The 144,179-nt window shown below is 43.1% G+C and overlaps 1 pseudogene; it reads right to left on the bottom strand.

The window, feature by feature from the left end:
• Positions 1-37,356: 37,356 nt before the first annotated feature.
• Positions 37,357-118,796, bottom strand: LOC123041381 (uncharacterized; annotated as a pseudogene).
• Between the last annotated feature and the right edge of the window lie 25,383 nt (positions 118,797-144,179).

Raw genomic sequence — 144,179 nt, 5'->3', positions numbered from 1 at the left:
CACGACAGTAGGCATCGCACAGCCGCAACACGTGTGTGGCAACTTGGTTCACCAAGTGGCTGAGGCGATCCTGGACCTCGTCAGGATCGGTCCGCTCGCGCTCCAGCCGGCTCCCCTGATGGCCTATCGTATCTCCCGCTTTCTGCAGCAACACCGCCGACGCCTCGAGCATCTTTGTGGTGGACGCCTGCCGCTTTTGAAGCTCCGTGAACTCCCGCGCATAACAGAGGAGCATGGCACTCTCTCCTCCTTGAGCTCACGGAGCTCCACGTCCTTGGCCCTGAGCTCCGCATCCTTGGCATGGAGCTCCTGTGTCAGGCGCCTCACCTTGGACTCCATGATCTGCTGTGCCGCCATGGCACCAGGTAGAAGCAATGGGGAGAGGAAGCAAAGGGGGCGAAACGACTGAAAGGCAATGCAATCTACGGGAAGGCGGAGGGAGCCAGCCGAGGATCGGGGAATCTTTTGGTTTTCACCATGGTAAAACACCATTCGACGTCTTCTCACATCAGGGAGCAGTGGGTTTTACAGGCGGAGTCATCGTGACTAATTGCTGCCACGCCTGCTCCCATCAATAAAAAAATTAAAAATCCTGTCGCGCCTGCTCCCGTCAATCAAAAAATTAAAAATCCTGTCGCACCCAAACACCAGAGCAACACCACGGTGGATATTTAAATTTACCTACTGACAAGTAGATAAAAAAAGGGGTGAAAAAATAAATGTGGCGGCAGCCTAGCTAATCGGTCGAACTAGCCCAACTAGCTAGCCACCGTGCTTCACTGATGTACTCGGCGGGAAAGGTGGTCTTTCGTGATTTGACAACTCATTTACTTGCTTCGGCGCTACGATCGAGGAGGACCCAAAAAACGCGCGGTAGGGCATCCCACGTCAGGAAGAATATATGCGTGCACCACCCAGGAGGACCCCAAAACCGCGCGGTAGGGTGTGCCACGCTCGGCATGGAGGAAAAATGTGCGTGTAAAAATATACTGTATCAGACGTAGTACCTATGGTTCGACCTCGGGACCCAGCCAGTCGGTCGAAAACACCCCACTAGCCACACAGCTTCATCATGTAAACATGGCACGGAGGATAGATGTGGTTAGCTCCATCTCGACCAGCCACAACGTCTCTTGTTCTAGGCGATTCTTCTATTTTCCAAGCTTTTTTTAGTTGTAATAACACCACGGCAAGCTAGCGCCGCTCTTCGTGTGTGCCCGTGCAAAGGTTAGACGATGGAGAGAAGAGAGATTGAGATCGCAGACCTGGGACCCACCAGTAAGTGAGACAACGGTCATGCACATGTTGACGAGGCACTCCCTCTACTCTACTCAACACAAGTACTATATAAAATCAAGTTATGGGACAAAGCCAACAACCGTTGTTGTTTCAGGCTATCGACTAACGCTTTGTAGTCCAGGTTGCCAATTCAAATCTCGTCTTTCAGATTTGTTAGTTTTAGGTCCAAATTTGATTAATGACAAGTGGGACCCCCGTGTGTTATTCCGATATTTCAATGTAGGATGGTTTTTTTTGAACAAACACTTTGCGCGGTTAGACAAGTAACGACACGAGTTACACGTATTTTGCAAGTTTATGAACAAAAATGACAGCGGCATAGAATATCACATCCACCCCGCAGCTTAGATACTATGGTGATACGAGTTTTTACACCGTTGGAAGTGAGATCCAATGGCTTGGGAGTAGTCTTTGTAATTATGCGCAATTTGCAAACTCTCCAAAAGTTTTTTTGCAAATAAAACATTCAGGCCTCGTGTGTGCCGCTGCATCTTCGATCCAACGGCTCCCCGTTGCTCATATTAGGTGCTCGCCGTAGCTTAATTACCCGCTATGGTGATATGAGCATCTAGGTCGTATGATCAGTGATCAGATGGCACATGCGTAGTACTTGTACTTTCTGCGCATTTCCCAAACTCTATCAGCCGTATATTGCAAAAACATTCAAACCTCCTACTATGGGCCGTTAGATCCCAGTGAACTCGTATCACCATAGAATCTATGGTGTGGGAGCACCTCCTATTCTCCCATGCGAGAAAACATAAGGTGCTATCACAGCTTGGATGCTACGGTGATACGAGCTTGGAGGTCATTTGATCTGAGATCCAATGGCATCTGAGCAGTCTTTGTGCTTGGAAGCAGTGGCCGAACTCTTTTGGGGCTTTTCTGCAAAAAACCATTCGAACCACCGAGGAGGTGTTGGGTCACAAATCCAACGGCTCCGAAGATCTTGTATCACCAAAGCATCTAAGGTATGGTAGCACATGATATTCTTACATACAAGGGAATATGATGTCCTCCTTCATCTTAGATGCTACGGTGATACAAGCTTCGAGGTCATTGGATATGGGATCCAAGGGCATCTGAGTAGTTTTTGTACAAATTGTGTGCAATTCTCAAACTCATCAAGGTTTCTTGCAAAAATATTAAGACACATCATGTGAGCTGCTATATCTCAGATCAACAAGCTCCAAGCAAATCGTATCGGCATATAGCATCTAAGGTATGGGGGCACATGATATTCTCCCGGGGAGGAGGGGTGGGGGGTGCACAACCAATCGGTGGTTGGGAGGTGGGGACAAATATAATCTAAACAACCCTAAACAGAGCTCCACAATTTTATCTAAGGTCGAGGGGTTGACCCCCGACCATCATAGCTCCGCCTAAACACAACATTTGCATGTACTGTAGTACTAGACTTAATATTCATGTTTCAGTTTCATGTTCATTTTAAATATTGAACTGAGGACCATGGATGTCTTACATTTTACTCCCTTCGTTCCTAAATATTAGTCTTTTTAGAGGTTTCAAATGGAGTGGCACATACGGATGTATATAGACATATTTTAGAGTCTAGATTCACTCATTTTGCTCTGTATGTAGTCACTTGTTGAACTCTCTAAAAGACTAATATTTAGGAATAGAAGGAGTATTTTTGAATTCGTGTCATACATGCATGGTTTGGAAAAATAGATGCACTATACTTATTGGATTGTTGTTGTGTTCATGCGTGTGTGTCTCTGTGTGTGTGTGTGTGGTCATATGCTTGATACATACAAAGTTTTCTCACTCCATATTGTTCATCTTTTAAATTTGAATTTGCATTGGAAAACTTACTAGGGATACCATGAAATGTGAAATCCACGTTGAGATCACTATATCACAAACTCACTCTAATTCAACAACTCGTCATGAATCAATTACCACGTTGAGATTAGTATTTGCAAGGAAAATATGGGTATTGTAATACACATAGATTTGTTCGGCAATTTAAATGGTTCCTTTCGTATTCTCAAATGGTAGGACCCAACAGCGTACCAACCAGACCTTGGCTCGTGTTGATCCTAAAAAAATAAAAATAAAAAAACTGGGCTCGTGTCCTTCGGTGGCGTGCGTGGTATGCACATTAGGCAACCCCAACCAATCGAGCCTCAACATTTCAAGTCGAAATATCTGGCGGCCAAAATTCCAGCCATAGAAAATTCCCCTCATGTCCCTGGTCCATAATGACTACCGATGAACAACGGAGGGATGCTTTAGTAACTAGACAATGTTACCTACCGTGCCGAGCACGTTTCAATTCCCTCGGTCGCCGCTCGTCAAGGTCACCCGTCAACTGCATTGCCTAGTACTACTACTACTACACCAGGATGAGCACAGAATTGAGCCCGTTTGTTCGTGCCTAGTACTTGAGTTAATATATCAGGCAATGCACTGGTACAGAGGGATTATCCTTTTACTCTGCATATATAACTTGTCTAAAGTCTAACTAAGCAAAATGTTTGACCAAATCCTTTCTTAAGAAATACAACAGGACAGATGTACGGCTTGAAAATTTATTGCATGATGCAGGTTATGATATTGTTTCGAATCCTGGATCTTAAATTTCAGAAAATCCAAAAGTGAGCATAAATTCTTGAAACTGAGCATGGTCACGTGATATGGCACAAATATTACTTCGTAAGTTTTTTCTTCAATTCAAGACAAGCTGCTTATGACAAGTTGCACAAATGAAGAGCCAATGTATTTTGGAACAAAGACCTATCACGTTAAGGTGAACGCTTTCACTATTGAAACCGTGGGCGTTTACGTGCGGCCACGAGTCCCCGCTTCTCATCGGCAGGTGCCGTCTGAGCAAGCGTGTGAGTCGACAGGAGGCGTGTGAGTAGACCGCTGCGCCGGCTGTCAGGGAGGCGTGCGAGCAGACCGCTGTGCAGGCTCATTGGGAGGCGATCCCTTTGACCAGGCTCCGCCGCCCACCGTCGTCCCAACTGCTCCCACTTTTAATGTCGCCGGGGCCGCAGTTTAAAATCAACCCCGCACTACCCAGTATCGCTACAATCTTCTCTCTTCCTCTCCGATTCTCCTGTCATCTACCTCCAACTAGCTTGAACTAAACGTACGCCATGCCGCATCACGATGGTCTGCCCTTAGTGTTCCAGTTTTCTGAGGAAGACACCCAGCCGGAGTCTCAAGAACATAAGGCGCTTTGGGACGAGCTTGAACTGGCCTTGCGGGAAGACGCCGCACCTGTCCCCGCTCCTGTTCCGGCTCCCGTCGCCCCGACTGCGCCAGCGCTCATCCCCGTGGCATTGATGGGCTGGGAGCCACACATTGTCGCCGAGCTTGATCCCACGGGGTTCCACGAGGTCCCCGCTGACTTTCATGCGCCCGTGCACCTGCCAGTGCATGCGCCTGCGCGTGCACTGACACGCACGCCCGTGCCGGTGCCCGTGCACCTGCCAGCGCATGCGCCTGCGCATGCACTGACGTGTGCGCCCGTGCCGGTGCCCGTGCACACGAATGTATCTGCCACACCGCTGACAGCAGCTGTCCCCGCGCGGGTGCCAGTGCCCCCCTCAGTGGGATGGATGGATGGCCGCTGTCGACCGCTTCCTTGCACCAACGCCAGTCGCCTCCTCCCGCCAGTTGACTCGCTCCGAAGTCTAGAACATTTTGGCCTTCCTTGAAGCTAGACCAACGTCCAGGAGTACGCCAACAACAGCGCAAGACGCCGCCGTCGCCGTCGGTCAGTGGCCCGATGACACACAGAGCACGGCAGAGGAGCCGCTTCCCACCGCGAGACGTCCCCGCCGCCGCGTAATCTAAATTTGCCATGAAAAACATTTGGATTGCCATGCTTAAAATCCGAATGTTTATCATTTCCGTTTATTGTATATCAATCGTCGTATAATTTAAAGTCGGAGTCAGACTGAACCGAATCTATGGTTTGATCGATTGAATGTTCTGCTGGCGCCGTATCAAATTAAATATAAAACATCATCAAGCCACATGTAATCCTTGTCATCCAATGACCTAGACTGCTTCAATGTCGAGCGCTCAACACGTTTAGCCTGCAGTTAATTTCATGCCAAAAATAGTGCTAATCACATAATAACACGCAAATAATATCCTAGTACTTATATCTGCATGCACTTAATATACTTCCAAATTAACATGCATTGCATGTACACACTGACTAGTGCTACTAGTACGTGAAACTGGTGCCGTGACTTGTGAACGGTCCAGATATGGTCAACGGCAACATCACCCGCGAGTTCTTCGTGTTTGCCCGTGCGTCTAAACGCAGAAGGGGAGGAGAGAGAGAGAGCACACATGGAACCCACCAGTAAGTGAAGGCGAATAGTACTAAAAATAAATATTACATGTTATCCATTAATTAGGCTGTGGTAATATAAAAACATTATGTGAACAAAGGGGGGTACAACAAACATTGTTGTTCTATGTATGTTGCCTATTGACGTGCGGCTTGAAGGCCCGGTCGCATGTTCGATCCTCGTCCTTTATTTTTTAATTTGTATATGGGTCCAAAACTTGTTTCATGACATGTGGGCCCCTCGGTGTGTAGTTTGTTGCACTTTAATTTGTGGGTCAAAATTTGTTCCATTCCAAGTGGACTATTGGTGTGTAGTTTTGTAGCTTATTTATAATAATTAAAGAGAAGAACATAGTTTTTTTAATAATACCGTGGTGCGAGGTTGAAGGCAAGAAAGGACGTGTGAGAGAGCAATGACCGAGCCAGAGGGAAATCAACTAGGGGAGTTGCGTGGGTTGCAACGGTGTTTGGAGTAGTTGTGGGCCGAATGCTACGAAAATATAATCTAAACCGACCAGAATAAATGCATACACAAATTAATCCAAGGTTGGAGTGCCCCTCACAATGTAAATAGCTCCGGCTTTGCGAGGGATGGAGAGGTAGTAGCTTCAATGCATGGAAGATATGGTGTGAGAAAGTGAGGTCAATCGAGAGACATATAGATAGAGAGACAAAGTGAGTGTGGTCCGACATTCATTGAACAAATATATATGCTCTGGAGAGATATTGTCCGATTGAGCTTTTGGCAAGGGTGAGGGCTATAAGATAGAGCTTGAGAGATGATCCAGTCACAGACGTGTAGATATATTTTGTGCGTGGGAGGAAGCAAGGTCAACCGATCACATAGGGTCGTCGTGCGATCGAAAGAGTGAGACGGGTTGGAGAGAGTGACCTAGATAGACAATGTGCGTGAGAGAGTATACAATGTGAATAGGTCGAACTGGGCTCCAACATGGTGATATATCGTTTTTGTCCGAGAAAAAGCGAGGTCAATCGAGACATACAAAGAGAGAGAGAGAGAGAGAGAGAGAGAGGGAGAGAGATTGAGTGAGCGTGGCCCACCATGAGGTCGAAAGAGTGGCGGCGGCTTGGATGGACTGATCTAGATAGACAATCTACGTGAGAGAGTATAGAGTGTGTCGATCAAGGTCCGAATAGGGAGATATATCATTTGTGTGTGAAAGAAAACGAGGTTAAATGAGACTCAGATAAAGAGTGCGAGATTGAGCGAGTGTGGCCCGCCGTGCGGAAGAAAGAGTGAGACAGTCTCGAGGGAGTGACCTAGATATACAACGTGCGTGCGTGCACACGAGAGGTTGGGGGGGGGGCTAGATAGGCAATGAATGTATTTAGCGCGAGAGGGTGAGAGGGAGAGGGGGAGAGAGAGAGAGAGAGCTTGGCATGGGGTGCAATGGCGGGTGTGTGAGGTAAATACATTTGGTAACAGGGTGGAAAAAGGGGTTGTGTAGTTGAGAGACTTAGAGATCGAAACATGGAGAGAAAGATTGACCGATACAGAAAGTATGTAGCTTCCTAAGGTAGATACATTTGGTAACAGAATGAACGTGTATTGGAATAGCTTCCTAAGGTGGTTAGGAGAGGAAGATTGACCGATACAGGAAGTATGTAGCGTTTGTGCGAGGGGGGGGGCTAAAAACAACATTTGAATGTACATAGTACGAGACTTAATATCGATGTTTCAATTCGATGTACATTGTAAGGTTTGAACCGAGGACCATGCATACGGGTAATTATTTCGAATTCGTGCCATACTAAGTTTCGAAAAGTTGACATTGACTCAATTTGTTATGCTTTTTTGTAGGTCATATGTTTGAATCCATCCAAAAGTTTTCTCACTACCATGGTGTTCATTTATACATACGAATTTGTATTAAAAAAGGAGTGTGGATATAGTGAAATGTGAAATCCACGTTAGAATTGGAGATCGCTACATGACACATACTCTAATTCGAATAACTAATTATATGACACACACTCTAATCCACGTTAGTGTGGATACTGTTTCAATTTTTTTCAAATAACTCCTCATTAATTAATTTATAGTACTCCCTCTTTTCACTTTTATAAGACCTTGAAGACATTTCAGACAATGTGCAAAACAGTTCATTTTAAGTTGTCTGAAGCGACTTACAAAAGTGAATGGAGGGAGTATTCGAACGACTAATTATTGCAAGGAAAACACGGGCATGGTAATACATACCGATTCATTTGCAAATGAAAGAAGATTCGTTTGCATTCTCAAATGTAGGCACACCAGGCAGACCAGGGTCGTGTCGGGGTGGATGCTGCTTCGGTGCCTTAAAGGCACCTGCCTTTGGGTCACTGACATGTGGGCCAGCCACCTGTTGGGCCCACATGTCATGGACACAAAGGTAGGTGCCTCAAGGCACCGAAGCATAGTCCTGTCGGGGTGGTCGCGTGTGTCGGACGGAAACGTAGCACCCAGCCACCCACCCCCTCCCTCCCTCCCCAACTCCCCCACCCCCACCCCCCCAAAAAAGGACAACGACAAAATAAGTTCGCGCTTTCACGTTTCAGATTGAAATATGTGGCGGACCCAATTCCAGCCCTGCAAAATCTCTCTTCTCCACCGTCCCCTTCCGCGCCCAGATTGCTCAAATCCCTAATTCGCCGCCAACCCAAGCAAAGTTCGAATCACCCCACGTCTCATCTCTTTCCCCACCTCTGTGCCGGACGACGACGACGACGACAGTCACGCTTCACCACCGCACCGGAGCTACCTCATCTACGCCCTCGTCCACCGCACCGGGTGGTCCACCGACCACGTCGGCCGCCGCAACCGACGTGCCTCACAGACACCGAGTTCCACCGCATCAGGTGCGCTTCACCGACGCCGTCTCCCAGCTCACCGGGGCTACTTCACCGAGCACATCATCGCACCTCCACCCCCCGAGGCCGTTGGGGCTTCACCAACGGTCTCGTCTACTACATCGTAGCGCTCCGTTGCCACTCAAGATCTGCAGCCGTGCGCGGCCAGCCAACGCCAGTGCATCACCCTCAACGGCTGTGAAGTGACCCGCACTCTAGCTAGGCGAGCATGCCCAAACGCCGGCCCGAACTAGGTATCCACACATCACTCCCTTGTGCACTATTCTGACGATGTTTGGATATCCTTTCACTGCTCTCTTAGCTTACACGCCTATGCAACTCTGACTTTAACTCTTATTTCTTCTGGAGATATCATCTGAAACAAGCAAATCCATTTTTTAGCGAAGCATGACGGCGCTATGGGATCTGGTACACATCCTGCGCACCAGTATAACCTTGTAAGTATCTGTCCACTGGAACAACATCAAGGTTGATTCCACTTATTTGATCAACCATTCGCCGTGTCAAAAATGCAGAGGGGGATGCAAGGAGCACAAGGCCTGCACATCCAAGCAAGTGGTAACATGGACTTGTACATGGAACATCCCAAGCGCAAGCAGAGCTGCAGTGAGCCTGTACAACGAGCTAGCGTAAGTCCCTGCATTTCATTTAATTCGTACTGGCATTCGTGTATGATTTGTGTGCAGTGGCGGATCCACGAATTCAAGTTACCAGGGGCGAACATTTAACTTAAAAAATACGAAGGCACTTGCACTCCGGAAATCAACATAACTTGAGAAATGTGAAGCTACATGCACTTTGAAAACCAGCTAATGATCCAAAGTAGTTCAGATTATAAATACTAAATGATGCAAGCACCAAAAAACACAAAATGCAACATGGTGTACAAGGACTACAAACATGGTCTGTACCTTCTTGAATTATTCGTTCTCTGGCTGAAAATATCGAAGTGTAATTGCACCTATAACCAGTGCGCAAACTGCATATCAATATATCTATCCTGCACAAGTATGCCAATAGTTTCAAACAACAGATTAGAAAAGTATTTATGCGATGTTGTCATGATACGGGGACTTTCTGGTAGATGGCCTCGACGTTTCCTCAAGCTATGAAAATGCACTATAATTTGCTTGTCATTAATGCCTGCAAATCTCTGTCTCTCTCAACATAGTAGATCATCATTAGACACTGAACCCTTCAATGAGCTTGCAAAATGCTTGCATTAGATCCCTCATTAGACACTATATGTTCATCACCAGGAGCATGTAAAATGTTTGCATCAAATCCTTCATTAGCAGTCTGTTCATTAGACACTTCAGGCTCAAGAACAACATGAGCTTGTATGTTTGCACCGGAAACTTGATTAGATACATCAGATTCAGTCAGTTCAGTATTGATTGGGGGAGTTATAAAATAAGTAGAAATTGGTTTCATTTTCTCATAGATTCCGTACATACAAGCAGTTTTACAACACCATCAGGTTTAACTATTGGCCAGAAATTGAAGAGTTGAATTAGGTATAATCAGGGATGTGATGTACCTGCTCATTGCGCATGCTACTCTTGCAAGCTGCGACTGTCCGTTTGCGCAAGCTCGAGGCCATGCCTGTGCTGCCGCCGCTGCCTCCCACGCAGGCTACACCCAAGGTTGGCTCTTCATCTTCTTGTCCTTCCGTTCGCTTGAAGCCCGGCGACCGCCCTCCAACGAGGGTGCGAGGAAGTGCTGTATCGGTCTGTCCAGCGGCGGCTAGGTTAGGAGCGAACCAGACTGGAGACTGGAGCGAATGAATTGGGATTTTCCCGCTGTCAATCGATATGGGAGGCGCTCGTTTGGGCCGCGAGCCTGCTATAAGGTCTGCCTTGCACTTATGTTATTGGCCCATCCAAATTGAAACATTTTTCTTCATTTTTTACATTGCCTGCTCGTGCGTTGAGACGAACAAAACTAGCATGGGCCAACCTGGATGACTCAAACTAGGTGCACATTTTCCAGCTACCTGAGGCGGCCGCCCATACCAGCCCCTATGGTGGCATCGCCCCTTTTTGCGTGTATGATTGGATAGTGAAAAATATTCCAGTGGCGCTTTTGATTTACCCACATAATGGTTGAATTGCTTGTTTCTATGAACTGAGTTCGCCAATAATGTGAAGGATGCCAGCTTTTCATCCTATTGTAGATTGCTTAGATCTCGATATGCCAAAAGTAATTGCATGAAATATACAGTAAAAGCCAGTGTGATGTGTGTGGATACAACTAGTCTGACTACACGTCCTCATATAACATATCAAGGACGCACCATCTTACCAGATTAACCATTCGACTTACCAATGCAGTGTGGGAAGAAAGAAGTATTGGGAATGCGTATCCAAACAATTGATGCCATGGACTCCTTCGTACAACCTTGTAAGCGAAAAAGAAGTTGCAGTATGCCTGTACAAGGAACTAGCATAAGTTCAGTTACCTGCTTCTCGGAATTTTAGTTAGCCACTTATTGCAAAATTGTTCAATTACGTTGCTTGGCTTAATTTAGTTTGCTACTGATTACATAATGCCACAACCTATTAATCATATTGTAGACTGCGCCTATCTATGTGTTTGATACTTACTGTTAAGAATTACCTGTTTGCCTTAACTTAAATATCTACTTGTTTGTTTAACTGCTTTGCTGCTGCAACAGCGGGTTACAATGATGTTAATAACTACTTTTCAACATCCAATTGAAACTCTTTAATTCCTTGTTGTTTAACTAGTTTGCTGTTATAACTCCCAGTTGGGATGTTTTGCTAACTTCAACTTTTCTGAATCCAATCGTAACTTTAATGGCAAAACAGGTTAGCCCAAGATCAAAGATCGAGGTCCCTATGGAGGTTGCATCATCCCACAACAGTGGCACCTGCCCAATCGTGCATTATGAAGTGCCAACTGCTGATGCTCTAGAGGCTAAACTAGTGGTAGAAAGAGATTCTGCTTCTGCACTTAGAGATGAAATTGACATGTTGAGGAAGCAAACAGCACAATCACAAGCAGTACTCAAGACAACCATTAAATATTTGGTGGATTTCAAAATGAAGCAACCTGAGACTGACCAGATTGTTAAGGTCCTGAAGGAAAAAAGGAAATTAAATTGCTACTTGGTAAATCATAGGTGAAATGTTCTTTCCATCGTTGAATAACCTTTGTGTTGTCTGTTCATATAATCAATCAAACTATTTGTTTTAGAGATCATGTAATAATTGTTTTTTTGTTTTTTGCTTTGTAATTTTATTCGAGCACAAGTCTGTATTAATTGATAAGACTCGGAGACATTTCATTTGGATTGCTATGCTAGACCTACAAATATGCCAATCGGGCTGAATGTGCATTCAGCAATAGTAGTAGTATAGATGGACCATAAGTGGCACACATCGGAAAGGGCCAAGATGCTGGCTAAAAAAAGGATGCTGTTGTAGCCAAAAAAAAGTACAACGGCCTGGCTTATGTAGGTTAGTTGATATTATTGATACATATACTCTATAAGTGTTTATATGTCTGTTAGTTCTATACATTCTTGGTTGATTGACTCGGTATTTGAATCTTGATACATCGCTTATGTACATATCTAAATGGGAGTACACATTATGCTGCGTGTGACATTTGAGTTGGACATGAAGTGTTCCAAATATTCAAATTCACCTTAAACTGGATTCTAGCTTCTGAATTTGAGTATCGGCATTTGTAAACCATGTTCATATATGAAAGTGGAATACATCTTTGTCGTCCTTTTGAAGATATATAAAAACACATAGAGTGATTTATAAAGATTCATGTAGGAATACAAAATGGATTCGAATTTAGTTGCCAGGGTAAACGTGGATGCTTATTGTCCCAAAATTCAAAAGAAGCGGCAAAATGTCCACTCCCACGTCGGCTGCCCGAAGCCAAGTGTTTGGGAGATGGAAATTACTGTCTACCCATTACATGGACAATCCATCGGCCCGATTTCCATTGCTCTAAATAGGGGTAGGTTAGTAACTTCAATTAGACGTGACACGACCGCCTCTGAGCCCATTCCGACACGGTGGGCATCAAACATGGGCGGCAAAACATATTTGATTCAAGCTCGTCCGAAAGACCTCTGTTTCTCCCTCCATTCCCCCATTCATACACGGTGGGCGGCAAAACAGACTCGGCCGAAATCGATGTAAGCAAATATTTTCAATAGGGGCAGGTTTGTAACTTCACTTAGACGTGACACAACCTCCCTACCTGTCAGCCTCGTTTATACACCGTGGGCGCCAACCATGGGCGCCAACCACCCTCTCCTCGCCCGAAATCACTCTAGGCAAATATTGGCGAGATGCGAGATTACCGTCCTATCCCCAACCGACGGGACGTCCAAATTTTAAACAGGGGCTAAGTTCGTAACTTTCCCATATTTCAGACAGGCGCGTCCCAAAAACATGGTTCCCCGTACCTCTCCCCCCATTTTCCCATTCATACACCGTCCGCGCTAGAACACCCCATCCCCACACCAGCCTCTGTCCGCCACCCCATCCATCGCCGCCGTCCTCCACCACATCCATCGCCACCATTGAGGGAGTCCCGGACTAGGGGGTGTCCGGATGGCCGAACTATCATCTTCGGCCGGACTCCTGGACTATGAAGATACAAGATTGAAGACTTCGTCCCGTGTCTGGATGGGACTTTCCTTGGCGTGGAAGGCAAGCTTGGCGATACGGATGTGTAGATCTCCTACCATTGTAACCGACTCTGTGTAACCCTAACCCTCTTCGGTGTCTATATAAACCGGAGGGTTTTAGTCCGTAGGACGAACAACAATCATACCATAGGCTAGCTTCTAGGGTTTAGCCTCTCAGATCTCGTGGTAGATCTACTCTTTTACTACCCATATCATCAATATCAATCAAGCAAGAGTAGGGTTTTACCTGGGTAAAAACATCGTGTCCCTTGTCTCCTATTACCATCCGCCTAGACGCACAGTTCGGGACCCCCTACCCGAGATCCGCCGGTTTTGACACCGACATTGGTGCTTTCATTGAGAGTTCCTCTGTGCCGTCGCCATCAGGAAGGATGCCCCGTCCCGTCTTTAAAGACGGAATTGCGGCTAAAGGAGCTTTGGCTATCGGCCAAACTCTCCGGATAGGCGGTTTCCTTATGACCACCTGTTCGGCCTCCGCGCCGACGATGACTTCTCGGGTCATCGAAAGCAATCTTCACATTAACTTGGAACTCGCCGAGCAGTTAGATCCGATGGAGCTCTCTTCCTTAAACGAGCTCTTGGATCGCATCGCCGCCCTGGGAGTCGCTACAGACTACGATCAGATTGGGCCTAAACCCGATCTGAGAGAGATTAATTCTCCCTAGGTTACCCACCACATTGCTATGATAGAGGAACAATGTGGCAACCCTTCTTCTATCTTAAGGACTAGCTATGTCCGGATTCCTGATCCCTCCACGCCGGATTCCCGCGGAGGGGAGGACGTCACTCAAACCCTGAACCTAAAGTCAGGCAGCGGGCCAGATTCATTGGACAGCATCCAAGAACCCAAGCTTCCGAGTTCGGAAACTACTTGGCCCCTGAGTTTTAAAGTGGATGGGGGTCCGAATTTAATTCCACCCGCCCACCCAAACATAAGCGATCTATCCCAAATCCGGAAAGAGCCCGCAGAAACAGTACACAATTACTGGGCCAGATTCCTCCTGGTTATGAACAGGATAAAGGACTGCCGCGAGGAGGACACAATTTCATTCTTCTGCAATAATTGCACGGACAAGGGAATCCTCAACACCGTAAGTCATCGTGAAATCACACGCTTCGCTGACTTAGCATCCATAGTACGAAAGTACTGCGTGATGGAAAGCGCCTGGAAAACCAAAATCAACTTTTGGGACAGTCCGGCCCTGAATACAACCCCAGTCCGAAATAAAAGGGTGCATCATTGCCAGGCACCCAGGTTAAATACCAAAAAGCAAAAACCCTCTATAGGGCATGGAACCGCACTGGAAGGATGGCTCAATGGACCCTGCAAAATTCATAGTACAGAGGGTGCTACTCCAACTCACAGCCTTAGAGCATGTTGGATACTATGGCAGGTGGCCAAAAGTGGCGAAGAGCTTCTAACTCCAGAATACCAGTCCAAGGATACCAGTACGGTATTAACAGTCTTTGAGACTTTCGCATCAAATAATATGCGGAAACGAACACTCCGCAGCCTTGCCGAAGTCTACCAAGTAGCAACAATAAACCCATGGAGTGACACGGCTATTACCTTTAATGCCAGTGACGAACCTAAATTCTGAACAGCCCGAGCACCAACCGCATTGGTTCTTAGTCCAATAGTGGACGGCTTTCACCTTACCAAGGTACTCATGGACGGTGGTGGCGGACTGAACCTCATTTACGAGGAAACCCTCCGAAAAATGGAAATAGACTAGAGCCGCATTGAGCGAAGCAGCACAACCCTTAGAGGAATAATCCCCAGTCAGGAAGCATGCTGTACAGGAAAAATCACACTGGATGTGGTGTTCGGCACGCCGGATAATTACAGGTCCGAGGAGGTCACGTTCCAAGTGGCCCCGTTCAGCAGCGGATATCACGCTCTATTGGGGCGAGAGGCATTCACAATTTTTCAAGCTATACCCCATTACGGGTACATGAAGCTCAAAATGCCCGGGCCCAACAGAATCATCACTCTCGCTAGTGACCCGGACATAGCACTCCGCCCCGAAAATAAGACAACCGCACTGGCCCTGGAGGCACTATCCGAAGCCCTAGCGGCCGAGGAACTTACTACGTTGCACTCCAGGTGAATAGGGACGATGTGATACTCGATAAGAGATCCAAGTCCACCTCCTTTAAACCAGCAGACGAAATAGTCAAATTCCAAGTCCACCCAACAGACCCTACAAAAAGGCCTCCATTGGGGCACAATTAAACCCTGATGTAGACGCCGCACTACGAGAATTCCTACGCGAAAATTGGGACATCTTTGCCTGGCACCCTTCAGACATGCCAGGAATCCCACGCCGGCTGGCCGAGCACAACCTAAATATCATAAAAGGATTCAAGCTAGTCAAACAGGCTCTTTGGCGTTTCTCCGAACCCAAGAGACAAGCCATGGGAGAGGAACTAGCCAAATTATTGGAGGTCGGATTCATCAGAGATATAAAACATCCAGACTGGCTAGCAAACCTGGTGATGGTACCTAAGAAGGACAAATCTTGGCGCCTATGCGTCGATTTTAAAGACCTTAACAAGGCTTGCCCAAAGGATCCCTTCCCCCTCCCCCGCATCGATCAAATTATCGACGCTACCGCAGGACACGATTCATTGTGTTTCCTCGATGCATACTCCGGCTACCACCAAATTAAGATGGCAGAGCCCGACCAGGCCGCGACGGCATTCATCACCCCATACGGCCCATTCTGCTTCAACACAATGCCCTTTGGGCTCAAAAATGCCGGTGCAACATATCAGCGCATGATTCAGACATGTCTGGCAAACCAGATCGGCAAAATAGTGGAGGCATACATAGACGATGTGGTCATCAAAACCAAGCACGTCGAAACTCTAGTAGACGATTTGAGGCTCACGTTCGATAATCTCCGAACATATGACATTAAGCTCAACCCGGAAAAATGTGTTTTCGGCATACCAGCCGGAAAGCTCTTGGGCTTCATTGTATCCGGTAGAGGAATTGAAGCAAACCCAGCCAAGATCCAAGCTCTGTCACAATTGGATATCCCAAAGGACCTCAAACAAATAGAAAAATTGACGGGATGCGTGGCAGCTTTAAGCCGCTTTATCTCCCGTTTAGGAGAAAAGGCATTACCCCTTTATCTCCTTCTCCGACACACCGAACACTTCGAGTGGACGGATGCCGCCACGGCCGGACTCGAAGAAATAAAAGCCATATTGGCAACAAATCCGGTCCTGGCCGCGCCCAACATAGGCGAACCAATGCTATTATATATCGCGGCAACTCATCAAGTGGTGAGCACGGTGCTCGTTGTCGAACGAGAAGCGGACGGACACAAGTTTCCCCTTCAAAAACCAGTTTACTACGTGTCCATTGTCCTGACTCCATGCAAGTCACGGTACCCGCATTATCAGAAGATAGCGTACGCGGTGTTCATGGCATCCCGGAAGCTGCGACACTACTTTCAAGAGTGTTCGATAACAGTAGCCTCCGAAGTACCTCTTAATGACATTATAAACAACCACAACGCGATGGGCTGGATTGCCAAATGGGCCATTGAGCTCCTCCCGTTTGACATAACCTATAAGCCACAGCGAGCCATTAAGTCACAAGTTTTGGCCGACTTCATCGCCGAATGGACTGAAGCCGAACTCCCCAAAGAGTACGGCGCATATTCCAACTGGATCATGCACTTCGACGGCTCTAAAATGCTGGCTGGTCTGGGGGCTGGCGTCGTCCTGACGTCCCCAACTGGAGACACGGTTCAATACGCACTCTAGATAATGTATACGGACTCCAACAACGCAGCCGAATATGAGGCCCTGCTACATGGCCTCTGGATGGCAGTCTCCATGGGCATTCAACGCCTAGAGGTGCGCGGGGATTCGAACCTCGCGATATCCCAAATAAATGGAGACTTCGATGCCAAGGATCCGAAAATGGCAGCTTATCGCAACGCCGTCCTAAAAATGTCAGCTCGGTTTGAGGGGCTCAAATTTCACCATATAGCCCGGGATAACAACCAGACAGCAGACGTATTGACACGCATTGGTGCAAGGCGCGATGCCGTCCCTCCCAACATCTTCCTAGAGAGGCTGTTCAAGCCATCCATACTATGGGAGGGGGAATCCGGAAATAATAATCCGGACCCAACCGCACTGCCCGACACCGAACATTCTGACACAATCGGCGGTTCTGCCAATGAAGTAACACCCTCAGCCCACGTAATAATGGCAGTCATCGCCCCATGGACGGAACCATTCCTAGCCTACCTAACCAGGCAGGAACTTCCCAAGGACCAAAACGAGGCCCGCTGCATAGTGCGGCGATCTAAAGCCTATAAGGTCCATGAGGGAGAGCTTTACAAGAAAAGCACAACAGGAGTCCTTCAAAGGTGTATCTCCGAAGAGGAAGGGCGGAACCTTTTGGCTGAAATTCATGCCGGACTCGGCGGGCACCACGCCGTAGCCCAGGCCCTTGTAGGCAAGGCCTTCCGTACATGATTTTATTGGCCGACGGCCCGGGCAGATGCTCAGGACTTAGTCCAACGATGCGTCGGTTGCCAGCTCTTTGCTAATCAAAGCCACATGCCACCCACCGAACTCAAAACTATACCCATAACCTGGCCCTTCGCGGTCTGGGGGCTTGACATGGTTGGACCCCTTAAGGGAGGAACCCACAAGCAAAGATACCTACTGGTCATGGTGGATAAGTTCACCAAATGGATAGAGGCCAAGCCTGTCAAGACGGCCGAATCTGGGCCGGTGATAGACTTCATATCAGGGGTTGTACACCGTTACGGCGTCCCCCACAGCATCATCACTGACAACGGCACGAACTTCACGGCCGACGAGGTTAAACTCTGGTGCAAAAACATGGGCATCAAACTCGACTATGCTTCAGTCTATCACCCCCAAACTAACGGTCAAGTCGAACGAGCAAATGGTCTAATCATGAGCGGCATCAAACCCCGATTAGTGCGGTCCCTCAAGGAATCTAACACGCACTGGGTAGAGGAGCTCGACTCCGTACTCTAGGGGCTGCGGACCACTCCAAATCGCACGACCGGATTTACACCATTCTTTATGGTATACGGCGCAGAGGCAGTTCTGCCCTGTGACATAATTCATGACTCACCTCGCGTGCGCATGTATGAAGAAAGAGAAGCCGAGCTTGATCGGTAGGACAATTTGGACACAATGGAGGAGGAGCGTGACGTGGCAAAAGCCCGTTCCGCATTCTATCAACAGCAAGCTTGAAGATATCAAAGCAGAGAAGTACGGGCCAAAACTTACAACGTTGGCAAGTTAGTTCTACGCTTGCTGAACAAGAAAAAGGACAAACTCAAGCCCAAATGGGAAGGTCCCTTTATTATTGACCAAGTCCCGACCGGTGGAGCGTACCGTCTGCGAGACGCATCGGACGACCAACTTGAGCCGAACCCATGGAACGCAGCCCGTCTCCGAAGGTTCTACGCCTAGCGCCGGATTCTGAGTTCGTCTCCTTCCTCCGTCTATATTTTACATATTAGCTGTCTTTTGTTTCTCTCCTTCTTCCCCCTTTACTATTACAACCTTTGAAAGCTTGTTCGCGCATTGTTCGCACACACTTGACGCGCTATCCGCGCTCATTATACCCGGGGGCTTCTTCAACAGAAGCTTACTTATACGGGCTTCATGCCCAACACATGTGTCACACTTCCGCATGTACCTTTTATTCACCATTATATGCATCGATATGACTTAAGTTTTGGCCAAGCTGGGTTGCCTGGCTCCTGTGCTTACCCCTATGTTCCCGATTGTTCGGCTAGGTGGTAAAGGGAGCACCTTTGCGATTGTTACTGCCGGGTCAGCCGGATGTGTACATCACACTGGGTGAAGCCGAAAGCTAGCGTTCTTAAGGGAATATTCGGCCGGTGAACTAAAAGATGATTTCTTACCTATTTATTTATCTGCCCCCAGATGTTTTTCTGCTTTTTTTGCAGTCCGGACATGCACTTTAGGGCATGCCTCCCAGGGAAAGGAACCCCTAACGGAACTATTCTCCCTGGAAGATGTTTCTTACTAACCATGTAATATAACATAACTAGTTGGGCACTTGTCAGATACAGCACTAATGACCCCTATGCCTGGTCTCCATGCATGCCCTGGTTCTTATATAACCGCGAGGGTATTCGGAAACACTCCGGACTATTGGGTCCCGAGGTTGAAGCGAAAAGGTCCGCTATGACAAACGATCTACAATCCGGCTAGAAGGCATTTTACATGTCATCTTAAATTACATAGTCAACTTGACTGGGCATATTCCTCTTCAATGCCATCTAGCAGGCTATCTAGTTTATAGTCCTGTTGAGAATACTTTGCGGCCAATTCTACTTGGCCGTACACTAAGCTCACAGGGATCTCCTTCCCATCAGGCCCCGCAGGTCCGACCTCGGCCATGTGGTTTGGGTCAGCCTTCATGTACCGCATCTTCACCATGGCCCAGGCCTCCCTGGCGCCTTGACGGCAGGATGATATCTTCCATAAGCGGAAGCGTGCTCCCTGAAGCCTCTCTACAAGCTCTCTAAGGCCTTCGGGCAGGGAGGCAGATGGCCACAAGGCCTGGGCGACGCCATTCATCACCTGCCGAACTCGTTCGTGCAGTTGCAAGAGCTCGGGAAGCAGGTCACCCATAGAACCGGGCATCTCCTTTGCAGGACGGCCTGTGAGCATACCTACATACATAACTCTGTTAGACGACTTCCTCGCCGAACTCTTTTTCAAAGTTCGTTCAAGCACTTACTGAAAATGCCGCGTCGAAGTCACTGATTCTCCTTAATGGAGTCAGATAGCTGGGCACGAACATCCTTTAGTTCCTCACCCAGCTGGATGTTGGCATCTTGGAGATTATTTTTCTCCCGCCTCACCCTTGTAAGCACACTCTCGTCGGCCTTTAACCGGCGCATGAGCTGTTGCTTGTCCGGATCTATCCCGGTGCCATCTGCAATATTATTGTCAGACTTATACACACGCCGCACTTCACAAATTACTTGTCTTTTGAAGCATATATTACCAGAGGGGGTCTCTTTGGCTTCCCCCACTGCGGCTAGTGCGGCCTCAAGTTGGGCTTTGCACTCCTCCAGCTCCTGGGACAGTTGGGTATTCTTTTCGGTAAGACCCTGCACAACAAATGATCCTTAAATCAGTTATTCTAACTATTTCAAGTCTCGGGGGCTACTGGCATATATAACAGTCAAATCTTCTCACCCGTATGTCTTTTACATACTGCTCCGTGGCTCTGTCTAGACCATTTTGAGCGGCACGGAGGTGCGCATCTCCCGAACTAAAGGCATCCAATGCCTCTGGGGAGAAACACGCGTCACGAAGAGCTGTTCGGCGGCGCCTATGATTCATGGCACTCTCCACCTCGGAATTGATGGCAGATAACCTGTCGGCAACCTCTGTTGGAGGAACATCCGACGCACGCCCCGTGTTCGCCTCCGCTTCTGGACCTGGCTTTGGAGCCCAGCGAGCGGAGGACTGATTGGCAACCTCTCCGGATACAGTCCGGCGAGCGCTCTTCTTCCTGAAAAGGCACGAGCATTAGTATGCCTCCCGGGAATAAAGCCGTGGAGTAAGGTGACGCGCCATACCGTTGCACCGGAGTTTTGATCCGGACCGCACCTCTTTTTAGCCTGCTGGGCCGTGCTGCCCCTTGTTGGCTAGCCACCGCGGGCTCGGCTCTCCGCCTCAAGAGTGCCCCCTGCGAAACACCATTGGTATACGGTGGTCAAAACACGCACAGATGGGTCATTTTCAAAGTATTGGGACTTCAGTCTCAGTTACCTGCGAAGCGGGAAGTATTCCGGGGTAATCGGCCGTAATGGCGACCAAGGCATTATCGATGCTCAGTTGGTGAAATACCCCGTCGATCAACTCCACTGATATGTACGGATCCTCTTGGGAGGTCAGATCGAGGAACCGTTCCGGATCCTCAGGTTGTGGAGGCGGGCTGTTTATATCCTTTACGGCCCGGTGCAGTTCCTGCGCCAAAATCACAAAATGAGATACTTTACTATGGGAGTACGGATCGGATAGGCAAAAATGAAAGTCCGCTTACCCAGCTTGGAGGATTGTTCATAGAAAATCCGTGCTGCGGATTGATGCAGAGGAACTCCTCCTCTTCTCCCTTGTACAATGCGGACAAGATCTTCGTCAGATCGGCGACCGATCCCGGCCCCTTACGGCCGCAGCGGGTGGCATCGTCCTCCCCGTTGAAATCCCACATGGGGTGGCCTCTATACTGGAGCGGCTGCACCCCCCGCATAATGCATATGGCCATGACTCCCATCATGGTCAGTCCGGAATGAGCTAGCAACCTTATCCGACTCATCAGATAAATAATGTCCTTGTCGTTTTCCCTCTGAGGGCTCCGTGGACGCCAGCTTAGGTGTTTCTTCAAAGGAGCGTTATTAAACTCAGGGATGCCGACCCGAACAGGGTCCGGCAGGGGGACATCTTCTATATAAAACCATGCCGAAGGCCAGTCTTCGGACGCCTTCTTCGGGATTCCGGACAGATATCCGGTCCCGGCGATGCACCATAGTTCGGCTCCGCCCACTTGATATATCGACCCCTCTTGAGAACGGGGCACAAGACAGAACAACTTCTTCCACAGTGCAAAATGAGGCTCGATGCCCAAAAACAGCTCGCAAAGGGCCACGAAGCCCGCGATATGCAATATGGAGGCAGGCGTAAGGTTGTGCAACTGGAGGCCATAGAACTCCAGGAGCCCCCGGAGAAACGGATGAATTGGAAATCCGAGCCCTCTTATCAAATAAGATACAAGGCATACCCGCTCTCCTTTGGAGGGGCTGGGGACGCTCTCCGCTTGCTTTCCGCCCTTATAGGTGGCGAGTCCGGCTCGAACCGGGACCATGAAGGCTGGGGGAAGGAATCCCTTGGTTTGAAGCGCCACTAGCTCACTATGCGGGACGGAACATCTCTCCCAATCTCCAGGCTGAGGGCTGGGAGGGCGAGAGGAGGAGCCGCGTCGACTGTCCATGATGGAATGGATTTCTGTCAGATGCGCTCTAATGAATGCTCGTGAAGGGAGGATGGTGTGATTCGGATCTAGATCCTCGTCTCTTTTATAGACAGCTCATTTGCGCAGCTAGGGGGGTAAAATGTAAAAATACCCTGACTTTTCACATTCATTCAACACGTGGAAGATGGCCATTATTGGGCATAGAAGCCGAGGAGCGCAATATTCACAGGAAGTCGGGCGCTATTCAATAGGTACACAGGATTTGGAGAAGAACCCGCCTTGCAATGCTGAAGACAATCTACGCGCCGGACTCATCGCCATTGAAGCCTGGTTCGGGGGCTACTGAGGGAGTCCCGGACTAGGGGGTGTCCGGATGGCCGAACTATCATCTTCGTCCGGACTCCTGGACTATGAAGATACAAGATTGAAGACTTCGTCCCGTGTCCGGATGGGACTTTCCTTGGCGTGGAAGGCAAGCTTGGTGATACGGATGTGTAGATCTCCTACCATTGTAACCGACTCTGTGTAACCCTAACCCTCTTCGGTGTCTATATAAACCGGAGGGTTTTAGTTCGTAGGACGAACAACAATCATACCATAGGCTAGCTTCTAGGGTTTAGCCTCTCAGATCTCGTGGTAGATCTACTCTTGTACTACCCATATCATCAATATCAATCAAGCAGGAGTAGGGTTTTACCTCCATCAAGAGGGCCCGAACCTGGGTAAAAACATCGTGTCCCTTGTCTCCTGTTACCATCCGCCTAGACGCACAGTTCGGGACCCCCTACCCAAGATCCGCCGGTTTTGACACCGACAACCATCCTCCACCATGCCGGAGCGCCTACCAAGACCGCGTCGTCCACTGCTAGAGATGGACGTTTCTCATGCACAACGACGGACCAATAGCCTTACATCGCCTCGTCTCGCTTCATCGGCGCCGTCGTCCTCTTTGCCAGGGTCGCTCACACGACCTTCTCTTCCACCGCAACGGGACTTATCCCCCGATGAACCCGTCTACCGTCGCAGATCTGCTTCAATGCCACCGATAGCCATCGCACCCCCCATGCCTACACGGCGCCGCAAGAGAGGTGGCACTTCATATCTCCTCAACTTTTTGATCTCAACTAGAAAATAGATCTTAACTTGGTTACTATACTTTCTTTTCAGCTCTTAGAATTTAGTTCTTAGTTCGAAGCAAACAATGGATGCTAAATATCATTTCTCCGGTTTGCAGCTTCAAATCTGCCATGGCACAGCCATAATACGGTTTAATTGATCATGCTTAGGGTTTAATTGATCATGTTGGTTCCGTGGTGGTTTCTTTAATAGAAATCGGAGGGGAAACCCTCTTTTGCTAAAAAAATATGCTTAGAGTTCCCCCCTTTTATGATCACTATACGATCAGAATACGTGCTTCGTGTCATAATAACACTGCTCCACCCATCAAGCTAAACAAGCTTAGTTGTTCAAATACAAATATGATATTATTAAAACAGAGTTGTTTAATTGGTGAGCTAAATGTTCCTAAATTAGTTTCGAAAATGCATGTTCGCCGCTTGGGTGTGTATCTCTACAGGGTGCCCATGGTGGGCCGGCCCACCATGGGATTTTGGGTCGTCCCAGGCCCCGATTCCCCTCTATTTTGCTGCACGCTTCCGATCTCTACTCGCCCCCAGCCGCCTTCCTCGTCGGTGACTTGCCGTCCCCGGACGGCAGGACTCTAGGAGGAGACGCCGGACTAACAGGAGGCCAGGAGCCGCTCGCCCAACAGCATCATCGCTGCCCGGGCGCGCCCCCATGCCTACCTTCCCAGTCCGTTCAGGGCTCAGGCGTGCAGCACCCACTAAGCCAACCCGATTTATCCTGAGATACGTCCTCAACACTCAACATCCACTCCCCATCACCCATTTTCTAATTGATTCATTACTCATTAGGCAGGACTGTCATTAGGGTTTGTTGTGTGCTCAGTGCTACCTACACTTAATGGTTCAGATGTATTTTGGTAATCTTTAGTACCTCTAAAGTTCGCAGGGTTTTCAAAATTCCGGCCCGTCGGAACAGACACTAGTCATTTTGGATTGTTTGTCGTAGTGACATTGACCCAGATTACTACTGCAAGCCAGGTTTGTTGACAATTTTACTTGTCTTTCTTACTCATTCGATATAATATCCAATTATTCACGTCGATTAGTTGCAAACAATAAGTGCTAGACAAACTTCTTCATTCAGATTTTGGACGGTCTCTTACTGCAGTTACAATTCTTCATACTTGTCCTAGTAAGCTCACAAGTAAATGATTGATTCACTACATCTATGCTTGCCTTGTCATATTTGTTGTCAATATTCTTTTAGGGTGGTCTCTTACTGCAGTTACAATTCTGACTACTTCTTATGTTTTCATGAATCTCAAATTCTGAACAGCATCATAATGATTATGAGCTTGCGCGCATGAAAAGAATAAAGCAGAATAATGCCATGGCTGTCAAACGTGGCATTAAGGGACTGAAACCAAGTCTGGATGCAATGCAATGCAAACGCTCTCCACCTATAGATTCATGCTCAGAATATGATCCTAACAGTGATTCTGAGCTAGAGGGAGACCTAAGTCAATGTAGCTCCCTAGTGGAGGAGTCAGAGGAAGATGCCCTATCTTATTCACCCATCAAGGTACTTGCTCTAACTTTCCAAGGTTACGTTGCTCGCACATATCTTGCAACTGATGCTTTGCATTGCTTCTACTTTGTTGAACTGCCATTAGCTTAGTTTACACATCGTGTACGTGAATACGCCCTGCCTGTACCATATTTATCCATTCAAATGCTATTCTTGTGTATCAGACGTTCAAAAGGAAGAGGGCGATTGCTAATCGTGGAGGAGCACAAGCAAAGTAGTGGCACCTGATAAATCAAATAGCCCATTAGGTGTAGTTACAATATCACCTGACCCACAAAATACCCCAACTCTAGCAGACTCTAGCCCTACTACACTGGTCATTTCTGATGCCCCAACTCAGCAGACCCCAACTGCAGCAAATAGTATGATTATGCTAGTTGACATAGCACCAGCTGTACGACGCAAAACCCCCATTCCAGCAAAGAGTACACCAAATCCAGTTGCCAAATCCCTCTTCGAACCAGAGAGAGCCCCAATTGCAGCAAATAGGACCCCTGTTCCATTTCTTCCCAGTTTAGAAGACGAAGCTTATGTTGTTGTCAGGAACTTTGTGTGCATCTTTCCTTCATGGAAAGATTATACCGCAGACATAGAACAATTTCCAGTCTTCCTCCACAGGTTACGCGTAAGTAATGTACTAATGTTATTCATGGTCATTACTGCATATGTTTCTGTTGACAAAAGACACAAAATTTCATTCTTTTAAATAGGCGAGGAGCAAACTGGATTGTGATGATGAGCAAGGGTTGGTTGTGCTTTTCAAGCACTCGTTGATGAAGTATCGTTCCTACCTGAGGCAAGCACACTTCGATGGCAAGCCTCTGAACAAATTTTTTGTAAAGTCTCCGGTGCTACATTTATCCGACGGTGACTGGAATAATCTTGTTACATATTGGTCTCGACTGCAGCATAAGGTACTGTCTATGATATCACATCACAATTTGAACTACATTTCTGCATTTGCCTTAATGTCTCACTTGTACGAAAACTGTTAGTAGAAGAAAATTCGTTCTCAAGGGACCACAGAATCTCGCAACTATACTGCACACTGCATTGCTCTTGTGAGTACCTCTTGCCCTGTATGACCATACTTACTTTCATAGCTGTTTGATTATGTAGCATCACTGCACATGTTAGCCTCGTAATCGTCCATTTGGTGGACATTATAAGATCCGTATGGACTCTTACATAAATTTAGAATCAACCCAATGCTTTTGAAGAGGTTTAGCTCTGTAGTCCTCTTGTAAGGACTGAACGTGGTCTATCACTGTACTTACATTAACTGCTACTCCCTCCGTCCCATAATATAAGAACATTTTGTACAGTACACCAATGTTCAAAACACTCTTGTATTATGGAAAGAGGGTTTGGTTCATGTTGTAGCATTCTGCATCTTATCTCCCTCGCCCACCATTTACTAAAAAGATCAGATCTATATTTAATCTTACCAACAAGTAGAATACACAAACAATGCCAGTGCAGAAGTGTAGCCCATTGCTCTTGTCAGTACATTTTTTCCTGTAATGCTTGTACTTCCAGGGATTGGTAGTTGATTATGTAGCATCAATCTGCATCTTATCTTCATTATCCTCTATCCTTTCCAGTATTATCATATCTATAATTACTCTCTACAAAATGTAGAGTACAGGCAATGCTTATGACGAAGATTCCGTGCTGAAATTCTTGACTTATCCTTCCCTTGACATGGAGAAGGGCATTATAAAGCCGGTGTTAACTGTTAATGTAAGTCAGTCCTTCTAAAGCCTTTATCCTCAACTGTTGTTTAATTTTCTCATACTCCCTATCGTTTACTGCTGTTTAGTTTGCTGTTTCTACCAAAATGCATGTTCGCAAGAACCGTAAGTTCTAAGTTTTTACTTGTAAAACCAAATTCCTTATTCATACCATGCACATTACTTAATACTCCCTATATGTATGCTTGTTTTTGTGGATCTATAATCCAGTGTGTGGTGAAGCAGCCCACGTTTGCACCTTGTCATCTCCTGTTTTATCTTACTGATGTGGCTGATGATATGATCAACATGCCATGCACATTATCCAAAATAGATACAATGATTTTCTTTGCCCTTCATCTATGCTTGTTATGTTGACATGGTAATCCAGTAGTGTGGTGAAGCTCCCCGCATTATGAATAATGCCAAATTATGCTATTGATATTTTGAACTTACTCTTTATTTTCTAATTTGAAATTGGATGGAATTGACAGCACAGTTATCATCTTTGTTTATACACGTGCAAAACCTGTCATCTCTCTGCTTTGTTTCAGGGTGATATGCCTGATGGCATGCACAAGTCTGCTGAAGGCTGTGAGACAAACTCAACATATATTGCAGCAAAGAAGGCAAAACATCTTGAAGATAGCGAGACAACCCCAAAGTCTTGTCTTGATGCAGTGTTCAAGTTACTTGAGAGTAACAGTCAGACAAGCTCACATAATTCGTTGTTTGAATCAGTTTGACTTCTTCAGTCCCAAGTTCTAGCAGAAAGGCATTCTGCAACTCAACTTTGACTTCAAGTCCTATCTCTAAGAAAGACTGCAGAGAACACCAATGAGAACCTCATCGATAAACAGCTACACCTGGAAGCTATGACCAACATGCTAGGCCGGTCTCACAGCCTTGATCAGCAACTTGCGCAGCAGTTCCCCCGCAAGGCTAACCTTTCTTGAACTGTCTTGGAAGTGGTCTCGGTTCAGTATTATTTTGTTATGCTACAATGGTGCCCAGTTTTCGTAATCTGCTTCTTCGCTGCGCTTTATGATCACTGGTGGCGAACTTCGATGCCCAGTGGATGTAATATACCTTAAATCCTTTATTGTATAGTGTAGGTTTATTCTTAGTTACTATGCCATAATTTCTTTATTGTATAGAGTAGGTTTGTTCTTAATTCCTACTAGTTACTGCCATCATTCGCTATCTGAAAAAAAATCAGATGTAGTCGACCGGGCCGAAACATTCGACTCTAACGGGCCTGGTTTTTAGCGGGCCACAATTGGGCCGGCCTACGTCTTTCTTGGGCCCGAATGATTGGGGCCTTCACACATTGCGCCAGGCCCAAACTTACACCGGCCTATATTTTAGTTGGGCCTTTTGTCGACCCAGCGCTTAGTTTGGCCCAGGTAGCGTTGGGCCATTAACAGGATGAATATTGTACTGGCCTATTACGGCCGAGATGAAACCACGGGCCTTTAGCAGGCCAAAATGCATGTTGGGCCTCAATTTTCACTAGTCATCGACGGGCCTTCAGCAGGCCAAAATGTAGACCAGGCCTTTTTGGGCCCAGTTAGCTCACGGGCCGTTACCAGGCCGAAACATATCTCGGGCCTTAGTTGGCCCACTGATGTCATGGGCCTTTAAGAGGCCGAAAGCTTAGTATAGGCATCAACGGGCCGAATTACACGACAAGCCTTTAACATGCCCAAAGTCACATTGGGCTTAACTGTTGTCACCTTTAGCACGGGCCGTTAGTGGGCCCGATGTCCCGTCGGACCATATATGGCCCATGGGCAGCACAGGCCATTCCCAGGCCGAAAGTCACACCGGGCTAAAATGGGCCCATGTCTACATCAGGCCTCTAACAGGCCGAAAGTCATTAGGCTGTAGTTAGGCCCAAATATTCAGCGAACAATTAACGGGCCAGATCTGGCTTCGGGCCGCAAATGGGCCCAAATATTGGGCGAACAATTAACGGGCCAGATCTGGCTTCGGGCCGTAAATTGGCCCAAATATTGGGCGAACAATTAACGGGCCAGATCTGGCTTCGGGCCGTAAATGGGCCTTTATTAAGCAGGCCATTATTGGGCTGGCCCACTAGTACCTGATTAAGTACTACGGGCATTTGACTGGGCCGACCTTTTTAACCTATATGGGCCTCTGTTGGGCCCAGCCACGTGTCGACGTATCATAGGCATATCTCCTCTAATGGACGGGCGACATCTGGCCCACTGACGAGCTGACAGGTGTTCCCTTCAGCCAATTAGAATTTTACATGTGGAAATTTCCCATTGGTTAGGGCTGTTAACGGGTTATCGGATCCAAAATCTGACCCGATAGCTTAACAACGTTCCGTTATGGTGGATGCCACGTGTCGGTCACCCTTGACGAAAGCACTTCTGTGACGCGCGATTTATCATCATGGAAGTGGACACTTCCGTGATGATAATTTTGGTAATGTCATGGAACACTTCTAGGACAGCACAAGTATGACTATCTTGATCCTGTCATAAAATCATCATGGATGTACATGCATGACAAAAAACGCGACCTACTATGACAAACACGTATCATCACGGAAGTGTATTTTTTGTAGTGAGGGAAGCAGAGGTTGTCATGCGCTTTTATGGTTGGATGCACAAAATCTTAATGCAAAAGAACATCACTTTATATTTCCACTTGTGATAGGGACCTTTATTATGCAGTCTATCGCTTTTATTTCTTCCATATCACAAGCTCGTATAAAGCTTACTTTCTTCACACTAATAGATCATACATATTTATAGAGCAATTTTTATTGCTTGCACTGGTGACAACTTACTTGAAGGATCTTACTCAATCCATAGGTAGGTATGGTGGACTCTCATGGCAAAACTGGGTTTAGGGATGTTTGGAAGCACAAGTAGCATCTCTACTTGGTGCGAAGAATTTGGCTAGCATGAGGGGGAAAGGCAAGCTCAACATGTTGGATGATCCATGACAATATAGCTTTTCGGACATAAGAAAACATAACTCATTACGTTGTCTTCCTTGTCCAACATCAACCTTTTAGCATGTCATATTTTAATGAGTGCTCACAATCATAAAAGATGTCCAAGATAGTATATTTATATGTGAAAACCTCTCTTTCTTTATTACTTCCTATTAATTGCAACGACGACCAAAACTATGTTTGCCAACTCTCAACAACTTCTATTCATCACACTTTTTATATGTGAAGTCATTACTCTCCATAAGGTCAATATGATCTTTTTATTTCTTTTTATTCTTTCTTTAATTCCCTCAAGATCATAGCAAGATAGCAAAATCCCTCAACTCAAAACTACTCTTTATTATATATAGCTCACGGACTCGATTACATAGATAGAGATCAAAACAAAACTCAAAGCTATATCATACTAAAACTTTATTCTACTAGATCAAGATATAACCAAAAGGATCAAACTAAGAAAAATGATAAAAATAGAAGTGTGATGGTGATACGATACCGGGGCACCTCCCCCAAGCTTGGCAGTTGCCAAGGGGAGTGCCCATACCCATGTATTTATGTCTCTTTCTTCGAAGGTGGTGATGATGGAGTTGATGATGTAGTGTCACACATCGAGCGTAAGAGATTCCCCAACTTGCGGATAATGCCCTTGAGTGCGGTGATGTGCTCTTCCAATAGAATATTTTCACGAGTGATATACTTGTTTTGCACACGCATTATTTCAATGATCTTGAAAACTTCAACTTCAGCAGGAGTAAGATGATTGTAGTAAGGTTGAGGGATGTCTTCTTCTTCTGCTGCTAGAACTTGATCTTCCGTGGCCTTCTTGATCTTATCACCCTCATTGATTCCCCCGAGTTCTTCTCGCTTCATCTCTATCATCATTAGCCAAGCATCATTGCCCGCATTGTTGGAGGAGGGGGATGACATGATGCCTGACCTTGAAAAACTCTGGCAGAAAATAGGTCAAAATGAAAATAGGAGATTTTGTCATGGTACGGTGGTTAAAACCTTCGGGAGATTATATAATGAATTTTTACCGACCAGAAGAAGTATCGTGCAAGAAAACAGAGTCCAGAGGGCACAAGAGGTGGCCACAAGGCAGGGGGCGCGCCCAGGGGGTAGGGCGCACCCTCCACCCTCGTGGATGCCTCGTGTCTCTTTTGGACTACTTTTAATTATCCTAATTTTTTAAATATTCCAAAATAGAGATAAGTTGCTATTTGAACAGTTTTGGAGTCGGTTTACTTACCGTACCCCATACCTATTCCTTTTCGGAGTCTGAAAACATTCTGGAAAGTGTCACTTATATACTCCTCTGGGGTTACGGTGTTAATAACATTGGTTTCAACATTTATGGGACTACCTATGATATAATGCTTGATTCTTTGACCGTTTACCACCTTCGGATTTGTGCCTTCGGCGTTGTTGATTTTTATGGCACCAGAACGATAGGCCTCCTCAATAATGTAAGGACCTTCCCGTTTAGAGAGAAGTTTTCCTGCAAAAAATCTTAAACGAGAGTTGTATAGCAAAACATAATCACCTACAATCAACTCACGCTTTTGTATCCTTTTGTCATGCCATCTTTTAACATTTTCTTTAAACAACTTGGCATTCTCATAGGCTTGGGTTCTCCATTCATCAAGCGAGCTAATGTCAAATAACCTCTTCTCACCGGTGACGGTGTCCTGGACTAGGAGGTACTCACCACGTCGTCTCCCGATCAGTTGGATTGGGCCGAGGACCCCCATGGACGTATACTGATGGGCCAGTTCGGACAACCCATGCCGCATACAAGGAAGACTCCACAAGACTTGGCGCCCAAGACAAGGACTCTCCTAAACCCTAGGCCTCCGGTGTCTTCTATAAACCGAGGCCAGGCTAGTCAATAGACAATCTCATATTCATTACTATCATCTCGTGGTAGATACATGTAATCTGTACTACACCCCATATGAATACAATCAAAAGTAGGACGTAGGGTTTTACCTCCATCAAGAGGGACCGAACCTGGGTAAAATCCCATGTCCATGTTACCATAGCTCCAAGACGCCTAGCTTAGGACCCCTACTACAAGATACGCCGGATATTGAATCGACATTGGTGCTTTCATTGAGAGCCTGCTGGGCGATCGTCGCGGATTGATTGGACAATCAGGTGATATTTTTTCAATTAGATCTGTTCTACGTAAACCATCTTTTTTGCAAAATTATTGGTGCTACCTCGTGCTACGTGATTTGCAGTCAAATCAAGATCAGCAAAAAGTGTCCGGCGTCTGGCAGTATACCAGATCCGCGTCCTAAAAGTATTGGAGATGCGGGCGGCCGGGCACGCATGCAGAAGGCCGAAGCGGGTTAATGCAAAAAGAAAAAAAATTGAGCGGCGCTGCGTTCAAGGAGCCGCGCCGGACTACCTCCCACGTGCGGCAGTGCACACGAGGCTGATAGGAGCTTTGCTCAGCGGCCATCCAGCCTTCGTCGTCAAACAAAGATATTCTACCGACGTTTGTATGTCACGACGGTCTGGCCAGCCTCTCGCCATCGTAAGGATTGGCTGACCTTTGTCGATGTCGTCATGCCACAATGCCAAACGCGTTTGGCGCTAGCTTCACGTGTGGTACATAGCACTGGGTCCTGAGGAGCACACATGCCTAGGACGGCCAGTACCACGAAGATCTGAGGACACTCCGCACGGACGACAACATCATCAGAAGGGAGTTCTTTCCTTTTCTCTTAATGATTTTTCCTGTTTTAATTCTGCACGTATGGTCATTACCATCCATCAGTGGTGTTCTCGGCCGCATGCATACACGAGCATCAAGTGCTGCTTTTTGCACCATCACCTTTAAAGTCTAATTGAACAGTGCAAACTAACTTTGCACTGACACTTTGTTAGTGTATCCGGATTTTTGTCTGCAGTCTCACAAACGTCGCATCTACAACTGGACCCGCCCTATAAAATAGAGGCTATTACTCCTTTGCCACCATTGAGCTCGGCCCCGATAATCTACCTCGACCATGTCACACAGTCACTTCGGCAAGCCGACGTGGTCATCCCAATCGGCATATATTGGCTCGCGTGATCACCTTGTTGGTCAAACTGCCATACCGACATGTTCGGGGGCCTCGGGGACTTTGGCATCGCTAAGAGAGCTCTACCTCACCGAGTGTTCGGCACACGGGCCATATTTATTTTATTACTCTCTTCGCATATATTATTAATTATGCAACGATTTTTTGATTTATTATTATTACTACTATCTCTGGCTTGCACTATTTTCTGTGTACAGGTAAATGATCTGGGTTGGGCAGCACTGTCACCTCGGCGTACCGACGTACCACGTCACGTCGGCTGGACCGGAGGCTTCGTCATCCTTTCACTAACCCACACTGGCGTCTTCGGCGTCATACTGCCGGCTTGCTCCGTCGCCTCGGTCGGACTGGGGGTTCCACCTCGCCACCTTGGCCATGCTATGTCGCCACTTGGAGTGCCGAGCTCTTCGCTCCGCCACCTCGAGACCGGCTTGGGGGCTGGGACCTTGTCCCGCATCAAGCTGGGACCGTGTCATCAACACCGAGCACATTAACCAGCTAAGTCGCTTTTATGCTCAAAAACTTTCAGTTTTAAATTTTGTTTGGTTCTACCAAGCACTATACTTTTTTAGCAAAAAGTTGGTTGTGAAAAACTTCCTTGTCCAAACTTTGTTTGTGACACACAAATTCAAATACCCCGCTTACTTGGGGGCTTCCTTTATGAAGCCTTTCCTCTTGCAAATGATTATACTTGTACGGCTTCATTCCTTGTTCGTGTATTACGCCACAATATGCACCATGTTGACTTAAGTGATTTGCAAGCTGGGTTGCCTTGCTCCTGTGTTTACCCCTACGTTCCCGATTGTTTGGCTAGGGAGTAAAGGGAGCACCTCTGCGATTGTCACGACCGGGTCATCAGAGCCGGACCTCAGACTGGGTGAAGCCAAAAGCTAGCACTCTTACTGTTTTCAATAATGGTCGGCACACAAGGGAACTCATGAGTACAAAAAATCTATTGCAAAAGTCTCATAGTAATAATGAGCAACCGAAGAAAGGTATCGTTGGGGGTACTATTTTCTTTGAAGATGCTTCTTACACTTCGTCGATAATATAGCATAAGTTCCCTGAGCGCGCTTTGTCTGTTACAGCCTTATGGCCTGATTGCCAGGTTATCGGAAACACCGTCGATATTCGCGACAGGGGGAGTACATAACACTTTTCGGCCCTTGGCCGAAGAGGGAGAAGCCGACGGTCGGTTAAGACGCGTTTAAAGTTCGGGGGAACACTATGATATAAGTGCTTCGGTACATACAATCATGATACATAAAATTCTTTTACCCAAGTCACTCGGGGGCTCTTAAATTTATGTGAGCTGTTTTATAGTAAGTGTTCGTCTTCTTAGTCGTTGCAAAGTATTTTTGCTATCACTCCTTTTTTCGACGCGAGTGTGTGGTCAATAGCCGGGGAGCCTAATTTTTCTCTCAAAGCCGCTAAAGTTTGCTAAACTGGCCTAATGAGAAGTACTCTGCCTTTGGGATAGGAGGTTGAAGCCGTAGGCTGACCCGCTTGAAGTCTTGAGATATGATGTGTCATGTTAAAGCACGACAGCACAATTCTTTTTTTGTAAGACCAATTTTCTGATTAGCACCGAACAATTGATCTAGTTCGGACGTCGGGTTTTTACTGACGTTTTTTGGTTTTCCAATCCTATGGCACTTTTCAACTATTTGTGTGTTTTCTGCATAAGTCTCGCAGTGCAACGCCGGACGCCTTTAGGGATTCGGCAAAAATTCTCGGATCTTGCTATATATGCATCAGTTTCGAATTGTGTCTTCGGTCAATAGTTAGGTTGCCTGGCTCCTGTGCTTGCCTCCTATGTTCCACTTTGTTAAGCTAGGTGTGCAAAGGGAGAACCATTGCGATCGTGCTTCTAGCTTGCATGGTTAAGCACCTCAGTGGAGAAAGCCAAAAACTGACTGTCACAATAAGCGTAAACTGGTTAGCTGTCCGATGACTGTATTAAATGACGGGACGTTCATAACATTGGCCGAAGTGTTTACGGATTGACCTCGGCTGTCGCCGAACACTAACCGGGGCCGGAGGCGCATAATTTGTGATTTTACTCTGGATATCGATCCTCAATTCGGCCACCCATGTCCGCATTAAGGCTCGGGGGCTACTGGGCTTTGGGCTTATCATTATTCATAAATATTAAAGAAGCACATCGATCCCCTAATCTGGTGTTGCCACCCGACCAGTGTCTCGGGGGCTACTGCATTGCCTATTCAATGCAGAAAATTTTAAGTGCAATACAGTTTCCGAGGAGATTATGATCCTTAGGTTGGTCAGCCTCACCCAACCTGAGTCTCGAGGACTAAGCACACCGCTTTTTGTGTCCCGAAGTATTCTGCCGAGCTAGGACTTGATCCTCAGGCTGATTTTGCAAATCAACCTGAGTCTTAGGGGCTACTGGGATCAGCGGTCTTATGTCATCCTTCAGGTGCACCTCGGGTTTTAGACCGATACACACACCTTGAGGGCTACTGGCTATATATCTCTATAGAGAATAAATTGCACCAATAAAAAAATCAACCCATAGTCGGAGTGGTGCACCACCTCGGAAGTAGTCCGGCATAAAACTCGGACGCCAATGGCTGGCTTCGTAGAGGACATTTCCGGCATTAAGCTCGTCCAAACTCCTTCAACTTTTTTGAACCAAGGTGATCTATGACACCTCTGATATAGTCCGGCGTTGGAGCTTGGACATAGTCCGGCATTGGAGCTTGGATATAGTCCAGCGTTGGAGCTCGGATACCTTCCGGTGTTGGAGCTCGGAAGTGGTCCAGTGTTGGTGCTCAGCTGCTAAAGATACCTCGAATGCAGTCCGGCGTTGGAGCTTGGACACAAGAGGACGTTGCCGCTCGGGAACAACTTCAAACCCGAGGTATGGCATAAAAATAACAAGGCATTGATAAAGGCCGGAAACTTAAAGGGGCTCCTCAGATGCCGGACGAGTAAGCTCTTTGGAGTCACCTCAGCGATCCTCAAGATCAAAGACGAGAAGATTTGAACTAGGTTTCAAGACCAACGACTGAAGGTGAAGAACAGTTTGGAAGAATCGAGGAGTGTCCCCAACTTGTAGACCGGTTCAGGGGGCTACTGACGGTGTCCTAGACTAGGGGATACTCACCACGTCATCTCCCGATCAGTTGGATTGGGCCGAGGACCCCCATGGCCGTATACTGATGGGCCAGTTCGGACAACCCATGCCGCATACAAGGAAGACTCCACAAGACTTGGCGCCTAAGACAAGGACTCTCCTAAACCCTAGGCCTCCGGTGTCTTATATAAACCGAGGCCAGGCTAGTCAATAGACAATCTCATATTCATTACTATCATCTCGTGGTAGATACATGTACTCTGTACTACACCCCATATGAATACAATCAAAAGCAGGACGTAGGGTTTTACCTCCATCAAGAGGGCCCAAACCTGGGTAAAATCCCGTGTCCATGTTACCATAGCTCCAAGACGCCTAGCTTAGGACCCCTACTACGAGATACACCGGATATTGAACCGACAACCGGTAAGTTTGAAATCATAATTGAGCTCTTTAATAGCCCAATATGCCTTATGTTCTAGTTCGAGAGGTAAGTGACACGCTTTTCCAAAAACAATTTTATACGGAGACATACCCATAGGATTTTATAAGCAGTTCTATAGGCCCATAAAGCATCATCAAGTTTCTTGGACCAATTCTTTCTAGATCTATTAACAGTCTTTTGCAAAATCAATTTAATCTCTCAATTACTCAATTCTACTTGACCACTAGACTGAGGATTGTATGGGGATGCAATTCTATGATTAACATCATACTTAGCAAGCATTTTACGAAAAGCACCATGATTAAAATGTGAACCACCATCAGTCATTAAATATCTAGGGACTCCAAACCTCGGAAAAATAACTTCTTTAAGCATCTTAATAGAAGTGTTATGATCAGCGCTACTAGTTGGAACAGCTTCTACCCACTTAGTAATGTAATCAACAACAACTAAAATATGTGTACATCCATTAGAGGAAGGAAAAGGTCCCATATAATCAAAACCCCAAACATCAAATGGTTTAATAACAAGTGAATAATTCATAGGCATTTCTTGACGTGTACTAATATTACCAATTCTTTTGCATTCATCACAAGACAAGACAAACTTACAAGCATCTTTGAAGAGAATAGGCCAATAAAAACCGGAATGCAATACCTTATGTGCAGTTCTATCTCCAGTGTGGTGTCCTCCGTAAGCCTCGGAGTGACACTTGCGTAGGATCAGTTCCTGTTCATGCTCAGGTACACAACGTCTAATAACACCATCTACTCCTTCTTTATAAAGGTGTGGGTCATCCCAAAAGTAATGTCTTAAATCATAGAAAAACTTTTCTTTTGCTGGTATGTGAAACTAGGTGGTATAAATTTAGCAACAATGTAATTAGCATAATCAGCATACCATCGAGCAGTACGATAAGCATTTATGACAGCTAGTTGTTCATCAGGAAAGCTATCATCAATAGGTAGTGGGTCATCAAGAACATTTTCTAACCTAGACAAGTTGTCTGCAATGGGGTTCTCAGTTCCCTTTCTATCAATAATATGGAAATCAAATTCTTGTAGCAAGAGAAACCATTTAATAAGTCTAGGTTTGACATCTTTCTTTTCCATAAGATATTTAATAGCAGCATGATCAGTGTGAATAGTTACTTTGGAATCAACGTCTGAACTTATCATAAGGAAATACAACTGCTAAAAATTCTTTTTCAGTAGTAGCATAATTTCTCTGGGCATAGTCTAGAGTTTTACTAGCATATTGGATAGCATTTAATTTCTTATCAACTCTTTGTCCTAGAACAACACCAACATCGTAATCACTAGCATCACACATAATTTCAAAGGGTAAATTCCAATCAGGTGGCTGAACAATAGGTGCAGAAATCAAGGCTTTCTTAAGTATTTCAAATGCTTCTACACAATCACCATAAAAAACAAAAGGAACATCTTTTTGCAAGAGATTAGTGAGAGGCCTAGAAATTTTAGAGAAGTCTTTAATAAACCTCCTATAGAAACCAGCATGACCAAGGAAACTTCGTATACCTTTGATATATTTAGGTCACGACACCTTTTCAATAGCATCTACTTTAGCTTTATCAACTTCAATACCTCTTTCAGAAATTTTATGCCCCAAGACAATACCTTCATTAACCATAAAGTGGCACTTCTCCCAATTCAAGACAAGATTAGTTTCTTCGCATCTCTGCAAAACTCAATCAAGGTTGCTTAAGCAATCATCAAAAGAAGTTTCGTAAATGGAGAAATCATCCATGAAAACCTCGACAATCTTTTCACAAAAGTTAGAGAATATAGCATTCACACATCTTCGAAAGGTAGCAGGTGCATTGCATAAACCAAAAGGCATACGTCTATAAGCAAAGGTACTGAAAGGACAAGTAAAAGTGGTCTTTTCTTGATCCTCTTTTGACACAGGTATTTGAGAGAAACCAGAATAACCATCTACAAAGCAAAAATGTGCATGTTTGGATAGTATTTCTAGCATTTGATCCATGAAAGGTAAAGGGTAATGATCTTTTCTAGTAGCTTTATTTAATTTGCGGAAATAAAGTACCATTCTATAACCTGTAACAATTCTTTGTTGGATCAATGCATTCTTATCATTAGGGACAATAGTAATACCTCCCTTCTTAGGGACACAATGAACTGGGCTTACCCACTGACTATCAACAATAGGATAAATTATACTTGCCTCCAGAAGCTTTAATGTTTCATTTCTTAACACTTCTTTCATCTTAGGATTTAACTGTCGTTGATGATCAACAACTGGTTTAGCATCTTTCTCCAATTTTATTTTGTGCTGGCATAGAGTGGGACTAATGCCCTTCAGATCATCAAGAGTATATCCAATAGCATCACGGTGCTTCTTTAGAGTTTTCAATAATTTCTCTTCTTCATGCTCTGAAAGGTTAGCACTAATAATAACATGATATATCTTCTTTTCATCAAGATAAGCATATTTAAGAGTATCAAGTAATTGTTTAAGCTCAAACACGGGATCACCCTTGGGTGGAGGAGGATCTCCAAGAATTTCAACAGGAAAATTGTGTTTCAAAATAGGTCCTTGCTTAAAGAATACTTCATCTATTTCCCTTCTTTCATTCATAAACATATCATTTTCATGGTCTAGCAAATATTGTTCTAAAGGATCATTAGGAGGCATGGCAATAGAATCAAGACCAATAATTTCATCTTTACTAGGCAATTCTTTATCATGGGGTTGTCTACGAAATTTAGCAAAATTAAAATCATGAGACATATCCCCTAAACCAACAGTAACAATACCCTTTTCGCAATCTATCTTAGCATACATTATTCAAGGAGGGTCTACCAAATATAATGGGACAAAAATCATCTTGTGGGGAACCAAGAACAAGAAAATCAGTAGGATATTTAATTTTCCCACACAAGACTTCAAGGTCTCTAACAATCCCAATTGGTGAAATGGTGTCTCTATTGGCAAGCTTAATAGTAACATCAATATCTTCTATCTCAGTAGGTGCAGTATCATGCATAATTTCTTTGTATAAGGAATGAGGTATTGCACTCACACTAGCACCCATATCACATAAGCCATGATAACAATGATTTCCTATTTTAACAGAAACAACAGGCATGCCAACTACAGGTCTATGTTTACCTTTAGTGTTGGGTTTAGCAATTCTAGCAGCTTCATCACAGAAATAAATAACATGTGCATCAATATTATCGACCAAGAGATCTTTGACCATAGCAATACTATGTTCAACTTTAATTTGCTCAGGGGGTGTAGGTGTTCTAGCATTACTCTTACAAACCACAGTTGAAGCTTTAGCATGATCCTTTATTTTAACAGGAAAATGTGGTTTCTCAATATAAGCGGTAGGAACAATAGGATCAACATTATAAGTGATAGTTTTTCCTTCAACTTTAATAGGTTCTAATACTTTCACTTCAATGGGAGGATGATATTTAAACCACTTCGCCTTAGGGAGATCAACATGAGTAGCAAAAGATTCACAAAAAGAAGCTACTATCTCAGAGTCAAGTCCATATTTAGTGCTAAATTTACGAAAAAGCATCGGTATCCATGAAAGATTTAACACAATCAAACTTAGGGGTTATACCTGACTTCTTACCTTCATCGAGTTCCCAATCTTCAGAGTTGCGTTTAATTCTTTCCAATAAATCCCATTTGAATTCAATAGTCTTCATCATGAAAGAACCAGCACAAGAAGTATCGAGCATGGAGCGATCATTATTAGAAAGCCGAACATAATTTTTTTGAATAATAATTTATCTTGAGAGCTCATGATTGGGGCATAAATACAACATTGACTTGAGCCTCCCCCAAGCTTGAGGGATTATATATATAATTACGATCATGATGAACCAGATGCATAGGATAAAACTTCTGATGAAATTCCAATTTCGATCGATTGTAGTTCCATGATCCAATATCATCACATAGCCTATACCATGTCAATGCCTTTCCCTTCAAAGATAAAGGGAAGACCTTCTTCCTGACAACATCCTCGGGCATACCTGCAAGCTTAAATAATCCTCAAACTTCATCCACATAGATTAGGTGCATATCGGGATGTAACGTTCCATCTCCTGCAGAGGGATTAGCTAGCAGTTTCTCTACATAGCCGAAAGGATTTCAAAGTAAATATTTTCAGTAGCTTGAGGAGCAACTCTTTGCACTTCTGGTCGGGGTGTGATAACCCACAAGTATAGGGGATCGCAACAGTTTTCGAGGGTAGAGTATTCAACACAAATTTATTGATTCGACACAAGGGGAGCCAAAGAATATTCTCAAGTATTAGTAGTTGAGTTGTCAATTCAACCACACCTGGATAACTTAATATCTGCAGCAAAGTATTTAGTAGCAAAGTAGTATGGAAGTAACGGTAACGGTAGCAAAAGTAACTGTAGCAGTTTTATAGTAATTGTAACAGTGGCAACGGTAAAGTAACTAAGCAAAGAGCAATATGTGAAAAGCTCCTAGGCATTGGATCAGTGATGGATAATTATGTCGGATGCGATTCCTCATGCAATAGTTATAACATAGGATGACACAGAACTAGCTCTAGTTCATCAATGTAATGTAGGCATGTATTCTGAATATAGTCATACGTGCTTATGGAAAAGAACTTGCATGACATCTTTTGTCCTACCCTCCCGTGGCAGCGGGGTCCTATTGGAAACCAAGGGATATTAAGGCCTCCTTTTAATAGAGTACCAGACCAAAGCATTAGCACTTAGTGAATACATGAACTCCTCAAACTACGGTCATCACCGGGAGTGGTCTCGATTATTATCACTTCGGGGTTACCGGATCATAACACATAGTAGGTGACTATAGACTTGCAAGATAGGATCAAGAACTCACATATATTCATGAAAACATAATAGGTTCAGATCTGAAATCATGGCAATCGGGCCCTAGTGACAAGCATTAAGCATAGCAAAGTCATAGCAACATCAATCTCAGAACATAATGGATACTAGGGATCTAACCCTAACAAAACTAACTCGATTACATGGTAAATCTCATCCAACCCATCACAATCCATCAAGCCTACGATGGAATTACTCACGCACTACGGTGAGCATCATGAAATTGGTGATGTAGGATGGTTGATGATGACGATAGCGACGAATTCCCCTCTCCGGAGCCCCGAACGGACTCCAGATCAGCCCTCCGAAGCAAGATTAGGGCTTGGCGGCGGCTCCATATCGTAAAACGCGATGAATCCTTCTCACTGATTTTTTTCTCCCCGAACATGAATATATAGAGTTGGAGTTGAGGTCGGTGAAGCACTGGGGGGCCCACGAGGCAGGGGGCGTGCCTAGGGGGGTAGGGCGCGCACCACCCTCGTGGACAGGGTGTGGCCCCCCTGGCCTTGATTCTTTCGCCAGTATTTTTTATTAATTCCAAAAATATTCTCCGTGGAGTTTCAGGTCATTCCGAGAACTTTTATTTCTGCACAAAAATAACACCATGGCAATTCTGCTGAAAACAGCGTCAGTCCGGGTTAGGTCCATTCAAATCATGCAAGTTAGAGTCCAAAACAAGGGCAAAAGTGTTTGGAAAAGTAGATACGATGGAGACGTATCAACTCCCCCAAGCTTAAACCTTTGCTTGTCCTCAAGCAATTCAGTTTATAAACTGAAAGTGATAAAGAAAAACTTTTACAAACTCTGTTTGCTCTTGTTGTTGCAAATATGTAAAGCCAGCATTCAAGTTTTCAGCAAAGATTATGAACTAACCACATTCACAATAACACTTAGGTCTCATGTTTACTCATATCAATGGCATAATCAACTAGCGAGCAATAATAATAAAACTCGGATGACAACACTTTCTCAAAACAATCATAATATGATATAACAAGATGGTATCTCGCTAGCCCTTTCTGAGACCACAAAATATAAAGGCAGAGCACCCCTGAAGATCAAGGACTGACTAGACATTGTAATTCATGGTAAAAGAGATCTAGTCATAGTCATACTCAATATAAATTAATAGTAATGCATGCAAATGACAGCGGTGCTCTCCAACTGGTGCTTTTTAATAAGAGGGTGATGACCCAACATAAAAGTAAATAGATAGGCCCTTCGCAGAGGGAAGCAGGGATTTGTAGAGGTGCCAGAGCATGATTTTGAAACAGAGATAAATAATATTTTGGGTGGCATACTTTCATTGCCAACATAACAACCGAGAGATCTCGATATCTTCCATGCTACACACATTATAGGTGGTTCCCAAACAGAATGGTAAAGTTTATACTCCCCCACCACCAACAATCATCAATCCATGGCTTGCTCGAAACAACGGGTGCCTCCAACTAACAACAATCCTGGGGGAGTTTTGTTTGCAATTATTTTGATTTGATTTGAGCATGGGACTGGGCATCCCGGTGACCAGCCATTTTCTCGTGAGTGAGGAGCGGAGTCCACTCCTCTTGAGAATAATCCACCTAGCATGGAAGATACATACAGTCCTAGTTGATACATGAGTTGTTCGAGCATACAAAACAGAATTTCATTTGAAGGTTTAGAGTTTGGCACATACAAATTTACTTGGAACGGCAGGTAGATACCGCATATAGGAAGGTATGGTGGACTCATATGGAACAACTTTGGGGTTTATGGATTTTGGATGCACAAGTAGTATTCCCGCTTAGTACAAGTGAAGGCTAGAAAAAGACTGGGAAGCGACCAACTAGAGAGCAACAACAGTCATGAACATGCATTAAAATTAATCAACACTGAGTGCAAGCATGAGTAGGATATAATCCACCATGAACATAAATATCGTGGAGGCTATGTTGATTTTGTTTCAACTACATGCGTGAACATGTGCCAAGTCAAGCCACTCGAATCATTCAAAGGAGGATACCACCCTATCATACCACACCACAACCATTTTAATAGCATGTTGGCATGCAAGGTAAACCATTATAAACTCCTAGATAATTAAGCATGTCATGAGCAACTATAATCTCTAATTGTCATTGCAAACATGTTTATTCATAATAGGCTGAATCAGGAATGATGAACTAATCATATTTACAAAAACAAGAGAGGCCGAGTTCATACCACCTTCTCTCATCTCAATCATTTCATCACATATCATCATTATTGCCATTCACTCGCACGACCGAACGGTGTGGATAATAATAATAGTGCACGTGCATTGGACTAAGCTGGAATCTGCGAGCACTCAATTCAAGGGAGAAGACAAGGTAATATGGACTCTTGGTTAAACCAATAATAATGCATATGAGAGCCACTCAACATTTTTATCATGGTCTTCTCCTCTCGACCCCGAAAGAAAAGAAATAAAACTATTTACACGGGAAAGCTCCCAACAAGCAAAAGAAGAATGAGAAAACTTTTTGGGTTTTCTTTTTATTACTACTATACAAGCATGGAAAGTAAACTAGCTAAAAGCTATAACTATTTTTTTGTTTTTTCTTAAGGTTATTCAAATACACAAGAAGAAAGTAAGAAAAAGAAAATAAACTAGCATGGATCTTACAATGAAAAAGTATGAGCACCGACAGCTGGAATGAGTGTGTGAACATGAATGTAATGTCGGTGAGAAATACATACTTCCCCAAGCTTAGGCTTTTGGGCTAAGTTGGTCTATGCCCATGGATCAAAGCTACTCTCTCTAGTGTACTGAGGAGTGTCATCTGAGTGCCACTGAAAAACGGACTATCGATAAGGGTCAAGTGGTGGTTCTGGCTCAGGCTCTAGAGCTGGTGTCAGGCTCCGGTGTGTGTGAACAGCCTCCGGCAAGATGAGGTATGTGCCTGAAAATATGTTAAACAAAGACGGTGCAGGCAAGATAATAGTCTCACTGTGAGTTTTATTAAATATCAAATTATACATCATCTCCTTATTTTTAACAATAAATTCATGTGGTACCATACTCTTATAATCTAGAAAAATAGGGGGCAACAACTTTTCCTCTTTCCCATAATGCCCAATAGGTATCTTAAAGTGTTTAGAAGGCGTGAAGCATAGATGCCTCCAAAGATGGGGCCCTTTGTACGGTTCAGACTTAATCGTCTAGCAATAATAGCGCCTAAACTAAAAGTGTTATCACGAAACAAAGCATGGCACAAAATAACAATATCAGGGGCACTAAGATTTCCACAGTTCCTGCGACCAATTAAGCATCTACTAGCAAATATTGCAAAGTAACGTAGAACAGGAAAGTGTATGCTAGTAATTCTTGCATCAGAAACCTTCCTCGTCTCCCCTACAGCGATCATATCAATAAATCCATCCACATCACTACGATGTGGTTCCTCTATGCTGCCCTCAAAGGGTATCTTGCAAACCCCACAAAAGTCATAAAGTGACATCTCCTTAACCTCATCATATAAATGAAACTCCACTGAAAGTGGTGATTTCCGAGCATGAAAGTAAAAATTTTGCATGAAAATATTAGTGAGTAGGAGATACTGATCGAGCTGGTCGTGGAGGAAGTCGGTGAGGCCTGCATTCTCAGCCAAATAATAAAAATCATCATGAATTCCAGCTTCTCTCAAGAATTCATCACAAGGCCATTCACACGGCCGAACCTCCGTGGTGCGAGGGAGATTATATTTGGGCTTTTTATCCTATTCACTTTGCTTATCCTTTGAGCTTCGGCTCGAAGAGCCCCTCAAAAATCTCTTCATTATTTTCTGAAAATTTCTGAAATTTTTAGTAACTCAAAATAAAAGTGAACGAAACTCAACAAAATTGATAGCAACTACTCCCATAAGTGCCTAGAGACTATATCATGCATTAGAACTACTTGGGACCAAATAAATTTGACATGCAAGCTCAAGAACAGGGTCACCTAGGCAGTAAAAATTTGCAATGAATAAAGCACTAGAACAAAAACTAATTGGACCATTGGAGGAGTCACACACCAAAGAACAATCCCCCGAAGCAGTTTTGTGAGTGGAGCTTTGAGCAAGGAGATCGAAAACGGCAGTAAGATGAGCTAGAACTTGTGCTTGAGCTGGTTGGTGATTTTTTTGGGAGGAAGAAGTGTGTGGGTGCTGGAATAAGTGGAGGGGGCCACCAGGGGCCCACGAGGCAGGGGGCGCGCCCCAGGGGGTAGGGCGCACCCTGGACCCTCGTGGCTAGGTGCAGGCTCCCCTTGATGTGTTCTCAGTGCCAGATATTCTCAAATATTATAGAAAAATCATATTTCATTTTCAGGGCATTTGGAGAACTTTTATTTTCGGGGTATTTTTTATTGCAAGGATAATTCAGAAAACAGACAGAAAATACTATTTTTATTTATTTAATCTAAATAATAGAAGGTAAAAGGAGGGTACAGAAGGTTGTCCTTTCTAACTTCATCCATCTCATGCTCATCAAAGGGAATCCACTAACAAGGTTGATGAAGTCTTGTTAACAAACTCATTCCGAGTCGCATGAAACCGGAGAATTTTCGAATAGCACTAGGTTACCTCAACAGGGATATGTACATCCCCAATAATAAGAATATCATATTTCTTCTTGATAGTAGGAAGAGGAAATTCAAAACCTCCAATAATAATCGATGGAATTTTTCCAACAGAATTTATACTGTGGACTTGATGTTGTTTCCTCGGAAAGTGTACTGTATGCTCGTTACCATTAACATGAAAAGTGACATTGCCTTTGTTGCAATCAATAACTGCCCATACAGTATTCAAAAAGGGTCTACCAAGGATAATTCACATACTATCGTCCTCGGGAATATCAAGAATAACAAAGTCCATTAAAATAGTAACATTTGCAACCACAACAGGCACATCCTCACAAATACCGACAGGTATAGCGGTAGATTTATTGGCCATTTGCAAAGATATTTCAGTAGGTGTCAACTTATTCAATTCAAGTCTACGATATAAAGAGAGAGGCATAACACTAACACCGGCTCCAAGATCACATAAAGCAGTTTTAACATAGTTTCTTTTAATGGAGCATGGTATAGTTGGTACTCCTGGATCTCCTAGTTTCTTTGGTATTCCACCTTTAAAAGTATAATTAGCAAGCATCATGGAAATTTCAGCTTCCGGTATCTTTCTTTTATTTGTAACAATATCTTTCATGTACTTAGCATAAGGATTCATTTTAAGCATATCAGTAAAACGCATATGCAAAAAGATACGTCTAATCATTTCAGCAAAGCGCTCAAAATCCTCATCATCCTTTTTCTTGGATGGTTTAGGAGGAAAAGGCATGGGTTTCTGAACCCATGGTTCTCTTTCTTTACTGTGCTTCCTAGCAACAAAGTCTCTCTTATCATAACGTTGATTCTTTGTGGGTTATCAAGATCAACAACAGGTTCAACCTCTACATCATTGTTATTGCTAGGTTGAGCATCAACATGAACATTATCATTAACATTATCACTAGGTTCATGTTCATCACTAGATTGTGTTTCAGCATCAGAAATAGAAATATCATTGGGATTCTCAGGTGTGTCTACAACAGGTTCACTAGAAGCATGCAAAGTCCTATCATTTTTCTTTTTCTTCTTTTTAGAAGGACTAGGTGCATCGACATTATTTCTCTGAGAATCTTGCTCAATTCTCTTAGGGTGGCCCTCAGGATACAAAGGTTCCTGAGTCATTCTACCACCTCTAGTCATAACTCTAACAACATTATCATTTTTCTTATCATTTAATTCATTGAGCAAATCATTTTGAGCTTTAAGCACTTGTTCTACTTGAGTGGTAACCATAGAAGCATGTTTACTATTGAGTTTAAGTTCACCCTTAACTCTAGACATATAATCACTCAAGTTTGTTCAATCATATAATCATTGCATTTCAATTGTCTATCAACATAAGCATTGAAGTTTTCTTGTTTAACAACAAAGTCATCAAACTCATCCAAGCATTGGCTAGTAAACTTAGTAGACGAGATTTCTGCTTTATCATATCTATAGAGAGAATTTACCTTTACTACCTGTGTCGGGTTATCAAGACCATGTATTTCTTCAATAGGTGGCGAATTAAGTCCATGTATTTCTTCAACAGGAGGTAAATTCTTAACATCTTCAGCTTCAATACTCTTTTCTTTCATAGATTTCTTTGCCTCTTGCATATCTTTAGGACTGAGAAATAGAACACCCCTTTTTTCGGAGTTGGCTTAGGAGTTGGTTCGGGAAGTGTCCAATTGTTTTCATTAGTCAACATATTATTCAATAACAATTCAGCTTGATCAACAGTTCTTTCCCTAAAAACACAACCAACACAACTATCCAGGTGGTCTCTGGAAGCATCGGTTAGTCCATTATGAAAGATATCAAGTATTTCATTTTTCTTGAGAGCATGATGATGAACCACAAGTGTAGGGGATCTATCGTAGTCCTTTCGATAAGTAAGAGTGTCAAACCCAACGAGGAGCAGAAGGAAATGATAAGCGGTTTTCAGTAAGGTTTTCTCTGCAAGCACTGAAATTGTAGATGATAGATAGTTTTGTGATAAGATAAGTAGTAACGAGTAACAAGTAATTAAAGTAAGTAAAGTGCAGCAAGGTGGCCATATCCTTTATGTAGCAAAGGATAAGCCTGGACAATTTCTAATAATGAGAAAAGAGCTCCCGGGGACACATGAGAATTATCGTCAAGCTAGTTTTCATCATGCTCACATGATTCGCATTCGGTACTTTGATAATTTGGTATGTGGGTGGACCAGTGCTTGGGTACTGCCCTTACTTGGACAAGCATCACACTTATGATTAACCCCTATTGCGAGCGTCCGCAACTACAAAAGAAGTATTAAGGTAAACCTAACCACCGCATTAAACATATGGATCCAAATCAGCCCCTAACGAAGCAACGCATAAACAGGGTTTAAGCTTCTGTCACTCTAGCAACCCATAATCTACTTATTACTTCCCAATGCCTTCCTCTAGGCCCAAATAATGGTGAAGTGTCATGTAGTCGACGTTCACATAACACCACTAGAGGAAAAGACAACATACATCTCATCAAAATATCGAACGAATGCCAAATTCACATGACTACTAATAGCAAGACTTCACCCATGTCCCCAGGAACAAACGTAACTACTCACAAAGCATATTCATGTTCATAATCAGAGTAGTAATAATATGCATTAAGGATCTGAACATATGATCTTCCACCAAGTAAACCAATTAGCATCAACTACAAGGAGTAATCAACACTACTAGCAACCCACAGGTACCAATTTGTGGTTTTGATACAAGATTGGATACAAGAGATGAACTAGGGTTTTGAGAGGAGATGGTGCTGGTGAAGATGTTGATGGAGATTGACCCCCTCCCGATGAGAGGATCGTTGGTGATGATTTGCCCCTCCCGGAGGGAAGTGTCCCTGGCAGAACAGCTCCGCCAGAGCCCTAGATTGGTCCCGCCAAGGTTCCGTCTCGTGGCGGCGGAGTTTCATCCCGTAAGCTTGCCCACGATTTTTTCCAGGGTAAAAGCTCTCATATAGCAGAAGATGGACACCGGTGGCCCACCAGGGGGCCCAGGAGACAGGGGGCGCGCCCAGTAGGGGTGGGTGCGCCCCCACCCTCCTAGACAGGGTGTGGGCCCCCTGGTGTATTTCTTCCGCTCAATAATTCTTATTAATTCCAAAAACAGGTTTCATGGAGTTTCAGGATTTTTGGAGCAGTGCAAAATAGGTGTCCAATGTTTGCTCCTTTTCCAGCCAGAATTCCAGCTGCCGGCATTCCTCCTCTTCATGGTAAACCTTGTAAAATAAGATAGAATAGCCGTAAGTATTGAGATATAATGTGTAATAACAGCCCATAATGCAATAAATATTGATATAAAAGCATGATGCAAAATGGACGTATCAACTCCCCCAAGCTTAGACCTCGCCTGTCCTCAAGCGGAAGCCGAAATCGGAAAATATGTCCACATGTTTAGAGATAGAGGTGTCGATAAAAATAAAATACGGACACGAGGGCATCATGATCATTCTTATAACAACAACATAAATAGATTTTATCATATGATTTCTTATGCTCAAGTAACAATCAATTCACAATGTCAAGTATGGTTCAAAAACTTCATTGAGAACTAACAAACTATAATCCCAGTCATTGAAGCAATTGCAATTTATCATAACATCAGAAAGAGTCAATAATAGAGCTTTTCAGCAAGTCCACATACTCAACTATCTTGTAATCTCTATAATTGCTAACACTCACGCAATACTTTTGGTTACGGAGTTTCAGCCGGACACTGAGAAAGATAGGGGCTTATTGTGTTGCCTCCCAACGTATTCACCTTTAGGTGATGTCAACAATAATAATCCATGCTAACTTACATCCAATTGGATATATATCATGACCTTTCAAACATGGGGAGCTTGCCAAAGGATAAAATGAAAAAAGGGAAAGGTGAGGATCACCTTGACTCAAACATAAAGTAAAAACATAAAGTAAAAGATGGGCCCTTCGTAGAGGGAAGCAGAGGTTGTCATGTGCGTTTAGGGTTGGATGCACAAAATCTTAATGCAAAAGAACGTCACTTTATATTGCCCCTTGTATGTGGACCTTTATTATGCAGTTCGTCGCTTTTATTGCTTCCACAACAAGATCGTACAAAGCTTACTTTCTCTGCACTAATAAGTCATACATATTTAGATAGCAATTTCTATTGCTTGCAACATGACAACTTACTTGAAGGATCTTACTCAATCCATAGGTAGGTATAGTGGACTCTCATGGAAAAATTGGGTTTAAGGATATTTGGAAGCACAAGTAGTATCTCTACTTAGTGCAAGGAATTTGGCTAGCATGAGGGGTAAAGGCAAGCTCAACATGTTTGGAAGGCCAATAACAATATACTTTAATTGAGATGTGAGAAAACATTAACCATTACGTTGTCTTCCTTGTCCAACGTCAACTCTTTTAGCATGTCATATTTAATGAGTGCTCCCAATCATAAAAGGTGTCCAAGATAATATATTTATATGTGAACCTCTCTTTCCTTATCACTTCCTATTAATTTCAACGATGACCAAAACTACGTTTATCAACTCTCAACAACTTTTATGCCTCATACTTGCTATATGTGAAGTCATCACTAACCATAAGATCAATATGAACTCTTTTATTCTTTCTACTTTCCCAAGATCATAGCAACATAGCAAAGCCCTTGACTCAACACTAATCTTTATTATAGATAGCTCACGGACTCGATTACATAAAGAGATCACAAAGCAAAACTCAAAACTACTTGATATCAAAACTTCAATCTACTAGATCAAGATACTACTAAAAGGATCGAACTAAATAAAACGGTAAGGATATGAGTGTGATGGTGATACGATACCGGGGCACCTCCCCCAAGCTTGGCAGTTGCCAAGGGGAGTGCCCATACCCATGTGATTATGTCCTCGGAGGTGGTGAAGTAGGAGTTGTTGATGATGTAGGCTTGTCGTTCGTCTTCCAAGGCATAGGCTCTCCATCATAGAAGGATGATCGAGTCTCCGGGATCCTTAAATCTGCAGCCAAACTCATCCTCTTGAATCTATATTCATACTCACAGTTCTGGTTTTGCAGGTCATAGATCTGGGCTTGGAGGTGCTCGATTTTCTCTTGAAGCTTGAAGATGGTCTCCCCAATGACTTTGGCATCCAGCTTGTGGTTGTTGGTGAACTCCGTGATCATCATCTGGTTGGCGTCGAGTCCATGCTCCACCATCCCTTGGCACTTGAAAACTTGCTGCTCCACAGCTTCGAGCTTTGTCTCCACGCTTCCGGTACGCCTTGGTCCCTCCACATCACGGATGTGCAGCACCCCCTCACACATCTCAATGGTTTGAGGGTGTTGCAGCACCTCCGTGAGGTAGGGGTTGATAACCGTCTCGAAAAACTTGTCCTTGGGAGCGCTTGGAGACGACATGATGCTCTAGATCTGAAACAGAAACAGCTCGAAACGAAAACAGAGGATATTTGCATGATACGGTGGTCAAAACCTTCGGGAGTATATATAATGAATTTTTACCGACCAAAATATGTAACGTGCAAGAAAACAGAGTCCGGGAGGCACACGAGGTGCCCACGAGACAGGGGGCGCACCCAGTAAGGGTGGGCGCACCCTCCACTCTCGTGGGGGCCTCGTGTCCCTTTCGGACTACTTCTTTCTTCCTAAAATTCTTAAATATTCCAAAACTGATAAAAATTGCCATTGGAGTTGTTTTGGAGTCGGTTTACTTACGTACCACATACCTATTCCTTTTTGGAGTCTAGAACGTTCTGGAAAGTGTCCCTTATGTACTCCTCCGGGGTTATGGTTTCAATAATATTAGTTTCAACATTGATAGGATTACCTGAAATATAATGTTTAATTCTTTGACCGTTCACCACCCTCAGACTTGTGCCTTCGAAGTTGTTGATTTTTATGGCACCAGAACGATAGACCTCCTCGATAACGTAGGGACCTTCCCATTTAGAGAGAAGTTTTCCTGCAAATTTTTTTAAACGGGAGTTGAATAATAACACATAATCTCCTACGTTAAACTCACGCTTTTGTATCCTTTTGTCATGCCAACGTTTGACTTTTTCTTTGAATAGCTTGGCATTCTCATAGGCTTGGGTTCTCCATTCATCAAGTGAGCTAATATCAAACAACCTCTTCTCACCGGCAAGTTTGAAGTCATAGTTGAGCTCTTTAATAGCCCAATATACTTTATATTCAAGTTCAAGAGGTAAATGACACGCTTTTCCATAAACCATCTTATAAGGAGACATACCCATAGGATTTTTGTATGCAGTTCTATAGGCCCATAATGCATCATCAAGTTTTTTGGACCAATTCTTTCTAGATCTATTCACAGTCTTTTGCAAAATTAATTTGAGCTCTCTATTGCTCAACTCTACTTGACCACTAGACTGCGGATGATAAGGAGATGCGATTCTATGATTGACATCATACTTAGCAAGCATCTTACGGAAAGCACCATGAATAAAATGTGAACCACCATCAGTCATAAGATATCTAGGGACTCCAAACCTCGGAAAAATAACTTCTTTAAGCATTTTAATAGAAGTGTTATGATCAGCACTACTAGTTGGAATAGCTTCTACCCACTTAGTAACGTAATCAACAGCAACTAAAATATGTGTATAACCATTGGAGGCAGGAAAAGGTCCCATATAATCAAAGCCCCGAACATCAAATGGTTCAATAACAAGAGAGTAATTCATAGGCATTTATTGATGTCTACTAATATTACCTATTCTTTGACATTCATCACAAGATAAGACAAACTTACGAGCATCTTTGAAGAGAGTAGGCCAATAAAAACCAGATTGTAGTACCTTGTGTGCAGTTCTATCTCCAGCATGGTGTCCTCCATAAGATTCAGAGTGACACTTGCGTAGGATCTGTTCCTGTTCATGCTCGGGCACACAACGTGTAATAACACCATCTACTCCTTCTTTATAAAGGTGTGGGTCATCCCAGAAGTAATGTCTTAAATCATAAAAGAACTTTTCTTTTGCTGGTATGTGAAGCTAGGCGGTATAAATTTAGCAACAATGTAATTAGCATAACCAGCATACCAAGGAGCAGTACGAGAAGCATTAATGACCGCTAATTGTTCATCAGGAAAGCTATCATCAATAGGCAGTGGGTCATCAAGAACATTCTCTAACCTAGACAAGTTGTCTGCAACGGGGTTCTCAGCTCCCTTTCTATCAATAATATGCAAATCAAATTCTTGGAGCAAGAGAACCCATCTAATGAGTCTAGGCTTAGCATCTTTCTTTTCCATAAGATATTTAATAGCAGCATGATCAGTGTGAATAGTAACTTTGGAATCAACAATATAAGGTCTAAACTTATCACATGCAAACACAACTGCTAAGAATTCTTTTTCAGTAGTAGCATAATTTATCTGGGCAGTGTCAAGAGTCTTACTAGCATACTAGATAACATTCAATTTCTTATCAACTCTTTGCCCTAGAACAGCACCTACAACATAATCACTAGCATCACACATAATTTCAAAAGGTAAATTCCAATCAGGTGGCTGAACAGTAGGTGCAGTGATCAAAGCTTTCTTAAGTATTTCAAATGCTTCTACACAATCATCATCAAAGACAAAAGGAATATATTTTTTGCAATAAATTAGTCAGAGGCCTAGAGATTTTAGAAAAGTCCTTAATGAACCTCCTATAAAAACTGATATGACCAAGGAAACTTCTTATACATTTTATGTCCTTGGGGCATGGCATCTTTTCAATTGCATCAACTTTGGCCTTATCAACTTCAATACCTCTCTCGGAAATCTTATGCCCCAAGATAATGCCTTCATTAACCATAAAGTGACATTTTTCCCAATTTAGGACGAGACTAGTGTCTTCGCATCTCTGCAAAACTCGATCAAGGTTGCTCAAACAATCATCAAAAGAGGATCCATAAACGGAGAAGTCATCCATGAATACCTCAAAAATCTTTTCACAAAAATCAGAGAATATAGCCATCATGCATCTTTCAAAGGTAGCAGGTGCATTACATAAACCAAAAGGCATACGTCTATAAGCAAAAGTACCAAAAGGGCAAGTAAAAGTGTTTTTAGATTGATCCTTCGCTGACACAGGTATTTGAGAGAAACCAGAATAACCATCTAGAAAGCAGAAATGTGTGTGTTTGGATAGTCTTTCTAGCATTTGATCAATAAAAGGTAAAGGGTAATGATCTTTCTTAGTAGCTTTATTTAACTTACGGAAATCAATTACCATCCTATAACCTGTAATAATTCTTTGCGGGGTCAATTCATCTTTATCATTAGGAACAATGGTAATACCTCCCTTTTTAGGAACACAATGGACAGGGCTTACCCATTCACTATCAGCAACGGGATAAATTATACCTGCCTCAAGGAGCTTTAGTATCTCCTTTCTTACCACTTCTTTCATCTTGGGATTCAGTCGTCGTTGAGGATCTCTAACTGGTTTAGCATCAGCCTCCAAATTAATTTTGTGTTGACATAACGTGGGGCTAATGCCCTTAAGATCATCCAGAGTATATCCAATAGCATCTCTATGCTTCTTCAGAGTTTTCAATAATCTTTCTTCTTCTTGCTCTGAAAGGTTAGCACTAATAATAACAGGATATATTTTCTTTTCATCAAGATAAGCATACTTAAGATTATTAGGTAATAGTTTGAGTTCAAACACGAGATCACCCTTGGGTGGAGGGGGATCCCCAAGAATTTCAACGGGAAGGTTATGTTTCAGCATAGGTTCCTGTTTAAGGAACACTTCATCTATTTCCCTTCTTTCCTTCATAAACATATCGTTTTCATGGTCTAGCAAATATTGTTCTAACGGATTAGTAGGAGGCACGGCAATGGAAGCAAGACCAATAATCTCATCCTTACTAGGCGATTCTCTATCACGAGGTTGTCTACGAAACTTAGCAAAATTAAACTCATGAGACATACCGTCTAAGCCGACGGTGACATTATCCTTTTCACAATCAATCCTAGCACTAGCTGTATTCAAGAAGGGTCTACCAAAAATAATGGGACAAAAATCATCTTGTGGGAAACCAAGAACAAGAAAATCAGCAGGATATTTAACCTTCCCCCACAAGACTTCAACATCTCTAACTATCCCAATTGGTTTAATGGTGTCCCTATTAGCAAGCTTAATAGTAACATCAATGTCTTCTAATTCAACGGGTGCAATGTCATGCATAATCTCTTTATATAAGTCATACAGTATTGCACTTGCACTAGCACCCATATCACATAAACCATGATAACAATGATCTCCTATTTTAACAGAAATAGCAGGCATGCCTACGACAGGTCTATGTATCTTAGTATCTGGTCTAGCAATATTAGCAGTTTCATTACAGAAATAAATAACATGCCCATCTAAATCATCATCCAAGAGATCTTTAACCATAGCAATACTAGGTTCAACATTGATTTGCTCAGGAGGTGTATAAGTCCTAGTATTACTCTTACGAACAACAGTTGAAGTTTTAGCATGATCCTTTATCCTAACAGGAAAAGGAGGTTTCTCAACATAAGTAGGAACAATAGGATCACTATAGGTGATAGTCTTTTCTTCAACTGTAATATGTGCGACTACTTTCACTTCAACAGGAGGATTATATTTAAACCACTTCTCTTTAGGGAGATCAAGGTGAGTAGCGAAAGATTCACAGAAAGAAGCTACTATCTCAGAGTCAAGTCCATATTTAGTGCTAAATCCACGGAAAGCATCGGTATCCATAAACGATTTAACACAATCGAACTTAGGTGTCATACCTGACTCCTTACCATCGTTGGAACCCCAATCTTTAGAGTTGCATTTAATTCTTTCCAATAAGTCCCATTTGAAATCAATAGTCTTCAGCATATAAGAACCAACACAGGAAGTATCGAGCAGGTTGCGATCATTAAGAGAAAGCCGAGCATAAAATTTTTGAATAATCATTTCCCGGGAGAGATCATGATTGGGGCATGAATATAACATTGACTTAAGCCTCCCCCAAGCTTGAGCGATGCTTTCTCCTTCGCGAGGCCAGAAATTATATATGTAATTACGATCACGATGAACAAGATGCATAGGATAGAACTTCTGGTGAAATTCCAACTTCAGTCGTTTATAATTCCAAGATCTCGTATCATCACATAGCCTATACCATGTCAATGCATCTCCCTTCAAAGATAAAGGGAAGACCTTCCTTTTGACAACATCATCGGGAATACCTGCAAGCTTCAATAATCCACAAACTTCATCCATAAAGATAAGGTGTAAATCGGGATGCAATGTTCCATCTCCTACAAATGGATTAGCTAGCAGTTTCTCTATCATACCCGAAGGAATCTCAAAGTAAATATTTTCAAAAAGTTCAGTAGGTTGAGGAGCAACTCTTTGCTCTTTTGGTCAGGGTGAAGATACCCTGAACAAGCCCCTCAAAGGATTAGTTTCCATGGTGACAAGTAACAGAAAATTTCAGCACACTCTATAAATGTTTCCTTACCAAGTTCCACTCACCAAAAGCGCTACACTCCCCGGCAATGACGCCAGAAAAGAGTCTTGATGACCCACAAGTGTAGGGGATCTATCATAGTCCTTTTGATAAGTAAGAGTGTCGAACCCAACGAGGAGCAGAAGGAAATGATAAGCGGTTTTCAGTAAGGTTTCCTCCGCAAGCACTGAAATTGTAGATGATAGATAGTTTTGTGATGAGATAAGTAGTAACGAGTAACACGTAAATAAAGTAAGTAAAGTGCAGCAAGGTGACCCAATCCTTTATGTAGCAAAGGATAAGCCTGGACAATTTCTAATAATGAGAAAAGAGCTCCCGAGGACACATGGGAATTATCATCAAGCTAGTTTTCATCACGCTCATATGATTCGCGTTCGGTACTTTGATAATTTGGTATGTGGGTGGACCAGTGCTTGGGTACTGCCCTTACTTGGACAAGAATCCCACTTATGATTAACCCCTATTGCAAGTGTCCGCAACTACAAAATAAGTATTAAGGTAAACCTAACCACAGCATTAAACATATGGATCCAAATCAGCCCCTAACGAAGCAACGCATAAACTAGGGTTTAAGCTTCTGTCACTCTAGCAACCCATCATCTACTTATTACTTCCCAATGCCTTCCTCTAGGCCCAAATAATGGTGAAGTGTCATGTAGTCGACGTTCACATAACACCACTAGAGGAAAAGAAAACATACATCTCATCAAAATATCGAACGAATGCAAAATTCACATGACTACTAATAGCAAGACTTCACCCATGTCCTCAGGAACAAATGTAACTACTCACAAAGCATATTCATGTTCATAATAAGAGGAGTAATAATATGCATTAAGGATCTGAACATATGATCTTCCACCAAGTAAACCAATTAGCATCAACTACAAGGAGTAATCAACACTACTAGCAACCCACAAGTACCAATTTGTGGTTTTGATACAAGATTGGATACAAGAGATGAACTAGAGTTTTGAGAGGAGATGGTGCTGGTGAAGATGTTGATGGAGATTGACCCCCTCCCGATGAGAGGATCGTTGGTGATGATGTTGGTGATGATTTGCCCCTCTCGGTGGGAAGTGTCCCCGCAGAACAGCTCCGCCAGAGCCCTAGATTGGTTCCGCCAAGGTTCCGTCTCGTGGCGGCGGAGTTTCGTCCCGTAAGCTTGCCCATGATTTTTTCCAGGGTAAATGCTCTCATATATCAGAAGATGGACACCGGGGGCCCACCAGGGGGCCCATGAGACAGGGGGCGCGCCCAGTAGGGGTGGGCACACCCCCACCCTCCTGGTCAGGGTGTGGGCCCCCCTGGTGTATTTATTCCACTCAATAATTCTTATTAATTCCAAAAACAGGTTTCGTGGAGTTTCAGGATTTTTGGAGCAGTGCAGAATAGGTGTCCAATGTTTGCTCCTTTTCCAGCCTGAATTACAGCTGCCGGCATTCCCCCTCTTCATGGTAAACCTTGTAAAATAAGAGAGAATAGCCATAAGTACTGAGATATAATGTGTAATAATAGCCCATAATGCAATAAATATTGATATAAAAGCATGATGCAAAATGGACGTATCAGATGATCAGGCAAGGCATTAAGTAATTGGAGAAGGCTCCCCAAGCTTGTGGGAGACTCTCTTCTTCAATTTGCACAAAATTATATATTTCTCTTAAAGCAGCTTGTTTCTTATGAGCGGGGAAATATTTAGCAGAAAAGTAATAAATCATATCCTGGGGACTACGCACACAACCAGGATCAAGAGAATTAAACCATATTATAGCATCACCCTTTGATGAGAACAGAAATAATTTAAGGATATAGTAGTAACGAGTTTTCTCATCATTAGTGAATAGGGTGGCTATATCATTTAACTTAGTAAGATGTGCCACAACAATTTCAGAGTCATAGCCATAAAAAGGATCAGATTCAACCACAGTAATTATCTTAGGATCGACAGAGAAATCATAATCCTTATCAGTAATACAGATAGGTGAAGTAGCAAAAGTAGGGTCATATTTCATTATAGCATTCAGAGACTTTTATTTCAGCTTAGCTATTAATTTCTTAAGATCAGATCTAACATTGCAAGCAAGAAAATCTAGCAGTTTCTTCATCCATAACATAACCCTCGGGCACAATAGGCAATTCATATCTAGGGAGAGAATCTTCATCATCACTTTCATCAATATTATCAGTTTCAATAATTTCATTCTCCCTAGCCCTAGCAAGTTGTTCATCATGAAATTCACCTAATGGCACAGTATTATCAAGCATAGAAGTAGTTTCATCATAAGCATCACGCATAGCAGAAGTGACATCATCAATAACATGCGACATATCAGAATTAATAGCAGAAGCAGGTTCAGGTGTCGCAAGTTTACTCAAAACAGATGGTGAATCAAGTGCAGAGCTAGATGGTAGTTCCTTACCTACCCGCGTAGTTGAGGGAAAAAGCTTAGTTCTTTCGTCTTTCAAGTTCCTCATAGTGATCAGCAGATATAAATCCCAAGTGACTCAAAGAATAGAGCTATGCTCCCTGGCAAAGGCGCCAGAAAATAGTCTTGATAACCCACAAGTATAGGGGATCGCAACAGTTTTCGAGGGTAGAGTATTCAACCCAAATTTATTGATTTGACACAAGGGGAGCCACAGAATATTCTCAAGTATTAGCAGTTGAGTTGTCAATTCAACCACACCTGGATAACTTAATATCTGCAGCAAAGTATTTAGTAGCAAAGTAGTATGGAAGTAACGGTAACGGTAGCAAAAGTAACTGTAGCAGTTTTATAGTAATTGTAACAGTGGCAACGGTAAAGTAACTAAGCAAAGAGCAATATGTGGAACGCTCCTAGGCACTGGATCAGTGATGGATAATTATGTCGGATGCGATTCCTCATGCAATAGTTATAACATAGGGTGACACAGAACTAGCTCCAGTTCATCAATGTAATGTAGGCATGTATTCTGAATATAGTCATATGTGCTTATGGAAAAGAACTTGCATGACATCTTTTGTCCTACCCTCCCGTGGCAGCGGGGTCCTATTGGAAACTAAGGGATATTAAGGCCTCCTTTTAATAGAGTACTGGACCAAAGCATTAACACTTAGTGAATACATGAACTCCCCAAACTACGGTCATCACCGGAAGTGGTCCCGATTATTGTCACTTCGGGGTTACCGGATCATAACACATAGTAGGTGACTATAGACTTGCAAGATAGGATCAAGAACTCATATATATTCATGAAAACATAATAGGTTCAGATCTGAAAGCATGGCACTCAGGTCCTAGTGACAAGCATTAAGCATAGCAAAGTCATAGCAACATCAATCTCAGAACATAGTGGATACTAGGGATCAAACCCTAACAAAACTAACTCGATTACATGGTAAATATCATCGAACCCATCACTGTCCAGCAAGCCTGCGATGGAATTACTCACGCACGGCGGTGAGCATCATGAAATTGGTGATGGAGGATGGTTGATGATGACGATAGCGACGAATTCTCCTCTCCGGAGCCCCGAACGGACTCCAGATCAGCCCTCCCAAGCAAGATTAGGGCTTGGCGGCGGCTCCCTATCGTAAAACGCGATGAATCCTTCTCACTGATTTTTTTTCTCCCCGAACGTGAATATATAGAGTTGGAGTTGAGGTCGGTGAAGCACTGGGGGCCCACGAGGCAGGGGCGTGCCCAGGGGGGTAGGGCGCACCCCACCCTCGTGGACAGGGTGTGGGCCCCCTGGCCTTGATTCTTTCACCAGTATTTTTATTAATTCCAAAAATATTCTTCGTGGAGTTTCAGGTCATTCCGAGAACTTTTATTTCTGCACAAAAATAACACCATGACAATTCTGCTGAAAACAACATCAGTCCGGGTTAGTTCCATTCAAATCATGCAAGTTAGAGTCCAAAACAAGGGCAAAAGTGTTTGGAAAAGTAGATACGATGGAGACGTATCAGGGTGAAGATACCCCAAACAAGCCCCTCAAAGGATTATTTTCCATAGTAACAAGTGACAGTAAATTGCAGCACACAATATAAATGTTTCCTTACCAAGTTCCACTTACCAAAGGTGCTTCACTCCCCGGCAACGGCGCCGGAAAAGAGTCTTGATGACCCACAAGTATAGGGGATCTATCTTAGTCCTTTCAATAAGTAAGAGTGCCAAACCGAACGAGGAGCAGAAGGAAATGACAAGTGGTTTTCAGTAAGGTATTCTCTGCAAGCACTGAAATTATCGGTAACAGATAGTTTTGTGATAGGGTAATTCGTAACGGGTAACAAGTAACAAAAGGAAACAAGGTGCAGCAAGGTGGCCCAATCCTTATTTAGCAAAGGACAAGCCTGGACGAACTCTTATATGAAGCAAAGCGCTCCCGAGGACACATGTGAATTATTGTCAAGCTAGTTTTCATCATGCTCATATGATTCACGCTCGTTACTTTGATAATTTGGTATGTGGGTGGACTGGTGCTTGAGTGTTGTACTTATTGGACAAGCCTCCCACTTATGATTAACCCCTCCCGCAAGCATCCGTAACTATGAAAGAAGAATTAAGGTAAACCTAACCATAGCATGGAACATATGGATCCAAATCAGCCCCTTACGAAGCAACGCATAAACTAGGGTTTAAGCTTCTGTCACTCTAGCAACCCATCATCTACTTATTACTTCCCAATGCCTTCCCCTAGGCCCAAACAATGGTGAAGTGTCATGTAGTCAATGTTCACATAACACCACTAGAGGAGAGACAACATACATCTCATCAAAATATCGAACGAATACCAAATTCACATGATTACTTATAACAAGACTCTTCTCCCATGTCCTCAAGAACAAATGTAACTACTCACAAAGCATATTCATGTTCATAATCAGAGGGGTATTGAATAACATTGAGGATATGAACATATGATCTTCCACCGAATAAACCAACTAGCATCAACTACAAGGAATAATCAACACTACTAGCAACCCACAGGTACCAATCTGAGATTTTGAGACAGAGATCGGATACAAGAGATGAACTAGGATTTGAGAGGAGATGGTGCTGGTGAAGATGTTGATGGATATTGACCCCCTCTCGATGGGAGGATCGATGGTGATGATGATGGCGGTGATTTCCCCCTCCCGAAGGGATGTTTCCTCGGCAGAACAGCTCTGCCGGAGCCCTAGATTGGTCCTGCTCAGGTTCCACCTCGAGACGGCGGTGCTTCGTCCCGAAAGCTTCTCTATGATTTTTTCCAGGGAAAAAGACACCATATAGTAGAAGATGGATGTCGGGGGCCTGCCAGGGGCCCACGAGGTAGGGGGCGCGCCCAGGGGGTAGGGCGCGCCCTCCACCCTCGTGGCTGACTGGTGGCCCCCCTTTGGTGCTTTGTTCGCCCAATATTTTTAATATATTCCAAAACTGATCTCTATGAAGTTTCAAGACTTTTGGAGTTGTGTAGAATAGGTCTCTAATATTTGCTCCATTTCTAGTCCAGAATTCCAGCTGCCGGCATTCTCCCTCTTTATGTAAACCTTATAAAATAAGAGAGAAAAGGCATAAATATTGTGATATATTGTGTGGTAACAACCCATAATGCAATAAATATTGATATAAAAGAATGATGCGAAATGGACGTATCATGGTGCTATTTATTGGATATGATTTTTTATTTTCTACTAAGAGAGTGCTTTTACACGTAACTACATAAGCATCACAAGGCACCTGAAGTAGAGCCATGATCAAAATCTGTGTTCGGTGTATTCCAATATCTAAAGAGAGCAACAAGAATAACAATATTCCAATCTCACTATCATCATTGAATTAATAGCTTTTAGTGGAATGAGGGGATCAACCGGATTACCTTCACATTGCTAGTAACTACAAAGTTCATGTCAACTTCTTGCTTAAATGGCGCTCTCTTCGTCAGTCTGCAAGAGAGGAATGCATTTTGTAGATTGATTGCATTGGCCAATATATAATACAAGATTCAAATCTCTCTCCATGAGTTGGTACAACAAACTTAAATGCAAGATAAAAAACTTATATCATAAAGAAATAGAAAATGACGATGCATATATGAATGATGTCAATTTTCAATGCTAAGCTAGAATATTATCAGATCAGCAAAACAAAACTTCAACATATTCATTCGGAAACTCTGGTAGGGGACAACGTCTAAATTCTTTATCAACTTGAACAAGATTGAAAACAAATAACAAGAAATATATGCACAATCCAAAAGTGTCTCTTACCATGACAAGACCCAATATACATTCTCCTCTTTCTCATTATATCAATGCAGAAAATATCACAAATTTCTGATCAAAACAACATTTTCTCCTTGCTTAGGGTTACCATTGTCAACAAAAAGGACCTATATATGTTGCACATCAGTAACTTGTACATAATCGACGTAACGATGCTAGTAATAAAGCACACCCAAAATTTCAATTTTAACTGTCAGTTACCATAACACCAATCATGCACTCACCACTCTAGTTCAGTAAATAAGCAATCACCATCCTGCTGAGCGAAAGTGTTTTATAGAGCATTTGGTGAGAACGTATAGAGTGGATGATACTAAAACTATGGTAGGCTTTAGAGGATCCTGAAACTGAGTTGCAAGCAAAAGAATGAGAAATAAATGATACCTCTGTTTAGACTTTGAGAATATTCAATTTACTGGGAGCTAAAGCTAGAGGTGCGTCCTTTCCTATGCGGGGCAATGGAGAGGAAGATGTGCAGTTCAATTACGACCGAGGGAACTGTGGTGGTGCCTGGTCAGATTCGAAAGAACATAGAGAAAAAACAGAACAAGCCACAACCAAATCACATAGAAATGTACCTTGAGAACCTCGTCATCTATGTCTGTTTGCATACCGTGACATGTGTAGCACGGCGGTCCTTCCTTATCGGATCACCAAGGAATGATCTCCCTCTCCCGAACTATCTACTGCTGCGCCCCAACGCTTCTTCGCCCAATCACCACCATGCTGGTGCTCTCCCCCACTACTGCCGCTACGCCGAGGGACACACTCGGCGACGTGCAACGGATAGTGAGGTATCAATCCAGTAGGAGACTACGCACAAGTCACCGAATACCTGCACAAACAATCAACAACTTGCACCTAACGCGATAAAGGGGTTGTCAATCCCTTCACGGTTACTTGCAAATGTGCGATCTGATAGAGATAGATAACTGGTAAAGTAAATATTTTTGGTATTTTTGGTTTATAGATTGGAAAGTAAATATTGCAATTTAAAGGAAAGGCGATAGAAATTGGCAAGTTGATGGGAAACTAATAGATTCAATATAATGGATAAGAGACCCGGGGGCCATAGGTTTCACTAGTGGCTTCTCTCAAGATAGCAAATATTATGATGGGTGAACAAATTACTGCTGAGCAATTGATAGAAGAGCGCATAATTATGATGATATCTAAGGCAATGATCATGAACATAAGCATCACGTCTGTGTCAAGTAGACCGAAACTATTCTGCATATACTATTATTACTCCACACATTGACTGCTATCCAGCATGCACTTAGAGTATTAAGTTCATAAAGAACGGAGTAACACATTAAGTAAGATGACATGATGTAGAGGAATTAACTCAAGCAATATGATGAAAACCCCATGTTTTTATCCTCAATGGCAACAATACAATACGTGCCTTGCTGCCCGTACTGTCACTCGGAAAGGACACCACAAGATAGAACCCAAAGCTAAACACTTCTCCCATTGCAAGAAAGATCAATCTAGTAGGCCAAACTAAACCGATAATTCAAAGAGACTAGCAAAGATATCAAATCATGCGTATAAGAATCCAGAGAAGAACCAAATAATATTCATAGATAATCTGATCATAAATCCACAATTCATCGGATCTCGGCAAACACACTGCAAAAGAATATTACATCAAATAGATCTCCAAGAACATCGAGGAGAACATGGTATTGAGAATCAAAGAGAGAGAAGAAGCCATCTGTCTACTAGCTATGGACCCGAAAGTCTGTGGTAAACTACTCACGCTTTCCTTCACATATCTGCTTTGCATAATGAAAGCCTTACCCGCCGTGATCTTCTTGGCCGCCTGGATTTCCTGGAGGGCACCCTGGGCTTCAGCCTGGGCATCCTGTGCACTTTGGCGGGACGCAGCTAGCAGCGACGCCTGCTTGTTCACATAGACATTTTAGATTAGACTCCTGCGAAAATTATTTGATCCTCTATCCGGTTTTTCTTTCCGAACACTAGACAGAGTATCAGGGGCTACTATCTATACTGTGACATTCTTTGTATAATTGCATTGCTTACCTCAAAGGCTATTAGAAGGCTCGTGCACGCTTTGGTTGGTCCACTTTTCACGGACTGGACCTTCTCAATCACCGTACCCAAAAGGGCACGGTGTTCTTCAACAATGGAAGCGCCTCGCAGCGCTTCCAGCAATCTATCCAGTGCCTCTGGATGGACAGAGGTGGAAGCGCCTCGTAGCGCTTCTAGCAATCTATCCAGTGCCTCTGGATGGACAGAGGTCACCGGTGGAGTTGGCTCACCCCCCTCTTTCGAAAGAGGCGGCCTACCTGAGTTCGGAGCCACATGGGTCTTTGGAGCTGTGTTCGGCTGGGGGCCGAATTGGATGCGGCCCCCATCGTCGGTGTCCATAGGGGTTTGCTCACCCATGTGTTCGGCAACCGGGGTTTCACCCTCCGGCACCACCGGGACGGCCTCCTGAGCCTCTCCCTGGCCTAGGATCCTTCGAGACAACACCTCGGTGTTGTCCACGACCTTGGGGGAGGAGGCCGTCGGAAGGGACCCGCTGTCCATCACCGACGGGTCCAGCGATCCCTCCGAAGAGGAGGATAGCTCGATGTTGGATCGAGCCGGACTACAAATGCGTAAATCAGCACATTAAAACAATAAAATAAAGAGGCCAGATACATGAACGTGTCCGGATACTTACGATTTGGCCATGGGCTTCTCCTTGGGTTTCCACTCCCAGCTACTGTCGGTGGCCGCTGCGGAGCTGTTCAGAAGGGAAGCTTTCCGCTTCTTGGATGCCTCAGCCTCCGGGTGCATGGAGGCCATCCTCTTATTTCTCCCCCCAGCAGGAGGGGAATGGATTTCTTCTTATTCCTCCTCTTCCTTGTCGTCTTCGGTGACGGAGGAGTGATCCTCGGCGTCTTCGGACATTGCATCCAAAGCGCCCTTGGGACGGAGACCATCTCTGGTCCCCTTGGCCTTCTTCTTGGCCGTCTTCTCCGGCACCTCATAAGGCGCTGAAAACAACATCTTTGTCAGAAGTGGGGTTTCTAGGCCTTCGGGCAGCGGAGCCGGACAGTTAATCCGCTCTGCTATCTCTATCCAGGCCTGAAAAAATGATAGGGAGGCTTAGATTCCTTCCTCAAATATGCCAATAAAGGGTATACCTTGAAAACATGAAAGAACTTACCTGATTAGCCTGGCGAGTTACGGTAAGCCACGATCCTCGGTCGTGGGCGGTGGTGTCTCGCTGGCCTTGAAGAGTGCTACCTCTTGAGCATTGCGTTGGTTTTCCTTGAAGAGGAAAGGGTGATGCAGCAAAGTAGCGTAAGTATTTCCCTCAGTCTTTGAGAACCAAGGTATCAATCCAGTAGGAGGCTCCTCAAAAGTCCCACGCACCTACACAAACAAACAAGAACCTCGCAACCAACGCAATAAAGGGGTTGTCAATCCCTTCACGGCCACTTGCGAAAGTGAGATCTGATAGAGATAATAAGATAAGATAAATATTTTTGGTATTTTTATGATATAGATTGGAAAATAAAAGATGCAAATAAAAGTACATGGAAAACTTATATGATAAAAGATAGACCCGAGGCCATAGGTTTCACTAGTGGCTTCTCTCAAGATAGCATAAGTATTACGGTGGGTGAACAAATTACTGTCGAGCAATTGATAGAAAAACACATAGTTATGAGATTATCTAGGCATGATCATGTATATAGGCATCACGTCAGTGACAAGTAGATCGAAATGATTCTACCTCTACTACTATTACTCCACACATCGATCGACTCCTGCCTGCATCTAGAGTATTAAGTTCATAAGAACAGAGTAACACATTAAGAAAGATGACATGATGTAGAGGGATAAACTCATGCAATATGATATAAACCCCATCTTTTTATCCTCGATAGCAACAATACAATACGTGCCTTGCTGCCCCTGCTGTCACTGGGAAAGGACACCGCAAGATTGAACCCAGAGCTAAGCACTTCTCCCATTGCAAGAAAGATCAATCTAGTAGGCCAAACCAAACTGATAATTCGAAGAAACTTGCAAAGATAACTTAATCACACATAAAAGAATTCAGAGGAGATTCAAATATTTCTCATAGATAAACTTGATCATAAACCCACAATTGATCGGATCTCGACAAACACACCGCAAAAATATTTACATCGAATAGATCTCCAAGAAGATCAAGGAGAACTTGGTATTGAGATTGAAAGAGAGATAAGAAGCCACTAGCTAATAACTATGGACCCGAAGGTCTGTGGTAAACTACTCACAACTCATCGGAGAGGACTTGGAGATGATGTAGAGGCCCTCCGTGGTCGATTCCCCCTTCGGCATAGCGCTGACGAAGGCTCCAAGATGGGATCTCGCGGATACAGAAGGTTGCGGCGGTGGAAATAGTTTTTCGTGGTGCTCCTGGATGTTTTCGGGATACGTGGATATATATAGGAGGAAGAAGTAGGCCGATTGATGCTCGAGGGGCCCACGAGGGTGGGAGCCGCGCCAGGCACCCTCGTGGTCGCCTTGTTTGTTGCTTGACGTCCACTCCAAGTCCCCTTGATTGCGTTTGTTCAAAAAAGATCGGTCCCGAAGGTTTCATTCCGTTTGGACTCTGTTTGATATTCCTTTTCTTCGAAACACTGAAATAGGCAAAAAAACAGCAGTTCGGGCTGGGCCTCCGGTTAGTAGGTTAGTCCCAAAAATGATATAAAAGTGTAAAATAAAGCCCATAAACATCCAAAACAGGTAATATAATAGCATGGAACAATAAAAAATTATAGATACATTGGAGACATATCAAAGAGCACCTTCCAGATGTCTTCGTACGTCATGCCGAAGAGCTCTAGTAGCGTCTGGTGCTTGGCCAGATCGAACTCCCACAAATAGCAAGTATGGCGTTGGCACGGAAGGGTCCGGTGAACAAGCATAACCTGGATCATGTTGACGAACTTAATTCTCTTGTTTATCATGTTCTGGACGCACGTCTGGAGCCCTGTCAGCTCGTCCGAAGAGCCCTAGGCCAGGCCTTTCTCTTGCCAGGAGGTGAGTCACATCGGGACTCTAGATTGGAATGCGGGGGCCGCCTCCCAATTGGTGCCGTGCGGCTCGATGATGTAGAACCACCCCGACTGCCACCCTTTGACGGTTCTTGCCCACCATGGCGCCTCCGCACTCTGCTTGTTGGTCGCTCACCACCTTCGGCTTCACATTGATATTCTTCAGCCATAGGCTGAAGTGAGGTGGGATGCGGAGGAAGGCCTCGCACACGACAATAAATGCCGAGATGTTGAGGATAGAGATGGGGGCCAAATCATGGAAGTCTAGCCCGTAGTAAAACATCAGTCCGCGGACGAAAGGGTGGAGAGGGAATCCCAGCCCGCGGATGAAGTGTGTGATAAACACCACCCTCTCTTGGGGCTCCGGGGTAGGGACAATCTGTCCTTTGGTCGGGAGCCGGTGAGTGATTCCCTTGGCCAAGTACCCGGCCTCCCGGAGCTTCCTTATGTCCTTCTCCTTAACGGAGGAGGCCATCCACTTGCCTCCTGCTCCGGTTTCAGACATGATTGGAGAGCTTTTTTGGGTAGGGAAGGCGAGAGCTTGGGAACTGGAGCTCGAGGATGGATGGGCAGAGGAAGGAGAAGGCATGGGTGAAAGAGGAAGAATCCTTATCCCTTTATAAAGGCAGTAAAAGTCATGCACCTCCCCACTCGCCTTAAAATTCGCCTATTCCCCAAGCGCCGTGCAGATGACACGGTTGGGTTACCCATGCCCGTATTGATGAGAATCCCGTGATAAGGGGACACGATCTCTACTTTGACAAGACGTGCCAATGAAACTGCACCTCGAAATATGGAGCGGCAGGCTAAAAAATGGTTCGAATAACGACCAGGCATTGGCATGATGTCACACGACAAAAAGTTGTCAGCGGATTGGACTTGTAAAATATTATACTCTATACGGTTGTGCGTGGTACTTGTTTTGCAGAGCCAGACACGTTTTCTATGTTCGGAAGGCTATGTTGGAGTATTCGGAGAAGGAACCAGCGTTGCAATGCCGAAGACAATCTGCGCGCCGGACTCATCATCATTGAAGCCTGGTTTAGGGGCTACTAAGGGAGTCCCGGATTAAGGGGTCCTCGGATAGCCGGACTATATACTTTGGCCGGACTGTTGGGCTATGAAGATACAAGATAGAACACTTCTTCCCGTGTCCAGATGGGACTCTCCTTTGTGTGGAAGACAAGCTTGGCGATTCGGATATGTAGATTCCTTTCTCTATAACCGACTTTGTACAACCCTAGCCCCATCTGGTGTCTATATAAACTGGAGGGTTTAGGCTTCTAGGGTTTAGTCACAACAATCATAACCTCATAGGCTACGCTTCTAGGGTTTAGCCATTACGATCTCGTGGTAGATCAACTCTTGTAATACTCATATTCATCAAGATCAATCAAGCAGGAAGTAGGGTATTACCTCCATAAAGAGGGCGCGAACCTGGGTAAACATTGTGTCCCCCGCCTCCTGTTACCATTAGCCTTAGACGCACAGTTCGGGACCCCCTACCCAAGATCCGCCGGTTTTGACACCGACATCGGTGAGAGGAAAGGGGAAGGGAGTGATAGGGTGGCCGATCGGGAGAGGGTCGAGTGCGGGCGTGGCTAGGGCAGGCCGCTGCGGTCGTGGCGGCTGGTTGGGCCGCGCGGTTCCTTTTTTTGAAATAATACAGATGGGAATTAAAATAAACTTGAGAAAATAAAAAAAAGTTTTATATAGGACATATATATATATCAAAATAATCAGAAAAATATAGCCTATAAGATGAATTATTTTTCAGAGGCAAAAAATAAAACTTTATAAATTACATTTTTTTGAAAAACCAAATGAAACTCAAATTTGAATTCAAAACTTTTGGCATTGTTTTCTTCTGACATTTTTGGAGTGTCATTTTAGCTCCTCTCATACTTTTGAATAAAGTATTTTTCATGGATATTTCAATGAATTTTCAAATGCCAAGATGAATCCAAATTCATTTGCCTCTGAAATTTCCAAATGCCACTCAATTCAAAAAAAATGCATAGATGCTTAACTAATAATTGTAAAACATTCCAAATTGAAAATTTGGGATGTTACAGGGGGAGAATGCCGACAGCTGGAATTCTGGACCTGAAAAAGCTATGTCAGAGATACCTATTCTCCACATCCCCAAATGAGCTAAAAATTTATGGAGAATTATTTTGAAATATATAAAAAATACTCGAGCAAGTAACTACCGGAGGGGACCACATGGTAACCACAAGACACCAGGGAGCGCCAGCCCCCCTAGGCGCGCCCTAGTGGGTTGTTGCCAGCCCAGCCCAGCTCTGGTGCCCATCTTCTGGTACATAAGGTTTTTTGACCTAGAAAATTAAGGAAAGGACTTTCGGGACGGAGCATCGCCGTCTCGAGGCGGAACTTGGACATGAACACTTTTGCCCTTCGGTGGAGCGATTCCGTTGGGGGAACTTCCCTCTCGGAGGGGGAAATCAAAGTCATTGTCATCACCAACAACCCTCTCATCTTTGGGAGGCCAGTCTTCATCAACATATTCAACAACACCATCTCCTCTCAAACCCTAGTTCATCTCTTCTGTTCAATCTTTGTACCGGAACCTCAGATTGGTACCTGTGGGTGACTAGTAGTGTTGATTACATCTTGTAGTTGATTACTATATGGTTTATTTGCTAGAAGATTATATATTCAGATCCATTATGTTATTAATACCCCTCTAATCTTGAGCATGAATATAATTTGTGAGTAGTTACTTTTGTTCTTGAGGTCACGGGAGAAGTCATGTTGCAAATAATCATGTGAAGTTAATATGTGTTCGATATTTTGATGATATGTATATTGTGATTTCCTTAGTGGTGTCATGTGAACATCGACTACATGGCACTTAACCATCTTTGGGCCTAAGGGAATGCATTGTGGAGTATTTATTAGATGATGGGTTGCTAGAGTGACAGAAGCTTAAACCCTAGTTTATGCGCTACTTCGTAAGGGACTGATTTGGATCCAAATGTTTAATGCTACGGTTAGATTTTATCTTTTAGTACTTTTCTCATAGTTGCGGATGCTTGCGAGGGGGTTAATAATAAGTGGGAGGTTTGTTCAAGTTAGAATAGCACCTAGGCACCAGTCCACCCACATATCAAATTGTCAAAGTAGCGAACGCAAATCAAACCAACATGATGAAAGTGACTAGGTGAAATTCCTGTGTGCCCTCAAGAATGCTTTGCTTATTATAAGAGACTGTTTTAACCTGTCATTTGCCACAAAAGGATTGGGCTACCTTGTTGCACTTTATTTACTATTAGCGTCACTTGCTCGTTAGAAATTATCTTGCTATCAAACTACTTGTTACCGACAATTTCAGTGCTTGCATACATTACCTAGCTGAAAACCGTTGTCATTTCCTTCAGCTGCTCATTGGGTTCGACACTCTTACTTATCGAAAGGACTACAATTGATCCCCTATACTTGTGGGTCATCATGGTTGTCTTCGGGCACTACTCGCGTGGTTATCAGCGAGCTAGCCCATCTGTGGGGTCGCATGGACGTCCATCACTTTGACCAATCAACAAGACAGAGGTTATACGACGAAGCTTAAGGTGGATTCTTCTTGGTCCGTATTACGGTACATCTTGGTGAGATGCCCTCTCCATCGATTCAAAGTGTGTGTGTGTGTAGGGGGTGGGTGGGTGGGGGGACTGTACTTCACACTTCTTGAACCTCCGTGGGGTCGGGGATGTCTGGTTAATTTGTGAGGCACATGTGTCGCATCAAAGTTATGAATTGGGTATTTAAATATCACACCACCCTTTTCATACATATGGTTGGGCTACCCGTAGGTGGTTTGTATGTGGTCTCACCCATCTCGTGCCACAAGCACACATTTGTGGGCCCACACACGGTCCACCTTTTACTGGAAGCGAAAGGGGTCAGGGTTTCACCATGATGGACTCCTATAGGTTTAGGGTTACAGTAGGGTGAGATGTTAGACCTAGCTATTTGGGGGCATGCATTCATAGCTAAGATTCCCCTCTCGCCGACACGAAGGCTAGCAATACTATGCGCTGTGTGAGACACGTGCCACATCAAAGTTGTGCATTAGGTATTTGAACATCAAACCACCATTGTCATACATATTTTTGGTCCACATGCAAGTGTGTTCGTGTTCTGACCCTTTCCCGTGTTATTTTTGCCAAATTTATAAACAGTAGACAAGTCGGATGACGCAACAGACATGGTTCCCTTAGACTACCCATGTGACACACTCGTGCCCCTGTCGCTCACATCGGCAGAATACATTGGGCTTCACGAGGCTTCCCTCGCAATCAAAAATATCTGCCCGCCTGAAGGGTTTTCTATGTGATAGCAGACAGTTATTACGTTTGGACCGTTTGCGATGTTGTTTTCTTCCACTCCCCCTGCATCCCTTAAAAATATCTAGCTGCCTGGAGGTTGTTTTTTCTGTTTGATAACACACGGTTATTATGTTTTCGACCATGTGTGATGTTGGTTGTTCCCGCTCCCGCCTGCGTCCCTCAAAAACATCTACCCGGCTAGAGGGTTTTCCTATTTGATAGCACACGGTTGTTAGTTTAGGACCCTATGCAATGTTTATCGCTCAATCGCCATGCATACAAATTTTCAATAGCCCTGACATTTTACTCCCGCATAGTAAAATTTTCAGTAGCCGCGTCATTTCCTCAAACACCAGCTTGGCCCCCTCCCCCCACACACACCCCAAAAACTCCACGCGCGCACACACACACGCCAAACCACCCCTTGTCACACCCTGGTTTTCATTCCTCAACACTTAAGCTAATAAATCATGATAAATTATGGTTTGGCAAAAACTTTTGAGTGTTTTGGTCTTTGCTTGACTTGATTTTTGTGTGTTGTTTGCTAGTGCTCTAAAAATCAAATAAATCCTCCAACTCTTATACTCCTTCTCCTTGACCCGAAACCTTGCCCAATGATCATGCCATGTGTGTAGGACATAAATATGATTTCTTGTAAAAATATTTTGGCCAAATAGTATTTTCAACAATTAGTTTTTCCAAAAACCCCTGAATTGAGATTTGCACTGCAAGTACTTAATTAAGGGCAATAAAAATCTTTCCAAAAATATATTTGACTCCTATTAGATATAGGACACCCAGAAACCATAAAAATATAATTTTAAAAGTTATTTTCATATTCTATTTAAAGGCTTTTTCTTAAGTCCAGAAATGGTCTTTAATAGGTTAAAATTATTTTAAAGCTTCAAAAATATTTGAGAAAAATCAGGGAAACTCAGTGGACATATATTTTCCATATATAAGAGTTTCAGCACATGGCCATGTTCAAAATATTGGCCAGATCCCTCAAAAACCCTTTCTGGATATTTCAAGCTTTTGAAATATTTACAAAGGAAATATTCTCCAAAAATTCCAAGAAAATTCTAGCATGTCACATATGACATGTTTGATGATCTTGACAAGTATCATGTCATGGAGAATAGAATAACCCCATGAAATCCCCTCAAAACCATTTATGTCCATTTTGAAGTTTGAGCAACTTTACATTGCCAAACATGTCCAAATGTACTCAAACCTTTTGAACATGCTCAAATGGTCTAATCATTCATCTAGACCAAATGGCACAAGTTGGAAAAAATTTATATTGGTCAAAGTGCCCCAAAACCCTTCCCGTCCAGAACCAAATTTGAACAACTCTACATTGGCAACTTTCTCCTTTTGATCTCAACTTTTGTGGACATGTTCAGAACCTCAAATGATGACACTACACGAAGTGGTGCATCAAGGAGAATAGATTTGCATGGCTAAATCTAGGAAAGTCCATTTCTGTTGATTTCTAGGGTTTACCAAAGTTGCATTGTCAACTTTCTTCAAATGAGCTCCAACTTGGTGATCAACCTCATTTATATATGAAACTTGATCCTGTTAATCTTCATATCATTTGGAATCCATTTGCTTGCCCAAACCACCATCAAACACCTTCTGGCAGAATCTTAAAATGCATGTTTCGTCCATTTCCACTAGTCTCCATGAGCTAAACTTTTTCCCACAACCCCTCCTAGTCCCCCTCTACCTCTGGTGTGCTTCCCTGCCCGAGAGGCAATGATGAAGGGGGGCAGGGATCCACTTTTCCTCTCTGGACAACAGCATTTTCACTCTCTCTCCACCCCTCCTCTCCTCTACTGGCTCCCCAGGGCATCCAATGCCATATCCACATTGTTTACTCCCCCTGCAACTACCAGACACAAGTGGACGCGCGGGTGCGTGCAAAAAGCCGCGGGTGCCGGCCATTTGCATGCTCTGGAGCGCGTGGCAGAGCACCCAAGCGTTGACACCGCGTCCCTCGACCACCTCGAGCCTCTCCCTCATGCCAGTCGAGGTGCCTCAACGTCCGCAACACGCCACCGTGCTGTCCCCCTCCTTTTCCTCTCTCTCTCACCCACTGAGGCACGCGCCAGACGCCGCCCAGCTAGGCCAATGCATGCACCCACGCCAGGGACCTCCTCGAGCTCGCCCCGCTCCTCCTCTCTCTTCCTGGCGCCCTACTCAACGCCCACGAGCGCCGCAGACAGCCCCGAGCCTCCTCCCGTGGCCACCATGGCCATTTCCGCGGGTGCCCGTAGGCCACGTCCACGGTGAGCCATGGCCTCGCCATATAAGGCCGCCCCTGACCTCCCTTTGGAGCTCCTTCGATCTCTCTCTCCCCCGTGACCCCCCTGGACCAACCTGCACCTCCTCTCGTGCCCTCCTGCTCCTTCCATGGCCGGAGTGCCGCCGTCGGTCTCTGCCCAAATTCCCGCAACCCGAAGCCTCCCCGCCCCTCCTTTGGCCACCAGTAAAACCGTAGATGAACGGCAGAGCTCTCCCCCTCTTTTTCTCCTGCCCTGGTGCCCCATGGCGTCGCAACCATCTTTCCCCAAAGCCCAGTCCGCCGGTGTCAAGGACACCATTGTCTTGGTCCTCCCAGCCCGCGTGAGGCCCATGGATGGGTGCATCTCGGCCTCCTGAGTCTCTCGGTATGCCGTATGCCGCCGGGGACGACCGGAGTCGCCGGGAAGAGCGCCGGCACCGATCGGCCTCGCTCCCTCTGTCTCCCGTCGCGCCCGCGCGGGAGGTTGGAGATGGACCGGCAGGCGGGCCCCGCTCGTCAATGGCCCAACCTCCAGGCCACGCTGGCAAGTGGAGACGGCTTCGGTGGGGACCGCCTCCGATGTGGCCCTTGCGCGCATGCGGCCGAGCCGCTGGGCCGGCCCAGTGGCGCCCTGCTGCTAAACCTCGCCCAGTGCATGCTGCCGCCGCCTAGATCCGGCCCATTTCGGTAAATCCTTTGTCCTTTTCTTTTTCAGTGAAATTCAGAAATCCATAAAAAATGAAATAGTGTCCAAATTTGATGAATAAAATTTCTACCGATTCCATAAATCATGGTCTATTTAATGGGCCACAGTGGACATGTTTGTTGTTCTTGGTTTTCAGTGGACCCTTTAAAAGGGTCATTTATCCACATAAGTCCACTTCAAAAAAATCCATATTATATTCATTTCAACTCCAAATCCAGTGAAACCAATTTATAAATGTTTCTAAAATCATGCCTGATTTAATGGGTACTTTTACTCATTTTTATAAAAAGGCATTCTGTATACAACTTGCAGATCCATTAAATCCCTTGTTTCCATCATATTGAAATGTTCAGAAATAACTACTGATACAATTCCAATGAAACCACTCTGGTTATTTTTCATATAACCAAAGGAGTCCTAGAAAAGTCAACTTCATATTTTTAGAACACTTTTTTTGTTTACCTTGTTGTGTTGCTTATTGTGATTGTTTCCGGTGTTAGTTGACGAAGTAGACGGAGTACTTGGAGGAGGACCAGAAGATTTCAAGACTCTGATGAACCAGGCAAGCAGCCCTTTGACCATGATGAACCATTTTACATCATAATAGCATTTTAGTTGCTTCAGTGAGCGCATGATATACCTTGAATGGCAACCTTGCTAGGCTTGCCTCCGTTTCATACTCCATTGATACTTGCATTGTTCATGACTCTACCCTTGCTAGAGTTGTGTTGGTGGGTTGTAGAAATATGCTATAGTAGATGGCTACACAAAGTGGGTCAGGGTCATGCATGGAAAGAAACAAGTGTGGTTTGACATACTTGCAAACAGCCCCAGCGGGTGCCACTGATGCCCCTGGGAGATGATGATGAACTAGGTCACTACTTGGTGGAGAACTAGTGTACCAAGGTTTGATAAAAGTGTTGTTTATAGAGACGGATTAGATTTAAGATTTGTCGACTATCCCAACCATACATGCGCAACCACTCTACCCTTATATGGGAAAGGGCATTATTGATTACCTAGGCCGATACTAGCTTGGAGCCCGCATTACTAGTGACGGGAGAGTTGTTGGTGCACTCTCTCGGGACGGGGTCGTGCCAGGTAGGGCGGCCATGACTGTTTTCACAGGGCACCAGACACACCGTTGGTACCCCGTTCTTGTGGTATGTGATGAATATGGGAGCGAGGCTCCATAACTTTATGATGTGAAATGTTAGGCACGGGGGTTACTACCAATCGAGTGGACTCCATGTTAGTGTCGTCTAGGGAAAGATAGTGATCGGGTGCTTACCCCAGGTACTTGAGGTACCGCGGGTCGTGGATGACACGGTAGTTCCTCGGATCTTGTGGGTAAAGTGTGCAACCTCTGCAGAGTGTAAAACTATTCGAATAGCCATGTCCACGGTCAAGGACAGTTGGGCGGTGCTGCTTAGACTACGTCCATATGTTTCTGACAAACAACACGGTTTGGTAAATATGATGATGTGATTCGTTTGGAAGTCACGATGAGCTTGAGCACGAGTTGTTCACAACTCCTTTTCGATGATAATGTCTGTAACCTCCTGATGCTTGTTGTAGACACATTCATATCCTTGATAAATGTTGATCATACTTGCATGAGAAAAACTAGCTTTCGGCAACAATGCCAATTTAGTAGTAGTGCCTTGCATAATTATTCTGTTATCACCCTTGGGTTGCTTGCGAGTACATTCAAAGTACTCATTGGCTTGCCACTGGTTATTTTATTGGCCAGGCATGAAAGACAAGATATATTGAAGAGTTCTTTGGTGACGATCGTGCGAGCTAGGATGCTTTCCCAGTCAGAATGCCTGTAGGGTTAAGGCAGATGGCATGGGTCCAAGTTATTGACGAAGATTTCCGCTGCAATGTTATACTCAAGACTTGACCATAATGGTCATAATTTATGTAAGACGGTATGTATGGATGTAAGACTCTGGTTATTCAGCTTCTGTGTGTTCAGTGAGCATTGATCTCTGGGATCACTGTACACGTGCATTCGGTGATCACGACTTATGAGTCGGGTCCCCACAGAGCTGGTATCAGAGCCATCCTGACTTTAGGAAGCCTTAGTTTGCATGGTCGTTAGTTAGGGTAAGACTATTTCCAAAATTATTACTAGTTTTCAAAACTATCTATACTTCTCTTCCCTTCTCAGTTTTTCGAAAACTAAGGTATACTTTCCCCATCGATCTCTGGCCTTCAAAATTATTGCAAAACGGTAGCTAGCACCCTCAAGCCCCTGACCACGGGATTCCTTGTAATCCTTGTGGATAGCCTAGAAGGATTACACCTTGCCAAACACTCACCCACCTCTTCTGAACGCAAGATTGGTGACACCATAGCAAGACGATGCCAACAGAAGATACACCTTTGAAGAATGAGGACATGAAGACTCAGAGGATGGTGACACCTTCGAATTTGCCCCAGGATGATGCAACCTTGTCTTATGACGATCAGGGTGGAAGATATGCAAGACCCTGATATACATTGCTAATAGAGCAATCCTGTGCTCACCATTGTTGTATCGGCAACCACCCGTGGATGAGAACCTCGCCATTTGGTCCGCCTCACTATAGTAAGTAGGAAAACGGTTCTCTTCATCCCCCGCTATTGGTGTCGATGTTGTCATCAATGTAACCGACATGTTGGACCTCTACTATGCCTTGTTAATGTCATTGCATAAAGGATTACCTACTTGGTACCATCGACACCTTAGAAGACAAAAATGGATCGTCATGATTAAGAAGACAACAGAAGGCCGAGTCAATGCCTGCTACGAGGAGCCACCTTCACCCCATCACTTCAACAGGCAAGAAGTTATTGAAGACTCTCCAGGATCAACCTGGATCGTTTCATTGAACAACTACATGAGATATAGCGACACCCGAGGAAAACCCAAAGACAGCACGAGGCACGGAGCAAAGCACGATTACTGAATTCGAGAACCCCTAGGGTAGGATGAGTCGTGTACCCCCTATGCACAGTCGAGTCCGTATGATGGTTCAAATAGAACCGTGATTGTGTGTTACTTGTTTTGTTTGTTTGTGTTTTGATATCAGTCGCCCTTTTACCCTACGCAACAAGTACGTGACTATATCACCTTCCTTATCTTAATGCTTGTGTTTGGCCCTTTTGGCACTTGTTGTTTGCTCTTGCACTATAGAACCCCCTTTAGGCATCCCCCTCCTCTATGCTACTTTTCCCTCTCATCTCTCTCTCCTCAGCGGAAGACCGACAAGACAAGGTACACCAAGGATTCTACTTCGACAACCAACTAACGCTGAAGACTTTTGCTATAGTCTCCTCGACCAAGTGCAACCCCATAGAGATATGTTTACTCCCCAAGATTAGAAGTCCATCCCTAGACCCTTCGAGACTCCACAAGATACCCCAACTCGAATCCTTAACCATGTGCTTAACCCACAGAATTGCAAGACAACCAGTTAAGCCACCGTAACCATTCTCAGCACTGGGTTCATTATGGAACTAGTGGACTTAATGAGCAAGCACATTGTCATCCTAATATAGCACAAGAATTGACGATGCCATAGGAAAGACCAGTTTGAGGATATAGAAATAGAGGACAAATGACTTGATGGAGCTATACTAGTAACCTTGAGGAAGTATCCGACACTCTTTGGTGGAGTATGAGGTTTCCATATTGGTAGATGAACTTGGTGGGATCATGTAGATAGAGTAGCATTGCTTTCATCACCCCAGAGTAAATTTGGATTTAAATAGGTGATCCTAGTGGAGTATAGATGATGAGTAAGTCTACATGGTTCGGAGTAAATTGGATTTAGACTGATGATCTCGATCATGATACCATGTTTCTCGGTGGACGATAAACTAGGAGATTGGGTTAAATGTCGAAGTTAAGGAATCTGTATGAGCTTGATCTTGGAGTTTACTTGATCACGATAATGGGAATTGGTGGACCGACTATAGTAAGGATAGACTTTCAAGTATTTGGGGATTATAGGACATTAGTAGATCATGTGGAACACCATAGACATTGGATTTGTAGAATTAATGGATTGTGTAGTGATTGATGGAACTTAATGGGCTGTTGGGGTTGACTCATAGGAAGGAAACAAGATCTTGGAGTGGTATATGACGTGTTTCCTTAGGATAGAGATGCATCACCTTGGGCCTTGGAAGGATAGGCCGAGCACTTGGATTGTCATGTCTAATTCAAGCTTAGCAGCTTATGCTCTACCCATGGATTTTACATAGGGATAACCATACACATGAGTTTGGGGATAGTTGACATGTATGATTCTGTTAGACCTCCTCGCGGAAGCCATGAGGATATAAATAGTATGAATGATGATTGGAGTTGACCTATACGGGATGTTTCTTTCGGAAATATAAAGTGATTTGCTTGGAAGGCTAGATAGAACAATTGGCATCTCAGAAACTGTGCTCAAGGATGGGATGATAAACATTCACTTGCACACTAGAATCCTTGAAACCCTTACGCCCTACCAAGCCACAACATGGTCGGATCCTGACCTTGGACTTTGGCTCTAGATCGATAAGACCTTGGTCGATACTCAACCTTGACCACCACCAATACCCCAGCCTACTTTATGTACCCCATGAACAAGTCTTCATGGATTACTTGGACAGGTTGATTGTCATCTATATTGGGTGGCCTACTTGACTTCCCGAAGATGGAAGAAGGACCGTTCAGCTGGTTAGGGGATTTCTGAAGACCGCCATGTCAAGGAGGAAGAACTATACCAACCACCATCGTCAAGAAGTGAACTTCCTCGTCGAAAACCAGGTGTATCTCCAAGCCACTTCTCTCCAAGGAACCCAGCATTTCCATGTCAAAGGGAAGCTCACACCGAGATTTATCGGCCTTCTCCAAGATCGCTACAAGACAAAGAGCAAACAACTACCAGCTAGGATTACCACCTCACTCACCCACTGTGCACAACATTTTTCCACATGACACCACTCCGAAAATGTTTCCGACTTTCTAACTAGTCCGGTCTCTACAAGGACATCGATCACCGAGCCATTGACCTCTAGCCTGATCCAACCTGACCTAACACGAGAGACCCCTTAGCAACTTGGATCAACCGAGAGCGTCATACACAAAGCTACAACACCAGGTACTTCAAGATTCAATGGAGCACCACACGGAAGCAGAAGCATTATGAGGAGTGAAGACTGCCCCGCATCTAAGTTCCGTATTCCTTTCCACGCCTAGTTTGGGAATCTCGGGGACGAGATTCTTGTAAGGGGTTAGGTCTGTCACACCCTGATTTTCATGCCACAACACTTAAGCTAATAAATCATGATAAATTATGGTTTGGCAAAAACTTTTGAGTGTTTTGGTCTTTGCTTGACTTGATTTTGTCTGTTGTTTGCTAGTGCTCTAAAAATCAAATAAATCCTCCAACTCTTATACTCCTTCTCCTTGACCCGAAAACCTTTCCCAGTGACCATGCCATGTGTGTAGGACATAAATATGATTTCTTGTAAAAATATTTTGGCCAAATAGTATTTTCAACAATTAGTTTTTCCAAAAACCCCTGAATTGAGATTTGCACTGCAAGTACTTAATTCAGGGCAGTAAAAATCTTTCCAAAAATATATTTGACTCCTATTAGATATAGGACACCCAGAAACCATAAAAATATAATTTTAGAAGTTATTTTCCTATTCTATTTAAAGGCTTTTTCTTAAGTACAAAAATGGTCTTTAATAGGTTAAAATTATTTTAAAGCTTCAAAAATATTTGAGAAAAATCAGGGAAACTCAGTGGACATATATTTTCCATATATAAGAGTTTAAGCACATGGTCATGTTCAAAATATTGGTCAGATTCCTCAAAAACCCTTTCTGGATATTTCAAGCTTTTGAAATATTTACAAAGGAAATATTCTCCAAAAATTCCAAGAAAATTCTAGCATGTCACATATGACATGTTTGATGATCTTGACAAGTATCATGTTATGGAGAATAGAATAACCCCATGAAATCCCCTCAAAACCATTTCTGTCCATTTTGAAGTTTGAGCAACTTTACATTGCCAAACATGTCCAAATGTTCTCAAACCTTGTGAACATGCTCAAATGGTCTAATCATTCATCTAGAACAAATGGCACAAGTTGGAGAAAATTTTATATTGGCCAAAGTGCCCCAAAACCCTTCCTGTCTAGAACCAAATTTGAACAACTCTACATTGGCAACTTTCTCCTTTTGATCTCAACTTTTGTGGACATGTTCAGAACCTCAAATGATGACACTACACCAAGTGGTGCGTCAAGGAGAATAGATTTGCATGGCCAAATCTTGGAAAGTCCATTTCTGTTGATTTCTAGGGTTTACCAAAGTTGCATTGTCAACTTTCTTCAAATGAGCTCCAACTTGGTGATCAACCTCATTTCTATATGACACTTGATCCTGTTAATCTTCATATCATTTGGAATCCATTTGCTTGCCCAAACCACCATCAAACACCCTATGCCAGAAACTTAAAATGCATGTTTCATCCATTTCCACTAATCTCCATGAGCTCAACTTTTTCCCACAACCCCTCCTAGTCCCCCTCTACCTCTGGTGTGCTTCCGTGCCCGAGAGGCAATGATGAAGGGGGCAGGGATCCACTTTTGCTCTCTAGACAACATCATTTTCACTCTCTCTCCACCCCTCCTCTCCTCTACTGGCTCCCCAGAGCATCCAATGCCATCTCCATGTTGTTTACTCCCCCCTGCAACTACCAGACACAAGTGGACGCGCGGGTGTGCGAAAAAAGCCGCGGGTGCCGGCCATTTGCATGCTCTGGAGCGCGTGGCAGAGCACCCGAGCGTTGACACCATGTCCCTCGACCACCTCGAGCCTCTCCCTCGCGCCAGTCGAGGTGCCTCGACGTACGCAACACGCCACCGTGCTGTCCCCCTCCTTTTCCTCTCTCTCTCACCCCCTGAGGCGCGCGCCAGACACCGCCCAGCTAGGCAAATGCATATGCCCACGCCAGGGACCCCCTTGAGCTCGCCCCGCTCCTCCTCTCTCTTCCTGGCGCCCTACTCAACGCCCACGAGCACCGCAGACAGCCCAGAGCCTCCTCCCGTGGCCACCACGGCCATTTCCGCGGGTGCCCGTAGGCCACGTCCAAGGTGAGCCGTGGCCTCGCCATACAAGGCCGCCCCTGACCTCCCTCTGGAGCTCCTTGGATCTCTCTCTCCCCCGTGAACCCCCTGGACCAACCTGCACCTCCTGTCGTGCCCTCCTGCTCCTTCCATTGCCAGAGTGCCGCCGTTGGTCTCCGCCCAAATTCCCGCAACCCGAAGCCTCCCCGCCCCTCCTTTGGCCACCAGTAGAACCGCAGATGAACGACAAAGCTCTCCCCCTCTTTTTCTCCTGCCCTGGTGCCCCATGGTGTCGCAACCATCTTTTCCTAAAGCCCAGTCCGCCGGTGTCAAGGACACCATTGTCTCGGTCCTCCCCAGCCTGTGTGAGGCCCATGGATGGGTGCGGCTCGGCCTCCCGAGTCCGTCGGTATGCCGTACGCCGCCGGGAAGAGCGCCGGCACCGTTCGGCCTCGCTCCCTCTATCTCCCGTCGCGCCCGCGCGGGAGGTTGGAGATGGACCTGCAGGCGGGCCCCGCTCGTCAGTGGCCCAGCCTCCAGGCCACGCTGGCAAGTGGAGACGGCTTCGGTGGGAACCGCCTCCGACGTGGCCCTTGCGCGCGTGCGATCGAGCCGCTGGGCCGGCCCAGTGGCGCCCTGCTGCTAAACCTCGCCCAGTGCACGCTGCCGCCGCCTAGATCCGGCCCATTTTGGTAAATCCTTTGAGCTTTTCTTTGTCAGTGAAATTCAGAAATCCACAAAAAATTCAAATAGTGTCCAAATTTGATGAATAAAATTTCTATCGATTCCATAAATCATGGTCTATTTAATGGGCCACAGTGGACATGTTTGTTGTTCTTGGTTTTCATTGGACCCTTTAAAAGGGTCATTTATCCACATAAGTCCACTTCAAAAAATCCATATTATATTCATTTCAACTCGAAATATAGTGAAACCAATTTATAAATGTTTCTAAATTCATGCCTGATTTAATGGGTACTTTTACTCATTTTTATAAAAAGGCATTCTGTATACAACTTACAGATCCATTAAATCCCTTGTTTCCATCATATTGAAATGTTCAGAAATAACTACTGATACAATTCCAATGAAACCACTCTGGTTATTTTTCATATAACCAGAGGAGTCCTAGAAAAGTCAACTTCATATTTTTAGAGCACTTTTATTTATTTTTGTTTGCCTTGTTGTGTTGCTTATTGTGATTGTTTTCGGCATTAGTTGACGAAGTAGACGGAGTACTTGGAGGAGGACCAGAAGATTTCAAGACTCTAATGAACCAGGCAAGCAGCCCTTTGACCATGATGAACCATTTTACATCATAATAGCATTTTCGTTGCTTCGCTGAGCGCATGATATACCTTGAATGGCAACCTTGCTAGGCTTGCCTCCGTTGCATACTCCATTGATACTTGCATTGTTCATGACTCTACCCTTGCTAGAGTTGTGTTGGTGGGTTGTAGAAATATGCTATAGTAGATGGCTACGCAAAGTGGGTCAGGGTCATGCATGGAAAGAAACAAGTGTTGTTTGACATACTTGCAAATAGCCCCAGTGGGTAACACTGATGCCCCTGGGAGATGATGATGAACTAGGTCACTACTTGGTGGAGAAGTAGTGTACCAAGGTTTGATAAAAGTGTTGTTTACAGAGACGGATTAGATTTTAGATTTGTCGACTGTCCCAACCTTACATGCGCAACCACTCTACCCTTATATGGGAAAGGGCATTATTGATTACCTAGGCTGATACTAGCTTGGAGCCCGCATTACTAGTGATGGGAGAGTTGTTGGTGCGCTCTCTCGGGACAGGGTCGTGCCAGGTAGGGCGGCCATGACTGTTTTCACAGGGCACCAGACACACCGTTGGTACCCCGTGCTTGTGGTATGTGATGAATATGGGAGCGAGGCTCCATAACTTTATGATGTGAAATGTTAGGTGAGGGAGTCCTGGACTAGGGGGTGTCCGGACAGCCGGACTATCATCGTCCGCCAGACTCCAAGACTACGAAGATACAAGATTGAAGACTCCGTCCCGTGTCCCGATGGGACTTTCCTTGGCGTGGAAGGCAAGCTTGGCGATACGGATATGTAGATCTCCTACCATTGTAACCGACTCCGTGTAACCCTAGCCCTCTCCGGTGTCTATATAAACCGGAGGGCTTTAGTTCGTAGGACATAACCTCCATTACAACATTCATACCATAGGCTAGCTTCTAGGGTTTAGCCTCCTTGATCTCGTGGTAGATCTACTCTTGTACTACCCATATTATCAATATTAATCAAGCAGGACGTAGGGTTTTACCTCCATCAAGAGGGCCCGAACCTGGGTAAAACATCGTGTCCCTTGTCTCCTGTTACCATCCGCCTAGACGCACAGTTCGGGACCCCCTACCCGAGATCCGCCGGTTTTGACACCGACATTAGGCATGGGGGTTACTACCAATCGAGTGGACTCCATGTTAGTGTCGTCTAGGGAAAGATAGTGATCGGGTGCTTACCCCGGGTAATTGAGGTACCGCGGGTCGTGGATGACACGGTAGTTCCCCAGATCTTGTGGGTAAAGTGTGCAACCTCTGCAGAGTGTAAAACTATTCGAATAGCCATGTCCATGGTCAAGGACAGGTGGGCGGTGCTGCTTAGACTACGTCCATATGTTTCTGGCAAACAACATGGTTTGGTAAATATGATGATGTGATTCGTTTGAAAGTCACGATGAGCTTGAGCACGAGTTGTTCACAACTCTTCGACGATAATGTCTGTAACCTCCTGATGCTTGTTGTAGACACATTCATATCCTTGATAAATGTTGAACATACTTTTATGAGAAAAACTAGCTTTCGACAAGAATGCCAATTTAGTAGTAGTGCCTTGCATAATTATTCCGTTACCACCCTTAGGTTGCTTGCGAGTACATTCAAAGTACTCATTGGCTTGCCACTGATTATTTTATTGGCTAGGCATGAAAGACAAGATATATTGAAGAGTTCTTTGGTGATGATCGTGCGAGCTAGGATGCTTTCCCAGTCAGAATGCCTGTAGGGTTAAGGCAGATGGCATGGGTCCAAGTTATTGACAAAGATTTCCGCTGCAATGTTATACTCAAGACTTGACCATAATGGTCATAATTTATGTAAGACGGTATGTATGGATGTAAGACTCTGGTTATTCAGCTTCTGTGTGTTCAGTGAGCATTGATCTCTGGGATCACTGTACACGTGCATTCAGTGATCACGACTTATGAGTCGGGTCCCCACACCCATCCCTCGCTCGCTCAAAACCCTAGCAAGGTCGCCGCCATCGCAAGGCCTACATTGTCAACATCTACCAGTTTTCCCGTGCAGCTTACCCACCGATCTCCATACTTTGGCTGCCCTGAGTTTCTTAGATGGCGCATGCCAAATGCCCCCTTTCCCACTCACCCCATCCCCCACTCCAGAGCTTTGCAGCTTAAGCCCAGCTACGCTTCCCATGGAGCTCGAGGAGCGAATGGCCCAAAATAGGTTTATCATGGCCTCTTCGCCCGACGTCGCCAAGGTGGACGCCGAGGAAGCTCACGATGATTACTGGCCGCAGGCTCTCAATCAGCAAGCTAGAGTATGCAGCTATGTCGTGGACGTCGGCTATGACATCGAGGTTGTCGACAGCGATGACCTGACGCGGGCTATGCCACAGGTTAAGTGGCCCACCCCCAACCCCTCGAGTTCAACCGCCATCAATCTCATCCATGGCCCCACCGCTGATCTCCTCTGGCTTGCTGTCAAAAATTTGCCATCCTACATCGTGCTCTTCCAAGGGGCAGGAGCCTATCTGCGACAACATGGTGCGCACCCAGAGTCTGTGCTCTTCCCATGGGAACGAGCCCATCTGTGACAAGTGAGGAAACCCATGATTTGTTTTGCCATACCTCTTCACAGGGGGAAACCATGATTTGTTTTGTCGAGCCCCTTTTGTGGTGTAGTGAGAATATGTCCAGTTTTAATTGCTATATTTGGTTGTTTGCAGTATGCCCTGTTTATTTCAGTTATTCACAATGTGATGCTCTATATGTGCAACTATTTACTATGCAGTGCAATTTCATCAATACTAGTTTCAACAATACCAATAGGAATGACTATATTTGCTTGTTGTTAAGCATGTTATAGCTAGCATATGCCTCTTTTAACATTTTTTGGTTGTTCGGTTGAATGTAGTTAGCATATGTCCAGTTTCAATTGCCATCTTTGGTTGTTCATAGTATGTCTTGTTTATTTCAGTTATTCGCAAGTGATGTTCTATATGTGCAAGTATGAACTGTGCAGTTCAATTTTATAATTACCAGTTTCAACAATACCAATATGAATGACTATATTTGGTTGGTGTTAAGCCTGTTGTAGCGAGCATATGCCTCTTTTAACGACTTTTGGTTGTTCGGTTGTTTGTAGTTAGCATATGTCTATTTTCAATTGCTATCTTTGGTTGTTCGTAGGATGCCTTGTTTATTTCAGTCATTCACAATGTGATGTTTTATATGTGCAAGAATGAACTATGGAATTCAATTTCATCAATACCAGTTTCAACAATACCACTATGAATGACTACATTTGGTTGTTGTTAAGCATGTTGTAGTTAACATGCCTTTCTATTTTTATTTAACAATAACTAGTGTACTGATACGTCTCCAACATATCTATAATCTTTTATTGTTCCATGCTATTATATTATCTGTTTTGGATGTTTAATAGGCATTTATATGCTATTTTATATTATTTTTGGGACTAACCTATTAGCCGAGGGCCCAGTGCCAGTTTCTGTTTTTTGCCTATTTTAGAGTTTCGCAGAAAAGGGATATCAAATGGAGTCCAAACAGAATGAAACCTTCGTGATGATCTTTCTTGGACCGAAAGGAAACTAGAAGAACTAGAGATGAAGTCAGGGATGCAACGAGGAGGCCACGAGGCACGAGGGCGTTCCCCCACCCTCGTGGGCCCCTCGTAGCTCCCCTGACCTAGTTCCTTTGCCTATATATACTCTTATACCCTGAAAACACCTAGGGGAGCCACGAAACCACTTTTCCACCACCGCAACCTTCTGTACCCATGAGATCCCATCTAGGGACCTTTTCCGGCTTCCTGCCGGAGGGGGATTCGATCACAGAGGGCTTCTACATCAACACCATTACCTCTCCGATGAAGCGTGAGTAGTTTACCACAGACCTTTTGGTCCATAGTTAGTAGCTAGATGGCTTATTCTCTCTCTCTTTGATTCTCAATACCATGTTCTCCTCGATGTTCTTGGAGATCTATTCGATGTAATATTCTTTTGTGGTGTGTTTGCCGAGATCCGATGAATTGTGGATTTATGATCAATATTATCTATGAATATTATTTGGTTCTTCTCTAAATTCTTATATGCATGATTTGATATCTTTGCAAGTCTCTTCGAATAAACAGTTTAGTTTGGCCTACTAGATTGATCTTTCTTGCAATGGTAGAAGTGCTTAGCTTTGTGTTCAATCTTGCGGTGTCCTTTCCAAGTGACAGTAGAGGCAGCAAGGCATGTATTGTATTATTGCCATCGAGGATAACAAGACGGGGTTTTCATCATATTTCTTGAGTTAATTCCTCTACATCATGTCATCTTACTTAATGCGTTACTCCGCTCTTTATGAACTTAATACTATAGATGCATGATGGATAGCGGTTGATGTGTGGTGTAATAGTAGTAGATGCAGGAAGGAGTCGGTGTACTTGACATGAACGTGATGCCTGATACGTCTCCATAATTTTTGATTGTTCCATGCCAATATTCTTCAACTTTCATATACTTTTGGCAACTTTTTATACTATTGTTTGGGACTAACATATTGATCCAGTGCCCAGTGCCAGTTCCTGTCTGTTGCATGTTTTATGTTTCGCAGAAAACCCATATCAAACGGAGTCCAAACGGGATAAAAATGAATGGAGAATTATTTTGGAATATTTATGATTTTTGGGAAGTAAAATCAACGCGAGACGGTGCCCGAGGGGGCCAGGAGATAGGGGGGCACGCCCAAGGGAGGCAGGTGCACCCTGGACTCTCCTGGGCACCCCGTAAGGCGGTTGATGCTCTTCTTTTGCCACAAGAAAGCTAATTTTATGAGAAAGATCTGGGCGAAAGATTCACCCCAATCGGAGTTACGGATCTCCGGATATAAAAGAAACGGTGCCAGGGCAGAATCCCACAACGCAGAAACAGAGAGAGACAGAGAGATAGATCCAATCTCGGAAGGGCTCTCGCCCCTCCCAAGACATGGGAGCCAAGGACCAGAGGGGAAACCTTTCTCCCATCTAGGGAGAAGGTCAAGGAAGAAAAAGAAGAAGGGGGGCTCTCTCCCCCTTGCTTCCGGTGGCGCCGGAACGCCGCCGTGGGCCATCATCATCACCGCGATCTCCATCAACACCTACAAAGTACTTCTAGTTTCATACTTATTCTAGGTAAAGCGAACACTAAGCGTGCGTAGAGTCGTATCAGTGGCGGATAGGACTTGAGAGAATATTTGTTCTACCTTTAGCTCCTCGTTGGGTTCGACACTCTTACTTATCGAAAGAGGCTACAACTATCCCGTATACTTGTGGGTCATCAAGACCTTTTTTTGGCGCTGTTGCCGGGGAGTCATAGCGTGGGGTGAATATTCTCGTGTTTGCTTGTTTGCTTTATCACTAAGTAATTTTTATTTGTTGTTCTTAGTAGTTCTCTATCTTTAGTTATGGATATGGAACACGAAATACCAAAAACATCAGGTGTACTTGCTACTCATGGAGATGGGGAACCTCCTAAAACCCTCGATGCTCGTTATGTGACAGAAATTATGTACTACTTTGATAATCCTGAGAAACCCCATTCAACTTTGTTATGGGAGACACGTCGGATCAACGTGAATACTTTAGGAATTATTGCTTGACACAAAAAGGGAAACTATTATGGGATCAAATTTCTACGTTGCGTTGGTATGCTAGGCAACTATGCTTGAGTTATGATTATACTTGGTGCTCTAGGATGAAGGCTCCACACCTTCCCTTTTCATGAAAATTTAATGATGATAAAACCTTAGTTTCTTATGCTAATGGTAGATATGATTACTATGATGTGGAAAAAATAGAAGAATTTGTTGCTTTTATGGATGGTTATGAGATTTAATCTATGTTTAAAGAGTTTGATGATTTTGATGATTCAGTTTATAGACCTGAAAATTTTGCTATACCTAAATATTGTTATAAGAATTATGAATACAATTACAATATTGATGCATTTATTGAGAAAGTCTCCGCTCATTGGATGAAAAAGATGACGAGGAGAGCAAAGAACAAAAGGAGGAAGATCAGATTAGCTACCCGTGCCCACCTTCTAATGAGAGTAACTCTTCAACTCATACATTGTTTAATTCCCTGCCACGTCTTGAGCTTGTGTTGGTTTTCCTTGAAGAGGAAAGGGTGATGCAACAATAGTAGCGTAAGTATTTCCCTCAGTTTTTGAGAACCAAGGTATGAATCCAGTAGGAGGCTCCTCAAAAGTCCCACACACCTACACAAACAAACAAAGATCTCGCAACCAACACAATAAAGGGGTTGTCAATCCCTTCACGACCACTTGCGAGAGTGAGATCTGATAGAGATAGTATGATAAGATAAATATTTTTTTGGTATTTTATAATATAGATGCAAAAAGTAAAGATGCAAATAAAAGTAGATTGAAAGCTTATATGATAAAAGATAGACCCGGGGGTCATAGGTTTCACTAGTGCTTCTCTCAAGTTTCACTAGTGCTTCTCTCAAGATAGCATAAGTATTACGGTGGGTGAAAAAATTACTTTCGAGCAATTGATAGAAAAGCGAATAATTATGAGATTATCTAGGCATGATCATGTATATAGGCATCACGTCCGTGACAAGTAGACCGACTCCTGCCTGCATCTACTACTATTACTCCACACATCGACCATTGTCCAGCATGCATCTAGAGTATTAAGTTCATAAGAACAGAGTAATGCATTAAGAAAGATGACATGATGTAGAGGGATAAACTCAAGCAATATGATATAAACCCCATCTTTTTATCCTCGATGGCAACAATACAATACGTGCCTTGCAACCCTTTCTGTCACTGGGTAAGGACACCGCAAGATTGAACCCAAAGCTAAGCACTTCTCCCATGGCAAGAAAGATCAATCTAGTAGGCCAAACCAAACTGATAATACGAAGAGACTTGCAAAGATAACTCAATCATACATAAAAGAATTCAGAGGAGATTCAAATACTTCTCATAGATAAACTTGATCATAAACCAACAATTCATCGGTTCTCGACAAACACACCGCAAAAAGAGCTTACATCGAATAGATCTCCACAAGAGAGGGGGAGAACATTGCATTGAGATCCAAAAAGAGAGAAGAAGCCATCTAGCTAATAACTATGGACCCGAAGGTCTGTGGTAAACTACTCACAACTCATCGGAGGGGCTATGGTGCTGATGTAGAGCCCTCCGTGGTCGATTCCCCCTCTGGCGGAGCGCCGGTGAAGGCTCCTAGATGGGATCTCGCGGATACAGAAGGTTACAGTGGTGGAAATTGTGTTTCGTTGGCTCCCTGGATGTTTTCGGGTTATGTAGGTATATATAGGAGGAAGAAGTACGTCGGTGGCTGCCTGTGGGGCCCAGGAGATAGGGGGCGCGCCCAGAGGGGGTGGGCGCGCCCTACTGTCTCCTGGCCGCCTCGCAAGCTTCTTGACTTGCACTCCAAGTTCTCCGGATCACGTTCATTCCAAAAATAACGCTCCCGAAGGTTTCATTCCGTTTGGACTTCGTTTGATATTCCTTTTCTTCGAAATACTGAAATAGGCAAAAAAACCCAGCAATATGGGCTGGGCCTACAGTTAGTAGGTTAGTCCCAAATATGATATAAATGTGTAAAATAAAGCCCATAAACATCCAAAAGGGGTAATATAATAGCATGGAACAATCAAAAAATTTAGATACGTTGGAGACGTATCATTCCCCTTCGTGCTTACCGAAGGATGATTGCTATGATGATTGCTATGATAATTGTTATGATCCCATTGATTCTCTTGAAATATCCCTTTTTGATGATGCTTGCTATGCTTGTGGCCAAGATGCCAATATGAATTATGCTTATGGAGGTGAACTTGCTATAGTTCCTTATGTTAAACATGAAATTGTTGCTATTGCACCCATGCATGATAGTCCTATTATCTTTTTGAATTCTCCCGACTACACTATATCGGATAAGTTTGTGCTTATTAAGGATTATATTTATGGGTTGCCTTTTACCGTTGCACGTGATAATTTTGATAGATATAATATGCATGTGCTTGCTGCTCCTACTTGCCATTATTATGAGAGAGTAACTATATCTCCACCTCTCTATGTTTCCAACACGATAGAATTGAAAGAAACTGCTTATACTATGCATTGGCCTTTACTATGTGTGCATGAATTGTTCTTTTATGACATGCCGATGCATAGGAAGAGAGTTAGACTTTGTTGTTGCATGATATATGTTACTTTGTGCTCACTACTAAATTACAAATCATTGTTAATTAAAATTGGCTTTGATATACCTTGGGATCCGGGTGGATTCATTACTTGAGCAATATATGCCTAGCTTAATGGCTTTAAAGAAAGCGCTGCCAGGGAGACAACCCGGAAGTTTTAGAGAGTCATTTATTTCTATTGTGTGCTGTCATATAGTTTAAAAACAAAAAAATAATAAAGCGGGGAACCGAATTTTTTTCAAAAAAGGAAAGTGAAAGTGAGAAAGACAAGCATTGTTGAAGTGGGAGCTAGCCTTGAACTTTGTTCATGCTCACGGAAACTTTGTGAATCTTGATTACAGAAACTTTTCTTAAAATATAATTATCCCCTTGTACAATTGCATTGTATTATAAAAATAATGTGCCAAGATTTGCCTTTAGGATGCTTACAATGCTTGTTGGTTTGTTCGGTGCAGGACAGAAACTTTGGCTATAGTGCACGATTTTACATTTTTTTCTGGAACGTCAAATGCTTCTGATTCCTTTTGAACTATCTTTCCGTATAAATTGTTTATTTTTCATAATTTTGGTAGAATTGTTGGGGTACCATAAGTATGGTGAATGTTCAGATTTCTACAGACTATTCTATTTTTAACAGATTCTGTTTTTGATGCATAGTTTGCTTGTTTTGATAAATCTATCAATTTATATTAGTGGATTAAGCCATGGAAAAGCTATATTATAGTAGACACAATGAAAAAACAAAATATGAATTGGTTTGCTACAGTACTTAGAGTAGTGATTTGCTTTATTATACTAACGGATCCTACCGAGTTTTCTGTTGAACTTTTGTGTGGATGAAGTGTCTAATCGAGGAGGTCTCGATATGAGGAAAAGGAAGAGAGGCAATATCTCAAGCTTGGGGATGCCCGAGGCACCCCAAGTAAATATTCAAGGAGATTCAAGCGTCTAAGCTTGGGGATGCCCCGGAAGGCATCCCCTCTTTCTTCAACAAGTATCGGTATGTTTTCGGATTCGTTTCGTTCATGCGATATGTGCAAGTCTTGGAGCGTCTTTTGCATTTAGTTTTCATTTTTATTTTATGCACCATGATGGTATGAGATAGTCCTTGTTTGATTTATAGAATGCTCATTGCACTTCACTTATATCTTTTGAGTATGGCTTTATAGAATGCTTCATGTGCCTCACTTATATCATTTGAAGTTTGGATTGCCTGTTTCTCTTCACATAGAAAACCGCCATTTGTAGAATGCTCTTTTGCTTCACTTACATTTGTTAGAGCGTGGGCATATCTTTTGTAGAAAGAATTAAACTCTCTTGATGCATTTATATCTATTTAGAGAGATGACAGAAATTGGTCATTCACATGGTTAGTCATAAAATCCTACATAAAACTTGTGGATCACTGAATATGATATGTTTGATTCCTTGCAATAGTTTTGCAATATAGTGATGATAATATGTGGGAGGTACTAGTAGATGGTTGTGTTTAGTAAGGATGTTGGTGTTAAGGTTTGTGATTCCCAAAGCATGCACTTATGGTCTACTAACTATGTAACCAAATTGGCGCGCATTGTATTTTGATTGTTTATCTTTGCGTGAAGGTCGGGGGCGCGCGATGGTTAACTCCTACCAACCTCCCCCCTAGGAGCATGCGCGTAGTACTTTGTTTCAAGGGCTAATAAATTTTTGCAATAAGTATGCGAGTTCTTTATGACTAATGTTGAGTCCATGGATTATACGCACTCTCACCCTTCCATCATTGCTAGCCTCTTCGGTACCGTGCATTGCCCTTTCTCACCTCGAGAGTTAGTGCAAACTTCGCCGGTGCATCCAAACCGTGTGATACGATACGATCTATCACACATAAGCCTCTTTATATCTTCCTCAAAACAACCACCATTCCGACCTATCATGGCATTTCCATATCCATTCCGAGATATATTGCCATGCAACTTCCATCATCATCATATACATGACTTGAGCATTCATTTCATATTGCTTTGCATGATCGTAAGATAGCTAGCATGATGTTTTCATGGCTTGTCCTTTTTTGATGTCATAGCTATGCTAGATCATTGCACATCCCGGTACACCGACGGAAGCATTCATATAGAGTCATATCTTTGTTCTAGTATCGAGTTGTAATATTGGGTTGTAAGTAAATAAAGTGTGATGATCATCATTATAGAGCATTTCCCCATGAAAAAAATAAAAAAAATAAAAAAGGGAGGCCAAATAAGCCTAAATAAAAAAAAGGGGGGGCCAAAGAAGCCCGCCCAAAAAAAGAAAAAAAGAAGAAAAAAAAAGAAAAAGAAAAGGGGCAATGTTACTATCCTTTTACCACACTTGTGCTTCAGAGCAGCACCATGTTCTTCATATAGAGAGTCTCCTATATTGTCACTTTCATATACTAGTGGGAATTTTCATTATAGAACTTGGCTTGTATATTCCAACGATGGGCTTCCTCAAATGCCCTAGGTCTTCATGAGCTAGCAAGTTGGATGCACACCCACTTAGCTTCAGTTTGAGCTTTCATACACTTATAGCTCTAGTGCATCTGTTTCATGGCAATCCCTACTCCTTGCATTGACATCAATTGATGGGCATCTCCATAGCCCGTTGATTAGCCACATCGATGTGAGACTTTCTCCCTTTTTGTCTTCTCCACCATCATACTCTATTCCACCCATAGTTCTATATCCATGGCTCACGCTCATGTATTGCGTGAAAGTTGAAAAAGTTTGAGAATACTAAAGTATGAAACAATTGCTTGGCTGACACTGGGATAGGCATGAGGGGTACCTTGTGTTAATAAAAGGGAGCATACAAGACTATATGATTTTGTAGGGATAACATTCTAGAAGCATTGATATTTTGAAAGACATGATTGTTTTTTGGGATGCCCTAAGTATTATTATTTTATGTCAAATGATAGACTGTTGCTTTGAATCATTCGTGTCTTAATATTCATGCCATGATTAGACATATGATCAAGATTATGCAAGGTAGCATTCCACATCAAAAATTATCTTTTTTATCATTTTCCTACTCGAGGACGAGCAGGAATTAAGCTTGGCGATGCTGATACGTCTCCGTCGTATCTATAATTTTTGATTGTTTCATGCCAATATTCTTCAACTTTCATATACTTTTGGCAACTTTTTATACTATTTTTTGGGGACTAACATGTTGATCAAGTGCCCAGTGCCAGTTCCTGTCTATTGCATGTTTTATGTTTCGCAAAAAACCCATATCAAACGGAGTCCAAACGGGATAAAAACGGACGGAGAATTATTTTGGAATATTTATGATTTTGGGAAGTAAAATCAACACGAGACTGTGCCCGAGGGGGGCAGGAGATAGGGGGGTGCGCCCCAGGGAGGCAGGCGCGCCCTAGACTCTCCTGCCCCCCCCCCCGTAAGGCGGTTGACGCTCTTCTCTTGCGGCAACAAAGCTAATTTTATGAGAAAGATCTGGGCGAAAGATTCACCCCAATCGGAGTTATGGATCTCCGGATATAAAAGAAACGGTGCTAGGGCAGAATCCCAGAACGCAGAAACAGAGAGATAGATCCAATCTCGGAGGGGCTCTCGCCCCTCCCAAGCCATGGGAACCAAGGACCAGAGGGGAAAACCTTCTCCCATCTAAGGAGAAGGTCAAGGAAGAAGAATAAGGGGGGCTCTCCCCCTTGCTTCCGGTGGCGCCGGAACGCTGCCGTGGGCCATCATCATCACCACGATCTCCAACAACACCTACAAAGTACTTCTGGTTTCATACTTGTTCTAGGTAAAGCGAACACTAAGCATGCATAGAGTCGTATCAGTGGCAGATAGGACTTGAGAGAATATTAGTTCTACCTTTAGCTCCTCGTTGGGTTCGACACTCTTACTTATCGAAAGAGGCTACAACTATCCCATATACTTGCAGGTCATCAATGCCTATGTTCATGATCATTGCCTTAGATATCATCATAACTATGCGCTTTTCTATCAATTGCTCGGCTGTAATTTGTTCACCCACCGTAACATTTGCTATCATGAGAGAAGCCACTAATGAAACCTATGGCCCCTGGGTCTCTTTTCCATATTATTTAATCTTGTTTACATCTTGCTAGTTTCTGATCTACTATTTTGCAATCTTTTACTTTCCGATCTATAAACCAAAAATATTTACTTTACCATTTATCTATCTCTGATCTCACTTTTGCGAGTGACCGTGAAGGGATTGAGAACCCCTTTATCACGTTGGGTGCAAGTTGTTGATTGTTTGTGCAGGTATTCGGTGACTTGAGCGTTGTCTCCTACTGGATTGATACCTTGGTTCTCAAAACTGAGGGAAATAAATACGCTACTTTGCCGCATCACCCTTTCCTCTTCAAGGGAAAACCAACGCAAGTTCAAGAGATAGCAAGAAGGATTTCTGGCGCCGTTGCCGGGGAACTCTACGTCAAGTCAAGCCATACCAAGTACCCATCATAAACTCTTCTCCCTTGCACTACATTATTTGCCATTCGCCTCTCGTTTTCCTCTCCCCCACTTCTAAAACGAGTTTCGAAAACCTTCGCCTTTTCTTCGCCTTCTATTTGCTTGCATCTTCGCTTGGTAAAAATCTAGTGATATGGATCCACTTAAAGTGTTGTACTTGGATCATCTTTGATCTATATGTGCTCGTGCTGAAACCCCGACTAGTTTAGTTGAGGGAAAATCTTTATATGAGCATGCACATTTTGTGCACCATCGTTTGTACGAAAAAGGGAAGCTCTTATGGAATCAAATAAATAGTTTGCTATGCTATGCTTGGAATCTTTGTGAAATTTATGATTTTACTTGTTGCTCTAAGAACCCTAAAAAACACCTTCCGTACATATGTGAGTTTAATGATAATGAAATATTATCTTCTTATGCAAAGGGCGTCTATAGTTACTATGATATCGAACAAATTGAAGAATTTGTTGCTTTTTAGGGTGCTTATGAAGTTGCTTCTTTAATTGAAAAGTATGATATTACTCTCTACAAATCTGAAAATTTGGACATACTTAAATATTGCTATCAAAACTATGCTCATAATGTCTATGTCAAAGAATTTATTGAGAGAATGACCGTTGCTTTGGAAGAAAATAATGATATGCATGAATCTATAGATAATTATGATTCCGATAATTTGATTGAAATATCCCTTGATAAACATGGTGCTTGCTATTCTTTTGGCCATGATGCCAATATTTATGTAGATGAATTTTCTATAGTCCCTTATGTTAAACATGAGATTGCTGCTATTGCACCCATACTTGATAGTTCCTTCGATGAAAAGCATGATTGCAATGATGTTATTATAAATTTTATTAATGTCAATTGTGCTAGTAATATGCAAAACACTAAGCTTGGGTATACTAGTTTTGCTATGTCTACTATTTGTTGCAATGATCATGATTGGGATGATTCTTTTTATGATCTTGAAAATTTCTTTAAGCCCCATGATGAATATGAGATTGATTATAGTGTGTGCAATATTATTGAAAGTGGGTTTGGAAGAGTGTCAACTTTAGATCCCACATATTTGGAGAATGTTCAATCTTATGATTTTTTTATAAAAGTGGGTTTGGAGAGGTCATGACTTTAGTTAATGTTAATCCCACTATTTTGAAAGTGTCAACTTCGTATGCATGTGGATCGTGTTGGGAATATGTTTTGTGATAGCTATATTGTTGAATTTTCTTATGATCCTACATGTAATTATTATGAGAGAGGAAAATATGGTTGTAGAAATTTTCGTGTTACTAAATTACCTCTCTTCATGTTGAGATTACTATCGTCACTTTCTTCTTCCTTGCATATGATAGTTTTTGCTTGCCTAGATAATTTGTTTGATTATAAAATGCCTATGCATAGGAAGTATGTTAGACTTAGATGTGTTTGTCATGTGTTTTATGATGCTCTCTTCGTGCTTCATTCTTGTCTTTTATGTGAGCATCATTAAAATTATCAATGCCTAGCTAAACAGGCTTTAAAGAAACGCGCTTGTTGGGAGACAACCAAAGATTTTTCCTTGCTGTTTAGTAATAAATAATTCATCTAGCCTCTGGGTAGATGTGGTTTTAAGTTTTAATTAGTGTTTATGCCAAGTTAAACCTTTAGGATAGCATACGGTGATAGTTGTGTTGATCCTGCTGAAAATTAGAAACTTTTGCGCTTAGTAAATTAGTTTTGATAATTCACAGAAACATGCTTTTGATCTGATTATTTCTGATCTGGATTGGTACACAAATTTCTCAGGTTTGCCTAATTTGGTAGGAGTTTTAGATATACATAAGTATTCAAAAGTTATAGATTACTACAGAGTGATCTGTTTTTGGCAGATTCTGTTTTTCGCGTGTTGTTTGCTTATTTTGATGAATCTATGGGTAGTATCGGGGGGTATGAACCATGGAGAAGTTGGAATACAGTAGATATTACACCAATATAAATAAATAATGAGTTTGCAACAGTACCTTAAAGTGGTGATTTATTTTCTTGTACTAACGGAGCTCATGAGATTTTCTGTCGAGTTTTGTGTTGTGAAGTTTTCAAGTTTGGGGTAAGGATTTGATGGACTATGGAATAAGGAGTGACAAGACTCAGGTGGAGTACAAACCCAACTAGCAGAAGAATGTCAACAAGACCACTACTCAATTCAATAATGTCGTAACCAATCCGGTGCTTGAAGATTGTCGCGCAACAACGCCTGCTTCAGCTATGGACAAACCGGACATTACGCCAGACAATGTCCCAAGAATGGCAAGCCAATAGTCTCCTACCATCCACAGCTCAACCACCTGGAGTCATATTCTGACTCGTGTGCCATCCAAGGCCAAATCCATCATATCTCCGCTGACGAAGCCCAAGAAGACCCAGAAGTTGTCATTGGTATGTTTCCTGTTAATAGCATACCTGCAGTAATTTTATTTGATTCTGGGGCTTCCCACTCTTTCATTTCACGGAGTTTTGCAGCCCAAAACAAATTCCTCTGCTCGATTATGGGCAAAAGTATGATGGTACAATCCCTGGGATCGGTGCTCTGAAGTAATCTGGTCTGCCGAATTTGGAGATTGAGATAAAGGGAGTCAAGTTTCCAACTGCATTGATAGTCACTGAATCTGATAAATTGGACATTATTTTGGGAATGAATTGGTTGACCCAATACCAAGTATGCATCAACTATGCGACCAGAGAAGTCACCATGGTAAATCAGCAAGGTTGCATCGCAAGTTTTTATGCCCGCAGAAGTATACCCAAGAAGGATATGGTATTCTTAGCTGTGGCCGAAGAAGTGGAATCAATTCCTGTGGTCAGCAAGTATCTAGATGTATTTCCTGAGGAATTGCCAGGAATGCCGCCAGACAGAGAACTGGAGTTTGCTATTGACTTGGTGCCCGGGACTGCACCGATACATAAGAAATATTATCAGATGCCTTTGTCAGAATTGGTGGAATTAAATAAACAACTCGATGAAATGCTACAGAAAGGATACATCCGTTCAAGCTCTTCACCTTGGGGTCACCCGCTATATTCGTGGATAAAAAGGACGGCAGTCTTTGGATGTGTGTAGACTACCGACAGTTGAATGACGTCACCATCAAGAACAAGTATCCACTGCCAAGAATTGATGATTTGTTTGATCAACTAAGTGGGCCCAAAGTATTCTCCAAGATTGATTTGAGGATTGGATATCATCAACTCAAAATCAAGAAGGAAGATATTCCCAAGACAGCGTTCACCACTCGATACAGTCTTTATGAATATACTGTTATGTCATTCGGTCTCACCAATGCCCCCGCCTTTTTCATGCATATGACGAATAAGGTGTTTATGGATTCAAAAAGCAAAGAAGAGCACAAGGACCACCTCCGAGCGGTGTTGCAAAGACTTCGTGATCATCAGCTTTATGCAAAGTGCAGCAAATGCGAATTTTGGCTCTACCAAGTAGGATTTCTGGGGCATATTCTCTCAGCTGAAGGTATCGCCGTGGATCCAAGTAAAGTAAAAGATGTGCTTGATTGGTCCGCACCCACGACAGTCTCAGAAATCCGGAGTTTCCATGGATTAGCCGGATATTATCACCATTTTATCGAAGGGTTCTCTAAGATTACCAAGCCGATGATAGAGCTCCTAAAGAAGGATAAGAAGTTTATATGGACTGAGGAATGCGAAGGAGCTTCAACGAGTTAAAAACCAGGCTGACATCCGCGCCAGTATTGACTCTTCCCGACATCTATTGCAGCTTTGATGTCTACTGCGACGCATCCAGGAAAGGACTCGGATGTGTTCTCATGCAAGATGGCAAGGTTGTGGCCTATGCATCTCGACAAGTACGGCCTCACGAAGGAAATTACCCAACTCATGATTTGGAATTGGCCGCAGTGGTTCATGCCTTGAAGATTTGGAGACACTATCTGATTGGAAAAAGGTGTCAAATATTTACGGACCACAAGAGTCTCAAGTATATATTCACTCAACCAGACTTAAACCTCCGTCGGCGAAGATGGATTGAGTTGGTTATGGATTATGACCTCGGGATAAATTATCACCGGGAAAAGCTAATGTGGTAGCAGATGCCCTCAGCCGCAAGCCCGTCAGCCTGAATGCTCTACTGGATACGTTGCATACCAAACTCTGTGAGGAAATGGCTCGGCTCAATTTGTCAATAGTGGATGCCCATATGGCCAACATATTGGAAATGGCTCCTACTCTCGAGGAAGAAATTCGCAGCGCTCAAGCACATGACGATTCACTGCAATCATATGCCAAGCCAACCAAGGATTTCTCTAAGGATCAAAACGGTACGCTAAGATTTCAAGGAAGGATTTGCGTACCCAACCAAGAGAGTCTGAAAAAGAAGATATTATCAGAAGCCCACGAATCTTCGTACTCGATTCACCCAGGTGGCACCAAGATGTATGAATATCTCCGTCAAGTATTCTGGTGGGAAGGAATGAAGAAAGACATCGCTTACTTCGTAGCTTGTTGCGACATATGCAACAAGTTGAAGGCAGAACATCCAAATCCCGCCGGACTCCTTCAACCTTTGCCCGTATCACAATGGAAATGGGACGATGTCTGCATGGACTTCATCACTGGCTTACCAAAGCCACACCGGGGGAATGACACAATATGGGTCATCGTGGATACATTAACCAAGGTGGCTCATTTTCTGCCTATCCAGACCACTTATTATGCAGATCAACTTGCACAATTATATGTGTCCAGGATCGTCCGTTTGCATGGCGTACCAAGGACCATCATCTCCGACAGAGGATCTCTCTTCACTTCAGCCTTCTGGTCTCGTCTACGTCAAGCCTTAGGGACTGCTCTGAAATACAACACCGCTTACCATCCACAGACAGATGGACAAACCGAGCGGGTAAATCAAATACTCGAAGATATGCTCAGAGCATGTGTATTGGCTCAAGGATCTAAGTGGGAAGACTATCTGCCGTACAGCGAGTTTTCCTACAACAACAGTTTCCAGACCAGTTTGAAGATGTCACCATATGAAGCTCTGTATGGCCGTAAGTGCCACACTCCACTGAACTGGTCTCAAACCGGGGACAGTCGTATATTCGGAACAGACTTAATGATGGAAGCAGAGAAGCAAGTCAAGGAGATCCGAGACAGACTACAGTTGGCCAAGTCACGACAGAAGAGTTACTATGATGCCAAGCACCGTCAGATCAGATTTGAACCAGGAGAACACGTGTATCTCCGAGTCACCCCGATGAAAGGAATTAAGAGGTTTCAGACCCGGGGCAAGTTGGCACCCAGATACATTGGCCCATTCCCAGTCATGAACAGAGTTGGAGCTGTTGCTTACCCATTGGAGTTGCCACCAGAACTGTCAGAAGTACACAATGTGTTTCATGTCTCCCAGCTGAGAAGGTGCATCTCGCCACCAGAGAAAAGGACTGATATAGTAGAGATAGAACTGGCTAAGGATCTGACATATATGGAAAGACCAGTTAAAATATTGGATGAGACAGAAAGAGTCACTCGCAGCAAAGTGATTAGGTTTTTCAAAGTTCAATGGGAGCACCATACCGAGGAGGAGGCAACCTGGGAAAGAGAGGAATTTTTAAAGACTGCTTAACCAAAACTTTTTTCCCAAGCAACCGAATCTTGAGGACGAGATTCATCTTAAGTGGGGGAGGTTTGTGACGGCCTGGTTTTTGCCTTCTCTCTTTTTCCGGACTTGATTTGCATTTGCCTTGGTTTTGAGTTTTTAAGAATCAATTCAAATGGACTTGTCACTTGGGCATGCCCTTGACTTTCACCCAAGTGACCCATCTCCCTCTCATCCAACTCCATTTCCTTCTCAAACCCTAGAATGGCCAATTGAATATTTTCATAAGTGAAAATATTCATTTACTTTCTGAAACCTCATTTCAGAAATTAGAGCTCCAAAGCAACCCCAGTTTTTATAGCTCCAAAAATCCTGAGATAATTCCTGAATTTTCTTTGAACCTTGGTTCATCTCCCTGAGTAAAAATATTGCATGACTTTTTGTAATATTTTTGCTACAGAAAATCTTTTCCATTCTGGCCCAAAAATGCACTTTGTACAGCAAGTGTATTTTTCCCTAATCTTTTGAAGCTGATCTTTCTTGAGCTTAAACACCCTCCTAAGAAACCCTTAACCCCAGGAGATCAACCCTAATGTCCTTCTAGAAGCTAGGCAAACTTGGCGACCAATTTTCTGTCCAGAAACTTGCCAGTAAGCTTGAGTCACTTCTGGTCGGCCTGGGTTCAAGTTTTCACCTTTCTTAGACCTAACACTGCGTGGACTCTATCCCATACATGGTTTGGTAGCGTTTGGGCATCATTTTGGCAATGCCAGGGCGGTGACCGTGTGTGGACACGGGGCCTGGCATGTGTTCGACGCGCTCTGTGTCACGCGGCGCCTCTATTCAGCGTGTGCTTGAGCCAGAGCTCGCCGACGACTGTCTCACCACGCCGCCACCCTCGTCTCATCGCCCTTGACCTCTCCCTGGCGCTCGCCGATGCCGGAGACGCCGCAGCGAGCACGGGCGCGTAGCGGCCAAAAGCCACAGTGCACCCATGCCCCTATCTTCTTATCCCCCTCCTCCATGTGCTCGTCCGCGAGCGTGGACAACCTCCACGTGATCGATGAGCTTCTCGCGCCCTCGCTGACGCCCCTCGTCGCCTCTCGCCGTCTTCCAGAGAGCTCCGGCGGCGACACGTACCCCCTTCCCCCTTCGGCTATAAACTGAGCCCCTCCCCTCCGTTCCAGCGCCACCCACAGCCCCATCCAATCTCCACACACACGCAGCACAGCCGCAGCCCGGCCGGGCAGGCCTCTGGCCGCCATGCCCGATCAGAGCTCGCCGGCGACACCCGTAGCTCAGCCACCCCGTCCCCGACCTCCTGGAGCGCAACCAACCACCTAGGCGCGTCCCTGGAGCCCCTCTAGTGTCGTCCCGAAGCCGCAGAGCCCCTTGAACAGCACCTCGTCGTCGCCTTCTTCTTCTCCGGCAAGACCTGACCGTCACCGCCGCTTGCGAGCTTGATTGTGAGCAGCTCCGACCGTCTCTCGCCGTGCCACGAGTACAGGCAGGTGCGCTGTAGCCCTCTCTCCATTTCTAGCCCTCCAGTTAGGCCCAAGGACCCCTCCTCACCGGCGTGAGCTCCAGCGAAGCGCCACCGCCTTCTGTTTCTCTCCCCCTCCCCTCTCTCCTGACCGGTGGGGCCCATTTTCAGCCTCTCCACTCGCACCCGAAGCGGTACATGTGGAGGTGTCTTTTGGCTTTACGCCATCGACGTCACCCCCCAGGATTTTCTGTTTATTCATTTAGTTCAAATATTTTGACCAGAACTTTGACCTTGAGTATCTCCTAGCCTATAAGTCCTAGTGAGTTGATTCTTTTTGCATTTGGTTTGTTACAGAAAACTCTAGTAGCACACCAAAGTGTGGATTTTTCCTTGCTGCCTAGAATTTCTGGTGATTTTCAGAGTGGTTCTTTATATTTGGTTTGCAGGTTTTAAATATTTTCAGAGGGAGAGACTTGTCTTAAAGCTATCCAGGAGGAGTGTGAACCTCCTCTTCACTAAGGCAAGTGATAACCCACAAGTGTAGAGGATCACAACAGCTTTCGAGGGTAAAGTATTCAACCCAAATTTATTGATTCGACACAAAGGGAGCCAAAGAATATTCTTGAGTATTAGCAGTTGAGTTGTCAATTCAACCACACCTGGATAACTTAGTATCTGTAGCAAAGTATTTAGTAGCAAAGTAATATGATAATAAAGGTAACGGTAGCAAAAGTAATATTTTTGGATTTTGTGGTGATTGTAACAATAGCAACGAAAAAGTAAATAAGCGAAGAACAATATGTGAAAAGCTCGTAGGCAATGGATCAGTGATGGATAATTATGTCGGATGTGATTCCTCATGTAATAGCTATAACATAGGGTGACACAGAACTAGCTCCAATTCATCAATGTAATGTAGGCATGTATTCTATAAATAGTCATACGTGCTTATGGAAAAGAACTTGCATGACATCTTTTGTCCTACCCTCCCGTGGCAGCGGTGTCCTAGCGGAAACTAAGGTATATTAAGGCCTCCTTTTAATAGAGAACCGGAACAAAGCATTAGCACATAGTGAAAACATGAACTCCTCGAACTACGGTCATCACCGAGAAGAGTCCCAATTATTGTCACTTCGGGGTTGTCGGATCATAACACATAATAGGTGACTATAGACTTGCAAGATAGGATCAAGAACACACATATATTCATGAAAACATAATAGGTTCAGATCTAAAATCATGGCACTCGGGCCCTAGTGACAAGCATTAAGCATAGCAAAGTCATAGCAACATCAATCTCAGAACATAGAGGATACTAGGGATCAAACCCTAACAAAACTAACTTGAGTACATGGTAAATCTCATCCAACCCATCACCGTCCAGCAAGCCTACGATGGAATTACTCACGCACGGCGGTGAGCATCATGAAATTGGTGATGGAGGATGGTTGATGATGACGACAGCGACGAATCCCCCTCTCCGGAGCCCCGAACGGACTCCAGATCAGCCCTCCCGAGAGAGATTAGGGCTTGGCGGCGGCTCCGTGTCGTAAAACGCGATGAAACTTTCTCTCTGATTTTTTTCTCCCCGAACGTGAATATATGGAGTTGGAGTTGAGGTCGGTGGAGGTCCAGGGGGCCCATGAGATAGGAGGCTGCGCCCTGGGGGGGCGCCCCCCTGTCTCGTGGACAGCCTGTCGACCCCTTGGCATTAATTCTTTCGCCAAAAATTCTTATTAAAACGCGATGAAACTTTCTCTTCAATTTTTTTTCTCTGCGAGACGGAATATATGGAGTTGAAGTTGAGGTCGGTGGAGCCTTAGGAGGCCAACGAGACAGTGGGGCGCGCCCAGGGGGGAGGGCGCGCCCCCACCCTCGTGGACAGGGTGTGGGCCCCCTGGTCTTGATTCTTTCACCAGTATTTTTTATATTTTCCAAAAAGTGCCTCCGTGGATTTTCAAGACATTCCGAGAACTTTTGCTTTCTACACATAAAACAACATCATGGCAGTTCTGCTGAAAACAGCGTCAGCCCGGGTTAGTTTCATTCAAATCATGCAAGTTAGAGTCCAAAACAAAGGCAAAAGTGTTTGGAAAAGTAGATACGTTGGAGACGTATCAACTCCCCCAAGCTTAAACCTTTGCTTGTCCTCAAGCGATTCAGTCAATAAACTAAAAGTGATAAAGAAAAACTTTTACAAACTCTATTTGCTCTTGTTGTTATAAACATGCAAAGCCATCATTCAGGTTTTAGCAAATATTATGAACTAACCATACTCATAATAATACTTAGGCCTCACAATTACTCATATCAATAGCATAATCAGCTAGCCAGCCATAATAATAAAACTCGGATGACAACACTTTCTCAAAACAATCATAACATGATATAACAAAATGGTATCTCGCTAGCCCTTTCTGAGACCGCAAAACATAAATGCAGAGCACCTTTAAAGATCAAGGGCTGACTAAACATTGTAATTCATGGTAAAAGAGATCCAGTCAAGTCATACCCAATATAAACCAATTAATGAATGCAAATGACAGTGTGCTCTCCAGCGGGTGCTTTTTAATAAGAAGGGTGATGACTCAACATAAAAGTAAATAGATAGGCCCTTCGCAGAGGGAAGCAGGGATTTGTAGAGGTGCCAAAGGTCGATTTTAAAATAGAGATTGAATAACATTTTGAGCGGCATACTTTCACTGTCAACACAACAACTATGAGATGGTTGTATCTTCCATGCTACATACATTATAGGCGGTTCCTAAACAGAATGGTAAAAGTTTATACTCCCCCACCACCAACAAGCATCAATCCATGGCTTGCTCGAAACAACGAGTGCCTTTAACTAACAACAGCCCTGGGTGAGTTTTGTTTAATTATTTTGATTTGCTTTGATCTTTTTGGATCATGGGACTGGGCATCCCGGTTACCGGCCCTTTCTCGTGAATGAGGAGCGAAGTCCACTCCTCTTGAGAATAACCCACCTAGCATGGAAGATAAAGGCAGCCCTAGTTGAAACATGAGCTGCTCGAGCATACAAAACAGAATTTCATTTGAAGGTTTGGAGTTTGGCACATACAAATTTACTTGGAACGGCAGGTAAATACCGCATATAGGAAGGTATGGTGGACTCATATGGAACAACTTTAGGGTTTAAGGAGTTTGGATGCACAAGCAGTATTCCCGCTTAGTACAGGTGAAGGCTAGCAAAAGACTTGGAAGCGACCAACTGAGAGAGCGACAACAGTCATAAACATGATTAAAATTAATTTACACCGAATACAAGCATGAGTAGGATATAATCTACCATGAACATAAATATCATGAAGGCTATGTTGATTTGTTTCAACTACATGCGTGAACATGTGCCAAGTCGAGTCACTCAATTTATTCAAAGGAGGATACCATCCCATCATACCACATCATAATCATTCTAATAGCATGTTGGCACGCAAGGTAAACCATTATAACTCATAGCTAATCAAGCATGGCACAAGCAACTATAATCTCTAAATGTCATTGCAAATATGTTTACTTCATAATAAGCTGAATCAAAACGATGAACTCATCTTATTTACAAAAACAAGAGAGGTCGAGTTCATACCAGCTTTTCTCATCTCAATAAGTCCATCATATATCGTCATTATTGCCTTTCACTTGCACGACCGAACTATGTGTATAATAATAATAGTGCATGTGCATTGGACTAAGCGGGAATCTGCAAGCATTCAACTCAAAAGAGAAGACAAGATAATATGGGCTCTAAGTTAAATAAACAATCATGCATATGAGAGCCACTAAACATTTTCAATATGGTCTTCTCGACCCCCAAAGGAAAGAAAAGAAAATAAAACTATTTACACGGGAAAGCTCCCAACAAGTAAAAGAAGAACGAGAAATCTTTTGGGGTTTTCATTTTAATTTCTACTACAAGCATGGAAATTAAACTAACTATTTTTTTTGTTTTTTCTTAAGGTTCATCAAACACACAAGAAGAAAGCGAGAAAAAGGAAACGAAATTACCATGGATAATACAATGAAAGAGTACGAGCACCGACGACTAGTGTGTGAACATGAATGTGAAGTTGGTGAGAAATACGTACTTCCCCAAGCTTAGGCTTTTGGCCTAAGTTGGTCTAATACCAAGGACCGCCTGGCTGATATCCGTAGTTGTAACTGGGGTCGTACGGAGATGTAGCAGCAACCGCCTCCTGAGCTGCGGCATGTTGGCGAGCCGCCTCCGCTCTCCCCTCGTGTTCAGCTACTTCCTCCCTGGTAACAACATGTCTTCCGTTTGCCTGTTGATCAAAAAGGAGAGGAGCAGGAAGAGTAACATGGACGACGTTGCGTCTGTCATAGATTAGTCGATAATGGAGCAATTGTTCATTCCTCCTAAGAAAATGATGATTGACCATAGCGTCATAATCTAAATAAGCAGGAGGTATCATCATACCCCCCTCTCGTGGGGCTATACCTAGATAATTAGTCACACGGGTTGCATAAATTCCTCCAAATAAATCTCCAGCTCTACCATTGTTCTGCAACCTACGTGCAACTGTTGCCCCCAAGTTATAACCTTTATAACCTAACACAGCACTCTTGAGGACACAAAGATCAGGGACACACATATGACATGCTTCATCTTTACCATTAATGCATATACCAATGAAGAGAGCAAAATAATGTATAGCAGGAAAATGAATGCTCCCTATGGTAGCTTGTGCTATGTCCCTGGATTCTCTCACAATAATACTAGCAAGGAAATCTATAAATTCAGATTTTTGAGGATCATTAATATTACCCCACTGCGGAAGTTTGCAAGCAGTTGTAAAATCCTCTAAGTCCATGGTATAAGATGTGTCATAAATATCAAATAGGACACTAGGAGAATTACGCGTACAGTTATATTTAAACCTCCGCACAAAGAATCAGTCAATTGATAGTACTGAGTACACTTATCTTGTAAGAAGTCCTCCAGCTCAGCAGTACGCACATACGCGTCAAATTCCTCCTTAAAGCCTGCTTCAACCATGAAATCGTCGGATGGCCACTCACAAGCTCGTACATCCGCATCCCTCGGTAATTCAACATCTTGCTCACGTATAGCAATCCTGGGTTCTTTCTTTATCGAGGAACCACCTTGGTACATTCTCCTAGACATAATTCTTTTTCTGAAAAATTTCTGAAATTTTAGTAACTTCAAAATAAAAGTGAATAAAACTAAACAAGATTGGTAGCAACTACTCCTACAAGTGCCTAGAGCCTATATCACGCATTAGAATTGCTTGGGACCTCATAAATTTAACATGCAAGCTCAAGAACATGGTCACCTATGCAGCAAAAATTTGCAATGAATAAAGCACTAGAACAAAAACTAATTGGACCAATGGAGGAGTCAGATACCAAGCAACAATCTCCCAAAGCAGTTTTGTGAATGGAGCTTTGAGCAAGGAGATCGAAAATCGCAGCAAAATGAGCTAGAACTCGTGCTTGAGCTGGATGGTGATTTTTTGGGTAGAATATGGAGTGTGTGGGTGCTGGCATAAGTGGAGGGGGCCACCAGGGGCCTAGGAGACAGGGGGAGCGCCTAGGGTAGGTGGGCGCGCCCTCCACTCTCGTGGCCTGGTGCTTGCCCCTCCTGCAGTGATTTCAGTGCCTAAAATCCTCAAATATTCCATAAAAAATCATACTAAATTTGCAGGGCATTTGGAGCACTTTTATTTTCGGGATATTTTTTATTGCACGGGTAATTCAGAAAACTGACAGATAATACCATTTTTGCTTTATTTATTCTAAATAACAGAAAGTAAAAAGAGGGTACAGAAGGTTGTGCCTTCTAGTTTCATCCATCTTGTGATCATCAAAATGAATCCACTAACAAGGTTGATCAAGTCTTGTTAACAAACTCATTCCGAATAACACAGAGCTGGAGAAATTTCGAATAACACTAAGTTACCTCAACGGGGATATGAAAATCCCCAACAATAAGAATATCATACTTTTTCTTGACAGTAGGGAGAGGAAATTCAAAACCTCCAATAATGATAGTTAGAACTTTTCCAATAGAATTGATGCTATGAACTTGAGATTGTTTCCTCGGAAAGTGTACCGTATGCTCATTACCATTAACATGAAAAGTGACATTGCCTTTGTTGCAATCAATAACAGCCCCTGCAGTATTCAAAAAAGGTCTACCAAGGATAATCGACATACTATCATCCTCGAGAATATCAAGAATAACAAAGTCCGTTAAGATAGTGACATTTGCAACCACAACAGGCACATCCTCACAAATACCGACAGGTATAGCAGTTGATTTATCAGCCATTTGCAAAGATAATTCAGTAGGTGTCAACTTATTCAATTCAAGTCTACGATATAAAGAGAGAGGCATAACACTAACACCGGCTCCAAGATCACATAAAACAGTTCTAACATAATTTCTTTTAATGGAGCATGGTATAGTTGGTACACCCGGATCTCCAAGTTTCTTTGGTATTCCACCCTTAAAAGTATAATTTGCAAGCATGGTGGAAATTTCAGCTTCCGGTATCTTTCTTTTGTTTGTAATGATATCCTTCATATATTTAGCATAAGGATTTACTTTAAGCATATTAGTTAAGCGCATACGTAAAAAAATAGGTCTAATCATTTCAGCAAAGTGCTCAAAATCCTCATCATCCTTTGTCTTGGATGGTTTAGGAGGAAAGGGCATGGGTTTCTGAACCCATGGTTCTCTTTCTCTACCGTGCTTCCTAGCAATAAAATCTCTCGTATCATAATGTTGATTCTTTGATTGTGGGTTATCAAGATCAACAGTAGGTTCAATCTCTACTTCATTGTTTTTGCTAGGTTGAGCATCAACATGAACATTATCATTAACATTATCACTAGGTTCATGTTCATCACCTGATTGTGTTTCAGCATCAGAGATAGAAATATCATTGGGATTCTCAGGTGTGTCTACAGTAGGTTCACTAGAAGCATGCAAAGTCCTATCGTTTTTCTTTTTCTTCTTTTTAGAAGAACTAGGTGCCTCTAAAGTATTTCTCTGAGAATCTTGCTCGATTCTCTTAGAGTGGCCTTCAGGATACAAAGGTTCCTGAGTCATTCTACCAGTTCTAGTAGCCACTCTAACAGCAAAGTCATTTTTATTATTTAATTCATCAAGAAAATCATTTTGGGCTTTAAGTACTTGCTCAGCTTGAGTAGCAACTATAGAAGCATATTTGCTAATGAGTTTGAGTTCACCTTTAACTCTAGCCATATTATCGCTCACGCGTCCTATCTCGAAAGCATTATTCTTTAACTATCTACCAACATAAGCATTAAAACTTTCTTGTCTAGCCATAAAGTCATCAAATTCATCTAAGCATGGACTGTGAAATTTAGTAGAGGGGATTTCAACTTTATCATATCTATAGAGAGAATTTACCTTTACTACCTGTGTCGGGTTATCAAGACAATGTGGTTCTTCAACAGGTGGTATATTAAGACCATGTATTTCTTCAATAGGAGGTAAATTCTTAACATCTTCAACTTTAATACCTTTTTCTTTCATTGATTTCTTTGCCTCTTGCATATCTTCAGGACTGAGAAATAAAACACCTCTCTTCTTCTGAGTGGGTTTAGGAATAGGCTCAGGAGTTGGCACAATTGGTTCAGGAATTGCCTCAGGAAGAGTCCAATTATTTTCATTAGTCAACATATTATTCAATAATAATTCAGCTTCGTCGACTGTTCTTTCCCTGAAAACACAACCAGCACAACTATCCAAGTAATCCTTGGAAGCATCGGTTAGTCCATTATAAAAGATATCAAGTATTTTATTTTTCTTAAGAGGATGATCAGGCAAAGCATTAAGTAATCGGAGAAGCCTCCCCAAGCTTGTGGGAGACTCTCTTCTTCGATTTGCACAAAATTATATATTTCCCGCAAGGCAGCTTGTTTGTTATGAGCAGGGAAATATTTAGCAGGGAAGTAATAAATCATATCCTGGGGACTACGCACACAACCAGGAGCATGAGAATTATACCAAGTCTTAGCATCACCCTTTAATGAGAACGGAAATATCTTAAGGATATAATAGTAGCGAGATTTATCATCATGAGTAAACAGGCTGGCTTTATCATTCAACTTGGTAAGATGTGCCACAACAGTTTCAGATTCAAGGCCATAAAAAGGATCAGATTCAACTAAAGTAATAATTTCAGGATCAACAGAGAATCCATAATCCTTATCAGTAACACAGATAGGTGAAGTAGCAAAAGCAGGGTCAGGTTTCATTCTAGCATTAAGAGACTACGGCTTCCATTTAGCTAATAATTTTTTAAGATCATATCTATCATTGCAAGCAAAGATAGCTCTAGCAGCTTCTTCATTCATAACATAACCCTCAGGAACAACAGGCAAGTCATAATCATTGGGAGAATTTTCATTATCACTATCATCAATAATAGCATCTTCAATAATTTCATTCTCTCTAACCCTAGCAAGTTGTTCATCAAAAAATTCTTCACCTAATGGCAAAGTAGTATCACGCACAGAAGTAGTTTCATCATAAGTATCATGCATAGCAGAAGTGGCATCATCAATAACATGCGACATATCAGAATTCATAGCAGTAGCAGGTTTAGGTGTCGCAAGCTTACTCAAATAGAAGGAGAATCTAGTGCAGAGCTAGATGGCAGTTCCTTACCTCCCCTCGTAGTTGAGGGAAAAATCGTAGTTCTGTCGTCTTTCAGGTTCTTCATAGTGATCAACAGATATAAATCCCAAGTGACTCAGAGAATAGAGCTATGCACCCCGGCAGCGGTGCCAGAAATTAGTCTTGATAACCCACAAGTGTAGGGGATCGCAACAACTTTCGAGGGTAAAGTATTCAACCCAAATTTATTGATTCGACACAAGGGGAGCCAAAGAATATTCTTGAGTATTAGCAGTTGAGTTGTCAATTCAACCACACCTGGATAACTTAGTATCTGTAGCAAAGTATTTAGTAGCAAAGTAATATGATAATAAAGGTAACGGTAGCAAAAGTAATATTTTTGGGTTTTGTAGTGATTGTCACAATAGCAACGGAAAAGTAAATAAGCGAAGAACAATATGTGAAAAGCTCGTAGGCAATGGATCAGTGATGGATAATTATGTCGGATGCAATTCGTCATGTAATAGCTATAACATAGGGTGACACAGAACTAGCTTCAATTCATCAATGTAATGTAGGCATGTATTCCGTAAATAGTCATACATGCTTATGGAAAAGAACTTGCATGACATCTTTCGTCCTACCCTCCCGTGGCAGCGGGGTCCTAGCGGAAACTAAGGGATATGAAGGCCTCCTTTTAATAGAGAACCGGAACAAAGCATTATCACATAGTGAAAACATGAACTCCTCAAACTACGTTCATCACCGAGAAGTATCCCGATTATTGTCACTTCAGGGTTGTCGGATCATAACACATAATAGGTGACTATAGACTTGCAAGATAGGATTAATAACACACATATATTCATGAAAAGATAATAGGTTCAGATCTGAAATCATGGCACTCGGGCCCTAGTGACAAGCATTAAGCATAGCAAAGTCATAGCAACATCAATCTGAGAACGTAGTGGATACTAGGGATCAAACTCTAACAAAACTAACTTGATTACATGGTAAATCTCATCCAACCCATCACCGTCCAGCAAGCCTACGATGGAATTACTCACGCACGGCGGTGAGCATCATGAATTTCGTGATGGAGGATGGTTGATGATGATGACGGCGATGAATCCCCCTCTCCGGAGCCTCGAACGGACTCCAGATCAGCCCTCCCGAGAGAGATTAGGGCTTGGCGGCGGCTCCGTATTGTAAAACGTGATGAAACTTTCTCTCTGATTTTTTTCTCCGTGAGACGGAATATATGGAGTTGGATTTGAGGTTGGCGGAGCCTCAGGGGGCCCACAAGACAGGGGGCGCGCCCAGGGGGAGGGCACGCCCCCCACCCTCGTGGACAGGGTGTGGGCCCCCTGGTCTTGATTCTTTCGCCAATATTTTTTATATTTACCAAAAAGTGCCTCCGTGGATTTCCAGGACATTCCGAGAACTTTTGCTTTCTACACATAAAACAACATCATGGCAGTTCTGCTGAAAATAGTGTCAGTGCGGGTTAGTTCCATTCAAATCATGCAAGTTAGAGTCCAAAACAAGGGCAAAACTGTTTGGAAAAGTAGATACGTTGGAGAGTATTGATGACCCACAAGTGTAGGGGATCTATCGTAGTCCTTTCGATATGTAAGAGTGTCGAACCCAACGAGGAGCAGACGGAAATGATAAGGGGTTTTCAGTAAGGTTTTCTCTGCAAGCACTGAAATTATAGGTAATAGATAGTTTTGTGATAAGATAAATTGTAATGAGCAACAAGTAAATAAAGTAAATAATATGCAGCAAGGTGGCCCAATCCTTTATGTAGCAAAGGATAAGCCTGGACAATTTCTAATAATGAGAAAGGAGCTCCCGAGGACACATGGGAATTATCGTCAAGCTATTTTTTATCACGCTCATATGATTCGCGTTCGGTACTTTGATAATTTGATATGTGGGTGGACCGGTGCTTGGGTACTGCCCTTACTTGGACAAGCATCCCACTTATGATTAACCCCTATTGCAAGCATCCGCAACTACAAAAGAAGTATTAAGGTAAACCTAACCACAACATTAAACATATGGATCCAAATCAGCCCCTAACGAAGCAACGCATAAACTAGGGTTTAAGCTTTTGTCACTCTAGCTACCCATCATCTACTTATTACTTCCCCATGCCTTCCTCTAGGCCCAAATAATGGTGAAGTGTCATGTAGTCGACATTCACATAACACCACTAGAGGAAAAGGCAACATACATCTCATCAAAATATCGAACGAATACCAAATTCACATGACTACTAATAGCAAGACTTCACCCATGTCCTCAGGAACAAATGTAACTACTCACAAAGCATATTCATGTTCATAATCAGAGGAGTAATAATATGCATTAAGGATCTGAACATATGATCTTCCACCAAGTAAACCAATTAGCATCAACTATAAGGAGTAATCAACACTACTAGCAACCCACAGGTACCAATTTGTGGTTTTGATACACGATTGGATACAAGAGATGAACTAGGGTTTTAAGAGGAGATGGTGCTGGTGAAGATGTTGATGGAGATTGACCCCCTCCCGATGAGAGGATCGTCGGTGATGACGTTGGTGATGATTTCCCCCTCCCGGAGGGAAGTGTCCCCGGCAGAACAGCTCCGCCAGAGCCCTAGATTGGTTCCGCCAAGGTTCCGCCTCGTGGCGGCGGAGTTTCTTCCCGTAAGCTTGCCCACGATTTTTTCCAGGGTAAAAGCCGTCATATAGCAGAAGATGGACATCGTGGGCCACCAGGGGGCCCAGGAGACAGGGGGCATGCCCAGTAGGGGTGGGCACGCCCCCCACCCTCCTGGCCAGGGTGTGAGCCCCCTAATGTATTTCTTCCGCTCAATAATTCTTATTAATTCCAAAAACATGTTTCGTGGAGTTTCAGGATTTTTGGAGCAGTGCAGAATAGGTTTCCAATGTTTGCTCCTTTTCCAGCCAGAATTCCAGCTGCCGGCATTCCCCCTCTTCATGGTAAACCTTGTAAAATAAGAGAGAATAGCCATAAGTATTTAGATATAATGTGTAATAACAGCCCATAATGCAATAAATATTGATATAAAAGTATGATGCAAAATGGACGTATCAACTCCCCCAAGCTTAGACCTCGCTTGTCCTCAAGCGGAAGCCGAAATCAAAAAATATGTCCACATGTTTAGAGATAGAGGTGTCGATAAAAAAATACGGACATGAGGGCATGATGATCATTCTTATAACGGCAACATATATAGATTTTATTATATGATTTCTTATGCTCAAGTAACGATCAATTCACAATGTCAAGTATGGTTCAAAAACTTCATTGAGAACTAACAAACTATAATCTCAGTCATTGAAGCAATTGCAATTTATGATAACATCAGAAAGAGTCAACAATAGAGCTTTTCAGCAAATCCACATACTCAACTATCTTGTAGTCTTCTACAAGTTCTAACACTCACGCAATACTTATGGTTATGGAGTTTCAGCCGGACACTGAGAAAGATAGGGGCATATTGTGTTGCCTCCCAACGTATTCACCTTCGGGTGATGTCAACAATAATAGCCTATGCTAACTTACATCCAATTGGATATATATGTCATGATCTTTGAACACGAGGAGCTTGCCAAAGGATAAAATGAAAAAGGGAAAGGTGAGGATCACCTTGACTCAAGCATAAAGTAAAAACATAAAGTAAAAGATAGGCCCTTCGCAGAGGGAAGCAGAGGTTGTCATGTGTGTTTAGGGTTGGATGCACAAAATCTCAATGCAAAAGAACGTCACTTTTATTGCCCCTTGTATGTGGACCTTTATTATGCAGTCCGTCGCTTTTATTACTTCCACAACAAGATCGTATAAAACTTATTTTCTCTGCACTAATAAGTCATACATATTTAGATAGCAATTTTTATTGCCTGCAACATGACAACTTACTTGAAGGATCTTACTCAATCCATAGGTAGGTATGGTGGACTCTCATGGGAAAACTGGGTTTAAGGATATTTGGAAGCACAAGTAGTATCTCTACTTAGTGCAAGGAATTTGGCTAGCATGAGGGGGAAAGGTAAATTCAACATGTTTGGAAGGTCAATGACAATATACTTTAACTGAGATGTGAGAAAACATTAACCATTACGTTGTCTTCCTTGTCCAACGTCAACTCTTTTAGCATGTCATACTTAATGAGTGCTCCCAATCATAAAAGATGTCCAAGATAATACATTTATATGTGAACCTCTCTTTCCTTATCACTTCCTATTAATTGCAACGATGACCAAAACTACGTTTATCAACTCTCAATAACTTTTATGCCTCATACTTTCTATGTGTGAAGTCATCACTAACCATAAGATCAATATGAACTCTTTTATTCTTTCTACTTCCTCAAGATCATAGCAACATAACAAAGCCCTTGACTCAACACTAATCTTTATTATAGATAGCTCATGGACTCGATTACAAAAAGAGATCGCAAAGCAAAACTCAAAACTACTTGATATCAAAACTTTAATCTACTAGATCAAGATACTACTAAAAGACCGAACTAAATAAAACCGTAAAGATAGGAGTGTGATGGTGATACGATACCGGGGCACCTCCCCCAAGCTTGGCAGTCACCAAGGGGAGTGCCCATACCCATGTGATTATTTTTCCTTCTTCACGGTTGGTGTTATGATCTTCTTGGCGATGATGCTTTTCAAGATACAGTTCTCCTCCTCGAGCTTATGGACTTGTTGTTTGAGGTCCATAATTTCTTTACGGAGCTTGCCAGTAATGGCCAAAGCTCCCTTTACCCAAGGATGCTGCATAGCTTCTGGAGAACAAGTGAAGCTCTTTTTCATATTTTCATAAGAAAGAAATCTAAAGTTGGAAGGGATGACCGAAGTTGGGATAGCCAAGCTAGGCAGTTCCCCCATCATGAATTTTTCTTGGAGAGGAGAGGTAACTTCTTGATCTTCCTCCATGGCATCTATCCTTTTCAAATCAGCCTCCATCTCATCCTCCGTTGATGGTCCAAAGTGATAAGCATTGCTATTTGCTCCTGGACCTGGTGTTGGGTGGGACACCCAACTCTCCCCAACTGACTCCTGAGAAGACATCTTGCTTTTAATCTGCAACAGGAACAACTCGAAACGAAAACAGAGGATATTTGCGTGATACGGTGGTCAAAACCTTCGGGAATTTATATAACGATTTTTTACCGACAAATTACGTAACGTGCAAGAAAACGGAGTCCGAGAGGCACACGAGGTGTCCACGAGACAGGGGGCATGCCCAATAAGGGAGGGCGCGCCCTCCACTCTCGTGGAGGACTCATGTCCCTTTCGGACTACTTCTTTCTTCCTAAAATTCTTAAATATTCCAAAACTGATAAAAAATGCCATTGGAGTTGTTTTGGAGTCGGTTTACTTACCGTACCACATACCTATTCCTTTTCGGAGTCTGGAACGTTCTGGAAAGTGTCCCTTATGTATTCCTCCGGGGTCACGGTTTCAATAATATTAGTTTCAACATTGATAGGATTACCTGAAATATAATGTTTAATTCTTTGACTGTTCACCACCCTCGGACTTGTGCGTTCGAAGTTGTTGATTTTTATGGCACCAGAACGATAGACCTCCTCGATAACATAAGGACCTTCCCATTTAGAGAGAAGTTTTCCTGCAAAAAATCTTAAGCGAGAGTTGAATAATAAACATAATCTCCTACGTTAAACTCACGCTTTTGTATCCTTTTATCATGCCAGCGTTTGACTTTTTCTTTGAATAGCTTGGCATTCTCATAGGCTTGGGTTCTCCATTCATCGAGTGAGCTAATATCAAACAACCTCTTCTGACCGGCAAGTTTGAAGTCATAGTTGAGCTCTTTGATAGCCCAATATGCTTTATGTTCAAGTTCAAGAGGTAAATGACATGCTTTTCCATAAACCATCTTATAGGGAGACATACCCATAGGATTTTTGTATGCAGTTCTATAGGCCCATAATGCATCATCAAGTTTCTTGGACCAATTCTTTCTAGATCTATTGACAGTCTTTTGCAAAATTAATTTGAGCTCTCTATTGCTCAACTCTACTTGGCCACTAGACTGCGGATGATAAGGAGATGCGATTCTATGATTAACATCATACTTAGCAAGCATCTTACGGAAAGCACCATGAATAAAATGTGAACCACCATCAGTCATAAGATATCTAGGGACTCCAAACCTCGGAAAAATAACTTCTTTAAGCATTTTAATAGAAGTGTTATGATCAGCACTACTAGTTGGAATAGCTTCTACCCACTTAGTAACATAATCAACAGCAACTAAAATATGTGTGTAAGCATTGGAGGCAGGAAAAGGTCCCATATAATCAAAGCCCCAAACATCAAACGGTTCAATAACAAGAGAGTAATTCATAGGAATTTCTTGACGTCTACTAATATTACCTATTCTTTGGCATTCATCACAAGATAAGACAAACTTACGAGCATCTTTGAAGAGAGTAGGCCAATAAAAACCAGATTGTAGTACCTTGTGTGTAGTTCTATCTCTAGCGTAGTGTCCTCCATAAGATTCAGAGTGACACTTGCGTAGGATCTGTTCCTGTTCATGCTCAGGCACACAACATCTAATAACACCATCTACTCCATCTTTGTAAAGGTGTGGGTCATCCCAAAAGTAATGTCTTAAATCATAAAAGAACTTTTTCTTTTACTGGTATGCGAAACTAGGCGGTATAAATTTAGCAACAATGTAATTAGCATAATCAGCATACCAAGGAGCAGTACGAGAAGAATTAAGGAGCGCTAATTGTTCATCAGGAAAGCTATCATCAATAGGCAGTAGGTCATCAAGAACATTCTCTAACCTAGACAAATTGTCTGCAATGGGGTTCTCAGCTCCCTTTCTATCAATAATATGCAAATCAAATTCTTGGAGCAGGAGAACCCATCTAATGAGCCTAGGCTTAGCATCTTTATTTTCCATAAGATATTTAATAGCAGCATGATCAGTGTGAATAGTAACTTTGGAATCGACAATATAAGGTCTAAACTTATCACATGCGAACACAACTGCTAAGAACTCTTTTTCAGTAGTAGCATAATTTCTCTGGGCAGTATCAAGGTCTTAGTAGCATACTGGATAACATTCAATTTCTTATCAACTCTTTGCCCTAGAACAACACCTACAACATAATCACTAGCATCACACATAATCTCAAAGGGTAAATTCAAATCAGGTGGCTGAACAATAGGTGCAGTGATCAAAGCTTTCTTAAGTATTTCAAATGCTTCTACACAATCATCATAAAAAACAAAAGGAATATCTTTTTGCAATAAATTAGTCAGAGGCCTAGAGATTTTAGAAAAGTCCTTAATGAACCTCCTATAAAAACCGGCATGACCAAGGAAACTTCTTATACCTTTTATGTCCTTGGGACATGGCATCTTTTCAATAGCATCAACCTTGGCTTTGTCAACTTCAATACCTCTCTCGGAAATCTTGTGCCCCAAGACAATGCCTTCATTAACCATAAAGTGACACTTTTCGCAATTTAGGACGACACTAGTGTCTTCGTATCTCTGCAAAACTCGTTCAAGGTTGCTCAAACAATGATCAAAAGAGGATCCATAAACGGAGAAGTCATCCATGAATATCGCACAAATCTTTTCACAAAAATCAGAGAATATAGCCATCATGCACTGAAAGGTAGCAGGTGCATTACATAAACCAAAAGGCATACGTCTATAAGCAAAAGTACCGAAAGGGCAAGTAAAAGTAGTTTTTGATTGATCCCCCGCTGACACAGGTATCTGAGAGAAACCAGAATAACCATCTAGAAAGCAAAAATGAGTGTATTTGGATAGTCTTTCTAGCATTTGATCAATAAAAGGCAAAGGGTAATGATCTTTCTTAGTAGCCTTATTTAATTTACGGAAATCAATTACCATCCTATAACCTATAATAATTCTTTGCAGGATCAATTCATCTTTATCATTAGGAACAACAGTAATACCTCCCTTTTTAGGAACACAATGGACAGGGCTTACCCAATCACTATCAGCAACGGGATAAATTATACCTGCCTCTAGGAGCTTTAGTATCTCCTTTCTTACCACTTCTTTCATCTTGGGATTCAGTCGTCGTTGAGGATCTCTAACTGGTTTGGCATCCTTCCCCACTGTAAATTTGTGTTGGCATAACGTGGGACTAATGCCCTTAAGATCATCCAGAGTATATCCAATAGCAGCTCGGTGCTTCTTCAGAGTTTTCAATAATATTTCTTCTTCTTGCTCTGAAAGGTTAGCACTAATAATAACATGATATATTTTCTTTTCATCAAGATAAGCATAGTTAAGATTATCAGGTAATGGTTTGAGTTCAAACACGGGATCACCCTTGGGTGGAGGGGGATCCCCAAGAATTTCAACGGGAAGGTTATGTTTCAGCACAGGTTCCTGTTTAAGGAACACTTCATCTATTTCCCTTCTTTCCTTCATAAACATATCATTTTCATGGTCAAGCAAATATTGTTCTAATGGATTATTAGGAGGCACGGCAATGGAAGCAAGACCAATAATCTCATCCTTAGTAGGTGGTTCCCTATCACGAGGTTGTTTACGAAACTTAGCAAAATTAACCTCATGAGACATACCATCTAAGCCAACGGTGACAATATCTTTTTCACAATCAATCCTAGCACTAGCTGTATTCAAGAAGGGTCTACCAAAAATAATGGGACAAAAATCATCTTGTGGGGAACCAAGAACAAGAAAATCAGCAGGGTATTTAACCTTCCCACACAAGACTTCAACATCTCGAAATATCCCAACTGGTTTAATGGTGTCCCTATTAGCAAGCTTAATAGTAACATCAATGTCTTCTAATTCAACGGGTGCAATGTCATGCATAATTTCTTTATATAAGGTATAAAGTATTGCACTAGCACTAGCACCCATATCACATAAGCCATGATAACAATGATCTCCTATTTTAACAGAAATAACAGGCATGCCTACGACAGGTCTATGTATCTTAGTATCTGGTCTAGCAATATTAGCAGTTTCATCATAGAAATAAATAACATGCCCATCTAAATCATCATCCAAGAGATCTTTAACCATAGCAATACTAGTTTCAACATTGATTTGCTCAGGAGGTGTATAAGTCCTAGTATTACTCTTACGAACAACAGTCGAAGCTTTAGCATGATCCTTTATCCTAACAGGAAAAGGAGGTTTCTCAACATAAGTAGGAACAATAGGATCACTATAGGTGATAGTCTTTTCTTCAACTATAATAGGTGCAACTACTTTCACTTCAATAGGAGGATTATATTTAAACCACTTATATTTAGGGAGATCAATGTGAGTAGCAAAAGATTCACAGAAAGAAGCTACTATCTTAGAGTCAAGTCCATATTTAGCGCTAAATCCATGAAAAGCATCGTTATCCATAAAGGATTTAGCACAATCGAACTTAGGTGTCATACCTGACTCCTTACCATCCTCGGAACCCCAATCTTCAGAGTTGCGTTTAATTCTTTCCAATAAGTCCCATTTGAAATCAATAGTCTTCAACATATAAGAACCAGCACAGGAAGCATCGAGCAGGTTGCGATCATTAAGAGAAAGCCGAGCATAAAAATTTTGAATAATCATTTCCTAGGAGAGCTCATGATTGGGGTGTGAATATAACATTGATTTAAGCCTCCCCCAAGCTTGATCGATGCTTTCTCCTTCGCAAGGCCAGAAATTATATTTGTAATTACGATCACGATGAACAAGATGCATAGGATAGAACTTCTGGTGAAATTCCAACTTCAATCGTTTATAATTCCAAGATCTCGTATCATCACATAGCCTATACCATGTCAATGCATCTCCCTTCAAAGATAAAGGGAAGACCTTCCTTTTGACAACATCATCGGGAATACCTGCAAGCTTAAATAATCCACAAACTTCATCCACAAAGATAAGGTGTAAATTGGGATGCAATGTTCCATCTCCTGCAAATGGATTAGCTAGCAGTTTCTCTATCATACCCGAAGGAACCTCAAAGTAAATATTTTCAAAAAGTTCATTAGGTTGAGGAGAAACTCTTTGCTCTTCTAGTCGGGGTGAAGATACCCCGAACAAGCCCCTCAAAGGATTAGTTTCCATAGTGACAAGTAAAAGAAAATTTCAGCACACTATATAAATGTTTCCTTACCAAGTTCCACTCACCAAAAGCGCTACACACCCCGGCAATGGCGCCAGAAAAGAGTCTTCATGACCCACAAGTGTAGGGGATCTATCGTAGTCCTTTCGATAAGTAAGAGTGTCGAACCCAACGAGGAGCAGAAGGAAATGATAAGCGGTTTTCAGTAAGGTTTTCTCTGCAAGCACTGAAATTATAGGTAATAGATAGTTTTTGAAAGATCATGGATGTCGCCTAGACGGGGGGGGGGGGTGAATAGGCGCTTTAAAATAATTATGGTTAAGGCTTGAACAAATGCGGAATAAACCTAGCGGTTAATTTGACAAGCACAAAACCTACAACAACTAGGCTTACCTCTGTGCACCAACAACCTATGCTAAGCAAGGTAAACAACTAAGTGATAGCAAGATATATGACAAGAAACAATATGGCTATCACAAAGTAAAGTGCATAGGTAAAGGGGCTCGGGTAAGAGATAACCGAGGCACGCGGAGACGACGATGTATCCCGAAGTTCACACCCTTGCGGATGCTAATCTCCGTTTGGAGCGGTGTGGAGGCACAATGCTCCCCAAGAAGCCACTAGGGCCACCATAATCTCCTCATGCCCCCGCACAATGCAAGAAGCCGTGATTCCACTAAGGGACCCTTGAGGGCGGTCACCGAACCCGTACAAATGGCGACCCTTGGGGGTGGTCACCGAACCCATACACTTTGGCAACCCTTGGGGGCGGTCACCGGTACCCGTCAAATTGCTCGGGGCGATCTCCACAACCTAATTGGAGACCCCGACGCTTGCCCGGAGCCTTACACCACAATGATTGAGCTTCGAACACCACCAACCGTCTAGGGCGCCAAGGCACCCAAGAGGAACAAGCTCTAGGGTGTCCTAACACCCAAGAGTAACAAGCTCAAGGGTAGCAAGCACCCAAGAGTAATAAGCTTCTCAACTTGTAACTTCCACGTATCACGTGGAGAACTCAAACCGATGCACCAAATGCAATGGCAAGGGCACATGGAGTGCCCAAGTCCTTGTCTTCCAAATCCCACCAAAGCAACTAATGCTAGGAAGGAAAATGAGAGGAAGAACGAAAGAAGAACTCCAAGATCTAGATCCAAGGGGTTCCCCTCACTTAGAGGAGAAAGTGATTGGTGGAAACGTGGATCTAGATCTCCTCTCTCTTTTCCCTCAAGAACTAGCAAAAATCGTTGGAGGGATTGAGAGTTAGCAAGCTCAAAGAAGGTTAACAATGGGGGAAGAACACAAGCTCAAAAAGGATAAGTCTCAATGGGGAAGAAGACCCCCTTTTATAGGTGGGGAGAAATCCAACTGCTATCCCCCCACTCAGCCCGCACGACGCGGTACTACCGCAGGGAGCTGCGGTACTACCGCTGCAGGTTGCGGTACTACCGCATGTGCAGCACTGGCCAGGCCTATTGCACACGGCAACGAGCGGTAGAACCGCCGGAGCGGTACCACCGCACGCCCCTACGGTACTACCGTAAGGCAGGCAACACTAGGCGCAGAGAAAGCACGGAAGTAAAAAATTACTTCCCTACCTACTTTCGCTGAGGGAGAACCTGCGCAAAAATCTGGCACGGTACTACCGCACACGAATAGCGGTACTACCGCGTAGGGCGCGGATGTAAAAAATTACATCCGCCCCTACTTCCGCTCATGCTGCTAAGCCTGGCCAGATCTCACGGTACTACCGCGCCCGCGGCGCGGTACTACTGCGTAGGGCATGGATGTAAAAAATTACATCCGCCCCTACTACCGCTCGAGCCGTTGCGCCTGGCCTGAGGCCACGGTACTACCGCTCCCACAGAGCGGTACTACCACCTGCAGTACTACCGCAGGGTCTGCGGTACTACCGCTCCGGAGAGCAGTACTACCGCATGCCCCAGATCAGCAACACTAGGAGTCCTTCATTTTGCAGAGAAGACAACAGAGGGAAACAATAAAACCAGAACTGCCATAACTTCTGCAAATGAGCTCCGAATTGAGCAAACTCAAGCTTGTTGGATAGAGGAAGACGAGTAGCATCAAAACAGCGAAGAAGTGAAAACAAAGGAGTGAAACCTCCAACAGAGAAGAACCGGCATACCCTCCAACATCGAAAACATCAAAGAATAAGCATGTGAACTCCGTTTTCGATGAACTCGAGCTTGTCATAAAAATGACCATAAGCTCCAAATCTCACAAGGAGAAGAACCAAACAAGAACCAATAAAGATGATGCAAGGATGCAATGGTTTGAGATCTTTATGAACGATACGATCAAGCAACCCATCGAGAGCCCCCCTTGATAGTACGGCAATCGATCCTATAACCCGGTCTCCCACAACTACCATGAGACCGATAAAATAGAAAACCTATCAAGGGCAAACCTTTGCCTTGCACAAAGTCCACTTGAGCTAGATGATGACGATCTACTCCTCCTCAAGATGGACCACCTTTCTTGATTGCGTTGGCTCGATGAAGACTAGTTGATTGCTCCCCCATATTCCACTATGGGTGAGCCACTCTTCCGCTCATCTTCACACGTCCATTGTCACCACAATGGACGGCAACCTTCAAGCACTTGATCTCTTCGTGATGCATCACTTGAACTTGCACACCGCAACCATACCATGGGATCACTTGATCCCTCGGTACATCTTGTGCGCTTTGTGTGTTGAATCTTTCCAACTCTCTTCATTTGGATGATGTCTCGAAGGTAGACATGAATGATCACACAATCTTCTTCTTCAAGACATGCTTGCAATAAGCTCAACACTCACATGACCGATCTTTGGATAATTCCTTAATAACACCGTGGGCATCACAAACTCTCCTTGAAACCAACAAATGGACTCCAAGAAAAGCCTATGGACAAACCCTTCAAATATAACTCAAGGCAACCATTAGTCCATAGAGATTGTCATCAATTGCCAAAACCATACATGGGGGCACCGCATGTTCTTTCAGTTTTGTGATAAGATAAATTGTAACGAGCAACAAGTAAATAAAGTAAATAAAGTGCAGCAAGGTGGCCCAATCCTTTATGTAGCAAAGGATAAGCCTGGACAATTTCTAATAATGAGAAAGGAGCTCCTGAGGACACATGGGAATTATCGCCAAGCTAGTTTTCATCACGCTCATATGATTCGCATTCGGTACTTTGATAATTTGATATGTGGGTGGACCGGTGCTTGGGTACTGCCCTTACTTGGAAAAGCATCCCACTTATGATTAACCACTATTGCAAGCATCTGCAACTACAAAAGAAGTATTAAGGTAAACCTAACCACAGCATTAAACATATGGATCCAAATCAGCCCCTAACGAAGCAACGCATAAACTAGGGTTTAAGCTTCTGTCACTCTAGCAACCCATCATCTACTTATTAATTCCCCATGCCTTCCTCTAGGCCCAAATAATGGTGAAGTGTCATGTAGTCGACGTTCACATAACACCATTAGAGGAAAAGACAACATACATCTCATCAAAATATCGAACGAACACCAAATTCACATGACTACTAACTTCACCCATGTCCTCGGGAACAAACGTAACTACTCACAAAGCATATTCATGTTCATAATCAGAGGAGTAATAATATGCATTAAGGATCTGAACATATGATCTTCCACCAAGTAAACCAATTAGCATCAACTACAAGGAGTAATCAACACCACTAGAAACCCACATGTACCAATTTGTGGTTTTGATACAAGATTGGATACAAGAGATGAACTAGGGTTTTGAGAGGAGATGGTGCTGGTGAAGATGTTGATGGAGATTGACCCCCTCCCGATGAGAGGATCATCGGTGATGACGTTGGTGATGATTTCCACCTCCCGGAGGGAAGTGTCCCCGGCAGAACAGCTCCGCCAGAGCCCTAGATTGGTTCCGCCAAGGTTGCGCCTCGTGGCGGCGGAGTTTCTTCCCATAAGCTTGCCCACGATTTTTTCCAGGGTAAAAGCCCTCATATAGCAGAAGATGGACACCGGGGGGGCACCAGGGGGCCCAGGAGAGAGGGGCGCGCCCAGTAGGGGTGGCGCGCCCCCCACCCTCCTGGCCAGGGTGTGGGCCCCCCTGATGTATTTCTTCTGCTCAATAATTCTTATTAATTCCAAAAACATGTTTCGTGGTATTTCAGGATTTTTGGAGCAGTGCAGAATAGGTTTCCAATGTTTGCTCCTTTTCCAGCCAGAATTCTAGCTACCGGCATTCCCCTCTTCATGGTAAACCTTGTAAAATAAGAGAGAATAGCCATAAGTATTCAGATATAATGTGTAATAACAGCCCATAATGCAATAAATAATGATATAAAAGCATGATGCAAAATGGACGTATCAACTCGCCTTTACGCCATCGATGTCACCCCCCCTTGGATTTTCTGTTTATTCATTTAATTCAAATATTTTGACCAGAACTTTGACCTTGAATATCTCCTAGCCTATAAGTCCAAGTGAGTTGATTCTTTTTGCATTTGGTTTGTTACAGAAAACTCTAGCAGCACACCAAAGTGTGGATTTTTCCTTGCTGCCTAGAATTTCTGGTGATTTTCAGAGTGGTTCTTGATATTTGGTTTTGCGGGTTTTAAATATTTTCAGAGGGAGAGACTTTTCTTGAAGCTATCCAGGAGGAGTGTGAACCTCCTCTGCACTAAGGCAAGCCACAATAACATTTGGATGGTGTCATCTCAATATCTTTGATTTTCTACTTGAATATGAGCTAATTTTCATGCATTTAAAATAGTTAAATAATTATGTTTTGATGCTTAGTTAATTTGTCATGCTTGTTATGCTTGTTTTTGTAACTCGTTAATTGCATGGAGTAGTTTAATCAAGTAGAGTAAAGTTTTAGCTTAATGGTAATGCTTTGATAAATAATGGTAGTTTCTTTTGATAATTGCTATTTTCATATAAAAGATAAGTGACTAAAAATGAGGTTTGATAATAACCAGTGTAGTAACATCAGTAGCTTTGTTGATGAGTAGTGCAAGAGAGTTATTTCTGTGATGTTGATCCGTTCTTATGAGTTGCATCTTGAGCATATCGAGTAGTTGCATGATCATGGCATCATATGGCTTATAGTAAGTTTATTTTCAAGTTATACTTGGTAATAATCCAACTTGAATGTTAAGTTGATCAAGTCATGGTGCCTCTGAATCGGGTTCTTTTCAGTGCGACCACATTTACCTTTATGGGGGGTCTTGATTCGGTCCTTTGTCATGCCTCTTACCGGTGCCTCCAACTAGGGAAGGTTATGGGCGTGCGGTACCCTGGTCCGGTAAGCAGACATAACCTTGTGTGCTCATTTGTTTTTATGGTACCTTGTCCCTCTTTGGGACCGTTTTGCCACGACGGGGGCCGCAGATGCCTTTGGTAGGCATGGGCCACCCATGACTTAGCCTTGAGAGGGAGTGAGTCGGAGTGGCCGGGGAGAGTGTCATGGCAAGGAAAGGGCTTCGTCGGAACTCCATGGTCCACCCGAATGGGAGTGCGAGGCCCTTGAGTTCCGTATTGTGGGTAAAGTGTGCTAACCTCTGCAGAGTGTACTATCGATAGCCACGTCCTCGATTATGGACACAACTCGGTAGTAAGTCACACCATGGATCAACAACTTTAATTAATCTTGCACACTTGGTATTATTTGTGGCACTGGTTTTATGATAACTTGTGGATCATGTGATGATCGTAAGTGATTAGCTTCAGTTGTGACCCGGGTATGATCACCGTTTGGTTACAGTGTAACCCATCTGGTAAGCGAGTCCGAGGGACTCGGTGCACATGTTGGTTTCATTGCATCCGTAGTATCACTTGCATTGCATTAAACCTGATTAATTGTCATGATATTGTTTGCCATTGTGCTTATGTTTGTTGTGAGCTTGCAAGTACATTCAATGTACTGACATGGCGTGTTATCCCAGCTTTCAGGCAAGACTGATCGGATCAGAGAGCGTCCCACGTCTAGCATTGTGTCCATGTTGGCGTCCCTGTACTATGGAGTTCCATTTCATCGTTATTCCACTGCCGCGTAGTTGATATGATCGAGGCCTTTCATGTTCATTAAATAATGTATAGACTGTTCAGCTGCACCGTGTGTGCCGCTTGGCCTCTTATCTCGATGTAATATCAGACTTATGTATCCGCTAGCATCAATAAAGCGGTTGTTTCTATACCATGATGTTGTGTGCTGCCAGAGGACTTGATCTCTGGGCTGGCAATGCAAGGTAAACCGGTTGCTCTGAGCCGGGGTGCCACAATGATTTATTTATGTATTGTCTTCCTTATGAGTGGCGGTCAGGGACGAGCGATGGTCTTTTCCTACCAATCTATCCCCCTAGGAGCATGCGCGTAGTACTTCATTTTGATAACTAATAGATTTTTGCAATAAGTATGTGAGTTCTTTATGACTAATGTTGAGTCCATGGATTATACACACTCTCACCCTTCCACCATTGCTAGCCTCTCTTGTGCCGCACAACTTTCGCCGGTACCATACACCCACCATATACCTTCCTCAAAACAGCCACCATACCTACCTATTATGGCATTTCCATAGCCATTCCGAGATATATTGTCATGAAACTTTCCACCATTCCGTTTATTATGACACGCTCCATCATTGTCATATTGCTTTGCATGATCATGTATTTGACATTGTATTTGTGGCAAAGCCACCGTTCATAATTTTTTCATACATGTCATTCTTGAATCATTGCACATCCCGGTACACCGCCGGAGGCATTCACATAGATTCATATTTTGTTCTAAGTATTGAGTTGTAATTCTTGAGTTGTAAGTAAATAAAAGTGTGATGATCTTCATTATTAGAGCATTGTCCCATGTGAGGAAAGGATGATGGAGACTATGATTCCCCCACAAGTCGGGATGAGACTCCGGACAAAAAAGAAAAAAAAGAAAAAAAGGCCATAAAAAAGAGAAGGCCCAAAAAAATGAGAGAAAAAGAGAGAAGGGACAATGTTACTATCCTTTTACCACACTTGTGCTTCAAAGTAGCACCATGATCTTCATGATAGAGAGTCTCCTATGTTGTCACTTTAATATACTAGTGGGAATTTTTGATTATAGAACTTGGATTGTATATTCCAATGATGGGCTTCCTCAAAGTGCCCTAGGTCTTTGTGAGCAAGCGAGTTGGATGCACACCCACTTAGTTTCTTTTTGAGCTTTCATACACTTATATCTCTAGTGCATCCATTGCATGGCAATCCCTGCTCACTCACATTGATATCTATTGATGGGCATCTCCATAGCCCGTTGATACGCCTAGTTGATGTGAGACTATCTTCTCCTTTTTGTATTCTCCACAACCACCATATTCTATTTCACCATACTGCTATATCCATGGCTCACGCTCATGTAGTGTGTGAAGATTGAAAAGGTTTGAGAAAGTATGAAACAATTTCTTGGCTTGTCATTGGGGTTGTGCATGATTTAAATATTTTGTGTGATGAAGATAGAGCATAGCCAGACTATATGATTTTTTAGGGATAGCTTTCTTTGGCCATGTTATTTTGAGAAGACATGATTACTTTGTTAGTATGATTGAAGTATTATTATTTTTCTGTCAATATTAACTTTTGTTTTGAATCTTTCGGATTTGTACATTCATGCCACAAAAAAGAAAATTACATGGATAAATATGTTAGGTAGCATTCCACATCAAAAATTCTGTTTTTATCATTTACCTACTCGAGGACGAGCAGGAATTAAGCTTGGGGATGCTTGATATGTCTCCAATGTATCTATAATTTTTGACTGTTCCATGCTATGATATTATCTGTTTTGGATGTTTAATAGGCATTTATATGCTATTTTAATATATTTTTTGGGACTAACCTATGAACCGAGGGCCCAGTGCCAGTTTCTATTTTTTTTGCCTATTTTAGAGTTTCGCGGAAAAGGAATACCAAACGGAGTCCAAACGGAATGAAACCTTCGCGATGATCTTTCTTGGACCGAAAGGAAACTAGAAGACTTGGAGATGAAGTCGAGGACGCAAGAAGGCGGCCACGAGGTAGGAGAGCACGCCCAGGGGGTAGGGCACGCCCCCCACCCTCATGGGCCCCTCATAGCTCCCCTGACCTAGTTCCTTCACCTATATATACTCTTATACCCTGAAAACACCCAGGGGAGCCACGAAACCACTTTTCCACCGCCGCAACCTTCTGTCCCATCTAGGGACCTTTTCCGGCGTCCTGCCGGAGGGCGATTCAATCATGGAGGGCTGCTACAGCAACACCATTACCTCTCCGATGAAGCGTGAGTAGTTTACCACGGACCTTTGGGTCCATAGTTATTAGCTAGATGGCTTCTTCTCTCTCTTTGATTCTCAATACCATGTTCTCCTTGATGTTTTTGGAGATCTATTCGATGTAATATTATTTTGCGGTGTGTTTGCCGAGATCCGATGAAATGTGGATTTATGATCAAGACTATGTATGAATATTATTTGGTTCTTCTCTGAATTCTTATATGCATGATTTGATATCTTTGCAAGTCTCTTCGAATCATCGGTTTAGTTTGGCCTACTAGATTGATCTTTCTTGCAATGGGAGAAGTGCTTAGCTTTGGGTTCAATATTGCGGTGTTTTCCCAGTGACAGTAGGGGCAGCAAGGCACGTATTGTATTGTTGCCATCGAGGATAACAAGATGGGGTTTTCATCATATTGCTTGAGTTAATTCATATACATCATACCATCTTACTTAATGTGTTACTCCATTCTTTATGAGCTTAATACTTTAGATGCATGTTGGATATAGGTCGATGTGTGGAGTAATAGTAGTAGATGCAGGAAGGAGTCGGTCTACTTGAGACGGACGTGATGCCTATGTTCATGATCATTGCCTTAGATTTCATCATAACTATGCACTTTTCTATCAATTGCTCGACAATAATTTGTTCACCCACCGTAATATTTGCTATCATGAGAGAAGCCATTAGTGAAACCTATGGCCCCCGGGTCTCTTTTCCATATTATTTAATATCATTTACATCTTGCTAGTTTCCGATCTACTATTTTCCAATCTTTTACATTCCGATCTATAAACCAAAAATACCAAAAATATTTACTTTACCATTTATATATCTCTATCAGATATCACTTTTGCAACTAACCGTGAAGGGATTGACAACCCCTTTATCACGTTGGGTGCAAGTTGTTGATTGTTTATGCAGGTATTCGGTGACTTGTGCATTGTCTCCTACTGGATTGATACCTTGGTTCTCAAAAAAGAGGGAAATACTTACGCTACTTTGCTGCATCACCCTTTCCTCTTCAAGGGAAAACCAACGCAAGCTCAAGAGGTAGCTGGTACGTCTCCAACGTATCTACTTTTACAAACACTTTTGCCCTTGTTTTGGACTCTAATTTGCATGATTTGAATGAAACTAACCCGGACTGACGCTATTTTCAACAGAACTACCATCATGTTGTTTTATGTGTAGAAAACAAAAGTTCTCGGAATGTCCTAGAAATCCATGGAGGCACTTTTTGGAATTAATAAGAATTTTTGGCGAAAGAATTAATGCCAGGGGGCCGACAGGTTGTCCATGAGACAGGGGGGCGCCCCCCCCCCCCCCCCCAGGGCGCGGCCTCCTATCTCATGGGCCCCCAGGACCTCCACCGACCTCAACTCCAACTCCATATATTCACGTTCGGGAAGAAAAAAAATCAGAGAGAAAGTTTCATCGCGTTTTACGACACGGAGCCGCCGCCAAGCCCTAATCTCTCTCGGGAGGGCTGATCTGGAGTCTGTTCGGGGCTCCGGAGAGGGGGATTCGTCGCCGTCGTCATCATCAACCATCCTCCATCACCAATTTCATGATGCTCACCGCCGTGCGTGAGTAATTCCATCGTAGGCTTGCTGGACGGTGATGGGTTGGATGAGATTTACCATGTAATCAAGTTAGTTTTGTTAGGGTTTGATCCCTAGTATGCACTATGTTCTGAGATTGATGTTGCTATGACTTTGCTATGCTTAATGCTTGTCACTAGGGCCCGTGTGCCATGATTTCAGATCTGAACCTATTATGTTTTCATGAATATATGTGTGTTCTTGATCCTATCTTGCAAGTCTATAGTCACCTATTACGTGTTATGATCCGACAACCCCGAAGTGACAATAATCGGGATACTTCTCGGTGATGACCGTAGTTTGAGGAGTTCATGTATTCACTATGTGCTAATGCTTTGTTCCGGTTCTCTATTAAAAGGAGGCCTTAATATCCCTTAGTTTCCGTAAGGACCCCGCTGCAACGGGAGGGTAGGACAAAAGATGTCATGCAAGTTCTTTTCCATAAGCACGTATGACTATTTACGGAATACATGCCTACATTACATTGATGAACTGGAGCTAGTTCTGTGTCACCCTATGTTATAGCTATTACATGAGGAATCGCATCCGGCATAATTATCCATCACTGATCCATTGCCTACGAGCTTTTCACATATTGTTCTTCGCTTATTTACTTTTCCGTTGCTACTGTTACAACTACTACAAAAACCCAAAAACATTTATCTTTACTTTTGCTACCGTTACCTTTATTATCATACCACTTTTGCTACTAAATATTTTCTGCAGATACTAAGTTATCCAGGTGTAGTTCAATTGACAACTCAACTGCTAATACTCAAGAATATTCTTTGGCTCCCCTTGTGTCGAATCAATAAATTTGGGTTGAATACTATACCCTCGAAAGCTGTTGCGATCCCGTACACTTGTGGGTTATCAAGACTAATTTCTGGCGCCGTTGCCGGGGAGCATCGCTCTATTCTCTGAGTCACTTGGGATTTATATCTGTTGATCACTATGAAGAACTTGAAAGATGCTAAAACCAAGATTTTGCCCTCAACTACGAGGGGAGGTAAGGAACTGCAATCTAGCTGTGCAGTAGATTCTCCTTCCGTTATTAGTAGGCTTGCGACACCTAAACCTACTACTGCTATGAATTCTGATATGTCGCATGTTATTGATGATGCCACTTCTGCTATGCATGATGAAACTACTTCTGTGCGTGATACTACTTTGCCATTAGGTGAATTTCTTGATGAACAACTTGCTAGAGTTAGGGGGAATGAAAATATTGAAGAACCTATTATTGATGATAGTGATGATGAAGGTTCCCCCAATGATTATGTATTACATGTTGTTCCTAAGGGTTATGTTATGAATGAAAAAGCTGCTATGGAAATTCTTGCTTGCAATGATAGAAATGATCTAAAGAAATTATTAGCTAAATGGAAGCAGCAGTCTCTTAATGCTAGAATGAAACCCGATCCTGATTTTGCTACTTCACCTATCTGTGTTACCGATAAGAATTATGAATTCTCTGTTGATCCTTATATTATTACTTTAGTTGAATGTGATCCTTTTTATGGCCTTGAATCTGAAACTGTTGTGGCACATCTTACCAAGTTGAATGATATAGCCACCATGTTTACTCATGATGATAAATCTCCCTACTATTATATCCTTAAGATATTTCCGTTCTCATTAAAGGGTGATGCTAAGACTTGGTATAATTCTCTTGCTCCTGGTTGTGTGCGTAGTCCCCAGGATATGATTTATTACTTCTCTACTAAATATTTCCCAGCTCATAAGAAACAAGCTGCCTTGCGGGAAATATATAATTTTGTGCAAATTAAAGAAGAGAGTCTCCCACAAGCTTGGGGAGGCTTCTCCGGTTACTTAATGCTTTGCCCAATCATCCTCTTAAGAAAAATGAAATACTTGATATCTTTTATAATGGACTAACCGATGCTTCCAAGGACTACTTGGATAGTTGTGCTGGTTGTGTTTTCAGGGAAAGAACAGTCGACGAAGCTGAAATACTATTGTATAATATGTTGACCAATGAAAATAATTGGACTCTTCCCGAGCCAGTTCCTGAAGTAATTCCTGAACCAATTGAGCCAACTCCTGAGCCTATTCCTAAACCCACTCCGAGAAGAGAGGTGTTTTATTTCTCAGTCCTGAAGATATGCAAGAGGCAAAGAAATCAATGAAAGAAAAAGGTATTAAAGCTGAAGATTTTAAGAATTAACCACCTATTGAAGAAATACATGGTCTTAATTTACCACCTGAAGAACCACATTGTCTTGATAACCCGACACAGGTAGTAAAGGTAAATTCTCTCTATAGATATGATAAAGTTGAAATACCCTCTACTAAATTTCATAGCCCTTGCTTAGATGAATTTGATGACTTTATGGCTAGACAAGAAAGTTTTAATGCTTATGTTGGTAGAGAGTTAAAGAATAATGCTTTTGAGATAGGACGTGTAAGCGATAATCTGGCTAGAGTTAAAGATGAACTTCACCACGTTAGCAAATATACTTCTATGGTTGCTACTCAAGCTGAGCAAGTACTTAAAGCTCAAAATGATTTGCTTGATGAGTTACATAATAAAAATGACTTTACGGTTGGAGTGGCTACTAGAAATGGTAGAATGACTCAGGAACCTTTGTATCCTGAAGGCCAACCTAAGAGAATCGAGCAAGATTCTCAGAGAAATAATTTAGAGGCACCTAGTTCTTCTAAAAAGAAGAAAAAGAAAGACGATAGGACTTTGCATGCTTCTAGTGAACCTACTGTAGACACACCTGAGAATCCCAATGATATTTCTATTTCTGATGCTGAAACTCAATCAGGTGATGAACATGAACCTAGTGATAATGTTAATGATAATGTTCATGTTGATGCTCAACCTAGTAAAAACAATGATGTAGAGATTGAACCTGCTCTTGATCTTGATAACCCACAATCAAAGAATCAACGTTATGATAAGAGAGATTTTGTTGCTAGGACGCACGGTAAAGAAAGAGAACCATGGGTTCAGAAACCCATGCCCTTTCCTCCTAAACCATCCAAGACAAAGGATGATGAGGATTTTGAGCGCTTTGCTGAAATGATTAGACCTATTTTCTTACGTATGCGCTTAACTGATATGCTGAAAGTAAATCCTTATGCTAAGTATATGAAGGATATCATTACAAATAAAAGAAAGATACCAGAAGCTAAAATTTCCACCATGCTTGCTAATTACACTTTTAAGGGTGGAATACCAAAGAAACTTGGAGATCCGGGTGTTCCAACTATACCTTGCTCCATTAAAAGAAATTATGTTAGAACTGCTTTATGTGATCTTGGAGCCGGAGTTAGTGTTATGTCTCTCTCTTTATATCATAGACTTGAATTGAATAAGTTGACACCTACTGAAATATCTTTGCAAATGGCTGATAAATCACCTGCTATACCTATCGGTATTTGTGAGGATGTGCCTGTTGTGGTTGCAAATGTCACTATCTTAACGGACTTTGTTATTCTTGATATTCCCGAGGACCTTGGTAGACCTTTTCTTAATACTGCAGGGGCTGTTATTGATTGCAACAAAGGCAATATCACTTTTCATGTTAATGGTAATGAGCATACGGTACACTTTTCGAGGAAACAATCTCAAGTTCATAGCATCAATTCTATTGAAAAAGTTCCAACTATCATTTTTGGAGGTTTTGAATTTCCTCTTCCTACTGTCAAGAAAAAGTATGATATTCTTATTGTTGGGGATTTTCATATCCCCGTCGAGGTAACTTAGTGTTATTCGAAATTTCTCTGGTTCTGTGTTATTCGGAATGAGTTTGTTAACAAGACTTGATCAACCTTGTTAGTGGGTTCATTTTGATGATCACGAGATGGATGAAACTAGAAGGCACAACTTTATGTACCCTCTTTTCACTTTCTGTTATTTAGAATAAATAAAGCAAAAATAGTATTATCTGTGTGTTTTCTGAATTATCTGTGCATTAAAAAAATAGTCCGAAAATAAAAGTGCTCCAAATGCCCTGCAAATTTAGTATGATTTTTTCTGGAATATTTGAGGATTTTAGGCACTAAAAACACTACAGGAGGGGCAAGCATCAGGCCACGAGAGAGGAGTGCGCCCCCCTATAGGGTGCGCCCCCCTATCTCGTGGGCCCCTGGTGGCTCCCCTCCACTTATGCCAGCACACACACACACTTCATCTTCTACCCACAAAAATCCCCATCCAGCTCAAGCACTAGTTCTAGCTCCTTTTGCTGCGATTTTTGATCTCTTAGCTCAAAGCTCCATTCACAAAACTTCTTTGGGAGATTGTTGCTTGGTATGTGACTCCTCCATGGGTCCAATTAGTTTTTGTTCTAGTGCTTTATTCATTGCAAAATTTTGCTGCTTAGGTGACCATGTTCTTGAGCTTGCATGTTAAATTTTTGAGGTCCCAAGCAATTCCAATGCATGATATAGGCTCTAGGCACTTGTAGGAGTAGTTGCTATCAATCTTGTTTAGTTTTATTCACTTTTATTTTGAAGTTACTAAAATTTCAGAAATTTTCAGAAAAAGAAATATGCTTAGAAGAATGTACCAAGGTGGTTCCTCGTCAAAGAAAGGGCCAAGGATTGCTATACATGAGCAAGATGTTGAATTGCCGAGGGACGCAAATGTATGGGCTTGTGAGTGGCCATCCGATGATTTTATGGTCGAAGCAGGCCTCAAGGAGGAATTTGACGCGTATGTGCGTAATGCCGAGCTGGAGGACTTCTTACAAGATAAGTGTCCTCAATATTATCAATTGACTGATTCCTTTGTGCGGAGGTTCGAATATATCTCTGCGCATAATTCTCCTAGTGTCATGTTTGATATTTATGATACATCTTATACCATGGATTTGGAGGATTTCACAACTGCTTACAAACTCCCGCAGTGGGGTAATATCAATGATCCTCGCAAATCTGAATTTAGAGATTTTCTTGCTAGTATTACTGTGGGAGAATCTAGGGACATAGCACAAGCTACCATAGGGAGCATTCATTTTCCTGCTATACATTATTTTGCTCTCTTTATTGGTAGATGCATTAACGGTAAGGACGAAGTATGTCACATGTGTGCCCCTGATCTTTGTGTCCTCAAGAGTGCTGTGTCTGGTTATAAAGGTTATAACTTGGGGGCAATAGTTGCACGTAGGTTGCAGAATAATAGTAGAAGGGGTGATTTCTTTGGAGGAATTTATGCAACCCGTGTGGCTAATTTTCTTAATATAGCTCCGAGAGAGGGGGATATGATTTTACCTCCTGTTTATTTGGATAAAGAAGCTATGTTTGATCATCATTTTCTTGAGAGGAATGAACAATTCCTCCATTATCGACTAATCTATGACAGGCGCAATGTCGTCCCTGTTACTCTTCCTGGCCCCTACCTTTTTGATTATCAGGCAAAAGGAAGATATGTTATCACCAGGGAGGAAGAAACTGAATATGAGAGGGGAATGGAGGCAACTCGCCAACACGCTGCTGCTCAGGAGGCAGTCGCCTCTGCATCTCAGTACAACCCCAGTTTCACTTATGGATATCAGCCAGGCGGTCATTGGTATTATACCAACTTAGGCCAAAAGCCTAAGCTTGGGGGAGTACGTATTTCTCACGGACTTTACATTCATGTTCACACACTAGTCGTCGGTGCTCGTACTCTTTCATTGTATTATCTGTGCTAGTTTAAATTTCTTTTTCTAGTTTTCTTCTGTGTGTTTGATAAACCTTGAGAAAAACCAAAAAAAATAGTTAGTTTAATTTCCATGCTTGTAGTAGAATTAAAATGAAAACCCAAAAAGATTTCTAGTTTTCTTCTTACTTGTTGGGAGCTTTCCCGTGTAAATAGTTTTATTTTCTTTTCTTTCTTTTGGGGGTCGAGAAGACCATATTGAAAATGTTTAGTGGCTCTTATATGCATGATTGTTTGTTTAACTTAGAGCCCATATTACTTGTCTTCTCTCTTGAGTTAAATGCTTGCAGATTCCAGCTTAGTCCAATGCATGTGCACTCTTATTATTATACACATCGTTCGGTCGTGCAAGTGAAAGGCAATAATGACGATATATGATGGACTTATTGGGTTGAGAAAAGCTGGTATGAACTCGACCTCTCTTGTTTTTGTAAATATGATGAGTTCATCATTCCTGAGTCAGCTATTATGAAGTAAACATATTTGCAATGACATTTAGAGATTATAGTTACTTGTGCCATGCTTGATTAGATATGAGTTATAATGGTTTACCTTGCGTGCCAACATGCTATTAGAATGATTATGATGTGGTATGATGGGATGGTATCCTCCTTTGAATTAATTGAGTGACTCGACTTGGCACATGTTCACGCATGTAGTTGAATCAAATCAACATAGCCTTCCGGATATTTATGTTCATGGTGGATTATATCCTACTCATGCTTGTACTCAGTGTGAATTAATTTTAATGCATGTTTACGACTGTTGTCGCTCTCTCAGTTGGTCGCTTCCCAGTCTTTTGCTAGCCTTCACCTGTACTAAGCGGGAATACTGCTTGTGCATCCAAACTCCTTAAACCCCAAAGTTGTTCCATATGAGTCCACTATACCTTCCTATATGCGGTATTTACCTGCCGTTCCAAGTAAATTTGTATGTGCCAAACTCCAAACCTTCAAATGAAATTCTGTTTTGTATGCTCGAGCAGCTCATGTTACAACTAGGGCTGCCTATATCTTCCATGCTAGGTGGGTTATTCTCAAGAGGAGTGGACTCCGCTCCTCATTCACGAGAAAGGGCCGGTAACCAGGGTTCCCAGTCCCATGATCCAAAAAGATCAAAGCAAATCAAAATAATTAAACAAAACTCCCCTAGGGCTATTGTATGTTGGAGACACTCGTTGTTTTGAGCAAGCCATGGATTCATGCTTGTTGGTGGTTGGGGGAGTATAAACCTTTATCATTCTGTTTGGGAACTGCCTATAATGCATGTAGTATGGAAGATACAGCCATCTCATAGTTGTTGCATTGATAGCGAAAGTATGCCGCTCAAAATGTTATTCAATCTCTATTTTAAATCGAGCTCTGGCACCTCTACAAATCCCTGCTTCCCTCTGCGAAGGGCATATCTATTTACTTTTATGTTGAGTCACCACCCTTCTTATTAAAAGCACCCACTTGAGAGCACACTGTCATTTGCATTCATTATTATTGGTTTATATTGGGTATGACTTGACTGGATCTCTTTTACCATGAATTACAATGTTTAGTCAGTCCTTGATCTTTAAAGGTGCTATGCACTTTTGTTTTGCGGTCTCAGAAAGGGCTAGCGAGATACCATTTTGTTATATCATGTTATGATTATTTTGAGAAAGTCTTGTTATCCGAGTTTTATTATTATGGCTCGGTAGCTGATTATGCTATTGATATGAGTAATTGTCAGACCTATGTGTTATTGTGAGTATAATTAGTTCATAATATTTGCTGAAACTTGAATGCTGACTTTTCATGTTACAACAACAAGAGCAAACAGAGTTTGTAAAAGTTTTTCTTTATCACTTTCAGTTTATCAACTGAATTGCTTGAGGACAAGCAAAGGTTTAAGCTTGGGGGAGTTGATACGTCTCCAACGTATCTACTTTTCCAAACACTTTTGCCCTTGTTTTGTACTCTAATTTGCATGATTTGAATGAAACTAACCCGGACTGACGCTGTTTTCAGTAGAACTACCATGATGTTGTTTTATGTGTAGAAAAGAAAAGTTCTCGGAATGTCCTGGAAATCAACGGAGGCACTTTTTGGAATTAATAAGAATTTTTGCCGAAAGAATAAATGCCAGGGGGCCCACAGGCTGTCCATGAGACAGGGGGCGCGGCCTTCTATCTCGTGGGCCCCCTGGACCTCCACTGACCTCAACTCCAACTCCATATATTCACGTTCGGGGAGAAAAAATCAGAGAGAAAGTTTCATCACATTTTACGACACGGAGCCGCCGCCAAGCCCTAATCTCTCTCGGGACGGCTGATCTCGAGTCCGTTCAGGGCTCCGGAGAGGGGGATTCGTCGCCGTCGTCATCATCAACCATCCTCCATCACCAATTTCATGATGCTCACCACCGTGCGTGAGTAATTCCATCGTAGGCTTGCTGGACGGTGATGGGCTGGATGAGATTTACCATGTAATCAAGTTAGTTTTGTTAGGGTTTGATCCCTAGTATGCACTATGTTCTGAGATTGATGTTGCTATGACTTTGCTATGCTTAATGCTTGTCACTAGGGCCCGTGTGCCATGATTTCAGATCTGAACCCATTATGTTTTCATGAATATATGTGTGTTCTTGATCCTATCTTGCAAGTCTATAGTCACCTATTATGTGTTATGATCCGACAACCCCGAAGTGACAATAATCGGGATACTTCTCGGTGATGACCGTAGTTTGAGGAGTTCATGTATTCACTATGTGCTAATGCTTTGTTCCGGTTCTCTATTAAAAGGAGGCCTTAATATCCCTTAGTTTCCATAAGGACCCCGCTGCAACGGGAGGGTAGGACAAAAGATGTCATGCAAGTTCTTTTCCATAAGCACGTATGACTATTTACGGAATACATGCCTACATTACATTGATGAACTGGAGCTAGTTCTGTGTCACCCTATGTTATAGCTATTACATGAGGAATCGCATCCGGCGTAATTATCCATCACTGATCCATTGCCTACGAGCTTTTCACATATTGGTCTTCGCTTATTTACTTTTCCGTTGCTACTGTTACAACTACTACAAAAACCCAAAAACATTTATCTTTACTTTTGCTACCGTTACCTTTATTATCATACCACTTTTGCTACTAAATACTTTGCTGCAGATACTAAGTTATCCAGGTGTGGTTGAATTGACAACTCAACTGCTAATACTCAAGAATATTCTTTGGCTCCCCTTGTGTCGAATCAATAAATTTTGGTTGAATACTATACCCTCAAAAGTTGTTGCAATGCCCTACACTTGTGGGTTATCAGTAGCATGTACTTAGTGTAAGTGCATCTAGTGCCACCCCTAGTTGGTTTTGGAGTATTGACGACAAAGTTGGTTGAGGGACTAATGCGTTTGTGAGAATTGCAGGATAACACAGGTAGTGTCCCTCATTGATTCGGTTTACCTACCGGAGATGACCCCTAAAAATGTATGAAGACATTGAAGACAATGGTGGTATGAGAAGATATTCATATTGAAGACTATGACATGAGAAGACATTGTGTGAAGACTATGGAGCGCGAAGACTGTGTGGTTTCGCTGTTTCCTTTTCTTCTTTGTTGAGTCATAGGAACCACCGTACTATTAAGTGGGGTCCAAGTGAACTAAGTCAGAGTGACTGAAGTGATGCTCAACTCAAATCCTATGTCTTCGAGCGAAGACAATGAGAGCAAACCTTATCCAGAGCTGGATGAGTCAGCTTTGCTTGTAGCCCAAGTAAAGTTGCCGCGTGTGTTTGAAATCTGACCGTTGGAACACGTGTCAGTTCCTTAGTGACCCAGGGTCATTTTGGACAAATCAGGTCGGGTTGCCTAGTGGCTATAAATAGCCCACCCCCTACACCATAAATTGGTGGCTGCTCAGAGTTTGTACATGGCTTTTGTCGTTTGAGAGCAGCCCACCTCGAAGCATTTGAGAGAGAGAAATCCTTGCGAGGACAAAGCCCAAACACCCAGAGCCAAAGAGTGTTAGGCATCACTGAAGTCTTTCTGTCTGTGTGACCTGAAGACTTATTACACTTGAGGACTGTGAATCCTCCAGCCGGTTAGGCGTCGCGTTCTGAGCATCCAAGAGTCATTGTGGATTGCCGGTGAACAAAGTCTGTGAAGGTTTGGAAGTCTCCCTTGAAGACTTACCAGAGTGATTGGGCGAGGACTGGGTGTCCTTAGCTCAAGGGGAATAAGGTGAAGACACGGTCTTCTGAGTTAAATCTCAGCCTCCCTAACCAGACGTACAGTTGTCACAGCAACTGGAACTGGTCCAACAAATCCTGTGTCTTCAACAAGCAACTGGTTCTATCCCTTCCAACCTTACTTAAGTTTGTCTTCGTGAAGTCATTGCCTATCTGTGTATCTGTTTGACTTCATTGCTTGACTACTATTGTTGATTGGCTTCACACTATCTTCCATCTTGATCCTTACTACCTAACTGCTATTAGTCCTGTACTTTCACATCATTACATACTTGACTATGGCTTGTTTAGGGTAGTTTATCTTCCGCTGCATATCAATTAGGTTATTTCTGTTGTTTGTCTTCGAAACTTCCAAGTTTTGAAGACTTTCATAAAAATCGCCTATTCACCCCCCCTCTAGTCGATACTAGCACTTTCAATTGGTATCAGAGCAAGGTACTCCCTTGTTCTGTGTGATTCGGTTTAACCACCTGGAGTTTCAGTTATGTCGACTGCAGGATTGAGGAACATATCGTGTCCCACCTTTGACGGTCATGAGTATCCCCGATGGAAGGCCATGATGAAGAAGCTACTCATGTCCATGGATAGCAAACTGTGGACCGTCACTGAGATTGGACTCACTGATCTATGCAAGATGGCAGAGGCTGATGACATTCGCAAGTATACTCTATTGAACCTCACAGCGAAGGACGTCATCTGCTGTCATCTGTCCCGAAATCAGTTCAGGAATGTTATGCACCTCAATCACGCAAAGCTAATCTGGGACCGACTTTCTGATGTATACGAAGGTCATTGCACTCGTCATGATCCGTGGTTTGAGGACTACAAGGAGTCTCTCAAGGAGATGACCTTTGCACCTGAATCATCATCATCCTCATCGTGCCACATGGCAAGGGGTGATAAGGTAACTGAATGCTATCTCTCTGAATCTAGTGATGATGAATCAGGTGATGAATTTGGCCCCAGTTATGACAAGCTTGCTTCCCTTGCCACTAAAAAACAAATAATCTTGGAAAAGGTTCAAGACATGCTTAGTAAGAGCGATGATATGTTGGGTGAAGAAATGGATCAGTCAAAAGCTTTGGCTGATAGTCTTCAGAGACTTCATGCTAAGTTTGACGCCCTTCAAGGTCAACATGATGCTCTCTTATCTGATCATGAGAAGCTTTCTTCTGAATGTCTTCAAAGAAAGCTAGACCTTGAAAAGATAAGAGTGGATTATGAAGATCTTCAGAAGGAGCGAGATTCACTTCGCGCTCAAGAGATCAGTTCCGCTCAGGAAGGATTTGAACCACCATGTCTAAAATGCATTGAGCGTGATAATGCTACATCTGTTGCTGAATGTTCCACTGCTGCTACTGTTTCATTGTCTTCACCTACTAATGTGGTCACTAACCCCTCTGCGGAGGGTACCACTGCTGTTGCTAATGAAAATGCTATGTTGAAGACATTGCTTGAAACAGGGATGTACAAAAGTTTGAAGGGACATCAGACTCTCTGCGATGTCCTCAAAAAGCAGATTCTGAACCGAAACCCTAGGAAAGAGGGTGTTGGGTTCGAAAGGAAAATGAATGTTGATGGCTCGTACTGGAAGCCTGAGCAGTACCCCAAAACCACATGGGTTGCTGCAAAGGAACCTTCAGTAGATCCATCCACCTTATCTGGCTTTACCTGTGCTAATCCTATTATCATTGATGAATCCTTTGATGCAAACTATAAGCTGTTCAAAAATCAGAATGGTGAAGTGTTTGCCAGGTACATTGGTACTAACTGCAGGAATGGACCACCTATGAAGAAGATCTGGGTACCCAAGCAGTACATTGAGAATCTTCCTGTGAATGTCTTCATGACACCACCAAGGAAGAAGACAAACCCCAGACCAATAGCTCCATGTGGCCCAAAGGCTTCATACAGATACAGGACTCACATGAGTCACCCTAACGCCAATGTTTTGCAGGGAAATCATGCTCAGACTTATGAATATGAGCGTGTATCTTCGAACCGCTATGTTCATAGGACTAAGAACTTTTCTGCTTATTCATATGAGTATCATTCATCTCCTGCAAGGCTGTTTGCTAGGGCTTCAAAGCCAAAATTCTCAGATGCTGAACTTAGACTCATTGCTTCTAAGCCCCCACTGAAGATGTGGGTGGCAAAGAAGAACTAAGTCTCTTTTGCAGAAAACGGTCTCCAGCCTGCAATCAATGGCGTCCGATACTATTGCTGGGGACCTAAAACTCATTGAGGACGCACGATGAAATGTCATTCTATATGCTTCACATCTGAATTTCTTATCAGTCGTACTATGTCCTAACTTCGATATAAGCTGTGACTGTCCCTATATGTGTCAAATGCTTATGCTTCACAACACTCTTGTGAAGCCTATC

The sequence above is a fragment of the Triticum aestivum genome, chromosome 2B, assembly GCF_018294505.1.
Source record: "Triticum aestivum cultivar Chinese Spring chromosome 2B, IWGSC CS RefSeq v2.1, whole genome shotgun sequence".
Lineage (NCBI taxonomy): Eukaryota > Viridiplantae > Streptophyta > Magnoliopsida > Poales > Poaceae > Triticum > Triticum aestivum.
The sequence above is the reverse complement of the archived record's forward strand: the minus strand, read 5'-3'. Positions and strand labels throughout refer to the sequence as shown.